Source organism: Diadema setosum, chromosome 19 (genome assembly GCF_964275005.1).
Source record: "Diadema setosum chromosome 19, eeDiaSeto1, whole genome shotgun sequence".
NCBI lineage: Eukaryota > Metazoa > Echinodermata > Echinoidea > Diadematoida > Diadematidae > Diadema > Diadema setosum.
This window is the reverse complement of record NC_092703.1, coordinates 3,778,169-3,909,362: the sequence shown is the minus strand read 5'-3', so window position 1 is coordinate 3,909,362 and position 131,194 is coordinate 3,778,169. Positions and strand designations below refer to the sequence as shown.

General features: G+C 38.5%; 1 protein-coding gene across 1 annotated transcript; it reads left to right on the top strand.

The window, feature by feature from the left end:
• The first annotated feature begins 37,286 nt into the window (after window positions 1-37,286).
• LOC140242904 (uncharacterized) lies at window positions 37,287-102,440 on the top strand. Its single transcript, XM_072322651.1, has 7 exons — window positions 37,287-37,568; window positions 87,448-87,867; window positions 89,525-89,584; window positions 91,117-91,260; window positions 95,614-95,751; window positions 99,240-99,408; window positions 99,756-102,440. Exons 2-7 carry the CDS (start codon window positions 87,535-87,537, stop codon window positions 102,419-102,421), a joined length of 3,510 nt encoding a protein of 1,169 aa, XP_072178752.1. The 5' UTR covers window positions 37,287-37,568; window positions 87,448-87,534; the 3' UTR covers window positions 102,422-102,440.
• The last annotated feature ends 28,754 nt before the right edge of the window (window positions 102,441-131,194 follow it).

Here is a 131,194-nt window from a genome sequence, read left to right as displayed (position 1 = left end):
GGCTTAGATTGACTGTTGTGTTTCAAAATTTTGTATGACAGGAGACCCATCACCACGTACAACGTACAGAATTGTACTTGTCTTTTGGCTATATCTGTGGGGTTTCTATTTTTGTCCTTTTTGTCCTGTTTAGTTGGTGTGCTCCTGAAATGGGGCAAATTGTACATCAGTGGTGAGCAGAGATTCAGGCAAATTTGAAAATGTCCAAATCAGGAAATCAATGTCAGAAGACTTTATGAGGATTTCATGGTGATGGGTGGCGTGTAGCCTTGTCTCAAAGCAAAAGTAGCTCTGAGATTATCATGGCCTGGATAATGCTAAGGAGCCATTGATGTGGCACATTGAAGCATTCCAGGCAGATGTCTTGAAGCATCTTCTTTCCTGTCGGGGATTAAAGGCATCGGGACTGATCACAGAATTTTTCATCGAATTCTGGATCCATGGGAGCAGAAAGAATTGAATCTATGGGGGCTAATGAGCGTGTGGCCCCAGGCGGTTGATGGGTTTTTTGGTCGATGGCGCAGGGGGCAGAGTAGGGCGCGGAAATGGGGCCAGAGGAGACATTGATGGAGAGAAAGATGCAGATCCAGGAGATGGATCGGAAGATGGAGGGCAGTTTGGGGGGGGGGGGGAGATGAGAGCAGGTAGCACTAGGAGGAAATGGAACAAAACAAGACAGATCAGGTGAAAACTATCTAAGGGAGATGTGGAAAGGGTGGCTGGTAGAGTTGTGTCAAGTGAGTCGTCAGTCACTTAAGACAAAATGCAGGCAGCTACTATATACATGGGGAAGGCTCGTAATTCCCATGAATATTCATGATGCAAAACAGATATTCTACCGTCAATATGTACATATACTGGATTGAGGTCGAATATTGTTTATTTCAACATGGTTAAAACGTGTTCTAGTTGAAAGCTATTTTCAGCGAGGCAGGAGGGTTTTAAAAAACACAAAAGCAGGACGCTGCGGCTGTTTGGCGGCAGGTTTAGAAAGGGTAAGTGAATAACCGTGGGGGGCGGGGGGGGGGGGGGGGGAGGGAGGAGGAGGGGAGGGGAGGGGAGGGAATTTGACCGCGGCCGAAGAAGCAAACATCTTCTGGGAGAACTAATGAGTAAATTGCACAGGGAGATGGAGTACGGGGATGGCGGGGATGATTCGGAGGAGAGGGAAAGTGATGCATCGCGGAGGCAGATGTTTTGTGGTGACTAAGAGATGCTCACTGGTGCATTGTTGTTTGACGAGGATGCTAGCCGCGATTCCTCTATCCTCTCCTCTCCTCACTCCCACCACCTCGCCTCCATGCTCAGTTTTTAATATCTGCCTCTCTCATGCTGTGCATTTGTCTGTTTTTCTGTCTGTCTGTCTGTGTATCTGTCAGACTTTCCTTGTGTTGTTCTCTGTGAGGTCTTTGGAGACATTACGTTTGGCTTGTTTTTCTGTCTGTTTTCTCCCCCTCTTCTTTTGTCCTCCAATTTTCCCGTAAAAGATCGATAGCCATGCTGCTTTGAATTCTCTTGTGTATGCTTGGTACGTATTAAAATCTTAGCTCAAAATATCTCTTGGGCAAAGTGGTTAGAAATGGAAGTATTCAATACTTTTCCTGTGTGATTTTATCTTTTTGTATTGAATGGTTAATCTCCTTGGAGAGAAATGCTACCCCAGTTTCTTGTTGAATATAATAAAAGTAAATTAAAACAAACAAAATGGTGAAAGTTTCTTTGAAATTGGACTCAAAATACACATGATAGTCAAGTATGGTCACACAAAGTAGCAGTCACAATCTCATGTTGCCAAGTACATGTTCACTCAGCAAAAAAGAAAAGAAAAGAAAGAAAAGAAAGTAAACACTTTTTCCATTACATATTTTTCATAAAAGATTTTGGTAAAAATCTTTGTGTCATACACCATGTTAAAGGTTATGTAATTAGCTATTAACCCAGTAGGTTAATAGTACAAAGGGAAATTGTATGCATGAGTGAACACATTCATTTTTGCTTACCAAGGCACAAAAGTAAAAATTGCAGAAATTGACATTTTGTCATTCATTTGCAAATGCCCTTCATGATAGCATTGATAACAAAATATCAGTTTGACACAATGAGAGACATGAATGAATAGCAAAAATAAGTTTTGTACCCTTGTATCTCTTTATGTCCTCAAACAATAAAAAACAAAGTGGGAAACTAAGGGGGGAATATGAGAGTTTTTTGTCAACCCAAATTCAAATGACATAGGGAATGAGCCAAAACTGTGATAAAATGGAAAGAATTTCTGTATTTCATTCTTTTAATTTAGGAAATTTAGAATTCAGGGGACAATTCAAGAAATAAATGTCATTTTCAGTTGTCTTAAACATTTGAAATAACATTTCAAATTTCTACCATTTTTGTTAATATTACCTCTTCTTTAATGTCATTTGAATTTGGATTTGACAGAAGATCCTTTTCTTTTTAGAAGATCTTTATCTTTGGGGGCTACAAAAGACATAGAGATCAGTGGGTGGTTGTTTCTTATTGTGTTATATTTGTCTTTTGTTCTCATTATTATATGGAAGAGCACATACGCATGAATGAGAACTTGTCCATTTTTGCAATTTTCACTTTTGTGCCTCAGAAGAGAAAAATGCATGTGTTCACTCATGCGTAAAGTTTTCCTTTTGAATGACCTACCAGGTTGATAGCCAATTAAATTACCTTTAACATGGTATATAGAACATCAATATTTAGCCAAATATTCTGTGAGAAATATGAGCTTGAAAACGTGTTTACTTTCTTTCTTTTCTTTTCTTTTTTTTTTTTGCTGAGTGTAAATATTGCAGACCTGTAAAGACAATGTCATCACTTATTCCCATTTTGTTTTTGCTATGTAGTAATAATTTTTTGCTGTTGGTGGTGATTAAACAGCTGCACAGCCTCCTCGTTCAGAATTTGATTTGCCAACTACCTGATTTATTGCAACTCAGAAGTATTGTACAACTGAAAGCAGGATATGATTAATGCCATTATTTACCATTTGTAGATGAAACAAAAACCCAGCTTTGCATTTCAAAGTACTTCTAAATTGTGAGTTAGGGATAGAAACAACCAATGTGCTTTAAGTGTAAATACAAAATGTAAACTATAGTTATAATAAAACTGTTTCTAGAATAAACCATTTACAGTTATGATTCTTTTTTTTAAAGGATATCTTCTAATATTATTGGCTTAATTTTTTTTTTTTATCTTTGTGCCGTATCTATAAAATTGAAGTAGATCAAGTTTTTTTTTTTTTTTTTTTTCAGGATATGGCTTGACTGATAGTATGCATGTTTTTCTGTAACAGTTTTGTGACCATACTGTGACTTTAACTTGCCTTCTTTATTAATGATGTAAGTTTTTTCCCCATCATATATTCAATTAGTACATAGTCAACCGGAAAATGACCTACAAACTAATTATTTTATTGCATTTGGCATCGCGTCCCTCTTGTTAGAAGGTGCCGTAATGTGTTTATTGATTTATGGGGTGTAAGACTTCAAGACTTTGCCTGGAACTGTGGACTCACTTTCTCCATGCAACCCCAAGGCAGCAGGGTATCATGTTTGTGTTGCCATGGCAGCTGGAGGGAAGATGCGGTCCCTGGTCACAAGCTGGCATCACCTTTCGCTGCTGGTAAGTAGAAGAGAGTCAAGGTGAAGAAGTGGAGGATGGTTTGGTTTGGGGGGGGGGGGGGTTAGTTGGTAGCAGGTTAGGCTCGGGAGATGAAGAGGGGAACTCAGCCCTGTATTAGGATATGATCCACTTCACTCAGTGATTATTTGATTCGACCTGACAGGTAATTGTTATTTGTTGGCAGGTTGCTCTTCTGGGGGGAGTGTGATGGGGCAGGGATGCCTAGCTCTTGTTTTCTATGTCATTCCCCTGTCTGCAGATATAATTAGATTGGGCATGATGAACGATGAATCAGGGCTACTTGCATGTGTGATGAAAAGCATAGATATTAAAAGGAAAATGGAAAGATCAATGTGAATTACCGATAATGTAGTTAGTTGAAGGTCCTTCATTTCTGTCTTTTTTTAAATCGATATTCTATCCATTCTTTGAAATCCAGTCATGAATGGTGTGCATTAAGGGAGTAAAATGATGTAATAAGATTAGGCAAGAGGACAGTTTTAAACACAGCACCCAATACATCCTGAAAGAATTTTCTTTAAGACAAGCAGAACTAAAAGTGTACACGAAAAGATGAAAGGAAAAAACAAGAAGAACCAGCTACCAAATTTTGGTCAGTGATGAATTGAAGGGGCATCTGCATAAAAGGAAAAAGGGCAAGTACATCACAAGAGTTGAGATATTGAGCTACTACAAAACCTACTTTGACCCAAATTGTATAAACCCTGTATGGGGAATTTCAGCTAACTGTACATCTGTACCACAACAGACTTTACTCATAATCTCCCAAAGAAACATGTAACCTTTGTATAGTTAAACACTGTGCAAATTATTAGAAAAAGTGAAGATCTTGCCAACTAAATATTGTATATGTCGAATAAACCTGAAAAAAAAGTTTTATAAAACTTTGTTACAATTTGGATATTAATATAGATACATGTAGCTTATATGTTGGATGATATTCTTGTTCACCCCTCGGTTTTCACATTGCATTGCAACAATTTATTTTTGGGGGAAAGTTCTTTTAACTGTGGGTACATGGGACAACAGCCAGACAAACATTGAAAACAGACATCTAGCCTGATTTGTCTCTTGGTTCAAAGTCCAATATTCAGCCATGATACATCATTTCGCTGATTGTAACCAATTCAATTTTCACTGCATCTGTATTTTCCATCAAGAGTATTTTTCACATGTCACTATAGTTTTTATTACATACACCTGTATGTGAGCTTAGTCAAACCTCGCTTATGAATATGAAGAGCCGTATTTCTAGATTGTCCTCTACCTCTTGTAAGAGTAAGGATGAAAAACAAAGCAAAACAGTTGTTTTGGCAAAAATACTCTGCTCATGAAAAAAAAAAAAAATGTATCTTTAACCCGCTGAGGACGAGTCCCGAGTATACTCAGGCAGGTGTCTATGGGAATTGCGTGTTGTAGAAAAATCAAACTGTCCTTAACAGGTTAATTCAAAGAAAACAAAACACAAGACAACAATGAACAATGATGAAAGGGAGACAAGAATGTATGTAAATCACAGCAATGTCTCAGGTGCTATGAACTTCACTGTGACATTTAAAAAAGTGCAACAGAGACTGGTGCTAATCAAATTTTATTTGGGTCAATGGAGCTTCCCCTGTTGTCAGCCGCCGTAGAATCCCTCCTCCGAGTTGTAATTACCAGTCTCCCCTCTGACACTGTTGCAAGGTTCGTGGCATTTCGCTCTCGGATCAGGTGGACTCGGGACAGCCAGGTGCGAGTCGGCCAATTCCTTCCGACGCTCAATCAAAATACAACAAATTAATTACAACCCAGGGATGATAAGGAGGAAAAAAGAAGAGAGATAGAGAGAGAGAAGAAAGAGGGGGGACAATTGCAAACAGTGGCGGAAACATGCCTGATTACACCATGGATTGAAACACAACACAGGGGCTTTACTTTGCTGTGCGTCGGTACTGACGAAGGAGACCCAAGACGAGGCAGAGGCAGATGCTCTCAAGACCGTTATATTAACTGCCCCCTCTGCTAATATATACACTGGACTCGTGTAATGACTTTTAATCTTGTACGCATTGATCATGCCCCGGGGAGCTTATTGGACGTTGTTGGAGCTGGAAAACGGGCTCCCGTCTCGATTTCTCGTCAAAATAGGAAAATTCCCATCCACCCGGCATTTCGTCCCGTCACACGCATCGATATTAGCCCTGCGAGAAGGGTACCTGACCCCGCTCGACTGTAAACACTTCTTGATAAGTTCTTTGAGTTTTCTTTTGGCTTTAAACAGGAGATTTTTACACAAAGAGCTCCTATAATATGATGGACTGGAATATTAACTGCATGACTTGGGCCTATATAGAGTGCTGACCTCCCATGCCAGCCAGGCTTTATACTTTGAAGACAAAGATGATAAATTGCTTTTCAATTATCAGCAATATGAACTTCTTGTCACTGTCCAATATGAGAAAAGGAGAGAAAGGTGCATGCACTAAAAGCTTGAACAGACTGCAGAACAGTGTAATGATCTTTGGCATCTCACTTCAGTTATGGCTAGTAGTAGTATTAAAAATCTGTCATCTTAAAGAGAAGGTATAGTATTGGTTGAGGCAAGAATTCAGCTTTTAACTTTATGTGAGATATTTAGAAACCACTATGAAATGTTAAGAGACATAAAAATTCTAAAAGGAATTCAATGTTTATTTGAATAAAAATCAGTTCTGAAATGGATAAGATATCCAAAACAAAGTTTAATAAAAGTGATCCTAATAAAATGTAGGTCCCACCTTTCATTAGGACTGCTTTGTTTTTGGATATCTTAGCCATTTCAAAACCAATTTTCATCAAATAAACTTTGAATTCCGAGATGTGTTCCTTCACATTTCATAAGAGACTTCTAATTATCTAAAACAAAAAAATCATCAAAAACACTGGAAACCTCAAACCCCATCTCAACGGAAACTGTACCATTCCCTTAACATCCAGTTTAAGTATTTCATATGATTGCATCAGTATCAGGGCAATTACTCCGGAGAACAATTGAATGAATCCCATAAGGATTGGAACAATCATCTCCCAGCATTTCCACTGATTCCCACTGATCAGTTACTAGCCTTCCCCTTTAACTGAAAAATTAGTTTTGTAATAATCTGAAAAGAAAATAGCATAGCTTCTCTGATCTTTGTGTGTTTATAGTAGCAACAGCATTTGAAAAACCCAAAGAGAAGAATATCTACCAAAGTTCTGGCAAGTCATTTGAAAACAAACTAAAACAACTAAAATTGAACGTGCAAGTGCACATGAATAAACAAGCAAAGACTGAGACAAACACAAAACAATGAGAGAAATAAACAAGCAGACATTCAAACCATTTGAAGGGTGCTGGACGAGCGGCCTATCGGCCATCTCAGTTTACTTTCAAGAAACGATTTTGCCTGACCTTGCATCTCAAAAACGGAGACATCCAGTCACACTCCTGTGGCCTGGTTCCTGTATCAGGCTTCACTGATAATTGGTTTTCTTTGCCCCATTCACACGTAGGAGATAATCCACCTAAGGGATACGAGTGTAAACTATTATACACAGGTCATCCCATAGAAGGTCCATGGCATTTCATAATGTTTTGTTTTGTTTTGTTTTGTTTTGTTTTTTGGTGCAATTGGTCATCTCACATGTGCAATATTGTCGATCTATAGGCATGAAATACATCTCCAAGTTATTATTTTTTTTATGGCACGTGTAAGATATTCTGATATCAAATTAAATCTTCAGATGGACTATGGTGGAAATGAAGGACAGTTGCCGTGAAGGGATGGAGGGAGGGGGTAGGAGAAAGGGGTAAACTTAATAAAGAATGTGGAACAGTCTTCATTTTACCTCTGCCTTTATCTCTGCCTTAAATTGAACTAACTGAACTTATACAATGATGCTGGCATAGATTTCTTTTTATATATTATATTTCTCTACTGTTTGATGAGGAATGTGGAAGTGCAACAGTTTAGGTTCTTTTCAGCATGGCACCAACCACTTTCAGTCTCAGAAATAGCAAAGATAGGATATTGCCCACTTTGGAGCTCTCTTTGGTATCATCGGACCTTTTCTCCCCTCCCCCCTCCCCTTCCTCCCTCCCCCACCCACCCACCCACCCACCAGCACACACAGCACATACTTTGCTATGCAATCAGAGGAGACTAGCTGGTCAATATTTGCCTAGATCCCCAAGGAGTGAGATGAAATTTGGTGGCTTCCATGCCCTCTTCTCGTCTTCATCACTTCACCCCATCGCTCCTCCGTCTTTTCCCATCCTAGTTTTGCCTAAAGATAGACAAAGTTAGGGCATGGCATGGACAGAGAGCTTTATGGCTTCTGCTCATCTTCTTCTTCTTCTTTTTTTTTTTTTTTTCTGTGGACGTTGCACCAGTTCCCCAGTCCCATGTTCCATTTAGGGAATGGCATTCCCATACAGTTGGTCAGGAAGTTTAACCTAAAAAGTAATGTTGACTGATTCGATGTCTGTATGTTTGTCATCATTTTCTTCTTCTCTCTCTCTCAAAGAGACCACAGGGTGCCTTTTTAACTGAAAGCATTAGTTTGTGTGTGTGTGTGTGTGTGTGTGTGTGTGTGTGTGTGTGTGTGTGTGTGTGTGGGTGTGTGTGTGTGTGGGAGTGTGGATGGGAGGGAGATGTTGCCATTTATCTTGTTAATGTTGGGTTAGGCATTGATGTACTGATAGATGGATTCTGTGCGCTCTCCGTCTTCCATCTTAACATTGGCGGAGTCGTCGGAGAGATCAGGAATGTCCGGTCTTGTCAGTGTTCCGCTAATTATCCTGTCACTGCTTCATTTCCGGCTCAGAAAACGAACGCCACGGCTGCGCATACCTCTGCATACAAATTGCCACATTTCCACTGCTCGAACCGAGCACCAGAGACAACCATTTTATAACTGAGCACTCATTTACATGTAACTGTGTGTGTTTTGTCAGAAAACTCTGTAGGTACTTCAGTTTCTGCATATCACTGTGGTTGCTGTTAGTGCTTTTGTGATATATGCCCATCAACAGATGGTTTGCCCTTCTTAAGATGTGGTCTACTGGAGGAATCATGCTCGCTTTAGACCCAAAGTTTTGCATTACTGCCAGCACTGCTAACATCCCGTGTTATTTTTGAGTGAGTCTTTAGCTAGAGCCAGGCATGTCAATCTGACAAAGATTGACTTGACTTTTCCTATTTGCTCATTAATTTATTGTGTGTGTGTGTGTCATTATTATGAGTTAGTGTGTGTACTGTGCATTAAGACAGACCAAAAGATCAAGTATTCAACAATGATTATAGCATCATTTTGCTAATGCACATTAGGGCAGCATGAATACAAACTCTAATATGTGTACATTCATTTTAATTTTTGTTAATATATTAAAACTATTTTGATCAGGAAGTAAGACATAATGCTATTATAAAAGGTTCAAATGAATTCAGATACACACCATTACCACCATTACAAACAAAGGTCCATTCTCTGAAATGCATCATCTTGTAAGATATATTAAGAATGAAGTACTCTAAATTCAGTGTAAATCGATGTCATGAAATAAAAGTTTTAGCTAACACTGAGAAAAACAGTTTTATGACGATAGTGTCAAAGTTGTTCTTACAGCATTATCTTTAAGCAGTGCATTGTCAATTTGAGATTGCTCATTGAGTCTTCAACATCTAATGAAGATAGCTGTGTTTATTTGTTCCCATTCATCGTAGGGCCTCTCGGCTTGCCACAGTTGTGTCCCAGTTACAGCAGATTGCAGTTTAAGACATGAATATATTCATGAGGGTACTAGATAATAAAATGTGGACGTCGAAGTCGTGCAGTCGGTGTCAACTTCGTTTGTAGAGCATCGATCGGATCCGGGAAGGGAGATGGCGAGTGATCCAGATAGCATCTGAATCTTTTTACGCACAGTGCCGTGAAATTAATGAAGTGGATATTGTTTGATTGTGTCTTGATTCATTAACTCAATAGGGACTCTCTAATCTCTCTTGTTGTATTTTTATCCTCTTGAGCAATATCACTCTCTCTTTCCTTCTTATTGTTTTCTCTCTGTGGTTTGTTTTGTGGCATTTTTTATCCATGTTCACACCTTGATTGATCAGGGTATTTTCATTCATGAGAAATTTTTGAATCAGCATCACCACAGACTTTCACACGTCTAGTCGCAGAGATGCCATCCACAAATACTCCAACTGATGGTTTGTCACCCCCACCCACCACAACCGCTATACATACCACCGCTACCACCCTTGTACCCCCAAGGGGACGGGAGCGCACCCCCCACCGGCCATCTGTAGGGAGCTGGGGCAGACACACATGTGTCAATGTTTTTAGATAGCAGTTTGATACATTCACAGTGATGTCCAGGGGGAATTCTTTTTGTTGTTGAAGAGAAGGAGGTGTGATAAAGTTAATACACCTCACTGGTCTTACTATCACCCTTTTTTCTCTCTTCGGGGCACAGAAGATAAATATCATACTGGAGATTCACAGTCATTGAAGTAAGGATGAAAACACAAGCTGGAATACAGTTGAAGCTCATTGGTTGTTCACCAGCTGCTGCTGTGGTAACTCCAATTATCATAGATGACAGAGTGTGACATTGGACCCCATGACAATATTAAAGGCACTGTTTACCATTGGGAGCAGGGATTTAAAAACGTTCAAGATATCACATTTGATGCATTTGTGTAGCTCAGTTATGTCACAAAACATCCTACCATATAAAAATTTTCCAATAAAACCTAAAATATAAGGAGATATTGCTATTTTTCTCAATAAACCATAACTGTTGGTTTGCGTGTGTGTGTGTGTGTGTCTTTGTGTGCGATGCATTCTACATAATATGTACTAATCAATAGCCATGTGTACAGAATTTTACCATCACAAACAATATTATCTATTAAATAAATTACAATGTATTCTTGCATTGTAGAGGGAATTTGCTATCCAACAGTAAGCAAGCATAGATTAGTGTTGAAAGTAAGAATCATTGCTTAGGACTTTACTAGGTTTATAAGTATGCATTCTTTTTTAGTCAGTGCAGTATCATATTTTCAATTTGAAATTTTCTATATCTTGATCAATCTACAAGTATTTTCTTTTTTTGGCATAAACTACTATCAATTTGGCCAACAGTGACCAGTATAGGGTGCCTCTGTGAAATTTAGCATGCTTCTTGAAACAGAAGGCATACATGTATCAGATGGAGAAAAATGAAGAAGGTATCTTTTTTTTTTTCCGTCAAACTTTGGCTAGATGGATCAGCAATCCGGCGATCAATCAGAAGAGCCTCAAGGAGTGAACTCAAACCAGAGAGGAAGGCCCTGCGCGGGTGAACCGCTGAAACTTTAATGAGATCCCAGATTGCGGGTCATCGCCTCCGTGTCGAAATTGAGGCAGTCTGCGGCAAGCCGGGACACGTTCGCGAGGAACGTGGTTCTCGTGCGAAATTTCAGTTTCAAGGCCGTGCTGGCTGTCTTTGACCTTTTTGAGGAGAATCTGACTTTGCTGTTAAATACACATTTCCCATAGACACCTGTGCCAGTATGCTCAGTCTTCAGTGGGTTAACCAACCAAACACAAGCAAATCACTAATTGTAATATTCACTGATTTGTAATCAAACACAGCTTGAAATGGAATTCATAACACTTTTTACCCAGAGGTAATATTTTTTTGTTTTGTTTTATTCTACGTTTGCATTGTATGTAAATGCCATATTCAGAGAATTCACAAAACTCAGTATTCCCTTGACCTGGTTCAGACAATGGTAAAGGGTGATGCCTATAAAGAATTGAGCCAAATGTTCTTTCATTGTGCTACAAAAATGGACAAATACAGAATTCTCCTTAAATTTTCTCTATATCATTTCACTACTCTGACATCTCAGCCTGTTTTAGCCTCCTCTGTATGTGTTTTGATGAATATTTCTACATTCGTATAATTCATATCCGGTATTCATACATGATAATATCTGGAGCAAATTCCCGTATCTCTGTCAGTATACCACCAGCCTCTTGTTTGTGCACAATTTCAATTGCATTTTGTGGTGATATTGCTGGGAGGGTTAGGGACTGTATCAAGATGTTCTACGGTGTTGCAAGGGTAACAAAACCTTGTTTTGGTGAAAATCTCTTCTTTTTTTTTAATTACTTACATGTATCAGGTAATTAGATAAGTCATGTCTTGTCCAAATCCTAGTTATCTTACCCCCGAAATGAAGCCACACCACGGCACGTCAAAGGAAAGGCAATCCCATTTATTTGATAGTGCTTTGGCTGCTATGTTTTTTTTTTCTCACTCTCTTGAACATTTGACATTATTGAGATACAAGGTTTTGTCGCCCCAGCAGCGATAGAGTGTTCTAAATGGCCAGGAGCGAGTAATGTAACCGGCACACCTGTTTTATAGTGCTCAAATGACAGTGCTGACTTTCTCCATCTGAGAAAATCTGTAAGGTCATGATGCCTAAGCAAAATAATGAGCAGAGACATGGGTTATATGTTTGGGGGATGGATGGTTGTTTGATTTTGTATTTTTCAAAAAGTCTATGATATGAAAGGAGTACAATTATGAACAACATGATAGGATTACTTCACTTTCTCATTGTGAAGTTAGTAACAGAAGGACAAAATGCAAGTTGAGAATCTTGTACAATATTAGCTGTGGCAGAATCGCACTATTTTCTTCGAGGCTGCACCCCTAAGAAAATGGTGCTATTCCTGCCACCTTGGAACCCATAATTTCACCTGGAGGCTCTCAGCACGTGGTATATTTGTTTACTACTAGTATGTCAGCCGCTTTGCTGATAATCAATGCTGATGGAAGATCCTGCATCAGCTGCTTCAGATTGGTATACGACTAGAGAAATGGTAGAATTTATGTTCAAGTATATTGATCTGAGCACTGTTGAACCTTTATTATGAAGACAAGCAAAAAAAAAATGCACTTCTGGCTGTTTCACCCTTTCTGTAACAGGGACTTTGGACAGTGTTTACAAAGCTACAAGATTTTCTATGCCACTCAGCAGTCAGAGCACACACAGGGTTATAAAAGGGATGATAAAGTATTGGCTTAGGTGAGAATTCAGCTTTTAACTTTTTTGCGAGATACCTAGAAACCACTCCATGAAATGTTAAAGAGCATACACTTCTAAGAGGAATCAAAGTTTACTTGATGAGAATCGGTTTTGAAATGGCTGAGATGTCCAAAAAGAAAGTAAATCAAAGCGATCCTGATGAAAGGTGAGTTCCACCTTTCATTAGGATCGCTTTGTTTTTGGATATCTCAGCTATTTCAAAAGTAATTCTCATCAAACGAACTTTTAATTCCTCTTAAAATTGAATGCTCTTTATAGATATTTCATATAAGTAGTTTCTAATTATCTCACAAAAAAGTTAAAATCTGAATCCCCATTTCAACCAAAACTATACCATCCCTTTAAAGGGTGCCGTGAAGTATCAAGATTTTTGCATGATATCCCAAATGACAAAGTGTGATATATGCATTTGTTCACCACCTCCTCTCCCACTCCCCTACTCTTCATCCCTTTGTCCTGCAGATTCTTTGTTGAATCTGGGACACTGTTACTTCATGACTTTAATTGTCAAATGGACGGATGAGTCCCTTGCAGTGATTTTCTTACTTATGAATTCAAGAATGACATTTGAAAATTAGGACACTGCCTTTGCCCACATATCATTGTATAATGTTTTTCTATGTCTAATTTCCCCGTAAAAAGCTTGTTGCATGCACTAGCTACATTGTACATAAATGTTTCTGTATTCACCTGCACTCCTTGTAGCAGTAATACTTGCAAATGCAAGAGATTTATTTATTTACAAATATTTGTGAGAGTGCAATGTACATATATCTTTAACTGATCGTTAGTCTCTACTATACTTCCAATTTCTTCCATTTCAGGTGTGAAGAGTGTCCTCTGTCACATTAAAGGCATAATTTACCATTTGCAGATGAAACAAAAACCACCATTAGTGCTTTGAAATAGTGCTAAAATGTGAGTTAGGGAGAGAAACAACCACTGTAAAAATTTGAATCCATATAATTGCTGTTAAGTATTGTTAGATACACAATAGTTATAATGAGAATGCTTCCAGACTGAACCATCTACAGTTATGGTTAATTGAGGAAAATACTGATATCTCCTCATATTTTATGCTTTATTGCGAAAATTTTATATGGAAGGATGTTTTGTGATACAACAGACCTACACGTATGCACCAAATGTGATATCTTGAACATTTTTAAAATCACTGCTCCCAAAGGTAAACTGGACCTTTAATCGACTGTATTTTGGAACATAATCGTGCCTTATATCGCATGGTTTGATATTAAAATTAAAAGGTTCTAAGTACGCCTATTCTTTCATGAATTATAAAATCAAACTTTTGTAAATCCTTCTCGTCTTTTTCTCTTTTTTTTTTTGGGTAATAGGTTTATTCGCCTGTTGGTGTGTGAACTTTTAAAAACAGCTCTAGACTCTCTCTCTCTAGTCACGTAGCATACAGATATGCAGGTGTGGTTCTAATGAGAGAACGCCATTGTCTGCGGTCAGCGGCAGCTCTGGTAGCCTCTGTAATGCTTGCTCCAGTCACCTGTTTGATGTCATCAAGCCAGCTTGCTGCAGGTCTTCCTCTTTTACGTTTTCCCTCAACCATTCCCTGGATGATTGTTTTCTGAAGGCAGTGATGTCTGGTAGCATGGCCAAAATATGTCAATTTTCTGGCCACAATATCAGCCCGTAGTTTCTTTTCCACTCCAAGCTCTTCTAGCACCCATGTATTTGTTCTTCTTTCTTTCCATGGTATCCTCAGTATCCTACGATAGCACCACATCTCAAACGAATCCAGTCTCTTCTTGTCTGCTGTCTTCATTGTCCAGGATTCTGAGCCATATGATGCCACGGCAAAGGCTGTAGATCTTAGTAGCCGGACCTTGAGGGAGGAAGGGAGTTTACTTTTCCAAAGTTTTGTCATACTTTGTACCACATTCCGGGCCATTGCTAGTCTTCGTTTAATCTCCTGTGAGCAGTCCCCTTTGGTGTTTATGACGGAACCCAGGAACTCGAAGCTTTCCACCTCTTCGATGACATCACCATCTAGAGAAAAGACACCATCTGCAAAACTCCGTTCTCCATCTACAACCATGATCTTAGTCTTTCTGGTATTCAGCATTAGCCCCCTCTCTTCACTTGCTATTTTTACTGCTCTGAGTAGATCCATCAATTCTCTTCTGTTGTTGCAAACCAGGGTGGTGTCATCTGCATACCTGAGATTTGTTACCCGTTGGCCACCTATTGTCACTCCACCAAGGAAATCTCCCAGGGCATCTCTCATAATCCGTTCAGCATAGATGTTGAAAAGCTGGGGCGATAGTATGCATCCCTGTCTGACACCTCTACCAATCTTGAACCATTCTGTGTCACCTCTGCTTGTTCGTACTGTAGACTCTTGATCTTCATACAGCTTGCTGATGAGCTTCACTATATGGCTAGGAAAACCCATTTCTCTCATAGTGTTCCATAATTTTGTATGACAGACACAATCAAAGGCTTTGCTGTAATCTATAAAGCACAGGTAGAGTGGTACAAAGTGTCCTCGGCAATTCTCAATGATGTTTCTGATGTTGATGATATGTGACCCGCGACAACGGTTTCAGGCAAAAGTCGCAAGAGCAAATTCCCTCCTAGGCGGGGTACAAAGATTTTGACCATTATTTTTGTCGATTTAGGTTTTTTGCAGAAATCGAATCTTTGATATGTTTTCTACATCTACACTAAATTTCAGAGCATAAGACTAAGTTTTTCCTATCGAAAATGGAATTTTAAGCACCCTATGTTGGATCACACTCGTCAGTTTCGAGCTTCTTTCGAACGCCGCGGCAATATCCCCAGCGTTGCTACGGCGCAGGGTCTCGCATGCGATTGGCTGGTGCGTCGCATACATTTACATAATTCGGCTTTCGGAGACACCAGTTGCAGCGTTTGGGGAATGCTTTGTCCACGCGTGCACGATTACAATATGCTCCATTGTTCTTGCTATAGTGGTTTATTATACGCTCGCTCTGTAGTGCGTGCTCTTCTTTTGGCTTTCTATCCAAACTATTCTACCGCAATGTTCGACAACGGAAGTGAAACAAAAATCATGTAGCATGACATAATCATGTGAAAAGAAAACTAAATATTCTCAAATTTGTCTACTTGTACATGTAGTAAAAATTATGACAGCAGACTGACTCAATGGAAGGTAGATGAGAGGAAAGGAGCGGTCACATGTGACCAATTATATTCAAATATTACACGTTAAGATCGCACCAAACTAACGAGTCATGCTTGTTTGTTTGTTTAAATCTAATTAGCACCACCGAACAAAGCAGCATATGCATGTCTTGTAAACAAGCAAAACAAACAGGAAGCGTGACCCTTGCCAGCACTAGCAATTTTCTGCCTTCAAAAGGGTCACCAATGATAAAGACAAATAAATCACAAACGTGATTTGTAAATGTGTGGATTTGCCCGCTCCTGTTACATGACTTAATTGTACACGGTCATGGCATGTGGATGCCATTGCGTAAATGCGTGCACCATATACAGTTGTACGTCGACACATGTGTACATGTACACCATACGTGGAATTATCGTATTCGCCATCTTGAAAGACGTACTGGTAAACAAAGCTCCGAGGAAGGTGCCCGGGAAATTTGACTCTCTCAGTGAGCCAATCAGAAGGCGATGTGGTTGCTAGAGGCGGGGCTTAACCTCGATTGGCACTATCGTACGGATGGGTGATTCTCACCTCGCATCGCCGCTCGGACATTGTCTTTGAGAAAGAGGTGAATCTTCAAAGCCCGTTTTCTCGCAATTTTGTCAGGCTAACAACTTAAGAAGTGCATTTTATTTCTCTTTCTATACCCACTTATGGTGCCGAAAAATACAAGTGTTTTATATCAATGAAAAGCTTAGGAAATGGGCAATGTGATTCAGTGAAAAAATGAATTTTCAAAATTCCCGACTTTTGCCTGAAACCGTTGTCGCCGGTCACATATGGTCTCTCGTGCCTCTTCCTGCTCTAAAACCAGCCTGCTCTTCAGCTATCTCATTTTCCATCTGCCGTTTCATTCTGTTGTTTATGATCTTGAGTAGTATTTTGCTGGCATGGCTTATCAAGCTAATGGTGCGATGGTTTGAGCACTCCTTTGCATTTCCTTTTTTAGGTATCGGGATAAAGACCGCTCTTCCCCAGTCCTCGGGCCATTCTACATTCCTCCAGATTTTGTCACAGAGTTTCCACATGATGTTTATGCCTTCCTCACCAGAGGCTTTCCATAACTCGCCTGGGATATCATCCCAGCCTGGTGATTTCCCGTTCCTAATTTCTCTCATTGCTTGGCGCACTTCCTCCAATAACGGGGGTGGTTCTAACTCTTGTTCCCCTAGGTTGCTGTTGGCAGAGTCCACCTGGGTCTTCTGCTCGTAGAGCTCCTTGCAGTACTTGGCCCATCTGTTCTTTATGTCTGTGCTCTCTGTTAAGGTGGTACCATTTCTATCATTGATGACATCTGACCTTGCTGATGGTTTTTTAGTAACCTCTTTGACCACAGCATACACCCTCTTAGAATCACTTCCTGCTCTCTCCATCTCCTCACATTTTCTCTCAACGAAAGCACGTTGATCAGCTCTAATTGCTTTTGACACTTCTTTGTGTTGTCTTCGCCACTCAGCCATATCCCCTCTCTTCCTAGCATCCTGTCTCTTGTCAGCAAGTTCTAATGTTGTTCTAGATAACCATGGTTGCTTCTTCTTCTTCTTCTTTGGGATGATCTCCTTAGCTGTGCTTAACACTGCTTCTTTCATTCCTTCCCATAGTTCATTGGGAGACAGCTCTTCATCATCAATCTGAAGAAGTGCCTGAAATCTATTGCTCACACTAACAGTGTACTGTTCTGGTATGTTGTCTACATCAAACCTTAATGATGATGTGTCTTTCTTTTTTACTTTGAGCTTTAGTTTCAGCTGTGCAACTAGAAGCTGGTGGTCACTCCCACAGTCTGCACCTGGTCTTGTCCGAACACTGAGCAGTGAAGAGTGCCATCTTCTTTTAACGAGGATATAGTCAATCTGGTTTCTTACATTGTCCCCGGGACTCTTCCATGTCCATAGTCTTCGGGGGTGCTGCTGGAAGAAAGTGTTTCCAATAATCAGGTCATTAGTTTGGCAGAAATCTTCCAATCTATCTCCACGTTCATTTCTTTCTCCCAATCCATATTTTCCGACGATCTTAGACTTGGTCTCTGATTTGCCAATTTTTGCATTCCAGTCTCCCATTATCACAAGAACATCTTTGCTCGGAATCTTGTCAAGAGTATCTTGGAGCTGACCATAAAAGTCTTCCATGGTTTCATCAGATGCAGTAGATGTTGGTGCATAGACCTGGATGACTGAGATGTTAAATGGGTGACCTTTCAGTCTGAGAGTAATGATTCTATTGCTTATTGGGTTGAAACCCAAGAAAGACTTAGCCGAGTTTTTGTCCAGGACGAAGCCTACTCCGTGTTCCCTCTTTCCACCGTCTTTGCCTGAAAACACAACTGTGTAGCCATCTTCGGTAGTGTAGCGACCTTGGTTGAGCCACCAAGTCTCTGAAATACCAAGCACACTGATACTTTGTTCTCCCATTCGGGTTGTGATGATCTCCATCTTGCCAGCATTCATTCCTTGGACATTCCATGTCCCTATGATTCTAGGTTTTCTCAGGTTTGTGCTGCTCCTTTCATGCACAGGATTATCGGCAGTATATTCCGCGTCCTTACAGCTGTGCCTAGTCGGTGCAACACGCTCCTCTTCCCCAGTAGCCATTGACGCATCATCTGGCCTGCGGGTCCCACCATCAGATGCCGGTTTTCCACAATGTTTACGAACTCTCATATGAACTGTCGTGGCCAAGAAAATGCAGTGGGTGGCCGGGTCCTTCTGCATTGCTGGATGGCCATCGTTGACTCTCCAGAGTCGATGCCCTTAAGATAGATCTTGTTTTTAGTTCCACCAGGGTGTCCAGCCACCCTCCTCACCATTCTCCAGTTGGAGACTGGTGGGGTTGCCGGTTTAGTCGCCGACACTCCGACCCTGAAACAGGTTGTACTGGGCTACAGGGTACCAGTAGCAGATCATCCTGACCTGACCTAGACTACCAGGTAATAATCATTATATTAGTCATCAATGCAAAATGTAGGCCTAGTATTGTTAGCAAAGAGAAGGTATATTAAAATGCCTCGAGATCAGACTAAAACAAAAGATATTCTTGAGCCAAGCTGCCAGACTTTTAGTGGAGATGATGAATCATTTGTTCGTGTGCCATTTGCATAAGCACACACACACACACACACACACACACTCACTCACTCACCACTGCAGTGTCTGTCCCACCAGTAAAATTCAGGTCATGAAAAGGGAGAGAACAAAGATAATGAGAGAAGCACATTTACTCCCCAAAAAAGGTCTGGAAATGTTCTCTGCCAGCAAATTTGATTCCCCCACGAAAATATTCCTCAAATTTGGATGAAAATTTTGGCGTTGACAAATGCGAGGCCAGAGCTTATGGAGAAAAAAAAAAAGACAAGTCTTTGTTTGCGGAGAGTACAGGACAACAAGTGTGCTCGGAACTTTAATTTGATTTTGGCGCCAACTGGAGTCTGCATTTCCCACCTATTTCTCAACGCGAGGGCCAGCTGGGGTCACTTTTCGACAGCACCGAAGCTGTGTATCCAATTTTGCAGCAAATTGCAGTGGCAAATTCTGTCAGGATCTCTGTGCTGATGAGTTGTGCAGAGTTTAAAAAAAGGATGGTAAAGTTTAGGTTGAGATTGGGCTTGAGGTTTCCAATGCTTTTTGATGATGAGAAACCTCTTACGAAATATGAAAGAGCATATAATTTTAAGAGGAATTCAAAAGTTTATTTGATGAAAGGTGGTTTTTGAAATGGCTGAGATATCCGAAACAAAGCAATCCTGATAAAAGGTGGGACACCTTTTATTAGGATCTCTTTGTTTTACTTTGTTTTTGGATATCTCAGCCACTTCAAGACTGATTTTCATCAAATAGAGTTTTAATTCCTCTTAGAATTTATATGCTTTTCAATATTTCATAAAGTGGTTTCTAAGTATCTCACAAAAAGTTAAAAGCTGAATTCTCACCTCAACCAATACTATTCCCTCCCTGTATAAGTCTGCAGCAAGTTATAGTAGGCTTTAGGGGATACAGAAAAGACAAAAATCAGATCAGAAGAATGCTAGAGATTTCATCAGATATTTGGACCTACATATGTAAGATGAAGCTATGGAATTTCAAAGTTTTACTTTTCTTTCCACAAAACAGTGACATTAATTAAAAACCAGCACTATACAGATTGGCAAAGTGATGTTGTAATCACCACACAAATCTCCCATGATTGAACATTACACATATCTTCTCTAAATAATCTTAATTTGGCATAAATCCACAAGACTATTAATGGTATCTTTCACATGGGATCATTGTAGTCATGTCACAACTGAGCAACATTGACTTTGTAGAAAAAGGACTGCAAGTTGCTAAATTATTGGCCAAAAATGATTATTGGGATATTTACATGTATGTGGACAAATTATTGGAAGGGTCGTGAGGTAATGATGTAGGTGCATCTTCTATTCAAACCAGTGATTAAGACCCATGATATTTGTTGTGAAAACATTTCAAAGTTCATAATATATTCTATGACTTTCTTATTTCTTCCCCATTTGATGACACTTTTCTTATTCTGTTTGCTTGATTTTAGTGTATTTTATCCCATTGAAGATTAGTCCTGAGTGTACTCGGGCGGATGTTTAGGGGAAATGTGTGTTACTAGCAAAATCAGCTCATACACAGATACTAAAAGCCAACTTGAATATACTTGTAGTCTGGAATTACACTTTAAAACCCAGATTAACCTTCTGTGACATAAACAAAAAACAAAACCAACAAAGGCAAAAATCTGTGTTCAATCAGACTGGCAAATTTTGTTTCAGATTCGTGAATGTTCTAATTTTCGTAGTACTGTAATCCATGTCAGCTGACGTGGAATGTGGATGAGCACAAACTTTCAAATGCCATGTCTGGTGAAATGCACCAACAGAGCAATAGGTGTGTCACTGGGACTTGCCTGTACTACTGTTTGTTGTTTGTATATTGTGTGTGTATAAAATTATGTAGTTCAAGTTACACCCTCTCCCCACAACAACAACAACAACAGCAAAGCTGTTTGTTATGAAGCAGAGAAGCAGCAGTTCACGACCAAAATTCAAGGAATATCTTGCAAATGATAATTATCATGACTACTGACTTCCATTATGTCTGAGCAGTCAGAAGATGAAAACACTAATGGATTGGTATTCCCCATGTGTGCAAACGTGAAACAGCAGAGAGGTTTCTCAATAAGATGATAAGCAGTAGGAATGCATTATCCAGCAGGGTCTTAATTGCCAACTTTGCCAACGTCAAGTCTCAAGACAGGATTATTTGTTAGTCTTGGTAAGTGGAATGATGATTTTCTGTGTTCCTTTCCGACTACCAAGGAGCAAATATGCTAAACTGCATCAGGGGCGGATCCAGGAATTCTGTAAAGGAGGGGGGGGGGGGGCACAACTAATATTTCTGGTGCCACTTTCGGGTTTCATTTCATTTTTTATTTTTATTTCTTTTGTTTTTAACGAAAAATAAAGGGGGGGGGGCATGCACTGGTTGTGCCCCCCCCCCGATCCATCACTGCTGCATACATGTAACATTTACTGTATAACTGTTAATAGTGTTATTTTCAAGAGGGTTTGATTTTCGTGAATTTTGCGAATCATTGGTGGATTGCAAAGTTAACAATACAAATGTCGCCATGTGCTAGGTCAACAGTGCACTTACAATGGCCTCAGTGTCAATTCCTAAAAACAACATCTCACGAAAATGTTCATGACCTCATTCGCAAAAATATCTGTACATGGGAAAATAACTTACAGCTTATACGGCAAGTAAGAAATTTTCTTCTTCTTCCAGTAAAGTACAGACCGCCGTTGGCGTATTATCGATCTTGACCAAATCATGACCCCTGCTTCTTACCATAAAGTATAATTATCCTGTCATATTCCTCTTTCTTTTAATATGGGAATATATGTGTTAGATTGTTTGTCTTGTGGCATGTAATGGGTTAGATCAACCAGTCCATTACATCCTTATATGGGACTTGGCATTGCTGTGGAGGCATATCTGCATTCAAGAAGTCTCACTCATCTCATCACATTAGGTGTGTAATTTGATCATACACTATATTTCTCATTTATCAGGGTGTTCAGACGCAAAAAAAATTTATACTAAAACGGTATAGCTATACGATGAATTTCAACGTCTGAACGCTGACTGACGAAACAACGTATAACGAAAGGATGGTCAGAGTATCGTTTCGAACTAGAACTCGATAACGAGTCAGCATTCCATCGTGTCCATTGTGCGTCTGAACGTATGGCGACAATAGAACGGTATAACTGGGCGGGGCTTAATAGGAGCCCACACGAAAGGTGACCCCCATAGCTGTCACTCAAGACCACAACAGCATATGCGCAGTGGGGAACTGCACATCTATACGACGTTTTCCAGAACGGTCGAGATTAGCATCTGAACAGTCTGTCGACTATACAATGATTCTTTATACGTCATTTCTTTATCAAGTTTTGGTATAAACTGGCTTGCGTCTGAACAGGGGGTCCTTTTCTCTCTTTGTCTTTGTCCCTCTCTCATTACCATCTTTCTGTCTCTTCTTGTTTTGTTTACCTTTGAATGTATAATTTACCATTTGCAGACAAAACAAAAACCCAGCTTTAGTGCTTCAAAAATAGTTCTAAAATGTGGATAGAAACAACCCGTGTAAAAAAGTTAATCACTATGATCAATGTTAAGTAATGATTAAATGTAACAAAAAGAATTCAAATAATAGTTATAATAAAATTGTGTCTGGAATGGACTGTCTACAGTTTATAGTTTAGTGAGAAAATAGTGATATCTCCTTATATTTTAGGCATTATTGCAAAATCTTTATATGGTAGGATGTTTTCTGATAAACTGACCTACATACATGCTATAAAAGTGGATATTTTCACGCAATTAAATTTTCGTGCTTGGCCGGGAAAGAAGAGTTTCGCATGTTTTTAATTCCGTGGAATCAACTGGAACATATGGCACGCAAAAATATCCACATGCTTTTATTTTTGCGCTAGCTTCTGCTTGCGCGAAATGTACAAAAATTTACACTTTTGCAGTGTATGCTTCAAAATGTGATAACTTGAACAATTTTGAAATCACAATTCCCAATGTTAAATTGTACCTTTATCCTGTTATATGCCCAGGCACTTGCTGAGCTTTTTCATCAGCATTAACCCATTGCGGACGAGTCTTCACTACTTTAAAATAAGAATAAACAACAAAACTTACAAGAAAAAAAAAAAGAGACCAGCATTTGGGCTCCAGTGGTAAAAGCAAACCCTATTAAAGGACCCACCCCCCCCCCCCCCCCCCCCGGGTTTTCTGCCAAATGTAAATGGCTGATCTACAACCAAGTTTTGTTGGGTTTTTGGCAGTATAAATGGGCCTGATACCAAGTGTAAAACCAGAAATTTTGAGCATGCATGAAATTTTTGTGCATTTTGGGAGGAGCCAAGATTTGCAAAATTAAAATGCGCGCAAAAGTTCTTTTCTAAACAATGCATTGAATACCAATAGTAATTTCCAAAAATTTGTGCAGTGGAAAAGGCTGTCAGCTCCAATTTGCTATAATTTCATGCCACAAATATTTCTGGTTTTACAGTACTGTCATTTTTTTTTTCTTCAGTGCAGCAGTAAAAGGAACAGTATTTTCCTTGTGCTGGAATGTGTGTACGACTCGCCCCAAAACTTAGGAGAGGATGGTCGAAACAGTATACCAAGCCTGCCCTCATTGGGTAGATCAAGTTTGGAGGCAACGGTATAATTCAATCTGGCTAGACAGAGACAAGTATTTGACACATCCTGTGAGATATCCTCCAAGCATTCCAATCCCTCTGCATCCTACCCCACTTTTATTCTTTTGCTTTTTATTTTCCCCTTTGTTATCTTGGTGGAATCATAGTTAACAAATGTGCATTCACATCAGAAAAAACTCTCTGTTGAAGAGTATTATTGAATGAAATTATATAAAGATATCATAGGTATAGGTATTGTAATATAAAGGTGCAAAGGTATAACCAGGAAAATATATCCAATGTCCTCACAAGTACTTAGGAAACTATTTTGTTTAAAATGACACTACTCGAGATATTTCTGCCATTCATGTGGAAGGTCTTTCAGGTCAAGGGCTATATATCTTTATAACAAGCAAGTGCCCATTTACACTGAGTCTCACAGTGAGCTTAAGTTGCTGTTCACAAGCAGGAGTGTGGATTAACAGCATCTTGTGGTTTTATGAATATCTGACGAGGTATGTTTCTTTGCTCTTTCTGTCAGAGCCAGCAGAAGGACAAATTCTATATTGGGAAGTTTGTGGCTGATGTGGAAGCACCCATCTCAGGATATCTACAATTTTCTCTCTTGTTTCCTCTTTTTTTTGGGGGGGGGGGGTGGATCGAGGTAGAGGGGAGGAATGGAAATTTGGGCGAAAGTGAGGAGGGGGATAAGAGCCGGAGGAATTGCGAATTGTAAATATTTGAGAGGGGTGTAACCCGGCACCACAACAAGATGTACCGCGGTGTCTTGTTCGGCCGGTAATGTGGCACCCGCAGGAAAGTGTGGAAGAATCGTAAGTGATTGCCTCACTTTCTCTGGTAGCGAGATTCGTGAGTGTGTGTGCGTAACCCCACTGCCAAGAATTGGCTGGTGTCCCATGCACGATCTTTGCGGAAAAAATGGATATTTATTGGCGTATCAGATTTGTTTGACAAGATAATTGTTTAGCTGGAGGGAGTTTCTCCAAACTTCTTTGGGATGAGCATGTCACGATGATATGCTGCTGAAATAATCTTATGGAGAAGACTTCTTTTTCCATGAACTATAGATACTGATAGAAATCCCACAAAAAAAAAGCAATATTCCAATAATGATAAGAAAGTTTTAAGATTCTAATGATATCAGTCAATTATGAGATATGGGGAAACCATTGCAAAGATGTAACCTAGATCCAAAATATTTCAGAAGACTCATTTTTCCATGAAGTACTGAAGCAAAATCTAGAGAAAAAAAAATGTATAAGCAACATTGTAATAATAATGGAAAAAAAAGTATGTCAAACATATCGTCGCTGGGGTGACAAAACCTCGTATCTCAAAATTGTCAAATGTTCAGGAGAGCGAAAAAACATGGCGGCCAAAGCACTATAGTGAATGGGAAAGCCTTCTCTTTGACATGTCATGGTGGCTTCATTTTTGGAGTAAGAGAGTTAGGATTTGGCCAAGACATCACTTGACCCATTATTTGACCATTAAGCTAAAAAAAAATTTTTTGACATTTTTGAGATACGAGGTCTTGTCACCCCAGTGACGATATGTCAATTATCAAGAATGGGAAAATATTATGTACAAAGATAGATCCAAAGTATTGCATATTTATATTTTCATAATACCAATATAGACAAAAAGTGGCAACTTTATTGATGGCATATGTGTTAAAGTACAGGGGGAGGGGGAAAGCTACATTGAGACCGTATCAAGACAAATACCACCCCCCCCCCATGACAGTCAGAGTGCTGAATGCAATATTATGTAGCTTTTGCCTCAAGGTGTAGACTTCCCTTTTTCCACCCTCTACCAGAGTGATGATATCACATAATTGTTGATATAATAAGTCATTTCAGCACAAAAATGCCTGTAATGTCATAATTTACTTTCCGTCATGCTCGTATCAAGAGAGACGGCTTCTGAACTGATGTCACAAATAACTATAACTGTATTAACTCGGTGCTTCTTATTCATTCGTGTACGCATGTCTCCACGTCAACTGATATCTCACACATTCATGAGTGTTTGGTAACGGACCAGTTTTTCTACTCGATATATGAGATATGGAAATAAAGTGTCAAAGATTACATTCGAAATGATAGGGCAGCATTTCCGCAAACAGTGTTTTTATTTACTTATTTGTTCAAATTCCTCTCGTGCGTCATTGCCCAAAAAGTGCACTGGACGTTGGACTCTATTGATATGCGCGGGCTGGCATTTGAACTTGGAATTGTACTGTAGTGCTAGTAGACGCTCGGCTCTGGAGTCATGTGGTTTATGAATGTTGGTGCATTGCAATCATTCACAGCTGACAGGTGAGAACAGCTGAAGGTAAGATATTTACTGCTGCATTTCTTATGATGCATGTAAATTACTCATTCCAGAGATTTCTCGCAGACAGAATTATTGTGTGTGTGTGTGTGTGTGTGTGTGTGTTTTGCTGGGTTTCCTTTGCCTCAGATTTCCAGTATAGTTGAGATAGTGTTGATGAATTCTTACTGGAGAGATATGTCATGGATGCTATTCTGCAGGTACAGTATAAGTGTCCATAATTATGATATTTCTGCGTCGAAGTAATATTGGAGGCACTTTTTCTAATCATTAGTAGTATTGGAACGGTATTTTAGCTCGTTTCTTTTCTGTTGCCATTATTTACAGTCTGCACAGACAGATGTAAACATACACATACTGTATGTCAGTAATGTCCCTACTGCTGTCCGCTATCTCTTTGAATGGATGGTTGTCACTCTGATTTGCAAACGTGTGTACATGACAGAGAAAAGAGCTCTCCTGGCTTCATGTGAACGTACGGCACCCAGGTGTACATGTACACTGTATGTAGGGTCTGTGGGAAGAGACTATTCCGGCTGCAGGGATTTACGAGAAATGTGCTATCCCTGAGGATGAGGATAGTGAATATTGTTTCATGTAGAACACATCTTTGTGTATCTGCGACATGAATATAATGAGGGGAATACAGACAGTGGGGTACTTGGCTACGGATGTATGACAAGACTCTAGTCGGAACATTGTGTATCATTGTATGCATAACAATAGCTGCTGGAACGGCATGCCAGTGGTTGCATGTCGATGTCAGCGAGAGAACGGTGTGCCGCAAATATTTATATTCGGCCTGTATGATGATGAGCCCGTTCCATGGCTTTCATCGTCTTGGCTATCTGCGTGCATTCATCCCCTCGCAGCCGGAGTTCTTTTTTTTGCTGGAGGAATTTAGCCGTCTGAAGGGCAATTGCCATCCATCCCCATACAGTATCCAGCAGATGGCTGTTTTTCATACGTAGTATGGTAGCGAAAGTGACAAGTTTGATCGCAGGGTACATTAATAACACTCAGCATTACAACCAGCCTGGCACAGGCTACCTCGTCCGTTTGTCTGTCTCAGTCTGTCTTTTCTATATCTCTATTCCATACCGAGATGTCTGACATTAAAGTTCCGTTGTAAATTTACTGGTTATTTGAATTAAAGTTTGGTTGTATTCTGTCTGCTTGAAAATTGTTAGGCGTTTTCTCATTCCTCATGGCAGTTCCATTATGTGTGAAGAGAATTTGTGATATTTGATGTTTGCTACCTGTCCTTTCTGTAATAGTTATCCATCACTTCAAAAATCTTGTCATTGATGTATAAACAAAAATTTTTTTTGCAGGCATTTTAATTTAGGGATTTTCGGGAGAGCCAGGATTTGGAAAATTTAAATGCACACAAAAGTTATTGTCTACACTATATGCAATTGAATGCCAGTTGAAATTCGCAAAAACAAAAAATTGCTGTGAGCTCAAATCGGTGAAAATTTCATGCCCAAAGTATTTCTGGCTTTTAGATAAAACAGTATTTGGTTTTTTTTTTAAGAAGCTGTATTTTCATCATTGATGTGTAAGTAATGATATAATCTCATACTTGGCTTTTTTAGAAATCTGATGTCCTACAGGGATTACTTTGATGGGAAATTTGTATGTCAATGATATCATATATCCTCAGGTCATTGCATCTGTGGTCTATAACCAAAAACACGTTTTGGTGCAAAATTATGACGTGAAACCAATAAACTCCATGACTTTCTGATCTCAGTTTCAATTTTCATGAAACTTCCACCATTTTGTTAGCTTACTGCACATGCACCATGAATTCAGCGAGTCTCATCTTTTGCCAGTCGGGACTTCCCAACCATTTCACGCATGGTTAAATTCACGATCATGGAATGTACAGTATTGTCTTGCACCTTTTTCGTGTATTGTGTTCCAGTTCATGAACCTGTGCATGTCGCGTTCATGTCAACATCAGAGTTGATATTTTCTCATGTTCTTAAATATGCAAATAGCAAAATACAGTAAATGGCATACAGTATTCAATACTCGTGAATCATCTTGAAATGGTGTTGAATTGCTCTTTAGGGACCAGTCCCAAACATGGGCTCATGATATGGTATTATACTTGTTTACGAATTATGCTCCCACAGAAAATTGAAGCATAAGTTTATGATACTCATCAGTCGTTATTGTTGTTGTTGTTATTGTTGTTTTGCTGTTGTTGTTGTTGTTGTTGTTGTTTTGTTGTTGTTGTTGTTGCTGTCTGTTGGTTGTTGGTTGTTGTTGCTACTATTTTGGTATTTTAATCCACTACAACAAGAGCAATCACAAGGTACATAAATTCCCTGGTCCAAGGATCCCTAGCATCTATACTACAGACATTAAGTAGGTTCAAGAAAAGCATAAAACTAAAACTTAAAGAGGGAGAAAACTGCCTGTCAATATCACTCATTTATCATCGGGTCCTACATCTCCAGGAATATAAGCGTGGAGATTATCATTTGAGTGCAGAAAGAGGATAGCAACTCAGAGTAGACCCTGATATACTTTACCACATGTGTGTTTCAGATAGCCTTCTTCTCAGGCTCTTTGATAAAATATTACAAAATTGCAATATTTTTGTATGCATGCTTAACATTGGCTGAACACAGCAGGGCATACATGCAGATTCGGAACTTGTTATTTTTCACTAAAGCTCATATTCATCATTTTGGAATGAAATATCATGTCTTAGTTTATAGAACAACTTACCCTAATCTGAGGTTTGAGGTATAGAAAATAAGACATCAGGCTGGGCTCTACACTAAGTGTATAAATGGGGATTGGGGGGGGGGGGGGTTGGAGACAGAAAATAGATGCGATGCCTGAAATAGCATTTGACACTGGAGTATTATGAGGAATGGTTTTTACATCTGAAGAGAGTGAGTGGCGCTGTAAACTCTTACTGCTCTTGTTTGGCTTTTGTTTCCTGCCGCCTCTAGTCTGAAACCGTGGACCTAGTAGGTCCATGCTGAACCCCACATTGGCCTCTTGTTCCTCATTGCAGTCTTGTTTTACCATGTGTCAAACTAATCAAGATTTCTTTCTTTACTTCACCTTGTTTCTTCTTCTGTAATGAGAGACAAATGCTGGGGAACAAGCTACTACAGGGCAGGGTAGTCGTATATGGTCCATATGCGGCTTGTATGACAAAGGACAGTGATTTTTTTTCTTCTTTTTTTTTTTAAGGGGAAATCGACTTCATGTTAAGTTTTAATAGTCTTAACAGAGATGAAGTTTGTCAAAAAGAATGGTTAGTGAAAAGTTCATCGACTTCTGATTGGAAATGAAAGAGTTGTTAGATTTGTAAGATTATCCCCGCGTTCACATTGGTCCCCGCAACAGTCAAAAGAGATCTTATCTTTTTTACGACTGACCGTTCACATTGGTATCTCATCTGTCCCCGAGCTGTGGGGGCATTTTGGGGCTTGGAGCGAGCTCTGCCACTTGAATCCAGGCATAGCGCATGCGCACATTTGATGACCACAGCTGGACGCTATCAATTGCGCCCCAAGGTCACTCTCGCCTCCAAATCTTGTCCCCGTACCCGACTTGCTTCGCGGGGACGAGGGGACAAGTCCCAGCGAGCGTTCACATTATGGTTTTTGAGGAGAAAGTCCCACAGCTCGGGACTTTCCCCGCGTCGCGGGGACCAATGTGAACGCGGGGTGATATGAATTGGTGATATATCAGTAATTATTCTTATTAGATGAGGCAATGATGTTCTTGCTCCATTATACTCTTCCCATAATTTATGCAAAAATCTGTGACTATCACCTTGTATTAGAAAAGACAAAAGTGCTTGCTGAATATCTTCTAACTGTAGCAATGAAGATTGAGAAAAAAAATCTTTTGAATTCTTCAATCTAGTAAAGACATTCTTTGAGGATATGCTAAAGTTTGGGAGACTTTAAATATGAGATAATGACACCATAACCTTACCCTATTTGCACATCATTTACTAGTAAGTGAAGCGGTTTTCTTAATACAATATGGAATTTGTGCATTTCATAGCTTTCTTAATTCAGTTCAATTCCAGTGAAACTGTCGCTGATCTTTCTGTTGGATTTTACAGTGATTGTCGATTTGACCTTAAGATGGATTTTCTCTTTAAAGGTTCTGCATGGAAGTCCTTTTTTTTTCGTGGGGGGGGGGGGATGGGGGAGTGGATTGTCTGAAAGGATGAAGAGTAGACAACAAAGGCACCATGGAAGGAAGTGGGGAGAGATAGGTGATCTGTTAATCCATTATCCCTTCATGTGTAGATTGAGTGGGATCAATTAATCCTAGGCTGTGGTTAGAACAGATCTTAAAGTTGTGTTTAAGGTGTTGACAGTTATGATCAGATGGTACGCCTGTTGATTGTAATAGTTATTATTACTTTGAATATATATAAAGTATCATTTATTAGTATTAGTGATACTGTTATATTCACCTTCCTCACTATTTAGTATTATCTGTATGATCATCTATCATCATCATCATCATCACCACCATCATCATCATCATCGTCATTATCATCATTATCATCATCACCACCATCATCATCATCATCATCATCATCATCATTAATTTGATCATCCATAATCTACTGCCATAGAAATTTGAAATGTCAAAACTAAATCCAACACAACAAATCAAATCAATCAAAACAACAGCCGGTAGGAGGCTGGAATAATGACATCGGACTGCTAAAAACTTCCAGTTGTGGGCTACAGTCAAGATTATTTTGAGACCAAGCCCGTTATGGTGCAGGATGTGGAACAGACACGGAGAGTTTCACTGCCTTGAAATTAATATAAGTGCTGAAAGGAGCCTCGCAGACTTCAGCAAGCCTAACAACTTCCACACATGAGGGGTGATAACCCCACACCATCCTATGAAATACATAAAGAGGTTTTTGTTTTCAGATCCAGAGATGGAAGTTGTAATGCAAGGTGTTGAGAGAGAGTAAGAGTCAAAACAAAAAGAAAATTTAGAAAAACATGAGATTTTTTGGTCATCATCTTTCCTATTTATGTGTTTTTGTGTTTGGTGTGCTTTTTAATAACCAGCAAACACAATGAAACACTGTTCACTGTTTTTCTCACTCCTGTTTAATCCCAATACAGACTTCTTTTGTTCCCAGCCTTGGTGCAGATATATATGGATTTTCTTCTTGAACTTTTTTTTTTTACATCACCAGCTGGCAAAATATTGCCATTTCAGAAGTAATTACCATCCACCATGTATTTTGTTAATAGTTTTATTGGTCATTCAAGCTAAAGGTACTACAATGTATGTAGATGTGGGATTTTATGTGACTATTTCTCTGTGTGTATGTGTGTTTTTATATTCTTACAGATGGTGTTTCTGCTGTTTGAATCAGAAGTGAGAGATTTTGCAGTGCCACAAACATTTTAGCACTCAAGTTGTAATTAGAACAGTGAACAATACTCATAATGTACCACTGATCAAGCTATTTTTCTTTCCCCACCTGGTTTCCTAGTCGGCAATCAAACAATGATCAGCTTTGTTTTCTGTTCCATGTGCTCGGAGCATTTGCAGGGAAATTTGTTCATTGTGTTCAAGATTGCAGCTCGATGTGTAGTTATGATTAAAAAAAAAAATGTGTGTGTTTCAAGGCAGTGTTGTGTTTGAAAGATTGCACTGAAAATCTGCATAATTATATGGAAGTTGTGGTTGATAGACATATAATAAGTAATTCATCTATTGAGAGTATTTATGTACCCTATTAAGCTGCAGCATGGATATGAGGACACCTTTGTCCTCAACAGTTTTGTTTTCCTTTCCCATCTTAATGTTAAGGAGTTTTTTTTTTTTTCTGAAAAGCATTATTTCTGTAAATAAAATGGACATTTTGGTTGTCATTTTGTTAAAGCGTATCATAGCCATCAGTGTATGTGACTTATGATGCCTCACCAGTGTAGTATAGAAAGAAAAATGAAGTATGAATATACTGTGTGCCAAATATTACACCAGCATTACATTTCAGTAATTGGGACTTTTGATAAAAAGTAAGACAATTTATGCGAGTGGTTGAATTCGTAATCCAGAACCCCAGCAACAGAATGAAAATCATCTCTTTTCTAGAGATAACTAAAGATACTGATTTCCCACTTTTGAGATGATACATTATATTGTGCTATTTCATTCTATTTTATTATATTTATTTATTTTATTTATTTATTTATTTATTTATTTATCTATTTATTTATTTATTCATTTATTTGTTTGTTTATTTATTTATTTATTTATTTATGTATTTATTTATTTATTTATTTATTTATTTATTTGTTTATTTATTTATTTATCTATCTATCTATCTGTCTATCCATCTATCTATCTATTTATTTATTTATTCATTCATTTTCTTTTGGGGGTTGCTAATATTACAAATATCAGTCAACTTGTAAAACATATACACACACACACACACACACACACACACACACACACACACACACACAAACACAAATAAAAACTCCATAACGCAAATGACGTGTACATGTAGATAATTCGTGGAACAAGAGATTTGCTTTGTTATGTTGGCCTAGTACCTCCCAAAGAATGTTGTGCATCCAAATATTAATCCATTGCTGCTTGGAATCCACGCACTATGTCTCATTAAAAAAAGAAAAAAGAAGATCAAAATTATGATATCTACAAATTTGCTAGGCCATAAACAATGTTTCCGTGCATACAATGTTGATGCAACATTAACACTGCCCCTGCTCATACACTTTGATTCTGCATTATTTTAATGCCAGCCCTTCAATTTTTCATTCAGGATTTGCTCACTTCATTGCCCCAGCACTTGGTAACTTGTTTAGCACTGTTAGCGCTATATAAACACAGGGCTCATGTTCAGATGAGCCCATTGTTTATGCAGCGCTAACAGTTTGGCAGTTGAACATGTGAGCAGATGCCTCTTGCAAGTTTTCTTTTCCCACTTAATTTCACGGCAATCAAGTAATGAGCTGAAACCCCCTACTGTGTGAACATGGGCCCTCCATTGCAGCCGTAGCATCTCTTCTTGCAAATACACTAGTTCTGCTCTGAGTAATAGAATTAGTGGTTGTAGAATTCCAATAATTCATTCTGTAATCGTTCATGAGGAATGCACAGAATCAATACCCCCCCCCCCCAATCTTATTTCCGTTCCTTTTCATACCAAATCCGCTCAATTTTGACCTGTGTACTTATCGACTTTACCTGGGGCCTTGAGTTCATATTTTGTGTGTGTGATTCCAAGACTTTTGTACTCTCTAACCTTCTCCCTCTTTCTTACTCTCCCTAGGTCTTTCTTTCTTTTCTATTCATTCCTTGTGATTTAAAGAAAAAGAGGCCAGGAGAGTGCACATAGAAATTCAATATATGTTGAAATAAAAAGTTGTTGAACCCTGTTGTATCTTTTATGTATGGCTACCATTCTTCCATTGAGGTAGAACTCCTATTTGAGAATCAAATAATGAAAGTACTTGTATGGAGGAAATTACTTTTTGCATCCTGTCTCCTTAATTCATTTTACAGTCCCTGTGTTTTTTGTCTAGATGTTGTCATGGAAGTTTACATTTTTGCCATGTCAAGATTGATTCTTGGAAATCGTAACTGAAATAATGCACTTTTATGTGCTTTTACAATTTTATTGCAACCCCCCCCCCAAAAAAAAAAAGAACCAACAAACAAATACATTTAAGATAATGTTTTATAATTAAGTGTGGAGAAACAAAACGAATGAAATCTCACATCGTGGTAACAATAAGAAAAATTATATGAGATTTATTAAAAAAATGCCATACTGGCCTAGGAGTACCCGTACCCATTATAGATTTCTGTGCTCTCAGTTGTCAGCTAATCTTATGCTGTAAAACGAGGAGTATTTGCATGCATTTTAATTTCGCGAATTTCACGAGAACCAAGATTCACAAAATTGAAATGTCCGTGAAAATTGAATGCTAGTGGAAAAGGCTGTTGGCTCCAATTCATGAAAATGTCTTGCTGCAATACCGGTACTCCAATTTCAGGTGTCTCTTGTCTCTTCAAGCAACACTACAGTGTATGAGGAAAAGCGAAGTGCATTGGTCTGAGGAAACTAGTTTTTCTCCTGTTTATCGCAGTGGATGGTATCGGCCCATGCAAATCACCCCACACAAAACCTGATCTCTAAACCATGAGCAGTTATTATACCAATTGATATCCCTGGCAACAGGTACACGTTCGCTACGACAATCACGCACAAACTGGAAATCAAAAATGAAGTGCATGTTGTGAATAAAAGCTGATGGTGCTTGATATAACCCCCACCAGCACAATATTACTCCACTGTGTCGTTCAATAAACTGTAGGCCTATGTCCTATATCATTGTCAGGTAGCAAATGTTTTGGCTGGTCTGCACAGTCAGCAGATTCTATTTTGGATTGGTTTGAAAATTGCCATTTTGGTAAGGAAATGAAATTCCGTGTCTGTGGATTTAGTTTTCATTTTTGTAGACATTGATCAGCAGCAGTGAAAGTTTTCAGCCAATATTATGTCCCTATTGAATGGGTTTGTGCTTTCATATATTGAAATAATTTGTAAACATTTCATCACGTGCACTGCATTTCATGAGTAATGATTCCAGATTAAATCAGATGAGCACTATATTGAACTATTTGGGGAAATCACATTTTGATTTTCTATAGAGGCTTTGTCCAACAATAATAAACCTGAAAACTGCCATAGCTCTCTCTTTTATATTTCAGGCTTTTACAAGTTCCATGAAAGTCACAAAGGTGATATTTGATGCATGAGTGGCAATGGCTTTAACCAAGTAACCTCCAAATGTGGCATGAAAATATTGTCATACATTCACTTTATCTAGAAGAACATGCATACAGTGTCTAATCTCATTGTTCGTGTGGCGTTGAGACTGACTGGATCATTATATATGTATGTGAGATGATATGATTTATGGCGCCAAAGACATGACCTAAAATGACAGAGCCAATTTTATTTAACATGTCGTTCGTTGCAAGGAACTTATCAATATTATAGATGCCTTCATACCGTACATACAGTGTAGATATTTAAATTCTGTTTGGTGCATGAGATAAAGTTTTAGATGTTACTATTATTTTTGGGAATGATCCTGCCGCATGATTCAATTTTTAGCATATTAATATGTGTCATCTCTACTTTTCTACTGGTGCCACTTTAAATTTTCATTTTTGAATCATGGTTGAAATTAATTTTTGAAGGGTTATTGATATAATGCTACGTTAAATGATGCAACCCACATTTGATATGTCTTTTTGTTTGTTTGTTTTTTTTGGGGGGTTTTTTTTTGCTGTGAAATCAAACAAATGAAAATATCCAATGACACATTTCTTTCTCAGGCATGTATTGTAGATATGTTACACTACAGATAGTGGCATATTAGAAGTCGGCATCACTGTAATAAAAAGCATCCATCTTCATTTAACTGAACCATGGTAACAGTATGGCCTTCTGAATAGCTTATCAAACATTTATTTACAGTGCATTTTCTTCTTGATAGAAAAGCAGAGCCAGCTACTGAAACTGTCTGTCTTCATCTGGTGGAGATAGGATGACTTCTCTCTGTGTAGGAATAATCGCTTAAATTGTAGATGAGTTGGTAATATTAAATATCATTAGAGTTACACAGAAATCAGAGAGATATTGGCAAGTGTTAGACTGTTATCCCAACATCCTGTACATTGTATCTATTCTTGATTTCTTATAATGAGTTTGCACAAATTAATTTAAGTCTCATAGAAGTTTGACCTCTCCCCAAACTCCAGAGAAGATGTACTTGTGTACTGCATGACAGAGACAGTTTTTTCTTTAACTTTAGCTTTGATAATTAAAGGTAATGTTCACCATTGGGAGCAGTGATTGAAAAAAAAAAAAATGTTCGAGTTATCACAGTTGATGCCTGTGTGTAGGTCAGCTGTATCACAAACATCCTACCATATAAACATTTCACAATAAAACCTAAAATGTAAAGAGATATCATTATTTTTCAAGAAGCCATAACTGTAGATGGTTTAGTCTAGAAATAATTTTATCATTACTATTGTGCATATTTTGTATGTTTAACAATAATTAACATTGATTATACTGATTAACATTTTTACGTTGGTTGTTTCTATCCCTAACTCACATTTTAGAACTATTTCAAAGCACCGAAAGCTTGGTTTTTGTTTCATCTGCAAATGATAGATATTGTTAATACTAACTCATCATGGCTGTCAAACATTGGGTCTGGCTCCACAGACTAACAACATAGAGCACAGTCGTCCGCATTAAACACTGCGAGAGGTCGTAACGTCTGCTTTGAGCAAATATGTATGCAGCGAGAACTTGAGAGCTTTGTGGAAAATAATGGCAAACACAGGGAGCACAAGGTCAATCTGAAACTTTTAGAGCAATGAGGAGAGTTTATAGATTTTGGATGATTCATACATGAATTTAATACATTTTGTTACAGAGCTGCTGGAGAGAGAAATTTGCACCCAGGGACTTGAGTAAAGTGTGAGCTATGTATGTATACGCTTTAGACTGTGAGAGGTGCACTTAAATGATTTGTTCTGTGTATTATACAGTGTAGCTGTCATATATTTCTTTGAAAATTGTGAATGTACAGAGATAGATATCTGTGATATAAAGGTGTGTGTGTGTATGTGTGTGTGTGTGTGTGTGTGTGTGTGTGTGTGTGTTTAACTCTTTCTTGAAGGTGATTTCTGTGAAAGGATACTGTTTGATATGAATGGGAACTTCTGAGTTTAAGTGTCCAGGTGCATCACTGCTTTGATGTTGATTAAGAAGTGAGAAATATGTGGATATACTGTATGGTTAATTTGTAGAATAATGTACATTGTAAATTAATTTGCTCATTGCAGGGGAAGTTTAATTTCTTGAGGACTTTGTGATATTATTTCATCAATTTTACTGATATTCATGTGTTCCTTTAAAATTTATTAAACATTAAAGGATCATACATTTGGCAAATAAAAAGATCCTTTTAAGTTTTAGAAAGTGATGAAATACAATGTGCATCTTCCTGTATGTTATCTCTGAATATGGAATAGATACAATGCATTTAGTATGTTTATGTTTTCATCTGACTGTACTCCTAACATGTAATACCTTTGTGTGTGTGTGTGTGTGTGTGTTCCTCTCCATATCCAGGTTTCAACCATTAGGAAATTCATTGGATATTGCCTCATCAGAGTTAGACAATGCGGATTTAAACCAGAACGGACAATTGGAAGCATCTGTTACAGTACCAGCCAGCAAAAACTTGGAGTGACCATCCTCTGAATTTGCTGCCAGTAGCGTATCCCACCATCCATGTATCTCTCGTCATTGAGATTGAGTTGGTAAAATGTCTCCCCCGCCTCATCCTCGATGGCAATGGAACGAATGGCTGATGAGACGGTGTAGGAACCGAGTGAAAACATCTCCAAACAAGAGGTAGGAAAGATTCCATGAATTTTGTCATATTTAGCCCCAACCTGGATGTTGTTTTTGGCTGGAAGCCTCTTTACATTGCACAGATTTCATTTTGTTTCACACTGGTCAGAAGGGAAGTTGCACCTGTAATGACAGATTTTACAAGAACTCACTTGAAGCTGAATTGTTTGTGATGAATTAAATTAAATTTCTAGTAATAAACATCAGAAAAGGAAACAAAAAAAGGGAGATTGACGGCTTTTTTCTGTTTGCCATAATTGTTAATTTTCCCTTGTTTGATACCAACACATCAGGCTCTTGAAAGCACTAGGATTGCTTTCTAGAATAGCCCCACGTACAGATTAGATACAAGTATAGTTGTGAGCGACTTTTAGACTAGACTGGTTTTATGTGAGTTTTCTGTGTTTACCAAGGGCTGTTTCACTTGGTGCTGTGTGTACCACAGAGATTCATATTCCCTTCGTAGCCATGAATTTGCCATTCATTATGGAGTGTTTACACTACACTCAAAATGCATTATCATCAGGTAATGCTGAAATCATAGAAGAGCCAGACCAGTGTGCATTGTGTACCCATTTTCATAGGGCATAAATTGCCAGTAGTTATTAAGTATCACTGCAGAGGCCTATTCATTTAAGCCCATCACACACATCATGTACCTGGTGGTTCTTGTACAGTAAAGTTTATAGAAAGACTTTTATCTGTATTTTCAGAATGAAATGAATGGACCATGGGGAAGGGTGGGATGAGAGAGATAGATTTGTAGTATACTGTAATATGAGGAATGTTCACGTGCATTTTAATTTCACGAATTTCGCAAGAACCGAGTTCCGTGTAATTGAAATGCATGCTAAAGGTCTTGTCTACATTATATGCATTGAATGTTAGAGGCAACTTGCGAAAATTTCATACTGTGAATAAGGCCGTCAGCTCCCATTCGTGAAAATTTCATGCCGTGAAAATATCATGTTTAACAGTAAATGTTTTGTGTTGTTATAATTTTGTATATGATTTATGTTATTATTTGGTTTCTTTTTAATGCTCTTGCATTTATAGTTGATGTATGTTTTATCTGTTGTTGCTGTACCTGCTGCTGCTGCTGCTGGTGTTGTTGTTGATGGTATTTTTGGAGGACACAGATAATTGATTGACAAGCAGTCATCTTTACACATTTTGTATACTACCATGTAAGCTTAGCGCTGGAATGCTATCCTTTGTAGTACAGTAAGAGATGGAATTTCGGTCTGCTGTTTGATTTTATTATTTAAAGAGAGAAAACAACAACAACATTGAACTCATTAACATATCCTGTCTGATATGCTTTGTACAAACAAATGCATTGATATGAAGCTTTGAAGATGACTTGTGTAGTAGAGAAGGCAATATTAGATAGTGCTCGTATTGCTTGTGTAAATGTTCCATCTGAGCATATTTGTTATTTCAACCCTTCATATCTTCAATGCTTTATATTCAACATTATCCAAACATCTTAAATTGCAAAACAATACAGGAAAAGAGCTGGACAAGTATCCTGAAATAAACTATAAAGCATAGTGAAATTAAACAGGATGAAGTCTAGAGAATGATTTGTTCACTGAAATAACAGAAAATCAAAGAGTTTCATTTCAAAGTCTTGTTTAATAGGGAACGCCAGATATGGTTGCATTGCTAGAAATCACAGACAGCGTCTTGATTGATTTGACTGTCCGCATATCACTTTAGCACCGCGGTATCCCCTAAGATTTGGGTCAATTCATTCTGCACAACGTGCCAGGGAGAGTATTTGCGGTTGCTGCAATAAGCGATATATGGCTAATTCGGCTCCAAAGTGTAGCAGTGGTGTGTTCACTCTAAACTTGTGCAAGGCAGTTTACTGTTAACTATCAAATCCTTTCTGATGTCAAGTAACATAGCTTTCAAATTCAATGAATTTGTTACCATTCGGGGGGGGGGGGATTTCATGAAGCATTTTGTCCGACAACTTTGCCGGACAGATTTGCTCTCAGCCAATCAGGTTCAAGGGTTTCAGTAGCTTTGAACAGTTTGTCAGACAAGATATCTGACAAAAAGCTCCACAAAATGCCCCCCAGATGCCCCCCCCCCCCCCCCCTTGGCTTGGATTTAGTAAAGAATCACCATTTACGGCAATAATACTCATTCATTTATCTAGCTTTATCGTGATAGAGCAAATTCTGTTCATCTCTTTCCAAGAGAGCATTTGAGATGCTGAATTCATTCTAAAGTTGACACACCACCTGCGCACATGTGGCGCATGTGTAATTCCAGTTGATCCACAAATAAATGTCCAGGACCAGAGCTGGATGGATATTAGAGACTGCTTTCAGAACCCAGTTTTTGTTGCCATTGGGTTGATTGCATTTCCATGTGTCTCTGATAGTGTCTTTATCTCTCTTTATTAAATATTCATTGTTTCTTTTGTCTACATGTACTGTCTTATCCTTCTCCCTCTCTTTTTGATAATAGTTTAGTTTCAGTAGTATTTTTGGCTGTCTGTCCTTTTTTAAAATGATTCTGAATATGTCATATTGGATGTGCACATCTTTCCATGTATGAAGCGTCATAGCTGTTTCATTCTCTGTACTATTTGTTGCGGTGATCAATGTCTTTCTACTTATATAATAATAGCCTCATTCACACAGACAAAATTGCGGGATGTCTATCGCAATCCAAATACTGAGATGTTTTTGAGCAATTTCAGATGGACAGAAATATCCTGCTTATCGCTGATCGTGATAATTTGTGGACCAAACTGCGCATGCCCGACATCTCTGTAAATGGTGACCCTTTGCCCTTTTCGTTCGTGCACTGTTATGATGTGTTTCAAATGATGGGATCAGCAGGTCTTGAGATTACTTGTCCAGCATTCACTCACTTACCATGACACACATTTATGGTGCTATTTCTCATTTTTATTTCTCAATTATTGCGATAATTCATAAATAATTGCAAGATTTCGAAACTTGGATCGTTATGCTGATCACACGATATTGTGAGATTTTTATGTCATTGCAGGAAATTTGTCTTTGCTAATGTAAAATTCATTGGTTTCAAATGAATTTTCAGATTTGGAAAATGTATAACCATAGTTCTGTTTTAGGTGAGCAGCATTTTCTGGTCAGATCTTTACTTACAAATAGGTTGGTAGTGAAATATTCATACCTGCCAATATTAGAACAGCAACACAATTACTCATTTTCATGAAGGCACAGTTCAGGTATTTTGGGAAACTCTTTATTTCTTTTTGGCTAAGGAGGATGTACAATTCCTGAAACATGTAGTCTCTGAGTTCTCTGCCTACAGATGTGAAAGTAAAGAGTAAAACCATCCTGGAACAGAGATGCATTGGGTATCAACATCCTGTGATGAAAATGGTCTCATCCTCATCTTCTTCTCCTTGTCCTCCTGTCCTCCTTGTTTTCACCCTCTCTCTCTCCCTCTCCCTCTCTCTCTCTTCTTTAATACCCCATTCCCATTCCCCCTGTCCCACAGACTCGTAACCGATCGTGTGTTTGTTTCTCACTAGATTGCGTTTATTTGGACGTACCAGATCCGTGTGTCTCGTGCTGGCGAAGGGGGTAGACAGCATTTGTTTGATGCTCCTCCTGGTCATGTTTCACGGAATAGCAGGACACGGCGATTTGTTCACTGAGTGGATATCTGGTATACAAGCAAATCGTAGACAGACAGGCAGGGATGGGATTTCTACTTCCCTGATGTATGGTAGAGCTAAGCATGAAATAAGAGAGAAAAGAAAGGCTTGCGGAGGCAGAGCCTGCCCAAGTCATACAATGATGGTACAGGAAGATTTAAAGTTACTGTTTAGCATTGTGTTGGGGGCTCAATTCAGAAGTTGTCCAAGTCTGCTGACTTGGCTGTATGATGATGCTTAAAGGCATGAATAAACAATCCAGCTCCTAAAAGGTTTGAGAAATTGAAACATTGTCAAAGATTGTCTTTAAAGGAAACCCAAATCCAAAGAAAAATATGGATTGAGTGAAAGCAGCAACATTAGTGAAATTTTGAGGAAAATGGGACAATTGATGCAAAAGTTATAAATTTTTTAAGTTTTGGTGTTGGAACCGCTAGATGAGGAGACTACTCGAGGTTATAACGTATGTGTGGACAATGTTATAAACTTTAGTAAGAAAATATAACGGGAATTCCACAAAAATTCACTTTTCTAGCATGATGAAAGATCACTTGACTAACTGCTTTCAGAAAGCAGGGGGAATAATTGCTACTCTCATTATATGTCCGTATCATGTTGATGGAATGTGTAATTTGAATGAAAAATGAATTTTTGTGGAATTCCCTTTATATTTTCTTTATATTGTTGTTCACACATGACACCATAACCTCTAGTAGCCTCCTCATCCAGCGGTTCCAACACCAAAACTTTAAAAATTCATAACTTCTGCATCGGTTGTTCAATTTTCCTCAAACTTTCACTGATGTGTTCTACTATTAAATGTTGCTGCTTTCACTCAATCCACATTTCTCTTTGGGTTTGGGTTTCCTTTAAGATTCACAAGGGAGCCACACCAATCCTTCCCACTGGTACAGGGCTTGCTGAAGGCTGCCAAATTGGGACTGAGAAATCAGTAATAGTCATTATTGTTAGTACTACATGAGGATTCATGTCTACTATTATGCAAGACACAGCAATTCATTAATAGAGAGTGTAACAATATTCAACAAAATAATTTTGGATTAATATGAGTAGATTTGCAAGATTTTTTTTCTGCTACATGTATATTTGGCTTGACAATCTGTCATGGAAAACTTAGTGATCTCCAAACGAAAATAAAAATGTTTTTGCTCCTCCTATGATAATTAGGAAGAAAACACAGGCAATACACAATCATTGACAGCATGTCTGTTTGATATATTACGTGAATTTGGGCAAACATGACTAATTCATTCTGCACAAAAAGACCAAAGCCAAAGGCTACCAGGTGAGTTGTGATTAGCAATAATTGTAGCAATTAAAGCAGAAAGCTTTTTGAGGTAAAGAAAAAAAAAAAGAAGAATGAGTGATTCGAGTTTTCTCACCCCATAACTCTTGCCAATCCTGGCTCGCCTCCAGAGAAGATGATTTGGGAAGATTAACGGGAATACATAAAAGTGACAAAACTGCATGTGATATGTTACTCATATATATGATGTACATCCCCCCAAAGCAAATGAAGAATGCCGGAGTCTGAAATTTAAACTGCAGTAATCATGGGAGAGTGGATTTTATGAGTAGATAAATAAATGTAGTGGTGAGATATACACTTCAGCAATTGATGTGCAGAGTAACTTATCTGCCATCACTTATGTAAATGCATCGTTTCAGTGAAAGATGTAATGCCTTGTCTTTTGGGTTGATGCGCCTCAAAACACAAACACCATTTATCATCGCCTGCAGCGCTCTGTGCAGTATGAAAAATGAAATTGCATTTTCATATATTTCGTCAAGCCTTGGGATATATATATATCTCTCTCTCTCATCCCCTTCTCTCTCCCTACTGTCTCTTTCTTCCAATCTCCTCTTTGCTGATTTGTGCGCCCATCTGTGTTTATACAGCGCTGTTTCCCATTTGCATTTTGATCATTAGTGCGAATCTGTGCTGTACTTTCTTCCCAAGTGACTGAGTTTGCTCCCAAAATTGGCAACCATGTGTCGAGATCTGCTGTCGCTGGACTCGAATAATTGTCGTCATGCAGTGGAGTACAATTATCCCAATCAGTACTCATCAAGTTAGTCCACGACCACAAATTCATCTTCAGCAATTTTCTTTTCCTGTCGGCTCCTTCCCTGAGCAGAAGTGCACCCTGCCGCAGCGTATCTATCACTGCTAAGAGAGAGAGACAAGGCAGAAAAGAAGAGTTTCTCCCATTTGTTTCGCAATTCTGCACAAGAGCCGGGATAAAAGCCAGCAAATTACGAGGCATCGTTCGTCGGGCATCGGGCGAAAACAGGGAGGAAAGTGGTCTCCATCATCCTCACCAGAGACCAGAATGAGACCACGATTTTATTGGCCCGTGGGGCAACCCATATTGTGTGTCCATCGCTCCTCTTTGTTGGGTCCTCCCTGTGCAAAGTACCTCTGAGGAAAGGTGGGGCGGGGGTGGGGGGGGGGGGAGAGGGGGGGGGAGGAGGAAGAAGTAGAGTGCCTTCAAGGGTCAGTGCACTTTCAGGTGTTTCCCCTCGATTCCTGGTGGTGGGCGTATGCATGTCTCAAGTATGTGTTCAACAAATTTGTTTATAAGGGCCGAGCATGTCTGGTTGGTATATAGTCTTGGAAGAACAGACTGTTGTAAATATGAAGATTAGCAATTTTGCATATTATGTCTGTTGAGTTCTTGCCAGAGGCTTGCTATGAAAGATTCAGTATTGTAGGAACTGACTGAACTACAGCATGATTTCTGTGCAAAAACTGAAGATGATGCAGACAAGTATAAAAGAGACCGAGAAAATCAGGGTGTGTTTTTGGAAACTACAGTGCCGACCGCGGGAAACGTCACAAAAACCCCTAGGGCAAATGCGGGAAGCCCTTTCGTCCGGGCGTACTAGGTAATACGCGGGCGTTTGGACGCGTACAGACGAGGGAAGTCGCCCGCACTTTCACGCTCGTCTAAACACCCGCATTTGCCCGAGCGCTCCAGCGCGGAATTAATGATATGAAAATCAAACTCTCCCGTCAACCATCGGCTACATGAAGGAAATTAGCTGAAATCGATCCGCGAAAATCTTTTGAAAAGTATCAGTAATTTGCCGGATGTTTGCTTTTACGTTCGAAAGTAAAATAATAACCATAACATTCAGCTCCCGAATATGCTAAAGCAAATGTCCAATGATCCCTTTGACGTTTGGAAATGAATAACAATAATACTCCGTACAATGATTAAATAAATGTCGGATGTTTGCTTTTACTTTCGGAAGTTAATAGCAATAATATTCATCTCCGGAAGATGCTAAAATAAATGTCGGATCTTTGCTTTGACGTTCGGAAATGAATAACAATAATATTCAACTCTGTACGATGATAAAAATAAATGCCGGATGTTTGCTTTTACGTTCAAAAGTAAATAACAATAACATTCAGCTCCGGAAGATGCTAAAATAAATGTCGAATGATCCCTTTGATGTTCGGAAATTAATAACACTAATATTCAACTCCGTATGATGATTAAACAGATGTCGGGTGTTTGCTTTTACTTTCGAAAGTAAATAGCAATAACATTTGGCTCCGGAAGATGCCCAGAAAATGGCAGATGATTGCTTTTTACGTTTGGAGGTGAATAGCAGTAACAGTCTGCTCCATATAATAAAATAAATGTCGGATATTTGCTATTACATTTCGAAATGACGAACAGTAACATTCAGCTGCGTTTGATGGTAAAGTAAATGTCTGATGTCTGCCTTGACGTTCATAATGAAAAACAGTAACATTCGGCTTCGTACGATGCTAAAATGATTGTCGGATGTTTGCTTTTAAATTTGGAAATGAATAACGGTAATGTTCTGCTCCGAACGATGCTAAGATAAATAACAGATTGTTGCTTTTACATTTGGAAATGATTAACGGTATCAATCGGCTCAGTTAGATGCTAAAATAAATAGCGGATGTTTGCTTTCACGTTTGGAAATGAAAAAGGATAACATTCAGCTCCGTAAGATGCTAAAATGAATGTCGGTTGTTTGCTTTAACATTTGAAAATGATTAACTGTAACATTCGGCTCCGTAAGGTGTCAAAATACTAGTAAATGTTGGATGATTGCTTTTGCGATCAGAAATGGATAACGGTAACTTTAGCCTCTTTACAATGCTAAAACAAATGTCGGATAAATCAGATAATTTTGCTTAACATTCGATGTCGTGCGATACCAAGTTGATTACATAAACCTTCGACACTTCGTTGCTGCTCAATTTTATTTGATCTCGACATTATGGACGCTATACCTATTTGATTTAATTGTCCTTATTTTATCAACCTTCGACATCAGCCGCTACTTTATAGTTTTCTCGATCACTAACGTCGGACGGTATGACCTAATCAACTTTGGACATTGGTCGCTATTTAATAATTTCATCAACCTTACACATCGGTAGCTATTATTCCGATGTTCGTTATTCCGAAGGCTCTCTAGTCCGAAGATTCGTTATTCAGAAGGTATATTGTTCCGTTAATTTCATTTTCGGATTCATGAATCTTCAGAATAACGAACCTTCGGAATAACGCCACAAACGTTCGAATTAACGAACCTGTAGGTTTAGGGAATTTGTGTGTTTCGAATTTAACGACCCTTCGGAATTACGAACCTTCGGAATATTACGAACAGCACCCATCCGATTATCAACCTTCGACATCGATCGCTGCTTACTGATTTTATCAACCTTCGACGTCGACCGTAAATAACGTATTTGATTGACACTTTCGACGTCGATCGCTGCACATTAGATTGGCAAACCGTCGAAGTGTCGATCGCTGCCTATTTATTTACTGGTTCCCCAATTTCTGACTTAGTTACTGATTTAATCTACCTTCAACATCGGTCGGTCATTATATTGTAAGTGGCCACTTATTGTCTCGAGCTTGATATTTCCCAATGGCGTCCACGTCTACACACACACACACACATAAAAAGAAAGAAAAAGATCTGAGTCTTAAAGGTCTAACGAGGCGTGAAAGTCCTTGTGTGATGCTTTTAATTGTGTCATTCACAATAGTGTCACGGTCCCTAAGATGGATGAAAGAGGCGCAGATCTTAAGAAGCCACTTGAGTTGAAGTTTAACACCGTCTGTCTATTCTTAAAGTACACGATTTGTAGGGAAAAAAGAAAAAGACAAAGAGAGGGAGAAAACAAAGAAAACGTAGGAGAGAGAGAAGGGTATGGCGAAACCACCAGAGTGGCATTATGTAATCAACAAAGCTGCGTTTAACTTCACTCGAGTCCCCGAGAAGTGGTACTACACGTGCATGCATAATGTTTATCTTGGATACATGTACTGTAGGTACCCTTCTCTCCTTTCATGATAAATTGTTTATACGTATCACATAACTATGTCAATGCATGTTTACGTCGCAATTTGTCCAATCGGGGTTTTCCCTCTTTAAGGAGTGCTTGCTTTCCAAGAAAAAAAAAAGAAGGATGAAATCAATGATTATGAGCAAAACTGAATGCATTTAAGCAGCGGAATCGCGCTACATCAATAGCACTCCAAAATCTTCGAGTGATCCCGGAGGTCACTCCGAGTGAAAATGAACATTTTCACTCCAAATTCACTCCAAATTCACTCTAAATTGACTCCGTTTTAAATGTATCCACCCCTTCAAGTGTGAATGTTTTCTTTTTTTTTTTAGAGAGAGAGAGAGAGAGAGAGAGAGAGAGTAGGCCTACTGTGCATTGGAATACGAATCTCTGCTGTGCAGCGATATTATGATCGCTATAAAAACGATCAGTTCGATGAGCAAAGCACGTGCTTGCCCTGCCAGCAGTGAGTGCGCCATGTGGTTCCAACATACTCATCTTGTGTGCCCAGCGTGTTTTTATCACAGAACTCTTGTGTGTAGAGTTCTGTCGTTTTTACGTTATGGTCAATTCATGACGTGTGAGTGCTTCGACTTGACGCCTGTGAGATTGACAGGTGCCGTTTACGAGAATAAAAACTGTCAGTAGTGACTATCAATCCCAAAATCAGTTTCTATATAATAATCAGACTAATTACTTAAATGTAGAGTTACATGTAGTGACATGTATTTCGAATGACAATGCGCACATCCTTTTTATCATCACACTTTTGATACGGCGGACAGAAGGCCGTTAAATTTCATTGCTCTCAATGATTCCATACAGTCATAGCTTTTAAAAGGTCCAATTAAACAAATTGGATATGAAATCACGGTTACAGCTCGTTATTCCGAAGGTTCGTTAGTAAGGTTCTTTAGTCCGAAGGTTTGTTCATCCGAAAATGAATAAGGTTCGTTATTCCGAAGGTTCGTTAATCCGAAAATGAAACAAAGCTCGACTTACTTCGAAGGTTCGTTACGGACCCTATATCATTTCGGATCCTATATCATTTCGGATCAACGAACCTTCGAGATAACGAACCCTATTTCATTTTCGGATTAACGAACCTTCGGAATGACGAACCCTATGTCATTTTTGGATTAACGAACCTTCGAAATAACGCCGCAAATGTTCGAATTAACGAACCTTTTTTCGTTTTCGGATTAACGAACCTCTATGGTTTAGGGAATTTATGTGTTTCGGATAAACGAACCTTCGGAATAACGAACCTATGGAATAACGAACAGCACCCGAAATCACGTCTTTATCTTGTTAAGATATAAGACAAAAAAAGGGTCCCTCAGTTCACGAACTTGCGATGTTTCTTTATTGCGTGTGTTTCTAGCTTGTGTTTGGCACTCACGGAATGAATGCGCGTGCAGTATATGGTAGGCTACATACTCGTGCTCTTGTTGTTGCTGAACATTTCCCCTTCACAGTGATTGTGTGGCATGATCGTTGAGTATGTTCAGATGGTGTTAGTGCGTTGATTAAAATGTTACCACAATAGATGCACGTGTGCTATAACAACGATCTGAGGTCTTTGCTCCGCGCTGCTTTCTTGTTTACAAACATTGAATCTTGGTGAACTTAATTCACTATCGTCCCCATGCTAACATGCAAAAGAAGAAAACGCTTTTGTTCTTGTTTATGTGTACCATGCAGTGAACAGAAGGTAGACCTGTAAACTGTGCCGCTAGGCCCTAGCTGTAGTTAGCACTTTGACGGATTGTCACTGCTCGTCTACTATTCGAAGCGAAATGAAAATCAAACTAGAGATCTCGTGCTGTATACTTTCTCGTACTGTGTACTATGCAATTTGTGGTAGTACTTGTCAACGCTGTGTTTTTGGCTCAAACTTTTCTCTCTCAAACTTACTTGGTTACGCAGGGGCGGATCCAGGGAGGACCGCAACCGGCGCCCGCCCTCCCCCTTTATTTTTATTTTTTTGTTGTTGAAACAAAAGAAATGTAAAAAAAAAAAAAAAATGGGGGAGGGGTGCGTGCGCCCCCCTTTAATTTTGTAAACGCGCCCCCACTTTACGGAATTCCTGGATCCGCCCCTGTTACGGGATAATACCTATCAGAATCTGTGCACGTGAAAAGCATTCAAACTTTCCCATGTTTTTGCTCTTGCATTAAAGGCGTATTAATTCACCACGTATATACATGAAACAAAACCCCCATAGTTCTGAAATGTGAGTTATAGGGATAGAAACAACTGCTGGAAAAAAAAATTGAATCCGTATGATCGAAAATACAGTACACTATGTGAACGGTTACAGTTCGCTATTCCGAAGGTCCGTTAATCCGAAAATATGAGGTTTGTAACTTGTTATTCCAAAGGTTCATTTATCAAAAAATGAAATAAGGTTCGTTATGCCAAAGGTTCGTTAATCCGAAAATGAAACAAAGGTCCTAATTCCGAAGGTTCTTTACAATCTATAAGAGAAATACTGATATCTCCTTATATTCTAGGCTTTATTACAAAAAAATTATGTAGGATGCTTTGCACAACGGACCTATTATGCATCACATGTGATATCTAAAACATCTTTTAAATCACTGCTCCCAAAGGTAAACATATGACCTTTGTGTATCTACTCGTTTGTGTGTATGTGTGTGCGTGTGTGTGTGTGTGGGGGGGGGAATAGTTTCCTCCTTCTTCTTCTTTTTTGTTAGAGTTTATCTTAGTTGATCTTGATACAGTGTACCTCTTTCGGTGCGCCCTTTCTCTTGTTATGTCACTTCATCTGTTTCTACATTTTGAAGCAAAGTAATTTGTTCAAGCATTGTGTATGTCCTCGTAACCGTAATGTGTCATTTTGCTGCGATGAGTTGGTTCTATAATATAGTAGGCCCTATTATTGCTGTGAGATGTAATTTTTGTAATAACGTGTTGAGAATAACAGATTTTTGTTTCTGAACGAAAGGAAAAATGACGGAATTGTTTTGATAACCAATGTGGATGACGTGTTGAGAATTCTGATTCCTGTTTCTGAACGAAAGGAAAATGACGGAATTATTATTTTGATAACCAATGTGGATGACTACCTTCTATAAGTGATTTTGGTGTGAAAAGAGAGTTTGCTCAAAGAAACGCTTCTCATGAATGGTCAACGAAACAAAATACATCATACAATGCAACGTGACTCGCGTGCATTTAGCAAACGAAATGTCTAGACCTTTAAGTTCAAGTAAAATGCATAAACACAGAATAAGAAAGCAGACAAACTAACAAATATGGAATTAATGACCGCAGACGTAACGTAGGAAAACCTGACACCTATGCTTGAAGAAATTCCCACAAAAGCAGAGCGCAAGATAAAAGAATACATGTGCGTAGTCCATACAGGTCGTGATGCGCTCGGTCGAAATGCGTATGTCGCAGTAAACGAAATTTTAGGCATGTCTACACATGTATATATAAATACTTGAATTCTACATACATTGTATAGTTTTATCTTTACAATAATACATAAAACAACCCCTTTCCGCATCCCTAGAAGTCATAAAAGAAGAAGAAAAAAAAAGAAAATCGCCCTTAAAGTTCAGGTTATGTTCAAGCTCACAACCCGTTCCCCCCCCCCCCCCAATGATGCAACAGTCCTGCTTTATAGCGACGGCGTTAACGCTTCATCGCACACACATAAATGGCGACAGCTTGGGTGTGTGAGAAAATTCATTCTTAAATGGATGCACCCCCATGGCACTCAGGATTATCACTGACCCTCCTATGCCTTTTGTCTATCCACCCTCCTGCTTTAATCCCCCTCCCTTCACCTGTTGGCCTCCTTGCCCATGACCTCCCATCCTCTCCTTTTGTTTTCTTTGTTCCGTGTCCCTAGCCTGTCCCTGACTGTTCGTGTTGTGTGAACTTCTTTATAATGTGATTGCTTTCCCTGCCTGATAAATATCATTTTGCCTCTGACGAAGATTCTTTTGGAATCAAAAGCTCAGGCCCCTTTAGAGTATAGACTCCATTTTACTCCTTTGGCACGCCACTGATATTCGATAAGCAGTTTTCAGCATTTTTGTGTTTGTTTGTTTTTGTTTTTGTTTTGTTTTGTTTTGTTTTGTTTTTGCTACAGATAATTAGCCAATCACAAGACAGATATAATTCGATTCTAACCAATACCAAAATACGGTTGCCTGAATGTAAACTTTGGTGTGTTTGTGTTGTGTGTCGGCTGCAGTGTAGTTTGAAACAACAGAAACAGAAAAAAGAAAGAGGCACGCAATGCGTGCTATATACGAAAAGCCTCATTTACCGAGAAAGTTGATCGCTTCCATTCTCCTCCCATGTTGTTGTCAATGGAAGCTAAAGATAATGCTTTTAGCAAGTATACCAGTACCTAAAGAGGACCTGAGGAACCCGTTGTTTTGAATGCTGTGCTCGGTACGACTTCAAAACGCAGTCGAAGTTATCAGAATGCCATTATAATAGAACTGATAGCTCTATAGAAAACTTGTTTAGGTCAGTAAAGGTTGCCGTAATGCAATCTTTGTGGAATTGACTCACTACATCTGAGCATTTTGAAAAACGTGTAGAGTACTTTCGTTTTGCATATAAATGTTAAGAAATAGTTTGAACTATGAAAATAAAAAAGTATGGTTACTTCAACGATGTTGAATAGTTCGATTAGCCGTGATGCATAAAGTGAATTCATGAATTCATCTGACTAATCCTTACCGATTGATGATCACTTCTATAAGCCAACAGTTAAGCTGAACTGCTTTGGAGTGATAAGACAGGTAAACGATGAAAACTTGGTACATGTTGTATGCTATTATAATTATTATAAAATCCTGTAGCCAGAACTGATTTTACGATCATCTTTAACCTTTCAGAAAGTTCCAGTTTTCAACTTAAATAGTAGCCATAGCTTGTAAGAGTAAATTAGCATCCCTCTGACTATTTTTGGTCAATATGCATACTCTTAACCCTATTCTAACTGGGGGGGGTCAAATTGACCCCCCCCCCCACGTTTCGCGTCACGATTCTGCAACGAGCAAAGATTTTGCCGCGTCGTTTCACAACTTTTTTCATTGAAGTCTTCCGCATATTTTGAGACCAAATTTGCGACGTCTGAGTACACCGTTCTGAAGTTACGTAATGTTATGCAAATGCATGTCAACCGGAAAACAGCTCAAATTCATGATATCGTGTGCAAATTGAATGTAAATTGTGTTTTTGGGGTTAAATTGATATAAATTATAGTATTTCATCTTTGAACCATTGAAATTAATCAATTCTATATAGTGTAGATAAGCCTGAAAAAGTGCCTGCAACAAATTTTGAAAAACAACAGAAAACACAAGGTCGAAAAAACAATAAAATACATAAGAAATTAACAAAACAATAAAAAACAAAAGAAATTGGTTTTGACTGTGCTTTATTTTTAAATGAAAATTGGTTTATATGTCTTGAGGAATTTTGACACAAAAATTTAGCAATACTTCAGTCTTTTTTATGGAGTTATAGGTGAAAATATGATTTCATGCACAACTTTGCATCAATTTATTAAAAATAGAAAGGCAATATTTTTCTATTGTATGACCATGTAATCTTGTAGTTGACATCCAGCTCTATCTTCAGGAAAAATTTCGCAGCGATCGCGCGATCGGTGGCCGAGATCTGAAGGGGGGGGGGGGGGTCACCCCAGTAAAAACTCCTCCCAGTTAGAATAGGGTTAAGCCAGCTGGACAGAGCGATCAATGGGCGCGATTATCACCACGCGTGGTTAACCTAAACAATGCTCGGCCGGCCTGTTCGGTTTCAGTGTTGTTTTTTGTTTCTATTTCCCCCTTTTAAAAACGAAGGTTCCTTAGTCCAGCCATTGTTTTCGCTTCCTGCTCAAGACATTGAACAGTTCAGCAAAGCTGAAGTTTAGATCACTAAACGGCGACATCGATAATAGGACTTAGATCACAGCCGAAAGTGCGCTCCTTCATTACTCTAGAATGAGAAAGAACACCCTGTCCGTGTTCAAAGTTGGGTTACGGACGATGAAAAAAAAAAAAGGTTTTAATCATGAATTGTCGGATGACGTCGGCAGATTGATGATATAAATATTAGCGTATCATGGGAAAGATTAAGTAATGATGAGCCCAATGATATCGCAGGGCTCCAAACTAATTTTTATTTTTGACCACCAAAATCATTGATTTCTATTTTTTTTTTGTGGCCAAAAAAATCAAGAAAAACAGGAAAAACTAAATCGGTCCTACTAAAAACAATTATTAAGCATTACTGACGTGACAGGTACCCATGTCTAAAATAAATGAATACAAAAGTAGATCATCTTATCACCATTATTCTGAATTCTAAGATTTAGCAAATAGGCTTATAGATAATTATAAAAGTTGATGCCTATATAGGTGGTCATAGCTTACTTTTGGGATGAGAAAGTGGGAGCATTTCCAGATTGTTTGTTTTAGCATTGTAAAGAGCCGAAAGTTACCGCTATTCATTTCTGATTGTAAAAGCAATCATCCAACATTTACTATAGTATGTTAGAACCTTACGGAGCCGAATATTACCGTTAATCATTTTCAAATACACTGTATAAAAGCAAACAACCGACATTCATTTTAGCATCTTATGGAGCTGAATGTTACCCTTATTGATTTCCGAATGTGAAGCAAACATCCTCTATTTATTTAAGCATCATACTGAGCCTATGTATACCATTAATCATTTTCAAATGTGAAAGCAATAATCTGTTATTTATGTTAGCATTGTACCAGAGCTGCCAACCGTTCCGAAAAATTCGTATACGAAAAATCGAAGGGAATACGACAATATGAAAACGTCCTTAGAAAGTACGAATTCACAGTGGGGAAAAATAATGGGTAAAAATATCGCAAACGCACGTCGCATGTGCCATGTTATCTGTATTCAGCTGGGATATCGATGCATTGCGTACGCACCGTATGTGGAAAGCGCTGAATAGAAAAATGTGCGCACACGCATATCGCTGCTTGCGTACTGTGTACACCGAACAGAACTTCGCGCGCGTGAATCCCTGTCGCCTACGGACCCTGGATGTTTACATGGATCGCCGTGGTATCCCAATGTGTGGCCGGCCGGCTGGGGAGTGTCTACACACTGTAGCCAGCTGCCACTACAGTACCGTATGAGGCGGGGTGAAAGCGTCCCGTTGTGCAATGTCTGCTTCTTTTTCTCTTCTTTTCATCCTCTTGTCCCTTGCCTCCCAAGTACGAAATGATTTTTAGAGTGTTGTGTGTGTTTTTTTATAACGCTATTGCATCATTTTCTGCGAGGAAGTTGTAGAGGTGAGTTTCTGTTCGTGTATTGATGACTGATGTGCACTGCCCTCTGCAGTATATGTGCAGGTGAAAAGCGTTCGAACTTTCTTTCCAGAGTATCGTGGAAACTCGATTATTTCTAGGCCTATTAAAGGAGATTTCATATAACAGAATACTTATAACAAACTATTTTCCCGTCAAAATGAATCAATTTCCTTTGTTTTGTATCGTTTATTGACTTGATCCCATAGGATCTCGTCGCAATACCGAGTTTTATATGTGTGTTTATTTTCGCGTAGCTTTCGGTGCTGCAAAACTTTTGCTAGGGCCTAAGCTTACTACTAAACTTCGTTTTATTTCCGTCGTTTCTCACACCTCGTTTAGTACGATTTCTTACATTTTATATCACTTTATCTGTTCCCTTTATACTTTGAAGTATTTAAACGTTATTCTCTTAGTGTCTCGCACTGTTATTTTCGTAACGGCGATTTCTCCGCTTCGCTGCAATCGAAGCGACGGAGTTTGATCCCAGCCGCTTCGATGTGCTATTTGTTGTCTTTTCTAAATGTTTGTGTTGTTGGGAAGTGTTGATACTTTGTATTTGTTTCCTAACCTCGAGGTTAGGGCCTGCCGTCTGAACGTAACTATGAGTTTCCTAGGTATTTATCTCGAGGGATTATGCGTGTTTCTTAATGTTGATCATAGGAAAAGGCTAAAATGATCTTGAGTGATGTCTGATAGTGATGATAACTATGCTGGTGACTGGTGTAAAAAGACGGCTTCCTGTGAATGCTTAGCGTACGTGACGTTTGTTTTATTTCCCTTTCCCTCTAGTCTTCTTTCCCCCTTACTCTTCTTTCCCCTCTCAAGAATGATTAAAAAAAAAAAGAAATTACGTACACCTCACAACAAAACGAACCATGTGCTATAGCAACTTTCGTAAAGTTAAATCTAAATGTTCAATATCAGCAAAGAATAAGGCGAAAACACGAATGACAATAAATAAAAGCGAAGAGATTGTGTATGCAGTCTCTTCGGCTCGAAGAAACTTGACACCCCACCCCTCTCCCTTGTGGAAATTTCCACAAAAGCAGGTGCCACACCCAGGTGCGTGCCAGACGAAAGAATGCGCGCATTGGAATAAACAGCGTGTAAGTATCCTGGAAATATCGATCGAAGAACCAGCTCATTAGTTGAATTAAAGGAATAATTCCAAAGATATCATGATTCTATGTCTATAGCCTTTCTTTTGGCGCATAGTAGGGAACATCGAAGAGTCGATTATAGTGTACTTGATCGAATATCTAATGTTCCCTGAACAATAACAAAAGGATTGATTATTAGTCAATTAAAAATGCAATCACAGAAATACATGAAAGGTCTCGTATGCCCAGACAAATTCACTACGAGAAGGTCCAATGAGATGCAGTCATCACCTGGTTAGACAGCAAAATACAACGTGTAAGGACAATTAATTTCAGTTCACGCGCATCAAAACTGCTTATTACTTTTCAAAGTTTTGGCTATCAACATTCGTTCGTGGGTGTATTTTGTTTGTTTGTTTTGTGTGTTTTTCCCTCGTGAAAGACGTAATGATTTCTTCATATCGAACGTAAATTGCATGTTTACCGTAAACAAGCCATTCAGCTCAGCTCAGCTATGGCGCATTCGATCCATCGAACTTGCAGTAACCTCTTATAGGCAGGAGCACATGGCGCATTCATTTAAACTTGAAAATGAAGCCACGTGTTTGCACCACATCGGCGCTTCCACACACAGCGCGGCATTTTGCGATCATCGTTATAGCAGACTTTCCGATTCCAGTCAGGGGAAAAGGAATTGGAATACTTCGAAGAATACTGATGTTTAAAATCCAATAAAATGAAAAAAGCCTGAAAACAACGCATGATTATGTTTTGATAGTACATAATTGGAAACACAGAACAGAGTTTTGCATCCGCTCACACAGAAGCTCTCTTGAGAAGATCAAGCATTCCCCGTCACCTGCTAGAAAATGGAAGCTTCCATAATCAGCCCAGAAAGATTTTGGAGGTACAAACTTGCACTTGTACACATTGCGAGAAAGCAATCAATCAACGCTGAACATTGCGTAGTTTAGAATCTTTATCGTGCTGGTGACCAGCTGGATGCTTCGGCATGTGTCATAACGTTATGTTTAGAGCCTGTAGGCCTCATAGCAAAAAGAGGGAGATTGAAAAAAAAATACGAATTCTGGTGGAAAACACGAATTTTGGAGCTGCTGAGTACTAATTTGTGCTTCGAAAGGTTGGCAGCTCTGTCGTATACGGAGCAGAATTTAACAGTTAGTCATTTCCAAATATAAAAGCAAACATCCGACATCTATTTTATCATCGTACGGAGCCGAATGTCACTGTTGTCCACTTGCGAAAGTGAAATGAGTCATCTGACAATTATTTCATCATATCGTATGGGGCCGAATTTTGAACGTCAAGGCAGACATCAGACAGTTTTTTTTTTGTGTGTGTGTGTTTTGTTTTGTTTTGTTTTTGTTTTGTTTTTTACCATCAAACGCAGCCGAATGTTACTATTCATTTCGAAATGTAATACACATGTAGCAAATATCCGACATTTATTTTAGCATAGTACGGAGCAGAATGTAACTGCTATTCACTTCCAAACGTAAAAGCAATCATGTGACATTAATCATTTTGGCATCTTCCGGAGCCGAATGTTATTGCTATTTATTTGCGAAAGTACATAGCAATATAAATTATAAGCAAGCATCCGACATTTATTTAAACATCGTACGGAGTTGAATATTATTATCATTCATTTCCGAAAGTCGAAGGGAGCTGATTGTTATTGTTATATTTCGAACGTAAAACCGAATATCAGACATTTATTTTATCATCGTATATACGGAGTTATTTTGGTTATTCATTTCCGAACGTCACAACAAACATGCGTTATTTATTTCAGCATCTTCCGGAGCTGAATGTTATTGCTATTTACTCTTGAACATAAAAGCAAACATCAGACATTTATGTTATCATATACACGGAGTTGAATATTATTGTGTTCATTTCCGAACCATCGAACGCAGGTGAATGTTACTGTTATTCATTTCGAAATTTAAAAGCGAACATCCGACAGTTATTTTAGCATCGTATGGAGCAGAATATTACTGCTATTCACTTCCGAACGTAAAAGCAATCATCTGACATCTATTTTGTCATCTTCCGGAGCCGAATGCTATTGCTATTTACTTTCGAAAGTACAGGCAATCATCCGTCATTCATTTTATTATCGTAAGAAGTTGAATATTTTTGTTATTTATTTCCGAACGTCAAAGGGATCATTCGACATTTACTTTAGCATCTTCGGGAGCTGAATGTTATTGCTATTTACTTCCGAACGTAAAAGCAAACATCAGATATACATTGTATATTTTATAAACGTATATACGGAGTTGAATGTCATTGTTATTCATTTCCGAACATCAAAGCAATCATTGAACATTAATTTTACCACCGAACGCACCTGAATGTTACTGTTATTTATTTCGAAATCTAAAAACAAACATCCAACAGTTGTTTTAGCATCGTATGGAGCAGAATATTACTGCTATTCACTTCCGAACGTAAAAACAATCATCTGACATTTATGTTAGCATTTTCCGAAGCCGAATGTTATTGCTATTTATTTTCGAAAGTAAAAGCAAATATCCGTCTTTTATTTTATCATCGTACGGAGTTGAATATTTTGGTTATTCATTTCCGAACGTCAAAGGGATCATTCGACATATATCCTACTCAAGCATCTTCCGGAGCTGAATGTTATTGCTATTTACTTTCGAACGTAAGAGCAAACATCCGGCATTTATCTTATCGTCTTACGGAGTTGAATATTATCATTCACTTCCGAACGCCAAAGCAAACATTCGGTATTTATTCCAGTATCATACGGAGTCAAATGTCACCGTGATTCATTTCTAAAATCAAAAGTAAACATGCGACATTCATTTTTGGGGCTTACGGAGCCGACTGTTACCGCTGTTCATTTTCAAAAGTAAAGGCAAACATCCGACTTTTTTTGTAGCCCGATTGGGCCACCGAATTTTCAGCAATGAAATTTTGGTGGCGCAGGTCGTTAAAAGTCGTGAATAGCGAGATGATCGTAACCGATGTCGATATGTTCTAATAATTATTGATACTTGAGTGATGAACGCATGTGCACAACTTCCGCAGGTGTACTTCTTTAGAAAGTAGCGAACAATCAAGGCAGTGGACATCAGAGTGTGATTAAATCGAAAAGAAGCCCCTGAAATCGGAATTTGATGAAAATGGGCAAAGTCGGAACTCCATGAAATGTATTTTGATTGAGCGGTCAAAATAAAGCTTAACGGGAATGTGCCCTTGAATACCCTCGTCCACCCTCGTCCACCCTCGTCCAACCCGCGTCAATCGAGACGCAAATTCCCGAGGATGGATTATCCGTGCGGGCGGATGGACTCGTCCACTGAACGCGTATACCCGCGGGTACCCGCGGGGATACGCGTCAGTGGCCTCGTCCAGATCTCGGAAAAGTGTGACGTTTCCCGCGGTCGGCACTGTATCTACAGTCAGTTCCAGAGATAGAGCATTTGTGTGTATGTGTGTACAAGTGTTTGCTGCGTATGCATAGGAAAATGAACTTTCATTAAAACGTGCAGGCATTTCACTGTCATGACCCACACCAGCTTCTCTCTCCCTCTCTCTCTCTCCACCCTCCCCCCCCCCCCCTTCCTTCCTTCCTTAAGGTATGCACTTACTAGCGGCATTTTCCCCCATACCTCATCCTGCAGGTATTGCCAATAATGCAATATAGACAAGTGCAGGGCCTTATCATGGCAAATTAAAGGGAGAGTCACCCATGGCAATCAGTGCATGGTACCCTGCATTCTCAAAACACCCACTTTTATCCCACTTCTAGAATTTTTAGTTTAGATGCATAGTAATATGCTTTTTGTGTAAGGAACCAGTGTGAGAGAGGAGTTCCTTGATGTATCTTGGGCTAAAATGTAAACATAAAATTAGTATCATAAAATAGTGGCAAGTGACAATTTATCTTAACTCATACCTGTCTGAAGAAGGCAGTGATACAGGTTAAAGGTACTGTTTGCCTTTAGGAGCAGTGATTAAAAAAAAGTGTTCCAATTATCACATTTGTTGCAGTATGTGTCGGTCAGTTGTATCATGAAACATCCTTCCATATGAAAATTTTGCAGTCAAGCCTAAAAGATAATGAGAAACCACAACTGTTGTGGTTTATTCTAGAAATGACTTTATTATAACTATTGTTCACTTTTTACATTTTCAACAATATGTAACATCGATAATTAATACTGATTAACATTTTTACATTGGTTGTTTCTATCCTTTTATAGAACTATTTTGAAGCACTAAGCTGGGTTTTTGTTTCATTTGCAATTGGTAAATAATGCCTTTAAATTCATTTGTACAGTCACATGACTACATGTACATTGTATCGCATGGTGCGATATTAATGTTCCAATGCACATTTATATAGGTTGTCACTTTTGATGATTTTAGGCAGAATTTTTCTGCCCTCTTGCTTCTCACTTTGCTCAGTGTTTCTCAAATTTCTAAAGATCCTCCTTATCTATTTCTTTGATTTAGCGCTTCCAGTATGTACGACATTGTTTTCTTAGAATCCCTTCAGGGTTCCCCTTTAACCATGCTGCATCGGTTTATGATATTGAAGGCCTGGAGCCCTTTGCACGTATTGGATTTCACCGATCTCTGTTTATTTGTCAGCCTTTTTCCACCTTCCATTATATGTTTCCCCCCTTCACTTACTCTCCAGGGTTTTCTACTCATTTCCTCGAAAATTTCTCTTCTTCAGTAGCATCCCCCGCCACTCCCAAATATCCAAACAGCACTCTAATTTCTGATGTGCATGGGGTATAACCTCAATCACTTAGGGACTTGCCATTTGCTTGTGAGGGTTCACTTGGACTGCATCAATCAAGGCAATGTACAAGAAACATTTGTGGGTTACGGGTGGTTGTGTGTGGTTTGCAGAAGAGCCCGTTATTTTGCCATTACTTTGCCAAATAGCAAGCTACATTGTAGGATCTGCAGCAAAGGAATTAGAGGGATCGCATAGTTTTGGTTGAGACGTAATTTCAGGTTTCTAACACTTTTGGTGAGATAATGAGAAACCTCTTATGAAATATGAAAAAGCATGTAATTCTATGAGGAATCCAAAGTTTCTTTGATGAAAATTGGTATTGAAATGGCTGAGATATCCAAAAAGAGCGGTTCTAATAAAGTGTGGGACCCACACTTTATTACGATCGCTTTGTTTTACCTTGTTTTTAGATGTTTCAGTCATTCCAAACCCAATTTTCATCAAATATACTTGAATTCCTCTTAAAATGGTATGTTCTGTACTACATCATAAGTGTTTTCTTGGTATCTGGCAAAAAGCTAAAAGCCCAATTCTCAACTCCACCAATACTGTACCATCCCTTTAAAGCTTCCCCAGAGAAAACATTTCTATCCATCCATGCATTGCCATTGCTCCAGTACTCAAATTGCAGAGCACTGTTGCATAAAAAGATGCAATTAGACATATGGTAAGTCAGAAAATCAAAAGTAAATGGGGTATCAGCCAATCAGAATTGAGTATTCAGAGATTTTCATACACTGTATGTTTGCTTTTCTGATTTATATTTGATCTTACCTTTTATATGCCACAAGGCCCAGATCATTGAGCTTGTGAAGATATTAGTTCTTTTTTGGATGTGGTGTGCCATTTTACTTCGTAGCCCTAATGAGGGCTGTATGTCCAAGAAATCCAAACTTGTGAATGAGATATTTCAAACACTCATTGATACCTGATAACACCCAAAAACATTTATACAGTAACTGTACAGTATACTAAAAAGGAAGAAAGAAAAAAAGGTCCCATAAAGGTCTGCAGAGTGTGTCCTTCTGCATTTTGTTTTGATACCAAAACATATGCTTAGCTCCAGCTGTTTAGCTATCCCAACTACCATCAAACCTTTCACCTGGTTGGACATATGCTTGAGCATGAAGTGACCAACGGAATCTTATCTTCCTGTATCTTGTCTATGTTTTCCTTCTGTCTGGACACTGTCCAGTGTGACTCATCGGGGACTTCACTCTGCTTTGTCTAGAGTGCCATGATAGCCCATCCACTATCTCCACTGCACTAATGTGTGAGAGCTAGAAGGGCGCTCATTAGACTTTCATTTTGTTGTTTTTTTTTTGGGGGGGGGGGCTGGGCGGTGAATAGCATCATCTTGATGATCTTGTTCTTTACCTTTGGGAGATGGTTCTGGTAGACTAGAAGAGCAATTCCGTGCCATATTTGAGTTAATTGAAAGTAAAAATAGATTAAAATCAGACTAACAAAATGGTCGTAGTAGTCTCATCAAAGTCAGACTCACAGCATAAAAGCTGCTGCATTCCATAGTTCCACATGCTTTTACCAAATACTAGTAGTGATATTGGCCACAGCCATACATCATGCAGAGCAGTATACATAGATGTCATGAACTTGCAATTCTCATTTTGGTTTGTATACAGAACTGTCACACAAATTATGTTTCTGGTCAATAATTCAGCAACCACAACCATCCTCCTCCACCCCCCCCCCCCCCTCCCCCCATCACTCACCATTGCTAGGATACTGCAACGCCTTCAGTTCATAATCATTAAGTTTGATAAATACATTTTTGATTTTACATGTTTGAATAGAAAATGAAATTTAGTAAAGATTTTTGTGTCATGTCATTGTCAGAAGTTTGAGGTCATGACTTCATGCTATTTGATGGAGAGCCAGAAGGGGGTTAATTAGAGAGTATACACAAGTTAAAAACCTAATGGACAAACTATATGAAGGATCACTTGATTGTGCTTGCTCCCTTTTGCTTCTCAACTCAGAGAGTATTATGCCACCACTGAAGCACATGAGGTATGCAGATTAGTCCAATTATAAACATGTTAAAATTGTCATGAGAGAAAATTGCCTGAGTATATCAGCATCCCTGTCACAGACAAATTATCATACTTTAACACAATGGGGCTGATGATGACATTGACTGAGTGACATCTTTCGTGAGTGGATTGCTCAGTCAAATGTGATCGGACAAACTTTAAGCTAAAATGTAGTTGCAGAAGGGCTCAAAGTTTATCTTCTACCTTATGAAATTTGCTGGCAATATTTCGAAAAGGTTTGCATACATATCAAGAAACTTGTCTCACTGACACAATTTGCCAAGGTAATGAGTTGTCTTGGAGTATTTTGTAAAAATTTTTCAATCGTAGTGTCCCCTTCGCCATTCAGCAGCAAGTTTGTAGAACATTGCTACTTTGTACATGTTGATTGAATCTTTCCCTAGCAGTAGTATTGAATTGCATGCTGGTACAATGTAGCTATTGCAAACAGACTAACTGCATGTAATTCCCTCTCTTGTGAGAGATAGGGCTTTCTGCTATGGCCCAATATATTGCAGTCGAAGTAATCAAATATACAGCATCATGCAGCAACCACAATCGGGTATAGCTCTGACTTTGCAATACTTTGGACATATCTTTTTGGCTGATATTTCGCATTGTTGTCATAACCCAGTTCAAATTGCGTAATCACATCATCATTTCATACATTTCTTATACATGATAAGAGTAAAATTCAGTTTCTGCAGATTTATGAGAAATCTGTGTTTTGTCTTCAATACAACGATGAAACTGAATAGTCGAAAGGTAAGTTTGATGTTCATAGTTTATTGTTCATTTAAACTCCAATCTTAGAGACAAACCGAGGAGTGACCTGTAGAAAAAAAGCAATATGATGCTTACCTCTTGATCTTTACAACATTTATGATTAACCATTAACCTTGTGAAATTCTATTATTACATTTCACCATGTAGAACATTTACTTGTAATTGCATGTTGTAACATTTATTGAACATTGTAAATGTTTATTGAATCAGATGGCCGTGTACATTTTCTTGAACTCTGTAATCATTGGTTGGATGAGCTTCATGTAGTTCTTTGAAGAAAAAAAAAGATGACAAATTCTTGGGTGTCCCTGTATACTTTCAAAGTTTGTCATTTTAGAGATAAGAATCACTCCTTAGGCAAGATCATTCCATCTTCAAATGTTCTCATAAAAAGTTGTCTGTGTTCCATGAAACCGATACTGAAAGTCATATTCAGTTTTATATGTTTTGAGCATACATGCATACTAAGAAAGACCTTGTAGCTTTTAATAGCTCATTTTCCTTGAACTCTCTTGAACCATGCTGGTTGAAGTTCCCTTCCACTCCATGTTCAATTTGGTCTCGAGAAGTCATAGTGGTTCATTTCGAAGGCAGGAGTGGGATCTCAAGTATAGAGTAGGGGAGAAATGATTTCTTTGATATTCACTTCTTTGATTTCACTTTATCATTGTTCATTGCTTCATGTAGTTTACAGTAGACTGAGAAAATGATTTATTAATTAATATCAATACCTGTCCAAAGGCAGATCATTTGAAGAAACAAATCTTTATTACGAAATAGACTTCATCAGGCAGGAATCGTCCTAATATGTTTGCATATCATGACAGGGTCCTATTAAAAGATGCATTCTCCCCAAACATTAATATATTGCATATCATGTAGATTCAGCAAAGATTGACAAATTTAAAGTCAAACACACAGTGCTGGATCCATGGAATGTTTCAGGAAACTTTCCCTTTAAACCTTTCCACAAAGGTGATCATTATTACATCATGTCCATATTCCTAAAGCCATGTTGGGTATAAGATATTGAGGATGGCACATTCCCCAAATTTATTGTGACAGACAGTAAATACAATTTTTGTTGAATGGTGCATCTGATAAATGTTACATTGAGCCAGATGGATTTTGCCTGTTATTATAGTCATCCCTTTTGACCAAATTTGTCAATGTGGTCAGGTGATGGTGACAGAACTTTATCTCTCCCTCTCACTGCTGCCTCTGGCTGTCGTAGGGCTAAGAAGATGATGCTCAGGATGCGAGCCAACAGAGCAGTCATTGTATACCAGGGCTTGTGATGTTCCTCTTGATCTGTGTTATTCCTACAGGCAAGATGTTTCACACAAGGGTGGGAGGGGGTGTGATAGACGGAAGACCCCACCCGCTGTTCCCTTATTGTTTCCTTTGTATCTCACTGAATGTTAACAACTTCACTTAAATGTGAACATCTCTCAAAGCAAGAACCTACCTTGAATCAATCTCATCCTTCCTCTTTTTACCACCCCCCCCCCAAAAAAAAAATAGATAGATAGATAGATAGATTGATTGATAGATAGATAGATAGATAGATAGATGGATGGATAGATAGATAGATAGATAGATAGATAGATAGAAAGAAAGATAGATAGATAGATAGATAGATAGATAGATAGATGGAGATATAGATAGGTGGATAGATAGATAGATTTTTAGCCCAGTGATGATTTGAGCATTATTTGCCTAGATTTGCTTCTCCCTTCTATCATTTTGTGAATCAATGAATGAACTTGCCAAGAAACAGAGTGCTCTTAGACTGAGAGAAAGTAGATGTAACCACTATGATTATTCGTGGACAGAGTGCAAAATCTATGTCAAGTACATGTAGTCAACTGATAAACTGAGGGGTCTATATCAGCTGTATTGCAATCTTATGAAGATCACAGCAGAAACATTGGCACATTAAGATTTTATAACTGTTGCAAATTCTTCAGCAAGTTCTGTGCTGTAAATTTGTTGTTTGCCATCACCACGTGTACTTAGTCAAATGCTTGTATTCACTGCAGCATATAAAATCATTCAGAACAAGATTTGATGATTTTGTTTAAAAAATAAGATATATGAAACAGTAGATTTCCATTTTTCTTTTTATAGATTGTTTGTCCAACTGGTATAAAACTTTTAAGAGATGATTTGACTTTAGGCTGAAAGTCATTTTCAACCTAGAGAATCGTCTGTGTCTCTTTTGAATTGCAATTCATTTTGTGTTTGCTTTTGCAAAACTCACTGTAACCAAAGTTGTATTACAGTGTTCAAACATGATTTGATAGTTGTGATTATCAGTAGATATGAAACTTACTTTCTAACACCTTTGTGCAAAGAGGGTGTACAGTTGTTGTGTTTGATTGAAGATTTTAGGGTTTATTTTTTCAAGCGCTTTAACAATCATCTGTGACGAACAGTATTTTAATTGGTCACTCATAATCACAACTTATTATAGAAGAGCACAAATGCAAATCAGATTTTCAGTCAAAGTGATGACAAATTCAATTCAGATCAGCATCGAACCTCAAGACGGTCATTGGGGGTGGGGGAACACACTTTGTCATAGAGAGATGCTGTAGCATAATTCCCTGGGAACCTGGGGATGGCCAGACGGTGGCACATCATGTAAGAGGCAAGAGATCACCTCATTACCAGGCCAGTGTCCCACATCGGAGCTGGACAGGGGGGCAGACTGTGCGTTGTCAGCTGACCGATCGCGCCCCTGCGCTTGACACAAACACCTCGGCGTTAATCACATTTTGACGCCTCCAGTACTGGGAGCCGGCGATATGTGGCGCACGTCCGTGTGAGAAATGGAGGGAGTGGGAGCCTGTGAGCTGAATGCGTAACAAGGTTAATACGTTGTCTTTTTTGGCTGTGAAGGTCACCCATTCCCGTTTGCGAGTGCTGTATTCCCTTTATCTACCATATCTTAGCCAGATATGGAATCTTGCATTGACAATGTGATGCTTTGGAATTCAAGCTCTTTCCCACTTTATTTGTTAGAAATATGAGAACTATACTTTTCCATGACCTGTTTTTGATGGCTTTAATGCCTCTTAGATGTTTGTGACCAGGGAGGTGGGGCAACCTCCCTGTTGTGACAAAGAGCAGGTCTGTAAAATTCATATTTTAAATGATTCATTCGTGGAAAAAACTTACAAACTGCATACTGCAATGACTTCCATACATGGGATATGTGAAGCTATTGATGGGCACATTTTAGTGACATAAATTAGCAAAAAATCCATAGGAATTCTCAAGTAGAAACTAGCCCTATAAAGGTTGAACAAACAGCTCACACAGTATTCATTTCGTAATATTGAAATGAATGAAACTTAATTTGCCAGATGTTGGAGGCATTTCAGTCTTTAAGCAACTAAAGATGCATTTTTAAGAATTTATGTTGTTTTAATAATCAAAATAAACTTGACCATCAAGTGGATTGCCACTGTACTGGAAATAGAGGGAACTTGGCTGAAAGGGTCTCAGGCCTACTTCTCTGCCAGGATGAGATTCAGTGTTCCTACTTTAGCTAAACAGTTCCATCACTGGTCTTTTTGAAACTCAGATGTTTGTACATCTGTATGTCACTGCAAGGGGAACTTAGTTTCAGGTCTGCAGACTGGATGGGAAGATCTTGTGAAAACACACCCTTAGAAGTTGGCATAACAACTCTGAACCCAGATTGACAAATTTCTGACATCCGCTAGTAAATTGGGCATGAGACAATGTGTGATGTGTTTTGGCACGTACTTCCCCCACCCCTCCCCACCCCCACACCCCAAAAAAAGAAATAAGCTTGTTGAAGTGACTGATGTTGTTTCAATTTTCTGCTTTGCAGTACCAAAAAAGCAAACTAAAAAATGTGAGAAAAATATTATGAACAGAGTAAGAGACAAAGAGATATGAATAACGCATCTTGTCATAAGTTTGGAATATCAGCAAGTTTTTCAATCATTATTTTTGTCAGCAGTGTTTTTAACTCTTTATGTGCCACGTTCGCACGCCTGACTCAGTCGATGGCGTGCCAACTTCACATATATTTTGCCGCCACATCCGATAGGTAAATCGTCAAATGCCTCGGTACAAAGAAAGCGTTTCTCGCGCTTCCGTTCCTCTCACATATAGCTTGCATTTTGTGTGGTGATTGACTATCAAGGGGTGCTCTCTGCTGGATGTGCTTGTAAATTAAAAGTTTCTGTCACTGTTTTGTATGCAGAAGTAATGTCTTTACTGTAATTTAGCTACTGGTCATGTGAAAGAAAAACAGCATAGATTTGTCATACAATAATACATCAAATCAAAGCTTTGCATTTTCTCCGCAACTTTACATATTATTTGTGCAGCTCAACAGAAGTCTATAGAAGTTACATAGACTTTGAAAACAGAATGTTATCTCAAAGCGTGACTACGTTAGTGTCTCAAAATAATGTGGTACACAGGGGGTTTACACCATGGCACGTGAAGAGTTAAACGCTGACCTTCATGTGAAACAGATTTTGTAATTTGATACATGAAGACTTCATTTCTAGGTCTTATAGTTCCTTCAGACCTAGAGGAAAATACCAAAATATCAATTCGTATCATTTTCATAATGTGTTAAAGTCTTTGAGTGTTCAGAAACCTTTAAATTGTCGCTGTGTTACATAACCATGATGATTTGAGTTGACCTCTTATCTTTAAATGCTTTGCTTCCTGCACAATGTACAGTATGTAAACTTTACAGCCTTTTTTTTTTTTGGTCAAAAGCGTGCTTTTATCTGGTGGCTGGCATTCTTGTTGTCTGTGTAGTTGGATTATCAATATGAAGTGAGGCATCCTGCTTAAGTCACTGTAGGAAAATGCATTTATAATCTAGAGAATTTAACAAAAACAAAACTCAGAAATTTGATATTCAGCAGTATTATTGGGTTTCATGGTGACAGGTCCCATTTAAAGGTCCTGTTTACCTTTGGGATTAGTGATTTCAATATATCATATTTGATGCATATGTGTAGGTCAGTTGTATCACAAAATATCCTACCATCTAAGAATTTTGCAATAGAGCCTAAAATATAAGGAGATATCACTATTTTTCTCAATAAACCGTAACTGTAGACGGTTTAGTCTGGAAAATTTTTTATTATGTGTGTATAACCATTGTTCACATTTTGTGCATTTAACAAAACTTAACATTGATTATACTAATTCAAATTTTTACTTTGGTTGTTTCTATCCCTAACTCACATTTTGGAACTATTTTCAAGCATTAATGCTGGGTTTTTATTTCATCGGCAAATGGTAAATTATGTCTTTAATGAAACATCCCCCAGCCTGGATCCAAGCTCTGTCTGCATTGTAGGAGAATGAGTAGGATCCCTGGTATGAGCTATAAAGCAGCAGTCTGGTGATGGTTATTGGTTCTATACCTTTAAATGCCAAACTGTCAGGATAGAGCATCTCTGGCCGTGAATCACAAAGTCAATTGGCTTAGAGCTAGAGGGTTAACATATTAGCTGTCAAACTGCAATATCTTTACTTTTCTGTTCTTCTTGAGATCTAGATATTAACCCACTGCATACCAAGCTGTTGAGATATATAGCCTCTCGAGCAATGAATAATGTGTTGTATGAATCAAGTCGGAGGCAGGGAGTTAACCCGTCAGCCATCGGGGCCAGTTCATCACTCGGTAACAAATGGCTACAAAAAGCAGGCGGCATCCTCGATGTCTGTAGTCCCACACAGCTGAGAATGTGTGATGGACTAATTGAAGGGACAGTGCGCTATTTACGGGCCCTGCGGATGAGGCCGGGCACATTCCGTACATGGTTTTAAAAGTGCGATCGATCAAAATGTTCGGAATCATCTGCCAGGGAGTTATGTGGGTGATTATGAGAATGTATGTTCAGGGGCCCTCGTGTGTGTGATGTTCATATCAGGGGGGTACATGAAAGTTTAGAGAACTTGTCCCATATGGAACTATGTACATTTGCACTCCTTCACCGATATGTATGTGTACTTAAATGTGTGTTTGGATGTATGTTTATTTTGTGTGTATTTAAGCGTTATTGCTACAGAACTGTTATTTAGGTTGCCTGGAATTAATGAGGATCTTTAAACAATCATTGAAACAGTGACAATCCACACAATGTAATCTTCATGCAGTTGATATGAAATAAGTGCTTGAGACCGAAATTATTCCAAGAAGTCATCTTGCAAGTAATTACCAAAAAAGGAAAAAGGGGGGGGGGGGGAATCATTCCAATGTCTCCACAAAAAACAACGACAAAACTCCGAATGACCTTTTAAGTTCAATCATCATTAGCTGGCCAAAGCCCAGAGATGTGTTTGTGCTGGCAGTGGGATGTGAAATATGGAGATATGATGAAGTCAAGCAGACAAGAATGGATGATGTCCGTGGCATGGGATTCTCTGAGTTTGGAAAATCTCAGGAGAGCCAGGGACAGGGAGAAAAAAAAAAAAAAAAACCCAAAAATATGGTGCATGCCCACATCTCTTTCATCGCTGGTCATGCAAAGAAAGGAGAGCTTGTGTATGAGAAAGGAGGTCTGTCTTCTCACAGCTGTGGGATAAGGGATGGGATATGTGCAGATAAATATATTATATCATATATATATATCATATATTCTTTCTGCCAAAAGATGCTTCTCTTGTCACTATTGAGCTGATGAGGAATTTTGATTGGTACTGGCATCCTGTGAAATCACTAAGAACAGTTATTGCTTTTGACCGTTTTATGCGAGCATTTCCCCCTGGCCTGTACAGTGCATTTTTCCCTGTGTGACTTTCCAGCTGTGATTTTGTTTGATACAGGTGATAATGGCAGTGATAATTCAAACTCCGAGCTCCAAATGAATCCTGACAGATGATGTGTGAATGAATGAAAATATTGATATTTTGATAAGACTAATAAGAGCATTGAAATGTCATCAATCTATGTAATTTTACAATATAATTGACAAGTTTCTAGATTTACGACCTGAATGATATCACATAATTCTAACGTCACTAGAGAACTTATTTAATTTTCATTGTGGCATTAGGAGAATCACATACTAAATTATAATCGAGTCAATGACTTACATCTGCCATACTGAGACCTAAATGATGCCATGTACGTCACATCTCCACGTGGGCAAAGACGTCGGAGAGAAAATACAGCGAAGGTGTTGTGTAATGCGACCACCGATACCAAGTGTGCAAGATTTTATCCAATCTGTTAGTAGAGATTTATTGCTCAAGATTTGACACCTCTAGGAACTGCCCAAATGTTACTATAAAATGTAACCTGAGCAGCCATTCAAAAGGGATGACACCTCGGCACTGTAGGATTTGGATTAGATACCACATCTCGGTAATTATCCGAGCATGACTGTGAGAGAGGATGGAAATAAGAGAAGGATGAGGGTGATGTATCCATGGCGACCGTGACACAGTGGATGATGGCCGTTCACACAGCTGGGTGTGACAGCAAGTTGGAAGAGGTGAATACGGTGACATCTGTTCTTAGGAGGATCCCGTATTTTCCTCTCTCCTCAAGCATGTCATGCACATCTGTGAAATCATGACAGTTTTGTTTTAAAGGAAAAGTTCATAGCTGATTGACAATGATAATGACTCCGTATCATAAGTTGTTCTTTTTTTTTAAGGCAAAATGCAGTACATCTCTGACATACCCCAAGTTTGTTTGTTTGTTATTATGTCACAATCTGTCCCCCCCCCCAAAAAAAAAAGAAAACAAAAGATTTCATCATCTTAACAGGAAATTGTAGGAATCAGTCATACATCTCAGTTCTTTGCTGAGACATTGTTAATGATTATAAATGTACCTGTTATCACAGTATCAATGCAACTTTCTGTAAAAAATAAAAAAAATAAAAAATAGCACAGGTAAAAATGCCCTAATTTGTCAAGGGTTGGTGAATTTTTACCCCCTTTCCACACACACACACACACACACACACACACAAACTGATAAAAGATAATCTTGTTCAAAAGACCTGATTGGAAAAAAAAAATCTTATTCAAAGTGTAGGCCTGTGAAGTAGCCATAGCTCAAGATTTATTCATGGTGACAGTGTAGGCCTACTTTTGATTTAATGATGGAAATGTTGCAAATTTTGAATGGCATTGAAATAAACTGGTGATATGTGAAACAATCAGAGAAACATAAGATTCTAGGGGAATGTATTATGACAAGACTCTGTACTTGTAAACAGGTTCTATCCTAATTAGAGTTACGTTTATTGTATCCTGATAACCCTTGGCTGACAAGATTCAGTAGATTTTTATAATCGAGACTTTTCAAAAGGGCAGTTTATTGAACTATACCTTTAAAAATGTTCAATCTGCACATAATCAGAAGGGGGGGGGGGATGGGAGAAATCCCCCCCCCCCCCCTTCCCAAATCATGGCCCCTTGGGGATGAGAGGTGATGTGTTCATCCATGTGGAACCATCTTGGTTTGTCAGATCCACGTTCCTGTTATTAAACCACGCACCAAAATGTGCTCGGTTAATTAAGGACCTCGGGTTATTAGTGAGTGAATTAAGGGTGCGAGTGTGTTTAGGGTTGCGTTATACGGTCCCCCATCGATGGGTATTATATTGCCTGGGACAACTGGTGTGTTCCCAATTACGTCCTCCCTGGGCCATTGAAGGGGGTCCAATATCCATTCTGCCTCTCAAATTTCATCCTCAGAGAAATCGGCAGGACAGGTCAGATTCGTCAGGAGACAATGCTGTCTTAAATGATGGACATGAATGAATCAGAGTTGGTTCATTGGAGGTAGTACTAATGATGATGTAGGGATCAGTAATGATATTGATATTAGCTCTAATGATATGACATACCAGTAGCAATGTTCTTTTATTGTATAATATTAAATGAATACTTCACTGCTTGACCTGCAGAAGGGCCCTAGCAAGTTCACATTATGCAAGCCATAGGGCCCTGCTGCTAGGCAGGCAACAATTTATGATTTATTGTCTTTTATTATGATAATGATACATGGATGACACTCATGCTGCTGATATAAAAAATAATGCCACACGATTACAATGTAACACTCATGATCATAATACCATGTTGCACTAATTAGGCATTTTTAGTGCTGCTGACAGTACTTTTAAATCATTTTTAATGACTAATAAATCACCTTCCCTCAAAGAAGTCATTGCAACTCTTTGACTATATGATAAAAAGGGGCATCATTCAGTCCTGTTTTATTTCTTGAGTAAAAGGGGGAAATTTAGTTCAGAAATGTGTACATTTCAAAGGGACAAATTTGAAGTGATGACATCATCACTGTGCATCTGATTTACATGTGTGATATTGACCAACTACGGATTCAAGAAAGCATCTTCAAAATTCTGCATATGTTCTTTCATATAACCTGTCTAATTCCATAAAAATTATTTCCTTCCTGTTTGTGTGAGGTCAACTGGAACGTAGCTTGATATTTCCCTTTAAGGGCTATGTGTGGATGTGATAGGTACTGTCATGGCACTTTAGCAGAATTCGACTGTTTTCACATTTCAGACAAGAAACGTAATTGCAATGCTGAATTACAATTTTACATTCACAATCATGATTTGAATAATCGTCCATACACACGACTGAGGAAGGCTTCAAGGATTCTGCAATTAGAAGTTCAGAGCAAGGAGAAGAAGTGTGGCTTCTCTCCAAGGTTCCTTCAATCACCTTCAAACAGTATGCTGTAAAATGGGGAATGTTTCCATGCATTTTAATTTCGCAATTCGCGAGTGCCATAATTCGCAAAATTGAAATGCACGTGGAAGTTCTTGCCTACACAATGTGTATTGTATGCCATTGGCAATTCGCGAAAATTTCATGCAAGAAAGCCCGTCAGCTCCAATTCGCGAAATTTTTGTGCCGAGAATATATCGTGTTTTACAGTAAGCAGTGCATGCTTTGACTGCAGTGCAAGCATATGAGGAGTGCGCTTTTTCTGCGGTTGAAAGCGGGTGAAGTGGTTGAAAGGTCATTGTAAGCTCTGCCCCCGAACATGATTTCAAAGTCAATCCATACACACAACTCGGTGAACTGTTTCGTTGTGATTGTGATTGGATGGGAGTTGTGATTAGAAAACACCTCTAGACCGTCATTTGAATCACGACTGGAATTACGATTCAAATCACCCTCTGCGATTCAAGTTTACATACCGTGGCAAAAATGCATACTTTGAATCATAATTCCGGTGATGCATCAGTACAGTTGGGTTTCAAATTGCACACACTTTTTACGAATGAACACAGTCTTACTCTCGTTCCATGACAGATGTACAGGTTATTGGTGGTTTTGATTGCCAGGAGGGCAATGAAAAAGCTTGCATTCATAAATATTTAGTCAGAATCATGTGTATGGCTAAAGATTCTCATTACAAGTATGTTTATCTCAGTGTATAAACACCATCTCTGTCAGGATGTAAAGCGCATTGATGAATCTCTTCTCAGGTTGAATTTTTAAGAGTAATTCAGACATGGCAATACACACTGACAGTTATAAGTGTCACGATTTTAAGAACACTCGAACCTTTCCAGTGAAAGCTGTGATTAAGCAGCTGTGGAAAGAGTTCCCTAAAACATCAGGAAAATTACTCGCAGGCCAGTCAAGTTATTGTTTACTTTAGTGTGGGAATTGTAAGTTATATTGTAAGTTCCACACTTTGTGCCTTACCAGCTGAGGATGCCCATTACTTTGTAAAAGTTTTCTTATATCTATAAGCTTCATTACATGACAAGTTTGAATGGAGAATGTTGAAGTTTAGAAAATTATATTTTTCCTAGGGGCCAGAAATGTTGCCTACTCCAGTAAACCTTGAAGAATTATCTTTTTATAGTTTAGTATTTATTGGTCAAATATAAATGGCATTTACAGCAAAGAATAAAAATAAAGTGAATTACAGTATCACAAAATGAAAGACCTTCAAGAATTATTGAAAAAGCTGTGAGATTGTCTAGGGAATGTGAAATCATTGTGGAAAACACTCTGCCATTAATTGAGTTTATGTGAAATTGACTTCAAGAGGAAGGAAATTGTTTAGCATATAGATTTACTCAGCTGCAAAGTTTGAGAAAGATTTTCGTATACCCTAAACTCTGAAAATGCTCCTGAGATCAGAGGGACTTTAAAACCAAAAGCCCTTTTTTATTCCATGCAGCTTTATGACACATTTCTAACTGATTTACATTCTGTGAAATGATAGTGGTATCAATTACAGTATGTATTTGTCATGTTACTATCATGTCAAGTTTTAGCATCTCAATGGAAAGAGAAAGAATGAAAGAAAGAAACGAGAGAGATTCTTCCTGAATCATAATGTCTTCTAGAGAGCAGTGTCAATAGTGCAGTGTCCCTGAAGAGTCGCATTGTCACGCTGATGAACGCTTTATTGATCGAGAAGTATAGAATTAATCAGGGATGCACTCTTGAACCCCGAAGTGTGCCAATTGTCACAAGAGTTGGGGCTCCCTCTCTCTATCACCCATTACAATTGAACTTGTACACTTTCTTCGGGAGTAAACCAAACTCAATCTAGGTTTCATCGGGGAAAGTGAGGGCAATTTGGTGTCCTTTTGGGCCGTGCTCTGTACTTGTGTGCTATCTCTACAAAGAGCAACTGAAGCAAGCACATTGGTCTATTGGAAAATATGAAAGCAATTTTGTATCCCTTTTTTCTTTCTTTTTTTTGCCACGAGTCTTTTGTAAGCCAGAATGTCTTTGGTCCGGAGGCACAAAGGGTAGGATGTTGGCACGACCAAGTCCGATCAATTACATTTAGCCACAGAGGTTATGAATCAAGGGACTTAAATAGAGTCTCGCCCTGTCTCGCCTTCTCTCTTTGGGTTATATCGAAGCTCCGAGGGAGTCAAAATAGGATGAACGGAGGACAGGGTTGGCTGGGCATTGTTTCATCAGCATCCCGTACGGCGAGTCTAACCAGCGGTAAATGGGGAAAGCGTGGATGTCACTTATGATGTAAATTGCTGGCTGACTTTACCTCACGTGGGCAGTTGCCGTTCACCCCGTAGGCATTTCTGAGATAGTAATTGTCAGTTGGTTGTCTGGACATTAAAGGAGCTGCACTATAATAGTGTGATGCAAACTGTCTCTTGAAGTCCATGTCATGGTTTGTGATGTGAATGAACTGCTGTCTAGCACTTCCAAGGACTACTGTGTCATTTGATTTTTTGTCAAGTGTATGATACCATTTAGAATCTTTTTGAACAACGGATTAAAAATTCCTGATGACTGAAAATCCATTAGATAAGGTCTTTGTAAAGTTGTTAGTCTAGTGCAGTCTGAATGAAATACCAGAAAGTTGTGGAATGAAGATTGATGTTTCTTATATATTGTCTAATGTCTTCATGTGTTTTTAATTCAGCTGCTTTTAATTGGGTCCCCTAAAAAAAAAAAAGGTGTAACTTTAGTGTGAAAGTAAATCTGCAGTCATGTTTACTTTGGGTTAATTTGCTTCCTGTGATATTACTTTCTGTGTCTTTTATAGTCTGTTGTAACCCACAAGAGCAATCCTATGAAGATAGTTGAAGATCCTTTTTTTTTCGCCATACATAAAATGCAGTTCCAGGGATGGGAAGTGGCAAGGAAGGATGAAAACATCTTACACATCTTAACCCGATGAGGACGAGTCCCGAGTATACTCGGGCAGGGGTCTATGGGAAATGCGTGTTGTAGCAAAATCAGCCCGTCCTCAACAAGTTAAATCTAGTACCAGAAGTGTATTTTCACAGACTTCAATCTCTTTAGTGCCTTTGTGATCATCTCTGCACCTTAGTGCGTTTGGTTTGAAATAAGCTGCACATGGTTGACAGTAAGACCCCGGCAAAGAAATTACTGTGTGCAAGAAAGAATATATTGATGAGGATTGTGGAAATAAGAACAAAATTTCTGTATGTTCACCCAAAGTTTGGTCAAATTTTGGAATTCATTTTAGTTAACAATCGGTAGTTACTGAGGGGTACTCACATTACCTGCAGTTTATTCTCTTAGGTAGTTGGATGATAAATTTTTATAGTTCAGATGAAAAAAAAAATGAGATTGGAATACAATGTCATTGTGTTTCTTTTGCAGGGGTGACGACCTGTAGAAAGTTTTACAGAATTTTTTTTTCAATGACCCCATCCCAACCCCACAATATCACCCCCATTCTCATAATCTTATAACAAAGAAAGGATATATAATACCTCCAACTTTTCAAAATGAAATTTCCATGTAAGGCCAAAGTCATGAAGTTTTATACTCATTAGGTTATCTGAATGTCATTGATCTATTAGTGTGTGTCTTTGAGGGGTCAAGAGCATCAAAGGATGATTATCATGTTCTTATGTTCAGAGCCAACCCTGCTAATTACACTGTTAAGGAGGATCTGATCGCAAACAATGCGTGTACAAGCAATTATGGATACCCTCTTTTTCTCCAACAGTTTTAGTGATATCCATGCAAGTATAAGAGGCATCTATATAGTATGTGTATGTGGCGGTACCAGTGTTTGTCACCTGTGCTGTCTTCACACACGCGTCTTCAAAAGTTTACCAGCGCGCAGCCTGTAACCTTTAAAATTTTGTCAGACCCTGCGCACAAGGGTCTGCCCAAACTGTTGTACTTTCTTCTCAGACTGCACTCTCTCTCTCGTATTCGGTGTTTTTGTCCTGGAGATATTTATCCTAGGGAATGTATTGATCGCTCGCAGCTTCCAAGGAGTTCTCTTTGCCACCTTTCTGGTGGATGAAGCCTCTGGTGACAGTTCAAGCAGAAAAAGTCCCATCTCAACGGCTTTCTCCGCTCTTCTTTAATATTCTTTTTTTTCCCCGTCTTCCTTCCAATACCTGGCGACTCATTTTCTGGGAGCAGCTCTCGTCGTCCGGTAAGCTCTTTAGCGGAGACCTTATTACCGCACCCCACACTCCTTTCCATTCTGCGTCGCGTGAGATCTGCCGCTGTGTGTGAGCCGTTGTGTTTACAGTGAGGTTAATGAGTAGAAAGAAGAGAGAAAGGAGAGAGAGGTAGGGTTTTTTCGGTGGGTGATGTTTTGTTTTTTCATGGATAAAGTCTGTGATGGAATTTTGTCCACTTCAACTGATTTTTGCTATGTGGGATGAAACTGGAATTCACACCATCACATTCTTGTCATTCTGCCTGAGAATTTTTGTGAAGTGTGTCATCCGTAAACATGGCTGGGGAGAAAAAAAAAAATTGGGAGATGAATTAAGCTGATCACTTTTATATGAAGCAGCATGATTGAAAAGGTTATTGACTCTTTATCATGCCCTCCAAAGTCTTGCAATTCCCATTCCCTGGGTATCAAAAATCCGAGAGCATGATGTCCAAAATTTGCATCACGCTTTGTGCGACCATGCTCATAATTACCTGTCAGCTGTTAGCACATAGCCCATGGAAAAACACCCCATCTCATGAAGGAGTTATGGCAGATAACTCCTTGATCTTTATAGTATAACTAAACTTCTGCAGATTCAAGAGTTACATATGGGCTTGACAGGCATCAAACTTGCAAAAAACATGACCCCCCCAAAAAAAAGAAAAAAAGAAAAAAAAAGGTGAACTATTGTTATCAACGATGATGAGATGGGACTGATTTTAATTATGTATCCAAGATCCTTAACAAATACTGTGTGATTTATGCCATTCTGCATTAAAGTTGGGTAATCAAGGTTGTAAAATTACTTGGAAGAATCTAAGAATGCAGGCAGCTGCGAAACTGAGTCCATTCATACCATTAAATATCCCTGCCAAGGAATCAATATAGATGAGCAAACATGCAATCGCAAAAGGATGGACAAATTTTGGCATGCACAACCTCTACAGAAGAGTGAAAACAGATGTAACTGTTGGAAAAAGAAAATTTAAGAAAGCTATCACTACATCTTGCCTTCCCTGCTCAGGGAAGATGATGAATTCTTGGGGATCATGGAAGACAGATGTAGTTTGATGAAGGGTGAGGAGCTTCAGTCTGGTATTCTATTCAGAGAATCTGTCTTCCATAAGAGGAAGAGGATACCCCTTCCCAAGCAATTGTTAAAGGGTCCTTAATAGTTTTGGAAATAAAACTAAGACATTAAAGGACAGGTCCACCTTCATACACAAAGGGATTGAGAGAATGCAGCAATACTAGTAGAACACATCAGTGAAAGTTTGAGGAAAATTGGACAATCCGTTCAAAAGTTACGAATATTTTAAGTATCTGCGCAGTCACTGCTGGAAGAGAAGACTACTACAGTGTATGATGTCACATGCGTACAACTATATAAGGAAAATAAAAAGAGAATTTCACAAAACTGTACTTTTTGAATAAAGTGCATATTTCTTTGACTTGCTACTGACGTATGTTAAGGGTAATATTATTCCCCCTGCCTTCTAAAAGAGAGAAGTCCAGTGTTCTTTTGTTATGCGAGAAAAATGGAAATATGTTGAATTTTCTTTATTCTTTCTTTATATCGTTGTACTCATGTGACATCACAAGCTATAGTAGTCTTTTCATCCAGCCGTGACTGAGCAGAAACTTCAAAAATTCATAACTTTTGAATGGATTGTCCGATTTTGCTCAAACTCTCACTGATGTGTTCTACTAATATTGCTGCATTCACTCAACCCACATGTCTATGAAGGTGAACTTGTCCTTTTAAGAAGGCCTTAAGGGGAGTCCCTTTTCTTTTGTATTCTTCTTCTTCTTCAGCCTGGTATTTTATTCAGAGAATCTGTCTTCCATAAAGGGGAGGAGGATGCAACTTCCCGAGCTATTCTGTGAAATGGTCCTCATTAATAGTTTGGGAAATACAATTAAGACATTAAGAAGGTCTCAAGGGGAGTCCCTTTTCTTTTGCATTCTTTTTCTTCTTCTTCTTCTTCCTCTGTTTAAGTTACCAGATGCTTTTATTCGGCAGTTAAGACATGTCATTGCTTACTGAGGACAAGATACCAAGCTATGTGAGACATTGCAGATTGGGTTACTATATCACTTGCACAGGTTTTGTGGGAATGGACAGATAAGAGTCTCTCACAATGTTCAGCTTGTACTCCTCTTGTTTCTACTGACAGTTACAATACAGGATGAATCATATCAGTTTTTCAATAGCAGAAACAATTTTCCTCTTCCTCACAAGCTTTGTGGCAATCAGAAAAAGATCAGTATGCCCTTCTTGTCTGCACAGAGATCGAATTTGCAGGGCTGAAATTGAGTGATGTCCAAGAAATTGTATCTATCCTTGGTTTCTCTCTCTTTATTACACCCTTTCCTTTGTCTCAAAGTTTTAAGGTATTATGTTCTTTGTTTCTTCTTATTATTTTCCCCTCCCCCTCATGTAACACAGAGAGACAGACACTCACACACTCTTCTTCAAATATTCATGATGCCATCTTTTACATTTGGTTTCAGATTCTGTTGAATTGGTCCTATGTTTCAAGTAGAACTTCAGTTGCAGTAGTATTTTGCATTGTGGTGACTTAAACTTTATTTGACATAGCTCACATCAATGTTTGATGAAAGATGCATTGGATATTGGCCTTGGTATTGTGTATGAAGAAATCTTTTAAGCATAGTGACAACCACAAATTTATTCACCTGTAAGCAATCCATTCATCAATCTACATTGTAATTATATGAATAACCCTTCACGCAGTATTTCTCTATCTGTCTATATCTGCCATTTCTGTCCAACCTCATATCTTTTCACTCATTCAATCATATAGCAATCTATACATGAAAAGTAAAAAAAAAAAAAAAAAAAAAGGGTTAGTGTGCAGTCCTGCTATGTATGCTGCATGAATTCTAATTTTATAATTTTTAAGTGTCATCGTGCATGGTAAGAGTACATCTAAATGGCATTTTTGAATGGAAGTAGGAAGTCAGTAGGGCTGAAGAAAACAAAGGAGTTAAAATACAAGATTACAAAAAAAAAAAAAGAAGGAAAGGATTGAGCATCTTCAGTCGCTATCATCACCCTGGATGCACCAGGAGCAAGATGCTGCTGTAGAAACACATTAATGCTCCCAATCTGTCTTCATATCCCATCCTCCTCTCCCTCATCTGTCATCCCTCTCCCCATCACCCCACAACATTTGCTCCAGAAATCAAGCACAAGCCCTCATGTATACATCCTTGGCATCTTCACGCATCCCAGACCTGTGTGTGTGTGTGTGCGTGTGTTTATCCAGCCTCTCGTGCAAACATATGGTTGACTTTGTATCTGCTAGTGGATGCGAAAGGTCTTAGTATGCCATTGGTGCGCTAATGGGCAACCGAATCGAGAATAAGACAAATGCCGTTTTCGATAAAGACGGACAATGTGCGGCTGAGATATCACTCAGTGTGCATTAGGCTTTGTACATACTAAAATCTATTTGTCCCTTTACATCCAACACTTTCCTTAATGCATGGGACTGGGGGAAGGTAAGTGGGGTCGCAATTCACTGACAAACTGTGGCAAACAGTTGCAAAGATGCAAATTCAAATAACCTGACTTTCAAATATATTGTATATTGGTCCTTTAATACCATCAAAGGCAAAATGTATGGAAGTCTCTTAAAGGTACTAGCCCACATTTGCAAACCCACGGAAATCAAAACTGCATTAAACAGGTCCAATATGACTTCAAGTACAAGTTATAACAGTAACATACCTCACCTGTTGCTCTTTGTCTATACCATTCGATAAAAGAGAGATAATCATCGTTTTAAAATCAATTTTCAAACCGGGTCAACCCGACCCAAAATCGTGTTACGAGCGCGGGCTAGCTACGTACATTAACTTACACATGTATCGCATTCATGTAGTACGTGCGTGGACCGGAGCTAGCGAGCGTTTTTATACGCACGCATACGGTGCATTTTCATTTATTTTTATGAAAGTAATGGACTAATTGGAATGAAATTTTGCAAAGGTGTTACTGCAATCATACCCAAACTCCATGCTAACTATGAGACCAATTGCTGCAGGTTTACAAATGTGGGCTAATACATTTAAGGTTTACCTGAGCATGTTATGATTGTGCCTTCTTTTTTTTCTTTTTTTACCATCTTTGTGTTTGCCAACATCTCCAATTAAAACTTCCAAGGATGTGCTAATGAGGTAATAGTCTCCCCTTTATCTCATCAACTTCCACTCATTGGGCAAGGTGGGTGCAAAAAGACAAATTAATAGCATCTTGTCCTCCTGGGGGGTGTTTCATCAACAAGTTCGTCGGAGATTTCACCGACAAATTTGCTATCAGCCAATCAGACCAAGGATTTCATTAGCTTTTAACAGTTGTCAGTGTAAATCCTTGCGTCTGATTGGCTGATAGCAAATTCGTTGGTGAAAACCTCCGACGAACTCGTTGGTGAAACGCCCCCCAGATCTTTCTTTTGTTGCAGTATGAGCTATAGTCTCAGTATCCAGCCTTTTTTGGTAGGAGTAGGCTAACAGGCAGAGGCGATGTCCCAACTTTATTATTCCAGTCATTACGGATCATTGTCACTAAACAGACATTCCTATCTTAACCCCCCACCCCCACCTCCTACACTTATTTAACACATGAGATATGTTTAAATGGATGGTACAGTATTGGTAGAGATGAGAATTGGGCTTTTAACTTTTTGCAAGATACCAAGAAAACACTTACGAAATAGTACAGTGCATATCATTTTAGAAGGAATTCAAAGTTCGATGAAAATCGGGTTTGGAATGACTGAAGCATCCAAAAACAAAGTAAAACAAAGCGATCATAATAAAGAGTGGGTCCCACACTTTACTAGAATCGCTCTGTTTTGGATATCTCAGCCATTTCAAAACCAATTTTCATCAAATAAACATTGAATTCCTTGTGGAATTACACGCTCTTTCATATTTCACAAGAGGTTTCTCATTATCTTACCAAAAATGTTAGAAACCTGAAATTAGGTCTCGACCAAAACTATACGATCCCTTTAAACCAACTGTATATTCTTGTCTGCTTCAGATTGGATGTGTAATTAGCTGTAAAAGCTTATGATGAAATACTGAATGTTAGTATTTCAGAGATTGATATTTTTTTCTATTCAGTGGTGTTTATCGACATAATGCATCGACCAGTACCATCATCAGTAATTAATGTGAAGCAGCTTTTATGGATTTATAACCTCTTTAGCATAATGTACTTTGGAAAAGTAGCTTGTTTGCACTTCAAATCAGTGACCATGTACAGTATCAACATCATTACTGATTTAATTGGGGTCTGGATGCAAGAGACTACCCAAGGGGACAGTTGTGCAGGGTTGCTTCAGTGCATGATTTGAAACAGACCAGGAAATGCCCTCATTTTGTTTTAATTTCCTCCTAAATTGGACTCTGTAGACTTCCTGAAAGAGGACCAGTGAGGGGAAGGCACTCACTGGTCATATCACTGAGATAAGTGGTCATCGCTCAGTAGGATGGACATTGAATTTGCTAGGCATTATTGTTTTTTGTTCATTTTTTTTGTTATAAACTTCCAACCTACCAATGACAGTCATGTAGCATTTCTTTGCAAGTCATTATTGTGAAGGACAGACATTTAATGATTGTTACTGACAATCATTGCCTTCACAAATAAAGTGAATATCCTCATAATTAAAAATTAATACTGTACTTGAATACAGTATATACATATCTTAAATTTGGTATCCATTCACTTGTCGGATATTGAAGTGTTGCTCATTTAGGTGACGTTTATTTATTATTCATGGATCAAGGGGCTAGGAATGAATCACAGATATTTGTTGACTTTTGCTCAATATGACAGCTTGCCCATATGCTGTTGACATCTAAGCATAAATCACATAAGAGTCACCATCATGGGATTAACAATCATAAGGTTTTTGGTAATTGGTTTTTTTTTTTTTTTTTTTTTTTTTTGCATGCCGATCACACACATTACTTGAAGCAAATCCTTGTGAGGGAGTTTATTTAAAAAAAAAAAAAAAAAAAAAAAAAACAAGATGAACTAAGACACATTTTAGAACTATTTTGAAGCACTAAAGCTGGGTTCTTGTTTCATCTGCAAAAAGTAAATAATACATTTAATTGACTGGCCATGAAGTTTATAACATGGCTGTTTGACTATTGTTTGTTTGTAGCAGTCAGAGTACAGTCATTGCTCGACAAGGACTTTTGTTTCACCTTGTTAAGACCCTAGCTGTAACTCTAACCGTGATAAAAAAGAAAAGTTTTTTTTCAATTATGTGATTACAAATGATATTGGTTTTGTTTGTTTTGTTTTGTTTTGTTTTGTTTTGTTTTGGCCAGAGACCCCCTCTTTCTTATTTACTCAACCAGTGTCTTTAGATCAGATTATTGAGGGTACTATTGAGACAGATAGAGAGCATATTAAAAGAGAGAGGTGGGTAGGGGGGGGGGGGACAGCACTATCTAAAAAGAAGGCCATTGGTATTGGAAGAAGTGAGTCACTGGAAAGTGAAGTACCCTCATAATGAAACATAAACATCTATAAAGAGTTTATTAAAACAGAAAAAGAGCATTTAAGGCTACGAGGTAGAAAGTTCATGGTCTTGTTTGTACGAATGTGTGTGGGGGGGGGGTGTGGGTGTATTTCTTATTTTCTTTTTGAGTGGAGGTTGTTTGTTTGTTGTTCTAAAGAGGCATGCACTCATTTCCATGATTGAGGAAGTGCAACTGATACTGAAAGGGATGGATGTCCATTCACTGATATTTGTGTAGGTCACACAGTGATGTCATAGATAAAACCTAAACCAAAATCTGAGGGTCGGACCGATGGGCGTCCTTTTATCTGAAGATGCCGTATCCTCCTGTCTGGTCTGTGTGCAGAGAAGATAACCAAAATGGTTTCCTGCATCATTCTCCATCTTTGTCTTCCTCTTCAATTTCTCTTAACCCGTTGAGGACGAGTTCCGAGTATACTCGGGCAAGGGTCTATGGGAAATACGTGTTGTAGCAAAATCAAGCCGTCCTCAACGGGTTAATCTCTCCCTCTCTACATCTCTCGATCTCTCTTACTGGTTCTCTACCATTTATTACGAGTGAGAGTGAGATAAGGGAAGTTGGTAACAGGGTGTGGGATGTGATCGATTAATGAAGGGCATCACTCCACAAGACCGAGAGGAAATCTCGCTTTTGACTCAGAAAAAAAAAAGAATAGTAAAAAAGAAGAACTTACTGCCTGGTTTAAACATTAACTTCCTGTGGCACTTGAATGCTCTCCATGCCTTTTTTTCCCCCCTCAATGTACTTGGTCGTGTGTATCTCCTCTGTCCAGTCATTAGACAAAGGTTTTCTGGTCTGTGTCATGTCCTGTTCTATCTTGTAACTTTGTATCCGAGTATGGAAAATATCAAAATAAAGAAAGTATTGGAGTGTTAAGTACTGTATCAAAGTGAAAGGAACATCAAGAACATTTAGTAAGATTTCTATATGAACTTTATGTGAGTATTTAGCAAGTATTTTTAAAGTGAAGGAACATTTTAAAGTGAAGGAATATTGCACTCGTCTTCGACTCGTGCAATATTCATGTTGATGAATGCAATATATCTGATATACCACTCAAGTGCATCCAGTATTATGTAAGTATATCATACACTCAGAGGTGACAGCATGCTATAAAAAAAGTGAGTAGACTTGAAATATGGCATTGGTGATAACTGCCTGAGATTGTATGGGTAGTTCAAGTTTCAAAAAAATGTATCAGAGCATTCCAAGGGGGGGGGGGGGGTTCCTGCATTGTCCAAGAAGACAGAAAGAAAGCAGGGTTTTTCAACAAATTGATTTATATCACAATAAATTGAGCCATTTTGTAATACTTGATAACTGTAATCCATGTATTTTTTGTTCATGGCATTTAGAGAAATACAAACCCTGATGTTTTTATATCATGTTCACCATCATTGAAAAAAATTAACTGTATTGTAGAACCAGAAGGACATTAGGTTAACTTTATGTTCTTTGTCATGTGTTAACTCCCTTTTGCCACTCAGTGGCTCTGCCAAAGTATACCTCTAATGTTCTTATGCAGCTAATTCCTTTGCCTGTCTGTGATAATGTGTCATTAAAGGTATGTCGCGCTCCCATTTTCATCCAAGATTGTCCCATTGTCTAAAAAGAAAAAAAAAATGCACCCTGCTACAAAAATAGATTAATACCACTTGTCTACTCCAACGAAATGACCAATTGACCTGAACAAAGCAAAGAGGATGTAGTCTGTTTGAATTATTCATGCCAAAGGAATTAGTGAGCGTAATCCTGCAACATTCAAATAGCATCAAGATGTTTTGAGCTAACTACAGTGTACCATGATAATTACATGAATCTTGTAAGTGGGAATTTGCTTAATCTCTTTGTTTAATGTGTGAATATGTGTTTGGCATGTTCTGTCATGAATTTGTGTGTGTATGAGAGAGGGGAGAGGGGTGAGTGAGAGTGGTTGTGTGTGCACTATGCATCATGTAGTGAGAGCGTTGTGGGAGAAAGAAGGAAGTGTGAACAGTCTCACTCAGTGAGGAGACTGTTGTGGTGGCGATAGCTGGGACAGCAGGACGGCGTGGACGGGACAGACCCAATCCAATTGGCTGGCCTCGTCCCTATCACTTCCCCTCCTCCGCTGGCTCCCCTCCTTCTGGCCGTAGCTGAGGGTATAAAAGGCCCGCCGCAATCACTCTCACGGGCAGACGGCGAGTTGTGCTGGTCGTGGAAGGAGGTGTGTGAGAAGAGACAGGAAGAGGGAGAGACAGAAGGGAGGAAAAGAAGGGAAGAGAGAGAGAAGGAGAGTGTGGAGCCAGCTTCACTCATTGGATTTGGCCCATCAAGTGAAGCAAGCTCAGAGTCGAGTAGAAACGTGGGTGCCAGTATACGGATTACCAGCATACTGTTAGAGGAAGCTACTCCTCTGGATTTATACCTTTAATATCATCACTCTTGTGTTTATGCGCTCACACATGCGCACATTTGGCAGCAGGGATAGAGGTGTTTGATTCTTACCCCAGCTGGATGAGCGGATTATATTTCACCTATTCCATGCTGCAAGATATATTTCAAGGAGTGTGTTATTATCAACCTCCATATCAATGACCTGGAGTTTTCTTCCTGGGATTCTTATTTTCGTTCCTGAGAGAAATTCTCTTGTTGATATTTTCCAAGGACCTGTGGTGATGAATATGATGGAATTAACACGATATTGAGGAGAGCATTTCTCATCCAGGTTTGTGACTAATTTAGAGGCTAACAAGTTTAAATCATAATTATGATTGGATTCTGTCAGAAAATGTCTTGAGGATAGTCTTTCAGTAGAAGGGTGGTGACATTTGCCTACTGGCTGATTTTCAGACATATGTCTCCTGTTAGTAGAATTGCAGTGAGACATTGGCAGGATTTTATGTCATTTTGTTGAATAACTTGATTTTTGAAAAGGTTCATTTGGTCTGACATGTATTCATTGTCATGTTTGTGCATTTGTTGTTGTTTTTTATTGTTATTATCTTCTTTCCACTCTTGGAAACAACTAATATCAATGGAGTTATTAAAGAGATATTTCAGGTGTCACTTGTTTAAATAGAACATTATAATTAATTCTTACATATTAGTGTTCATTCATGATAGAGTAAATTACCAGCAATCAAAAGTGGGGGTAATAGAAATTTGTGCTAGGGTCCTTTTAAAATTCAAAGGGTTAAAACAGAGATGCCATATTACTCTTTCCAGTATTTTGTACCTTTTTGGCCAAAAAATGCTGCAGGATTCATGGAAATATTGTATCCCCTAAATTGAATTCATACTACACATGTCTATCACAGGAAAGGTTAAAAAGTATTGTTTTTCCACCAAAAAATAACCGTTTCAACCCTTAGAATATTGCAATGCTCTTTACAAGGTTAGCTTCCATGTTAAAGTGGGTAAACAAAAAGTAACAAGGCACCCTCACCTTTTGTAGTGTGTAGAGACATGAGCATACAGACTTAGAACATCGCTCTTTGTTTGCGTGCATTATGAATTTGCTTTTGGGGGTTTTGTTGTTGTTGTTGTTGTTGTTTTGCTTTGTCAAAAGTGTGTTGGATTAAATTGCTTTCATCCATCGTGATCTTTCATTTCCTGAATGCATTTTATCTACGGTGCATAATGCATCGACTGGAAGATACACAATTTCTGATGTCGGATCATTGGTACTCTCATTTCTTTGATGTGTGCTAGTTTCTGATATTTGAAGATAACTAGATTTCACATCTAATTTGAGTCACACATTATTCGAGTCACACATTAGTATTGCACACAGTATAATTACAGATTCTATGTTAATCAAATACATTGATAATGCATATGATCAGTCTTACACGTCAGTGTCTTGTTGCAGCAAGTTAACCATGAAGATTCTTGTCTGGTTACAGGAAATAAATTTTGGAGTAAGACATGTAACCAACCATACATTGTAACTGCTAATACTGCTGTGCTGAAGGGGCAATGTTCCTGGATCAGACTTATGTTTTGTGTGTGTATCAATATTATGTTTTGTTGATCATATGGGATATACATGTAGTCATGTATTAATCCTTTACCATCAATTTCATTTCTTTTCCAGTGTGCCCTATTTGGTTTTTGCTTTATGTCTTTTTGTCCAACAATTAGTTATTTCTTTCCTTGTGAGCAATGCGCCATTTTAATGTAAAATTTCCGCACTTCTCATTTCTTCCACTCTAGGTCTCCATATGAGGAGCATTAGATGAGCACACATCATCACACAGGCTACTGTCTTTCGTAGCAGGAGTCGTCACTCGGCTTGACACCATGACAGAGGTCAGCACCATCTACCAGACCCAGATGCGGATCTCCGCCCCCCTCACCACCCTCATCCCACCCTCCCAGCCACCACCGGAGAGGAGCCAGAGCACACAGGAGGAGGAGGAGGCGGGGAGGGGAGGATCACGCTCGCACGACCGCGGCTTCCAGATCCGCCAGGGCTCCTTCAAGCTGAACGCCCTGCGCCTGCCCAAGCCCGTGGCCCGCTTCGTCATCATGCAGGTCATCTTCAGCTGCGGGTGCGCCCTGCTGGGCATCCTCTCCGTCGCCTTCCGTTGCTGGATGGCGTACCTGTGCATACCAGTCATCGTCGGGGCCATGGTAAGCCAGTCTAGAGCCTTGTCTGTCATCATCCTTCATCTTCTTTAGAGCATCTCACCGGGCGAGCTGATCTCTCTGCTATCTTCGGCTCGCCTGGCTCTCGTATCACATCGTCGATAATCTACTTTTCCCCGGGTGTCTTGAGTGATCGGGCAGAATGCATACATCCACTTCTGTGTGTAATGGGATATCAATGCAGAGTAGAGCTATAAACAGCATGTCTGTCATTGGCTGGAATCTTCCATTTCAAGTAGGGAATGCAGTTTGCATTGCAGTAGAGTTATTGTGGCATAAATTAAAGAAACACTTTACATAGAATCAGCAGCGTATCATAATTAAAATGCTACTTACACTTACAAACCCAGCTATCATACTCCACGTGGCTAGTCTACCCATGATGTACAATATACTGCACTGTGAGAGTCACCTTCTTGTAGCACGCTGTGTTAAGTCGTTGAGTATGGACTGATTTTGCTACAACACGCATTTCCCACACACACACATACCCAAGTATACTCGGGACTTGTCCTCAATGAGTTAAACGCAAGTGCATGCCTCTCATGCAGAAGCCAGCGTGTCACACCGTATTTTAAAGGTAATATAAAGTTTTGGTATTACCTCAAAAGTTTCCCTGAATTTCCTTGTCTTAGTTTGTGTTTCAGGTTAAAGTACCTTTCATATAACTAACACTGTGAGACTTACTCGCTCCAAAGTGCTCTCATGTCTTAGTAATCATGCAATAATGGTTTCGTACCAGAGCCGCCTTACGGCGGCGGCGAGGTAGTACACGTACTGTACGAAACCATTATTGCATGATAACTGCGACCAGCAGCGTGCAGCCCCATACGCATACTGAGTAGCTAACTGCGACCAGCAGCCCCATACGCATAGCTAAATGGGGCTTCGCATTGTAGCCTACAGGATCATGACAGATTTAGTATCGCGGGTAAATATCAACTTAAAATCCAAAAAAAATTCTTCAATTTGAAGACTTACCAGTTAAGTTGAAGTATTGAAAACAGGCTTCGGGCAACGTTTAGTTTTGCCAATAGTCCCTTTCTGTTCGAATTGATGACTGAATGTGACTCGGTCGAGAGGACCTTGGGAGAGCTACACTGAATTGACAGCCAGCGCATGCGCACACAAACATCTTATCCGTTCATGGATTTGAAATTTGTTCGCATGTGATGTGTGCGTATGCGCTGGCCGTAGTAATCAGTGTCTACTACAAGAAGGTTCCTATTTAAATGAATGCTGCATGCCATAAATGTCCTATATACAGTATTTTTCAAAAGGAATTCAAACTGATCTGCTGGTAGTCACTTTTTCCTCTAACATTTTTTAATCCCCCCCCCCCAAAAAAAAAAGCATTGTCTTATTCTGTCCCTATGCAATTTATATATGATGCATGATATATTAACATAAGAATTACTTCATACAATTCTAAATACAATCACTTGTATGAGAACTTTGTGAATAAACTTTTTGTGAATACAGTCATAAATTTCTATTCATTGTTGCTGGTAATCAAGTGGGAAGGAGTCTCCCCAGCCCCTTCACCCCCCCCCCCCCCCCCCCATGCCATAGGCAATGTAATATGAGCAAGGTATGACATACAGCTTGTATCAGTTCTATGTATTTTCTTATCATTCCACAGGAACTGCTCATAGGAATTATTGGATATACTGCCATCAAGAGGCCTCATAAGAAAATCCTGGTGAGTTTACAACAAAAAATACCTCCTCCCCCCCCCCCCCCCCCGCAAAAAAAAAAAAAAAAAAATGCTTTGTTTATTTGATTACCAGTGCTTCATTCAGATTCTTATTTTGATACATGATTGTTTTGAATACACTGCCTTTCTCGGAATACTGCTGTGCTGTTTCCAAGGTTGGCATCCCTGCTACAGTTGCACAATGCACACACACACAAAAAAAATATAGTTGATATATTGGGACCATCCGTCAGTAATTCACGCAGTAATAGTTACATTCATTGCCTTTAGAGTTACAGCGCATGGGCCTTGGAAAATTAATTATTCAGTTTTAATCCATGAAAGTCATGAATCAGAAATTTGTTTTGTGTATCTTTCATGTCTACATGTGTGCCTGAGCATTTCAGGCCACATGTTTCATTCAAATGACGGTTCCTTAATTCATAACTTGAAATATTAATTCCTGAATTGGGGCACAATGTCAAGTGTTTATCTACCTTGCTGAGGTGCAGTTTTCACCATATTGTTCTAGACGTGTTCATTTGATTGTTATCTAGATATATGCAACATATCTGTGCCATAAAGAAGGGTAGGAAAACTAGGAATCTTGTTCATATGGTTTCAAATATACGTATACAGCATGTCCCCCCAAAATTACAATCCTCTTTTCGCACTGATAACACCCAATATGATTAAACCATCTAAATGCTACTTCAGGGTCTCAAAATATAACATCTGAGCTCTATTTTGCAGAAAACCCCATTCAATTTGGTTAAGCGGTCACAGAGAAATGTGGATTGTTATAAAGCATGTCATGAGTCTGATTCTTCCAATTTTAGCACTGGGATGCTCTTGGAAATGCAAATTAATGTGTGAACACGATAGACAGAACTTGGAGGGAAGAGATTTCTGGCATGCTGTACAAAATTCCTCATTTCTCTTTGACCACTCAATCAAATCGAATGGGGTTTTCTGTAAGATGTTGGCAATGAGGTATAGTTTCATACCCTGAAATTGTACTTCACTAATTAATTCACTATTTTCAAGGCTATCCTTGCGGAGGGTGCCGTTGTAATTTTTTGGGGGGACATACGGTATTGTCAATTAACTTAACAAGTTTTAATTGCCTTGTCAAATTCTACACAGAATCAAAGCTGAGAATCAATGTAACATTTCTCTTCATTTTTCAATGGCGACCATTTGTAGCAAGTCGCTGCAAAAATTTGCCAAATGCTGGTGTGGAATAGAGTTTGCCACCTACTGGTTTGACATAAAATTTGCCTCCTTCAGGAGAACTTTGTAGAGAGAACTGCAGATATCTTGCAAAGCACTAATTTCTACATTAAAATTATCTGTCAATATTTGAACCCTTAAAAAAAAAGTCTTCCCCCACACACAACACTGGTCCCCCCCCCCCCCCACCCCACTCCCCTCCATGGGACAGAATGTATACCAAAGTGCATTCACCAGGCACCTGTAATATCCATTATAATTGACGACCCATCACTGGCTTTATTTCTTTGCTTTGACACCTGCAGGTGAAGTGTTACTTCATTGGTTGCCTCATCGGTTCCCTCGCTGCCCTGGGTCTGGTCGTCTTCAGTATCATCGGCGCTGCCACCGAACAGGAGTACCAGTGTGTGCTGCTGCCAAACGTGTTTGCGGAGTGCAACGCTGTCAGGGTACGGGAAAAAATGTTGAATATAAATGTGCAGAAATATCTGTTAATTCATGATTTGTTTGATTTCCTTTTTTTAATCTGTGGTGTATTTTTGCTTGATTAACCTGTTGAAGACTAGTTCCGAGTATACTCCAGTTGGGGTAAGTAGGAAATGCTTGAAGTCCATCTTCAAAGGGTTAATAAAAGATGTACATTTTATGGAGAAGTTGAATTGTTGTAAGTAGGACAGGTGATGGTGGTAGATATGATTGATAAGATATAGATACACCAGAAATGTATTCATTGCAACAGTGTATTTAGCAGGAGAAGGAGCAGTAAGAACTGCTACATGTATGTTGCTGTGTTGCTGTTCCTGTGAACCTGGAGATATTTGTATTTCCATGATGATGAGGGAATAAATTTACGGAGCAGACTGTGGACTTGTACTGTTAAAGACACATGGTCCCGATGGTTTAGTCCAGTGCGTACGTGGGCGCACGGCGCAAGTTTCCTATAGAGACTTACGCTATCGACTTTTCTTTAGCGCTTACGCTTTGACCCATTTCCCCGAGTCCAAAGAAGTCCAATCCATTGTAGTCAGTGGTCCGATCACAGTTTGGCTCATGATTCGGCTGAGGGGGATGGCAGCTTTAGCAAACTTCTGTTGTGATGTCATAATAAGAAGCACATAATATGCACGCACCCCGGCATTACAACAGACTGCGTGATGCACAGAGAAGACAACGAAGGCAACATTACCTAGCGACACGTACACGCTTTACTCTTAATGACAGCTCAACTTCGGCAATCTTCGTATCAATGCTAACAGTGATCGGCAGTATCATCAACAGCGCCCTTTACACTACCGGGACTATGCGCCTTTAAGTTTGTGTTCTGTCCTAGCAAGAAATATCACTGTCTGCTTCCTATGATCATCATTATCTGAGTCCCCACAACATCGCAAGATATTGTGCAGTGTCTTGTCCTAAGTTGCTGTCATCGGGTACATGACTTTTTATCACACTGTGACTTTTTAGTGCTCTACACCAAGGGTGTTGAAAAGCATTCCCTCTGGAAAAGGAAGGATGCAAGCTGTAGAATAGGTGCAAATCCAATTTGCACCAGCCTTGCCGGGTGTCAAGCATGTATTTTTTGTTGTTGACACTCAAACGGTGAGGTCATAATTGAGCTTTCATAGCTTGGAGTCTCAAAGCATCAATAAAAGAAGTTGATCATGATTATCTATGAAGAGGGTAACAAGCTTTAATCTACGTTCATAATGAGTTATGTACAAGTTGATGCCAAGGTCTTTTCCATGAAGATTGAGCGCTGAAAAATGCATGTATTAACACCAAGAGGGAAAATGGGGTTTTCCGTTTCTCAGCACCAGAGCATGAGATTGGTTGGTTGTGAGAAGGGTTCAAGGGTGAAAGTGTATGGAAGGGGATAAATCTAGCCGAGATTGGTACAACTGGAGACACCATATAGTTTGCAATCGTAATCTTAATATGCAAATATGGACTTTTAAGACAATTTCCCAAGTGGTCAAATTTGCAATTGAGAATGCCATGCATGAAATTCAAAATTATGATCTCATATCGAGAAGCAGTGTTAGTCATAGCCCCCTTTGAGATGATATGCATTGCTGTTTTGCAGGAGTCAGGTTTTTGTTCAGTTGACTTGTTAGGTTTATAGAGTGGCTCCTCGTATTCAAGAAAATAAGCCATGTAAATTTTTTTTAATGCCATATGAAGTATTATAATCGTCGCTTGGGCAACAAAACCTTGTGTCTGCAAAATGTTACGTGTTTAGGAGAGCAAAAAATAAAGAAAAAATGTGGCAGCCAAAGCACTATATCAAATGGGATAGTCTTTCCTTTGACATGCCGTGGTGGCTTCATTTTTTGAGGTAAGACAGCTCTAGGATTTGGACAGGACATCACTTAACTGATTATCTGACCATTAATGAAAAATAGTCATTTTCACCAAAATTTGAGATACAAGGGCTTGTCAACCCAGCGACGGTACGCACTTATGGTTAGAATTCATTGTGGGGGGGGGGGGGGGGGGGAGTGGGGGGAGGGGGGAGGGGAAAGGGTCAGAGGGAGGGGACTGAATGTGTAGAAAGAGGAAAAGGGTCATACAGAAGGCTTACCATTTAGAGACTATTTTTAATATTAAAGCTGAACCAGCTTACAGTCAAAAAAGCAAAAACAAAAAGATTAGGTTTTTTAAATGAAAACTGAGGCCAAATTGGATTCTAAAAGTATGTGCGTGGGAGGGGGGAGGGACATATATGTATAGTATGTAACAGAAATACCAAACTAACAAGTCTCCCTGGTTTTTCAGGATGATCTGTTTCTTCACATTCTAATGAGCAAGTATAAAGGCTACCCAGAGTTGGGAATTCTCATTGCCCAATGAGAAGTGTGTAAAGCACAGATATTTTCATGCTAGCTGTGTGGAACTTCCCTGAATTTGATGAATATATGCGGCAGTCCCGCATGTAGGGTCATACCAGGCACATACATTGAGGAACCAGAGATCATAGAGAGTCAGAGAGATGTACATAAAGTGGTGAAAATTCAAGAAGATGGGGATCAAAGCAACACCATTGTCATTTCCTTGTATGGCAAAGAGGGGGAGGAAATTGACCATTAGCTCCTCAAAGGACAGACACACACACAGACACACACACAGACACACACACACACACACAACAACACACACTCACACACATGTCTGCCTTACTTGGATCAAGTCCTATATATGCAGACAGAGCAATCTGGTCATATAATCTATGACTTTTCAGTAGAGAAAACATGAAATACAAGAATAATCTGTCGAATTCCATTTTATCACCCCCCCCCCCACAAAAAAAAAAAAAAAAAAATGCCCAAACACAACAATGACAGTATGTGAATGAATGTGGACACGCATGCCTAGTCGAGTGCAGCGGTGCAACAACTGTGACAGTGCTTCCGTTTTTCAAAGTCATTGTTAGAGACTGAAAAGAACCCAAATTTTTACTTCATTTTTTTTTTCTCGGAAGCTTTTTAACTTCATTAAAGCAGAGCTGTTTCGGCCGGTAGAATTGTATACATGTATGTGCAATTTGTATCTGGCAAACTGAATTACCTTGCACAAACCAGGGGGTGGGCCACCTCCCTGCACAAACAGTATATGTTCACTATTCATTTCTTCTTTGTCTTTCAGGAAAGAAATGTAGTAAGGATGATAATGAAAGCGGATTTAGAACACAGTGTAATCAAAGATTTCCAAGGTTGATCAGGGTTGATGAATATTCAATATAAAAAAGTACCAATAATGGACAAATTCTGTGGATAACTGTTGGTATCAAACCACAAAATGATTGATCCAAAATGAGCACCCAGTTTATGTATGATTAGGTCATAATGTTTTTATAGATGGTAGATGTCCTTGTTCAGCCCGCCAAATTTCCATCACATTTTTTATGAATGCTTGCATTTGATATCGCTCAAACATGACAGAAATTGTGTGGAAGAAAAATGCGGACATATTCCTGATGGAGCAGTGTGAATATTTTATGAATATTTCCCCATTTTCTCAGAATTTATGCAGTCATTTTTTTCCTGTTTGTCACAGTCAAATGAGCATCACTTTAACCATCAGGTGTGACATTCTGATGATACCATCAGTGTTGAGTTACAATTTCCACATAACTTGTTCTCTTGTGCTAGAGGGTAACATTGTGTTTGTTCTATTTCTGGTATGAAATAAAAGTTTTTATAGAGACCCAGATACATAGTTTTTGGACAATTTGAAAAAACAAACATACATAATTTGCTAAACTTTCTATCTTTCACAATCCTGTATACTTGGAAACATCATGGCACATATACTGTAAAACACAATATTTTCGCGGCATGAAATTTTCGTGAATGGGAGCCGTCGGCCTTATTGACAGCAGCAAATTTTCGAGAGTTGCCTCTTTAACATTCAATAAATAATAGATGTAGACAAGATCTTTAACTTGCATTTTAATTTCGCGACACTCGACTCTCGCAAAATTGGCAAAATTAAAATGCAACATTCCTCGTTTTACAGTACAGTGTGGTTTTTGGAGAAGATTTTCATTGCTATTTTTCATAACTGAAAGCCATTCATACCAGTCCCACAAACCCTCATTTGTGTCCATGGAAAGTTTTGTTGCGTGTTGTCTTTAGCACATTTATTGCATGCTTAGTACATTTATTGCATGCTTAGTACATGATGAAAGAGTTTTAGGAGTTTATGTGTTCCACTACTATAAAAAACAGAGACTGCCATCTTGTCTATGTTATGATGTTTCCATAAACATTTAAGCCAACTTCTTCTCGTTGGTCTTCATCCAGGGGGCGCGCTTCGCTATCGAACTGACCACGGTCATCATCGGCATTGGGGAGATCGTCGTCAGCCTTGTCATGTTCATGATCATGTGCTACGGGTCGTGCACCAGGGACCCCGGGGAGGAACAGCGGGCGAGGTCAAGGGTGAGAGTTCATTGACCTTTACATGTAATGACACTGTTACATACACTATAGAATGATGACAGGGTGCTACATAACTTTTTTGTTTAACCACTTGCCCAGTCAGGCAAGTAGGTTTTTGAATTGTTGCAAAACACTTGCCCGAACATGAATTTTGCTTTGCCTGAAATGAAAGGAAGTCCAAAAATATAAGAAAATTATACAGAAAATCATTATTAAGTCAAGAACTTGATAAAATACAATCATCTGAATAAACAGCACATGCTGATTTGCAGGCTTAAACACATTGGGAGTAACAACTTGGTTTTATCGTGTATTCGTGCTGCATCGCATTTGGACTTCTTCTCATAAGTGTTGAAAAGTTGCTGAAATGAAATAAAGTGTGTTGCATCAGAAAGTGGTCATTATTTAATAGCGCTTCTGTATGGTTGACTTCATGGGTTGTAGAGGGGATAAAGTGGAAAAAAAAAAGTGGCTTTAAAATTTTTTGCTTACCCAATTCGGGCAAGCATTTTTTGTCATTGTTCCAAAGCATTTGAACTACTTTGATTTTCACTTGCCCCTAGCAATCAGGCAAGCACTTATGTAGCACCTTGTTGAATATGCACCCCATGATTGCGAGCATCGATTGTTCCACCAGAGCAGTTCAAACTAATTGAACTTCGGACCCCATGCCTAGAGGGACTTGTGAATGTATGGCATCTATCTCGATAGAGATGGACCATACACATTTCTCTTACCCCTATACACAATACTATTGATATTAAGGGTACTTGTTCCCATCAGTATGAGAATGTTGTTCATCTTATCTTCTAGTTGTACAATATTCTCACGCTCAGTGTGATGTAGGTGATAAGCACATGAATTACTGCCTTCTTGCGCTGAACGTGCAAAACGAATAGGATTTTGTGTCGGTCAGTAGCACAGTACCCAAGCATAGGACCAACCTCTGCTTGCCTTATCTTGATGGTCAAGGATCCCACAGGATGTTACGGTCAGCCATGGCTTGAAGTGGGCCAAGGGTAGTGACTCGTCAAAAGCCTCACGGTCACTTTAATGTCCAGTCATTCAATCTTACAAGTATCACAGCATTCGGTTTCATGGTCCCTGAAAGTGATAATTAGGATTGAAATGAACAATTTCCCTCTTAACATGTTGGCAGAAGTATTTGAGAGAACGAAAACTCCATCTGTGTTTACATCCAGTGCTAGGTTCTTCGAGATACAAATAGTGTAGTCACTAGAGTAATTGACAAATATGTGCTTATCCTTCAGGACTCTTAATAGTGCACATTAATCGGGTTGTGTGGTGCCTCTGCAGTTTTGTTGTGAGGTGGATTTGTGCTGGAGTACGTTGATTTGTACAGTATAATGCCCTACTTTTCTTTTTGTTCTTTGAACTCTTTAAAAAGGCTTGCCATAAATTTTGTGTAAAATTGGGTCACAGTGCAGTTTTATCTCTGTTTTAAAACAGTCTAGAAGAATACTGCATATGGCATCAGTATCTGTCTCTTAATCTCTGTATATCATTGAAAAAAAAGAAAAGAAGGGGAAGCGTTGCCTAATGGATAAACGTACCTTGGACAAAATGATTCATGTTTGCTAAGGTCTGTGTGTCACAGATCTGGACAGGGGAATAAACAGAGAGCGTATTTGTCTTGTAATTCATGAATTAGGTTAGACTACCTTTGGGGGACACAGCCTGAGGAATTCTTAATAGGTCTTTAAAGTTGTGATGAGCTGTCTAAAAGGTGCCATCACCCACTGATATTTATCTTCTCATGTCTCAACATCACTGTGAGATATGTGGGGCTTGAAGTCTTGATTTCCCCAAAGAGTCAAATGATCTCTAAGGGACATGAACCGCGCTCCAGATAAACGAACTGGAAGTGGGATGATGTTTGTATTTCATTTCTGTTTCGGGCCGGCGCAGACATGATATGGAATGATGATTCATTTGGCATCTCACACTAAAACACTATGCCGGTATCCTGTATCACGCCTCATCGGCTTTACATCAAATGACAACGAGAAGACCACAGTTGTGAAATGAAATTTTATTGCAAGTGTCACCTGTGTCTGGGTATGGTAAAAAAAAAAAAAAAAAAAAAAAATCCAGTAACCGGGGGGGGGGGGGGGGGAAATCCCTTCTCATATAATGAACAAGTATGATTTGGAAATTAAGGAATGCCAAAAGGAAGCCAATCCTTTCAAACTGCTCTTGTTTTCTATGATCTATATTGCTTGTTGTTGAGAAGAGTAATAACTAGCTAAGTAGTCATATTCAGCAGCTAAAAAGAAAAGGCAAAACGTTAGGAAAATGTCAGATCTTGAAATTGATCAACAGAAACGTACTTTGATCAACGGAAACATACTTTACAACATGATTATGAATTAAGCATCATATTACGTGGAAAAAAAAAAGTTTGGAAAAAGTCAGATCTTGAAATTGATCACTGGAAACATCCTTTACAACATAATCATGAAATAAGCAAGCACATTTCTTCTGAGAAAATTAATGATGTTGGTTCAACCAAGATTACTACCTTATTTTCATGCAGACAATATTTGCAGTAGGGAAAAGCAGTGTTAGTGTCAATTGGTACAGGTGTTGCAATGTGAGAATATATCAAAATTTGTCCTTCAGTTCATACTCAGCTGATCATATTTTGAGTGGCCTTGCGTGGTTCAATTTGTAAATTTATCTGCTGTCCCCCTTTTAGGGACATACAGTTGCATTGCTAGCAGAGAGACGAAGGCACCGCCATTGTTGTAGATGAAAGATAGGCAGTATCCAGTACCAGCTCTTGATACCAGCATCTCTTTTGCCCCTATCCTCCCCCCCCCCCTTTAACCTGATGAGAATCTATTTTCCACCTGTTTTTCTACCCTGCCCTTGCACATATGATTTTCTACATTGCTTAAATTATCAAATCGGGAGTTTACAAAGGATCCAGGATGGGGAGGGAGGGGTGTTTGGGTAGTTTTGTGTATTTTTGCAGAGGAATAGTAAAGTATTTGTCCATCAAACCATTCCCATTTTATTTTTTTTTTTTAATTGTATCCCCCAGCATGTATGCCAGAGGATACTTTGGATTCGGCAGCGTTATGCTACCACCGCCGCCGCCGCAGCATCACATTCTTGTGTGCACTCTAGCGGCCACAAACCTCAACAGATTTCTTTGAAATTTTGTATGGAGGTTCATGTTTGAAGAAGGGGAGGGGATCTTTGTCCCTCGCTCAAACGTGAAGATGAAAAAAAAGCTGTTTCAAGCTTCTATTGCCGGGAGATACAATTGCTTTGCGCGGCAATGGACATTTCTAATTAATGATGGATGGTTACTGTAGAGGATTGTAATGACAAATACCTTTGGATAAAGATAAATATAAATTGGTTAGGATAGGATAGCCAGCAACTCTTTCTATGCCCCTGCCACTTAATAAAAACTAAGTGTGCTTTACCACTGATACCAATTTTGTGTCTGCTTCTAGGAGCCCCGCACAAACCCTGCTGATGGCATCCCAGAAAACCTGGAGCTGCCGTCATACGATGAGCACCACAACTACCCCACCTCACCTTTCCACGAGGTCTCCTTCATCAACACCATCTCACCGGGAAGTTTTGACCCTCCGTCCTACACCAACATCGGGCTTGTCAATGGTGAGTTGCCTCCATGCTTGACACAGTATCTCCTTAAATGACACAAGACCTCATGGTAATCTTTAAACAGTTTTAATATAAATGTTATCAAATTATCAGATATGCGACATTTCATGTGTTGTATCAGTTCCCTTGATAGTTGTATGTGAATGATATTGTCAGACTATGATTGAAATTTCTTTCCCTGCATCCTATCCTGCAACAAAGGGGAAAAGAAATATGCATCAAAACATATTACAATGAATGTATGAATGACAGGCTGTTAATGATATTTTGTTACTCAAGATGTTAGTTATGTATCTATCCACTGAATTTGCTATTCTTTGTCTTCCCTACTCTTCTTCTAGACGAACTGCCAGCTGGTTTTACCCCTCTAGCTGCTGCCATGGGACCATCAGCCATTCCCGCCGAGCCTCCGCCCCCTTACACGCTGTTTGCAGCCAGTCTGCACTCCACACCCCATGTGACCCGCCACGTGTCTCAAGGCGCGCTTGGTGGTGTGCAGCACGCTAACCCTACACCAGCCCGTGGTGGATCAGTTCCGTCAGGGACCCCAACGGCGACTCATCCCAATGTTGCGGGAGGCCCTCGCAGCAGCAGTCGCAGCATTGCCAGTTTTGCAGCTCCAGCGACCACGGCGGGCTACGAGAGGAACCCCGGATGGAGGGACCGCACCATCCACCAGTCTCTCAGGCTCAGTTCGGACCAGAGTGGGGGCAGGGACTGGACGGCGCGCTCAGCTCACCAACGAAACTATAGTGTTGACCAGCCCCCGCACACCGAGTCTACAAGTGGCGCGGAGGAGGATCCAAGCATCTTGCCACCAGAGCTCTACCGGGACGAGATCAGGAGAAGTGGCCACCGGTACAGTCTCTCAGACCCCACGATGCAAAGTAGACAGTCCAGAAACAGACAAAGAGGACCGGGTGATGCAGAGAGTGTGGAGAGACCGGTAGACGGAACTGATGATGCAGCTTCATCTGTGAATGAAGCTGGCCCTAGAGAAAGGGAGATTACAGCAGTGTCTGATTCTCAACATGAATGCAACCAGGAGTCTTCCGCTCCATCAAGGGAAATCTCTCCAAGGAGGCGTGCAACCCAGCCGCCACCCTACGATGCTCGGCATAACGTGGTGAGGGGTCCGTCCAATGCGTCGCAACGACATGACCCCGACGATAACAGACTTTCTGAGAATTGCCAGAGCACAGCATCCAGGGAAAACTGTCGACGATCGCAGAGTGACCGCAGAGATCGGTCAGACGACTCTGCACCTGCTGGCAACAGAGATATGTTCCTGGATGACATCCACCAATCTCGAACTCTGCCCAGCAACTGGAGATCGGAGCTGCCAGTGAATGTTGACACTGGAAGACCAGTAGAAGAAGCCATCTACGAGAGCATTCCCTCTCCCCATGCCTCACCTGCACATGGTGAGGTTCTGTCTTCTCCAGAGAGGTATGATATAGGACATGAATATGGATCTATGACAAATGCTAGAGCCGATGATCGAGAGAGGATCAATTCTGTGGTATTGCGTGACCCTGTTAACTCAGCGGGGAATAGAGAAAGGGACAGCCCTGAAAGGTGGACAAGTGAGTGGCAGAGTGCCAGGAGAACCCCTCGGGAGAGAAGTGGGAGCAGAAGTTGGGATGAGAGCGCCGGAAGACACATGGGACTTCCCGACGTTGTCGGGGGCCGCCACAGTGCTAGGGAACACTTCAGACAGGACACAGGTGACGAGGTTGATGGTGTGCGCGATAGCAGAAGTCTGCCGGGTAGGCAGCCCCCACCCTACGGACGGAGGATTCCTGCCTATGCCCCTCCCCCTTATAGGCCAAGAAACAGAGTGGGACCATCATCTTCTGCTCAGTCTGCATCTCTTCCAAATCACGGCAGGAGGAAACACCTGACATCTCCTCCACCACCGTATCAAGGACATCACCCTGGAAGTGACGATGTTGAAAGCGATGATAGGGTGCACCGTCAGCAAATCAGGCAACAGACTGATGAGAGGTTGAACCCAGGTCGTGCCATGAGAGAAATGAATGAACTTTCAGAGAGAGTTGAATCTGCAAACAGCTCCAGGCCACATCATGGTGGGCATGAGAGGACAATTGCCTCGGGAGATAGAGACTCTAATGAGAGCAGGCAGATCAGGGAGGCCGAGAATCACAGGATCCATACATTCCGTGAGACTCCTCTTTCAAGTGCATCCCATTCCTTACCTGTTGCATCATCGTCATCTTCACTAGCAATATCACCACCGTCATCAAAAAGTACTTCTTCACCTCCATCCGCACAGCATCGTTCGCTTCCACCTTCCTCATCACCATCAGCAGCAGCAACAGCAGCACTATCTTCTTCGCCGAGGAGAAAGCAGTTGTCAGCGACATCTCATCAACTGTCATCATCATCATCCCCTCATCCATCTCCAAATTCTTCCAGCATCAGTTCCTCAAGGCAGAATGAGGTACGCTCCTCAGGCCATACCAACCTTGGCCCTGGCCTACGGCAGTCATCCTCAGTCCCCTTCCATAGTAGGCCGCGTGATGTCTCGGTCAGCTCATCCTTGAACCAGGATGGGCAGTACCCAAAACGACCACGCCCTGTTCCAAGCCAACGTCCCCCAACCTCTATTCCCCATCCCCAACATTCACAGCACAGGTCCGCCCCCATCTCAGCACCACAACATCCATCCGCTGGTCACATTCCAAGGCCAGCAAAGCCTCCATCCTCCCTTCCCCTCCATCCTCTCTCGTTACCGGGGGCAACGACCCAGCCAAGATCCTTCCACCGGGATGCCAGCAATACCTCCAAGGGGACCAAGCCAGAGATGGCTCCTCCTTCACGGAGCGAGGGGAAACCGGCCGCCGAAATCCATCCATTCAGGACTGTCCACAGTACTCCGGTCAGGCCCCAGAAGGCCCTGGTGGCCACCAAGGCGCTGGCCAATGCTCTCCAAAAGGGCCACCTCAGTGACCTCCTGGAGGAGTATGAAGAAACTATTATATGATGCCCAGCGGAGAGGTGTTTGAGGAAGTCTTGAGTGTAGATTAGCCCTACACCATAGAGTTCTTTGACAGACTCGGTAAAACATACACCTGTCTGCATTTCAGACTCGGTAAAACAAACACCGATCTGCATTTCACCGACAGCTTGGTGGTACCCTGTAGGCCTACCAATTCAAGAATATCTCATGAATAGAGATGAGAAAGATGCTTTGTGGTATTTCTGGGTTCCTTTTTGTAGCTGGTTTGCCCTTTAATGATTATTTCATCAGTCAAAAGAAAGAGACTGTTTACTGTTAATACTGTTTTTCATTTTGAAAGAGAAATGATACTATAAATCAGAATTGTAAAAGTTTTGTAACTAAGTTGAGTTTCAATTTTAGATACACTTCCATGCGGAAGAGATGAGTTTAGTGTTTTGGGGTAGTTGGGTTTTTTTTCGAAAGGGGGTTCTTTTGTTATCTTTTTGTCGGAAAGAATTTATTTACAAAGGAATGAAAGCAAAGTGGATTATTTAAGTAAAAATATGATAAAACACAGCAAATTATCTCTCATGCCTATACCATCCTACTTCCAACAAATCATAATAGCTTCTGCATAGCTCTTAACATGATGCAGTTTTTTTACCCTGACGAAGCTTTCCGAAATTTGAGAAATATTGCATACCACAACTTGTGAGGCAAGAAAAGGAGCCATTGAAGAAGATATATGAGTGTAGAATCAACAAAATATACTAAACTGAAATTCTCGCATGATTTTATTGTGGAACACGGTGCTAAATCTTGAAAATGAAAGGACGTTTGCTCTTTTGCATTAAGAGTCATTTGTATGGTGCTAGCATCTTTCATTTTGTGAAAGGAAGTCAAGAATCTTTTGACCTCGCTTAGAAGCTACAGTTGTGGCAGGAAATGGTGTGTATGTCTAAGGTTAGAATGGACTTGCTTGTTTGGTACGTGCCACACTCGTGAGTAAAACATGATTTCATTGGCAGTTCCTTTATGCTGGTCATTTTGACATGGATGAGTTAAATCTTATTAGCAGTTTAATGATCCAGTCAGTATTGATCAGCTGGTCGTTGTATATCCAAAAGTAATGTGATTTCATACAACTACAAATAGCTAAAGCATTCAGGATTTATGTTTCCTAACTGACTCTAATGGACAACTCTTAGCTCTATGTTCAGCTTTCTAAAGGTATTTTGACCGAGTCTCTTCCCAACAGATGTGAAATGCATCAATTTTGTTTGTCTTAACATCTTTTGTGGCATCTTCTATCTTGTAAAATTCATCTCAGCCTATTTAAAGATATGGCCAGACTGCTATATGTTTTGCTTATTGCAGTTTTGCCATTATGTTATTGGGTCAATGTCCTCTAAGGCTCCGAACTCAGATTCATCAAACAGAGCAATCAAATCCTTGATTAGCCATTACATAACCTCATAGTAATTTTTTTTTTTCTGTTTATTATTTTTGGGGGGTTTGTTTTGTTTCTTGCCTTACTCTTGCCCCCTTCAGATTTGTTGTGGTTGGGTGAACAGTTGGATGCTTGTGTGGGATGTGTTGAATAAGCTATTAAGGTTGTTTTGTTTCTTTAGTTATGCGGCAAGATGATTTGTATCTGTATGTACCTGTTACATGTACATGAAGAAATATGTATAGAGTATATCCTTTTTATTTTCTAATGTGGGCACAGTGGCTATATATTTTGATGTTATTCAATGTGTTAAACAAAAACAGATATATGTTGGATGTACTGAAGTTTTACCGTATCATCTCAATATTTAAAGTTTTAATGACTTCCCAAAAAGGGGTGAGTTGTTCATTATCTATTTTATCATTTTCTATGCAAAAGTGCAGCTATCTATGTCAGCTGTGAAAATTGTTTTTGTTTTTTGTTTTTTGTTTTCTTTTTTAATCTTGTCAGACAAAGTTAATGGTATGGCTTGTTAGTCAAGGTTTCGAAACCTTTCATCGAGCCATTGTGGACTTCACTGTATCATTTTGTGAGAAGGAGAGTGAGACAGACTCAGTCAGTGAAAAGCAAAAGCAAAAAAAAAAAAAAAAGATAATAAAAGAAAACGAGCAACAGACACAATGCCGATGGGGGAATAGCTTCTGTGTCATATGAAAAGGAAAAGACTGTTTTCTTTCTCTTCCTTTTATTATTTTATGCAGAAAGAAAAAGCATTCAAGATTTATTGTTAAGTTTGGTTACCACAAATTGCAATAAGAAATGCTTTCATGAAAGTAGAAAAAAAAACAGTGTCAATATGGCATTATGTATATCCCTGACTGAATAGATTTTAACAAGAAAGAGACTCAAACAGCTTTTACATTAAAACTACATTTATAAGTCACATGATGTTTATATAATACTATCTTTGTGATGTTATACTTGTACTTTTAAATGATGGCAAGGCTTATAATCTGTGTTAATTTGTTGCTGAGAAAATTTTTTGGAAGTTGAACTATCTTATGGCTTTGCCTAAACACAAAGAGAGAAAAATAGACAATCTTTTGGTCTGTGATATGGGCTTGTCCAGGAATAACTTTGCACATTGCTGTCATTCTAGTCAACTTATCTCTTCCTGGCATTTGTTTCTGAATTGAGAAGCAAAATGTGCTTGGAAAAAAGGTTTTCCTTTCCCTCTGTATCCTTTTGTACATGACTGTGTGGTGAAGTCATAAAAGTTATGTGAAAAAGAGATGATTTATGGTCATTTGAAAAGGGGTATTTTGATAAAATGCCTAGTAAATTTGTCCGAGATCAAAGCTATACCTTCAAAGTATCCCTGACTCACCACTACATGTACTTTCAGCTGCTAGTCTTCCCCCCATCAGAGCAGAACTTTCTGTTTTCCTACAGCAAGAGGTTAGGTGCAAATGAAGTTTGAAGCATTTTGTCCATAAGAAAAAAATTCATAGGGTTTTCATGAATTTCAAGACCATAAGGATAAAAATTTGCCTGGTTCTGGACAGAGTAAGAACCAAATCTGTGGAAAGCCAGTTTGGAGTTGACTGAGTGTATGGCAACAGGCTAGCCTGGTAACTGTCAGATGGTAGTATTACTTCCTTCTATTCTAGATGTGTTTGAAATATGATCTACTGGTATTCAATCTTTATCAATCGAGCATGAGACTCAAGTTGGGTTTGTTTTTGTTTGTTTGTTTTTTCAGTCCATACAAATGTAAAGTGAAGTGTGGAAAGGGAATTTTTTTAATGATTTAGATTGTGTATTCGCATGATCATTTGCGAACACCTCTTTCCATACTGAATCCTGAAATCCCTATAAACTTAATAGGTTCCCATGGTATAAATGGGTTAAATTACAATAATTTGATTCAAATTATGTAAGAATGGCTTATGTGGAGTACAACCTTGAAGTAGACTGAATACTTGATATAACACCAACAACAACAACAACAAGTGCATGTCAGAAACCTGAGTAATGTATGAAGAAACTAAGTACTGTTCTGTTGCATGTATTTTTATGCTGAAAACCAAATTTTGATGCATCCAGATGAGATTGAAATGTATAATTTGGTTGTGTTTAAGTGTAGATTTTGAACATAAAGCATGTTTATTGTTTTATGTTATTTATGTTTGTTTAAAAACATCAGGCCCACATGAAGACATATTGTTCTCTTTTTGTTGGAGGTGGAGTAGGCGAGGGGTCAGCAAGAGGTGCAGAAAATATGGAGGACAGTGAAGATTGTAAGGTTCTTTTTTTGTGCCAAGTCAAGATAAGAAAAACAAAAAGTGTGTTTTGATTTGATTTTAGAAGTGGATATTCTCATGGTGTAGAATCGTCAGAAGAGGACAAAAATTGGGAATTTATATTTCCAAGTGGACCTCCACCAAACAAGATTTTTTTAATTTGCACCACCTGAGCAATCCCTGGGTTTACAGGCCCATGATATAATTTTTTGTACTCTCTTTGCTATGTCGAACTGTACCACAGAGGAAGTTTATTTATGCCATGAACAAAGTTTAACGTGATGCATTTTATAGTATTGTTGGAAAAACACATTTCAATAAAAACCTTTGTAAAAACCAGCCAATAGTCATGTGCTTAAAGTCATGTTCATGTGTGTGTTGGTATGGATTTGGGTGTGTGTCTGTGAGCATGCACATGTTGGTATGTGTGAGCGTCTGTGTGGAGGATGGAGGATGATGTACAAACGATACATCAGACACGTCATATAAAAGTTGCAGCGACTATTAAAGTAAACCAGGAAATGTTTTCAATGTGTCAGTGGAGTATTAGCTGGTTGAAAATAATAAGTTCCCTTGTCTACGTTCATGACGTTGATGTGTCTGTATACACATTGATAATCTACACGAACTGAACTCACAAAGTGCTAAAACTGTAGTGCACTATTGTCATAGTGTAGTAGAACTTTCAGTACTTTTAGTAGTGTTAGTAAAGAAAAAAATGTATCTATAGCAGTAATAGTAGCAGAAGGAAAAGGAGTAGATACAATTTAAGTACTGTCATCATTATGGGCGATGTTCATTACCCCTAAGATTCGTTAATCCGAATATGAAAAAAAGGTTCATTATTACTAAAGTTCATTAATCTTAAAATCAAGAGAAAGGGTGTACTAACAAAACTTTGAATTTGCAAACCTTATTTTGATTTTGGATCAGTGAACCTTCCAAACGGTGAACCTTACTTCATTTTCTGATTAACAAACTTTGGAGTAACAAAAATTACATTGTATTTCCAACATTATGTTAATCAGAAAATCGTATATTACTTACATTGTTTCATTCCTGTCATTGTAGAATTATATTACAAATCTTGTTTCGATTGTCGATTAACAAACCTTAGGAATAACGAACCTTATTTCTTTTTCTAATTAGCAAACTTTGGAATAACAAGCATTACATTGTATTTTATTTTTTGATTCATGAACCTTCCAAATATAGAGTCTTACTTCTTTTGGAAATTATGAACCTTTCTAATAGTGAATCTTTTTTTCTTCTTTTTTTTTCTTTTTTGCATTGACGAACTTTTGGAAAAACAAACCTTTCGAATAATGAACTGTAACTATCTTTGTTACGGTCAATGTCATCATCAACATTATCATCATTATCACTTGCAAATTGAAGTATACACAACTCTGGAGCCCCCCTGCAGTCACAACTCGATCACCTCTTTTTGTAAGCCTGTGCATTTTTGTAAGTGATACTTTCGTCACTTTCAGTCGTTTCATTGTTTCGTTCCTGTTGGTCTAGGCGTATCAAGGAAGTGAACTGTTTTCAATGAAATGACAAATGACAGTTTCACACCAATCTCAGATGTGAAACCCAGTTAAATAGATTTGTGTCAAACATTGATTATATCATTTTCCAAACTCAGATAATTTCAGATTTGTATAATTCATTTTTTTTTTTTTCGTCTAGATTACTTCTTTTTTTTTTTTAGGGGGGGGGGGTTCTGCCCACTCAAATGATTTAATGTAACTTAACTGATGATATCGTGTTTTTTTGTTGTTTTTTTTTTTTTGTATCTCGGGCTTTGTTATTGTATTCTTGTTTTGTCACTATGTTTCTTGTCGTGTTGTGAATGCTATCTTTTGATTTGTATTATATTTTGTTGTTTTATACCATGTAAATTGATATACACAGACTCACTGAAAATTGCAGCCCTGAGGCTGATCGTGGGTTTTTAAAACCGTATTGAAATATAAAACAAACGAACAAAAAAACACGTAATGACTATCACAGGTTCTATTCTTGAGAACTGCAGGTGACAATATCCTGTTTGATCTGACTCAGTCATATATTATGTCTAACCTTTGATCTGTACTAATCTCACATTCAAACTCTAACTGATTTGCATTGAAGACCCAGATTGTAAAGCGTTCTGGAACGGGGAGGGGGAGGGAGGAACGAGAATGCAGTGAAATCAATGTTCATGTTCTAGGTTGCTCTAAAGAATACACTTGTACTCAAAGCATTGTCGTGCGTAATATAACTAGCGCCCTCTGCCGACGAAATAATTATTTTTCTTGCGACCTCATCATCACTGAATAGAGAACTAAATGGTACTATATGATGATCTTCAATGATTTTTATTTTTTAGTTATCCTTGACAGCAATATGAGCAGTTATGTCTAATGAAAGGAAGTGAGACTAGAAACGTATCGGAAGGAAATTTCAACAAAACTACATGTTGTATACACAACCGTTGGAGAAAATTATGAATACAAATCCTAAAAGAGGTCTCACTATTAAGCGGGCGTGCGATCGAACGTCAATGCAGTTAGTATGTTGAAATTATTACAGTCAAATCTCTTCCTTTTTTTTTTTTTTATTTCAGGGGGATGATCGTACAGGCCACCCCCATCCCCCCGATCTTACGCCCATGTCTCCATGTAAACTGGGAATCAATGTGATAACCATTGTTACAGTTGTACTGGAAAATCACGTCATTTTTATCTCTTAGTCACTATAGAGGGCGCATGTCCCTTCTCTCGGGAGGATTTGTTATTTCTACAAATGAATGGGACAACAGAGGAACTACCAGACTGCCTTGCACCGTGCTGGACAGAAAACCCCTGCGAATTATAATTTTAGGCTATTGAACCCAGATATCCGATTTCTGATTAACATAATGGCATTAGCATTCACTCCCGCCCGGATATTGAATATTTGAATCAATTCCTTAAAACCATTGGCCTTGTAAGTTGTATACGAACTGACATCTGGTTTTACTATTAGGCCTAAGAGTTAGATGAAAAAAATATAATGCTTGATCTATGCTCTATGATCTATAAACTAGCTTAAATTAGGTCAGGGATTAGATATGAAATCAACAATCAGTGTTATCAATATGTTTTGCTTGTGCTTGTGCTTGTGTTTCTGCGTAAATCCTTGCGGGCATTTGTTACGACATTTACTTGCTTATTTCGTTATCATTGATTATTGCCACGAGGTTTGGTTTGTGACTGCCCCACCCCCTTTTTTACCTTTTTAAATACCGTGCTATCGATACCAGTTTTTGTCTCTTCGGCTTCCCACAACATCATCCCGAGGTTGTGCAATGGTATAGGCGTTAGAGGGAAAATTATCTACCCTTTTTTAAAAGCTTTTGTAAAATGTATTTATGTAACACTCTTTTTTTCTAATTGTTGTTACTATCTATGTGTTACTATATAAGATAGTTGTGAAGAAGTTCTCAATGACGAAATGATGAAATGCCACACGAATGAAGTCCAGTTCAGCCAGGATGTATTTTATTCGTCGAATACAGAAATGCGTGGCAGAAGTACAGTCGAAGAATACATGGATATGAGCACTTGACACTCCCTGGTATGCTCCCAATTGGGGCTAGAGTGTGTCGAGGATATACCCTCTGCCGGGTGGCAAGAGGTCTGGCAGCACCAGTGCTCGGGTTGAACAAGAACTAAGAACACATGTTTACAGGGGCATTTATATACATTATACTTGACACTTTGCATAAAATTACAGGAGAGATTATTATTACCTAATACAAACGATGGATTGTCCAAATTTGGGAAGGTGAAAGTTCTCAGACCAAATATGGTCATGAGCTTTCATCAGTGAACTCTCCAACTCTGCTGTAGTGGTCTTTAGCACAATGGAATGTGCTGGTCAAGTGTTTTAGCCAGTAGCCTAAAACAATTGAGGGGCACATAGAGGTGGGTGGAATGGGTCAGTGGGGACTTACCACTTTTCCAATAAACCAGTGCGTCATAAGGCACTGCAAGGATGATGAGAACTGGGCAGAAGTACACAATTGGGTCTTACACTAATATTCGATAACGGAGGTAAGTCGACGAGGCCATGTGATTTCATTCCGTTGCCGACAAGATTTTGATGTACAGTTGGCGTAGGCTTTTTCCAGGACTGGACCGATTTTCATCTGCAAAATGGTTAACTCGATCCCCCCCCCCCCCCCGCAAAAAAAAAAAAACACCCAAAACAAACAAACAAACAAACAAAGCAAAGCAACGCAAATCAAAGCAAAAACAAAAACAAAAACAAAAACAAAACACGTAGTCAGATAATTATGATAATGATTTCAATGACAGTTATATTAGGCAAGCGTTATCATCACCATGGCCAAGACATGTACAGTATCATGAAGTGCTTTGATATGCTGACTTATGTTGCATGTTACGCATTGTTCTGGTATGTATTTGGCATATATCGCCCTGTAATCCCAAACAAAAATGTCACCGTGAAGAAAATTTCTTCAAAAAATAGAGAAAATAGCTAATTGATGAAGTATACACACGTGCGCGCGCACGCACACACACACACACACACACCGACACACATACACACATACACATATGAAAGAGTGGGAATCCCTGCCGTCACTCTCTGTAATAACAATAATGTAACGTGAGAATGCAAACCTTCCAAAATATACGTTTGTATCACAAAATAACGCCGAAAACGTTAATCTCGCCAAACATTATCCGTATCTGATTCCTCTTCTAATGATATGTAGTTTTGCTCTTTACTGCTTGAAAATGTGATAGCAAACTTCTTGTTTGTCTGTTGGTTGGTTGAATAATCCAGCAGGATACTATTTATTTTATCAATAGGCCTACCTGTCTTTTCATTTCCTATATGGAAATGTTGGACAACATTTCCAAATAGTAGTCATTAATTTTTATGATATTCTTTGTTTAATTTCTCATTCATTATTTTGAGCCGATTATGGAACATGTAGGCCTACAGGATTATTACTGTTTTCCCCTTACACATACAGTAGGGTTTTTTCGCATGGATGAAATGACTGTTTAGATTTTTACGGTTAAAATTCAGTATAGGACAATAACCTGTCTCTGGCGCCATTCATCGCGTGTTTGTGTGGTGGTGATGGTCGATGGTCGGGGCGTTGCCGGGGAGGGGGGGGGGGGGGGGGGGGGAGAGGAAGAGGAGGGAGAATACGATCAGAGCCTGAGTAATTCGTGTAGATCACCAGCAGTACATCCTCTATGACTTCATTTAACTGTAGTCTGACTAATCTGCATTTCGCCGGGTGAGTGGAATGTAACCGACAAAGAATCCCATCTATGGACATCCGAATTTTACGGGTCTTCCGGATATCCGGACGTCACGTTATTCAACCACGTTTTAGAGGAGCTTGCACTGGCCGCTATATACAGGCCGTTTTGAGTACCAGTGGGCTTAGCGGAACTGATATCGGCGCGTCTGAAAAGAGAGTAGATATTTTTGTTCTTACACCAGATACTATTTCACAACCTCGGGATGATGCTGTGGGAAGCTGAAGAGACAAAAACTGTTATCGATAGTACGGTATTTAAAAAGGTTAAAAAAAATATTAAAAAAAAATGGGCAGGGGCAGGGAGAAACCAAACTCGTTGCAAATATGAATGGATAGCGAAATAAGCAAATGTAAATGTCGTAACAAATGCCCGCTAGGATTAACACGCAAATGTAAACGCAAAAATAGGCATATTGATTAATAATATACTGGTTGCGGATTTCATATTTAATTACTGACCTAATTCAAGCCAGTATGGTACAGATCAAGCATTTAAGCCCGTCAACCTTACCTTACAACCTTAATTCATAGTAAAACCAGTAGAGTTCGTTTACAAGGCCAATGATCTGATGAAATTGATTCAAATATTCAATATCCGAGAAAATGTAAATGCAATGCCATTATGATAATCAGAAATCGGATATCTGGGTTCAATAGCCTAAAATTGTGATTCGCAAGGGCCATACGGTGCAAGGCCGCCTGCTAGTTCGTTGATTTCTCATCCATTATTTTGTAGAAATGACGCAACCTACCAAGAGAGAGGAGCGCCCTCTAGTGATTGAGATATAGATATGATCTTATGATTTGTGATTTACCAGGTGCATGAATATGTAGGCTACATGATTAACACACCGATCTCCGTATAGTTACACGGAGAGACAGTGGATTATCAGTTTGTCAGGCGGAAGTCACGTTTAGTAATCCTGACACCAGCCGGTTTGGCTTCAAGAATGCTAAAGGAATGACCCTCCTCATAACCGAAGAGTTTCGGTCATCACTTAGTTTCAAAGATTTAAACTGCAATGGACTTTCGATGATTGGGCCAAATGTTTAAGGTAGTGAGGATGGTAATGTTTTTAATCTGAAAACTGACATGCTTTCTTAAACGTTTGCATGAGGTTCAGTTCTTAAGATACAGATTAAAAAAAGAAAAATCATATGCATGTATTAGTTTTATTTTGTGAAAGAAAGAGAACACATAAATTAAGTTTTGATACTTCACCTGCCTCTCACCTCCCTGCTAGTTTAAAGCAAAGAATGGAAAAAGAAAAAGTAGAAGTAACTGTTCTAGAACTCTTAAAAACTGCCGTGAACGATGTGAGTCACAAAATTAGATATGAAATAAACGGACAATCCATTAAGTTTTATAGACTTTCAGAATAGCTTTTATTGTTTTTATTTCAACGAGAAACATTCAGTTTACCGACTAGTAGCGAGTGGTGAAATTTATACAAATCAATGCATATTGTCTTTGATATAATATGGTAACCCTTTGTGTACTTTGAGCGCCGATTGGCGTTGTACAAACTGCCCAATCTATAAAAATTGCTGGCATAGAAAGGTTTAAAGTATTCCAAGTCATATTCGTGCTGGTTTGACTGAACAGAATAATCCAATGAGCATCTGTGGAGGAAATCGGAGTTTTATCAAAATCAGTCCGCAATTAACTTGAAGGTGGTCTATGTATATATAGGGAATTTTAAAAGTGTTCTTAGTTATGTTTTTGGTAACTGAAAAGTGATATTTTGGTGTCACCATTCGGCAGTGACTGCATTGCAGCACCATGCATCTCAGTCGCCCTTATCGTACGCGCTGCTGCAGGGCTAAATTTCCCCAAGGTTCACCAGAAATAGATGATGTCGGAGTCTCACACGACTTTCGTTGATTTAGGCACTTTCGTACAAAATCTATGAAAATTATACCGCAGTAATCATGGTTAGTCGGCTATTCAGCAACAACTATTTTCTCTCTGAACGTCAACATTGCTAGTTTTTTGCAACCCACTAAAAAAAGCATCAACAATAGAAAACAAGAACCCAAAGGATAAAGTTTAAGTAGTTTGATTCAAGCAACCTACTTTATGTATTTATAACTACTACTTATTGCTTTTTTTTATGAAAACAAGAGAAAACCTTAAGTGCATAACTTCCATACCTTATGTTATGTCTGCGTTTACTTCAACCTTTACCATTCTGTTGTTTTGATCTGCTTACTCTTTATAATTGAGAGTATAGGGCTTCTTGAAATGCCATGAAATTGCATTTTGAAAGCTCGTACTTTGGCCCCGACAGATTAAAAAAACAAAACAAAAACAGCGCTGTATAGATAATCAAAATTCTCCTGTGAATCATGGTCGAGCGACCAATTCGCAGTTTTACTCTCTCTATCAAGCATACATACAAACAAACAAACACACTTTGCCCCAATATTCTCACGCACACAAATTCAGTTTTCCACGAATCCAACCAATCGCTCTCCGAATCTGCTCACCAAATCGTTTCCGATGTAGACCAAGTTGCAAGGACTTAGCCCTCAGAGAGGCCGTGTCTTCACCGCGAGGATGATTTGTCGCATTGGCGTTCTTTGACCCAAATGAAAGTGCTAAACAAGAGGAAAAACAGAAAGAGAGGAAAAGATAGGGGGGAGGAAAGAGACCACGAGACTGGAAAGATGTTCATGGCAGAATACATGGCGAATAACGGAACAAACCAAAGCGCTTCACCCGGAACTACTTCCGAATTCGTAGACAACAGTGTGATATTTATCTGCCGTTTCATGCATACACAGCTTCCAGCTCCTATGCGGCTTTTAACCACAACCGCTCGTGAGAAAGTAAAGCGGATGGATAAAGCATGGTCGTTTTTGCGGATTTTTTTTTTCTCTCTTTCTTTCTATCTCTCTTCCAGCCATTGCACTCATCCGTAAAGTTGGTTTGCAAATAATCCTTAACTGTCCATTACTTTTGGCGAGTGACAGTAAATATCTTAAAGGGATGATATAGATTTGGTTGAGATGGGGATTCAGATTTTAACTTTTTGCGAGATAATTAGAAACCACTTATTCATTCTCAACCATTCTCAACCAAAAATATACTGTCCCTTTAAGATGCATGTCCCAGCGTGTTCTGAATAAACGCAGAAGATTAAGCAAAAAAAAAAAAAAATCTAAGCGTATTCATGTGCATTAAATTTTCTTTATTTTAATGCATCTCGTCGCCAAAGGTGATGGAATTCTTTTTATTTGAATTTGAAGGAATAAAGGTTAGCCCGTCATTGCCGTGTACTTAGTAAGTTTGAAATAATTTGAATGGAGAATAGAAACATCGCTTGCCCTTAAGAAGGCGGGAGGAATTCTGACAAAGCGTCAAAAAGGCCACTTCCCAAGCACAAGGCGGATACTACTTTTTAATGAGAATAACAGTTACACTCCATAGCATCTCCAGACAGCATTTATTTTCATCAAGAGTGTAGATTTAAAACTTTTCATCAACCATGCCATTTCATCTGAAAGAAGGTGACGAAGAACGAAAAAGAATGTGTGTGTGTATGTGTGTGTGTGTGTGTGTGTGCATTTTTTTTTTCGTAGTTGCATCCTGTTTGTGTTATGAAATTATATTATCAAAAATGTTACTGAAATAATGTTCTTTATGATTGATTTGTGAGTCAGTATCAAATGAAATCAAATAAGGCTTTCGGAAAACAAAGAATTGTTCGTTCCCCTGAAAATCACGTCATGATTCTAATCCTAGTGAGGACCTTAAACTGCTGGTGGTTTTATGATTTTCTTTTTTTTTTTCGTCAAAATTGCGTTGCAAAGATCAATTTGCACTGAAAAGTATAACAGAATAAAATGCAAGTCACGAGCTGCTACTGCCGCAAACATGTAAATGCTCATCTAGGATAGAGACTTTGTCACTGAGGGCGCTCTTAGCCGTCTCCATCATCTTAACTTTGCCAACTCATCTTCCATCATGTTATGATTTGAACACTTGAATACTGTGCTTCATATCATATCAACGCTTCCTAAGAATACGAGATTTTTTATAACACTATTTCAAGGATTGCTTGCAGATTGGTGTTCTTTTGAAAATGTAGACACCGCCAACATTATGTTTGTACAAAGAAAAATATCTCAGAAGAAGACAAAGTAGAAGTAGAAAAAAAAAGACAACAGCGACACCCACAACATCAAAGTACCATACACAATGCAAAATATTGTGACCTTAGTTTGGAGGATACCCTTTCCATGTGCTTTTCTTTTCCATGTCGGAAACTTACAAGATGGCAATCTAATGATAGGAATGAGACATTCGTTTCGCACTGAATTACAGTATCAAACAATTCTAACAGAAGAATCCCTTTTCCTTTTAATTCTTATCTCGATGAATCTAAAAGAAGAATTCACCGAATATTCCAAATGGTGCTGTAACTATAAATAAGCACGGGATTGTACAAGAGACTAGTTGTCACAGAAGGTTCGAAGAATTGAACGTGTCATCAGCAATACGAGACAATACGAATTCAACAATTATACACATAACAAAAATTAATTGTGTCAGTATTGGATGGTACAAAGTTGTCAAAGAAGTTATTCTAGGCTAATGACCAATGAAGACAATAATTAGCCTATAACCTTAATGAATAAACATCTTGTTTCTGTTTGCATCACGAATTGTGGCAAGCAGAGGGATAAAAGATCCGTCTTATGATTCAAGTCATAGACCATCAATGCCCAAAATGTCGTGAGCCGAGTGCCCTTTTAGACATGTTTAGAGCTGCGCTTCAAATCTACCTTGACGTTTCTAACCCTAACTCTAACCCTACATTTTTTTTTTAATGTCCATGATAATAGTCACGCAATAATGTATAACTACAATGTGCTTTGCGTAGTGGAAATTTGATTCTTATCTTTCTCCGTCTAAGTTTGCCACTTTTGTAATCAGGACCATTGAAACCAAACTGGGTACACATAACTTTAGATTACGTAAAGTGTTAGAGCAATTGACTTCAAACAAATCATAACAGAATATAAGATTCGGTTAAACAACACGATTATTCAATAACTTAGTAGAATAAATGACATGAGTTACTTCTTGTCAATCCGAAATTGAACTTTCAATGCAACTTTTGTTGCCAAATATCATTAATAATTTCGACAGATTTTTTTTTTTTTTTTTTTTGCTAATTTTCATATTACATAGAAAGAAAATTATTTTTGAAATTTGTAAATTCACTTGCTTTTTGTTAGGTCATCAGTTCATTTTTGTGCGGTAGAACTTTGCTGGAACTTACCGGTAAAAAAAAAAAAACAACAACAACAACAACAACAGCAATAACACACACACACACACACACATACACACACACAAAATCAGTGGGATTACATACTGCTTTTCTTTTGGCAGTGGTCGCGGAAGGGGTTGATACAATATCACAATTATTATTGTCAACACAAAAACAAAAAGACCTCAGATGACTTCAATTCAGTATTATATTTCTAAATTTAGAGTTGCATGTAGAATGAATCGTCTTTTTCATTTATTATGTTTTATGTGGGTTTCCACAATTCAGTAAAATTTCTGTCAAGTATAATGATTGTACACATGTAAGATGACATAAAGAATAACGAATATCGGCAACTCTGGCATTAAAACAATGTATAATCATTAATTTTATGCAGAGAGAGAGAGAGAGGGAGAGAGAAAAAGAGAGAAAGAGAAAGGGAGAGAGATTCTGGAGCTCCCATGATGTATCTTATACAGAAATAAGGTCAAGATGAAGGAAAAAGGGACAAAAGTGCGAAAGACTGTTTACGAATTTTACTTACAATGATGAAATGCAATAATCTTATGTTTGCCATATTATTCAACATTGTCATGATTGTAAGACACAAGGAATACACATTTAAAATGCTTTTTTATGGTGGCTGCGTTTATGATTGAATTGATTACATTGATCGATTCGTAATTTTCAACGTATCATATTTGTCATGTTATATTATGGTAGTTATAAAATCGTGCAAATAGACACTGATTACTCTTAACAATGACATGCAACAACAATATCTGACTCATTTGTTCTTCTTTTTCGTTCTTTTAGCTTTCAGTAATCAAACGAAAAGTCCGTCATTGTTTCCTGCTTGCTTTTTTGACCGGAAAAAACAACCGTGAGAAACAGTGAAAAGAACGCAACACGAAAATCCGAATAACAAGGGGGGGGGGGGGGGATATTAAACGCAGGTTTCAGATTTAAGCATGATTCACTTTTTGTTCGTTACATCTTCCGGGGGGGGGGGGGGGAGGGGGTTACTTGCTTTATGTATTTTGTACGTGTGTATTGTTTTTGTTTATACTTTTGTGATAAAACCACTACCTAGGGTCAATATCCCCAACGTGAGCATTGACATGGGGCCTTGGTGTTATCACTGGAGTACAGCACCTGGTAAGTTTACATCCAGCAACTCTCTTCAGCCTATCTTTTTTTATTGTCATTTGTCAGCATTCAGCAGTTTTCAGGATATGAGAAATACGATGACAAAAATGCACGTGGTTGAACTACTACCGGAAGCTATATACGAGCCCTTGTTTCGTTTAAGAAACGCAATATTGGGAGAATGACAGGAATAATATGATTAATTGCTTTATTTTATTCATCGGCAGTTCCGGACAGTGTAATCTGTGTTTTATATCGCATGGATTGTGGCACTTATCCAAGACGTCTTAGAAAAGCTCGTAAAGTACGTTTTTGCTTGTTTGTTTGGTTGTTCGTTTGTTTGTTTTTATGAACAAATCTAAAAAAAGATCCAGTATCATATGCTGAAAGACAGAGATACATGTAAACAAACAAAGATGTGCAAATCTTGAGATGGCAATAATGATGTAAATATACAGCGATGATATTATTTCACTGATGCTAATTGGCAGCAGTAGTCAGACTTTTGTAGACCAAAAAGAAAGAGAAGTCGATTAAAAGTGAGGATTGCTAAAATTTGATTACAAAATCCAGGGAAGAAGATGGGTGATACCAGTAAAGCAATCTAGTCAGTATATACAGCCAGCGTGTGCGGAATACCTGCCTCATCATCACCATCATCATCATCACCATCATATTTCTTTGTTTTACTATTCTAATGTACTTGCACAGACATCTTTACCAACTTTTTACTGTCTGACTGTGGAGTAACCGGGGTTTTTTTTTAAGCATTCCTCTCCATTTCCAGCATTTCCGTATATATACTGACAATATTTTGTAAACTTATCCCGTGTATTATGATGAAATTTATGTATTCAGTTTCTGTAAAATATTTATATGTTTCTGTTGGACATGGAAAAAAATGAATGAATGAATGAATGAATGAATGAATGAACCGTATTTTGACACTCTAAAACTTTGGAATTTTAGAAATGGACGAAAAATATTTTTAAAAAATGTCAAAAACATTACTAGTTTGTATGATGGTCTTTTTGATAAGAGATAATTTGGAACTGTCATTTGAATGAAATTCGATCAACAACTGATAGTTGACGCAACCTCAGGACTCTCATATATACTGCTGTCATTTAGATTATAACATTATATCTTTTATGTCACTGATTATCGTTGTCATCAGCAATGACTAAAATTCGGTAAATATTTATGAAACAATTTGTTGCGAATCTGTGATCTGTGTTTTGTTATGTACTGTTTTGTTGTTCTACTTAAAGGGGCACATAAATCGACAGCTCCATGTATACATTTGAGGATTTTATTTTGGTCCTTGAGCATAGAAACTAATACTCTGAAAGCCTTAAATAAATTACACTGAACAATGTTGATGACGTAGGAGGTTCACATATTTCAGAAATGTAGCAATGTAATTCCATTACACTAACACGTGCTTAACAAGTTCACCTGTGTATAATCTATACATGCCTTCTTCTTTAGTACTGCTTCCTTGAGCCCCATCCTATGCATACTTACGGTGAGGCTGCCATGTCATCATCCTTGTTCATTGCAATTTGTTATAAATTTTGAAAACATTCTCATTCCTCATCCCAATCACTATAAATTCTGAAACTCTGTACTCAGTATAACTAATTTATAGTTGTTCAAATGTTAAAGTCTGACAATCATCCGGAGACCTCATCTAAGAAAGAAATGTTTCTTCACTGAAAGTTCTTTCCTTTTGTGTTTTCATGGCGTCTTTTTCCACTAAGCCCATGCCGCCCAAACCACGTCGCTTCAACGAATGTCGTTTCATTGTGGTTTTAACTGCCTCATCTCTGTGCGTTTCTGAAGGAAGACTTTTCTAGATTTTTTTTTTTTTTTTTTGCTAAAACGGAAGAGTCACAAGACGAAGCTAACACTAATCATAATGTATCTTAATGCATCTAACAGATGGTGCTGGAAGTTATGCATAAATGGAGCCCTCTACGGTGAAAATCATTCCTACTAATCTCCTGCGTTATTGAATGTCTTTGTTTTGTTTGTTTGTTTGTTTTGTTTGTTCATCTCCATCTGAGAAGATGGCTGGATATCCCATATTCAGCTAGGCTAAGCTGGTCTTCCATGGGGTCCAGTTGGATACATCTTTAAAAGCATGAAAGGTATAGGTTTGGTTGAGATGGGATCAGTTTTACAACATTTTTGTGAGATAACGGCAAAATATCTTACTATACATATTATGAAAGAGAGCATACGGCAATAAAATTCTGACAGGAATACAAAGTTTAATTGATGAAAAATGGTGGGATTCACCTTTTAATCAGGAAAATTTTGGTTTACCTTGGGTTTTTGTATATCTTTGCCATTTCAACCCGATTTTCATCAAATAAACTTTGAAGTCCTCATCGAATTGTGTGCCCTTTAATATTTCCTAGGAGGCTTCTAATTTTCCTGCAAAAAGCTAAAATCTGAATTCCCAATCTCACCCATAACTATATCATCCCTTTAATATTTCAAGAATGACTACTCTCATCAAGGGTGTTCAGTTCAATTCAGTTCCATCCCATTTTGTCAAGGAGGATGCAAGTCGAAAATGAGAGGAGGATACCTCATCTGCATTTTCTCTCAATGCAAAGTCCACCTTCATTCAACGTAAATACCGGCAGCAACTTTAAAGTTCCTATTGTGTATTATGTCTCCACAACTTAGCCTAACTGTTTCTGGTAAAACTTTTCTTGGTATACAAAGACATTATCTGATCTTAACTCTCTGAAAATGATAACTGAGCAGAGAAGTCGAAAGCGTGCTGTCGCAAAGATGTGAGAAGAAAAAAAAACCAACAACAACAACAGTCGAGCACGTGAAACGTATATGTCAGTTTATATTCCAATTAGTCATCCAAAGACTTTATTATTTCCAGTGGCATCAGAAGTCTGCATTGGTGGTTGTAATTAGAAAAGCCTTCAATGTGAAAAAGAAAAGCGACAAGGACGAGAAAGACAAGGACGCCATTAACAAATAGATTGTTCCTCATTTCACCTGTATGCTACGGACAAATAGTGGTTTCCTTAAATTTCCATTAACTAGTGTACTGGAGTAAGAAGGTATAATGTGCAGAAACTGTAACCTTGCAATTGCTGAGTCGAGCTCGGTCAAAATGAGTCTTTTGTGGTTGTTGTTGTTGTTGATGTTGTTGTTGTTGTTGTTGTTGTTGTTGATGTTGTTGTTGTTGTTGTTGCCGTTTGGAGAATACCTCTAAAGCTTTAGATGTTTGTCATATTTACTTCGTTCCTATTGATTATTTCCTTCACTGAATTGCTGTTTAGCAATATTAAGTCTATTACTTCTTTCTTTTGAAATAGTGCTGCAACATCAATAGGCTTGCAATATTACTTGTCTATTTGTTCGATTGTTTGTTTGTTTGTTTGTTTGGTGTATCCTCTGTTTCCGTAATCTCTCTCAGAACATCCACCCCCTTATGTCTTCTTATGGTCGTCTTCATACTGGTAGTCTATTCTTCAAAGAACTTAAATTCTGCATCGTACACTTATATTTATTCCCCTTTGCTACCATCAATAGGGTGACGAGAAATGCCAAACTCTGGGAATAGAAACTATAGACTACAAAGTGTCTTTCCAAGAAACTTCGAAACCAGCCGGCATTTCAAGTGCTGGACTTATGTGGGATATTTCTCTATTATATGTTCAATTTCGTTATTGTTAGTCTCTTTCCCTAACCTTTTAGGTGATATTTTATCATGCAGCTTATCACCTATACTGTGTATTGTGTTTGTCAAAAATCTTTTTTTTTCTTTTTTTTTTCATTCTTCTTTCTTTCTGTCGTATTTTGTAGTACTTTGTGTTCGCTCTATCTCAAAGAGTCCATCACCATACAATAAGCAATTTTCATGGTCATTTTTTTTTTTTTTGGGGGGGGGGAGGAGGGGGAGGGGTTTCCAAAATCATCGGTGGATCATGTTGGCAATAAAACATTTTGCTCATAGTGGACTCCTTTCCGATCATGTAATTAAAGAGATTGCTGTTAGTTGTTGTTGTTGTTGTTGTTGTTGTTGTTGTTGCTGTTGCTGTTGCTGTTGTTGTTGTTGTTGTTGTTGTTGTTGTTGTTGTTGTTGTTGTTAAAGTGTAATTTCGCATTTGAGAATTCTATTCAATGAAGTGGTTAAAACAATGTTAATAAAGATAATGCTAATAGCCCATAAACTTCCTCTTTGTGAAAAGTTTACTTTTGTTCATTCACCTGGATGCGGTCGATTAAGTGCAAAGGCAAATTTTCAAATGATTCATTGTCAGCATTGAAAAAAACTGTAATAAATCATGGTGATTTTTTTTCTGTTTCCCTTCCCTTGCATGCTATTCGATAACAAGTCGCACCATGCATCATCATTAAACCCTGAATCAAAGCTAAACTGACGTGGATGGTTACTACAGGACGTTGATGGATTCCTGACTCCAGCGTTGGTTTGTTTCGGGGGAGAAGGATTTAATTTTCGCGAGCTGCTCAAAACCGAGTATACAGCTTTCACAAACGAAACTGCAGCTTGACATAATACACATCGCGCAAGGCATTTCGAGTGCGGGAATATGAATGTTAAACAAAGGGTAGCTTTGGCGCGTGAGAGCTTTTTATTTCGCGGTAGTTTCCCTAAAATTATGGCTCTCTAGTTTGTCATTTAATATTCTATTAACAAAAAAAAAAGAAAATAGTTTCGGTGAGCAGTTTTAATGGTTGGTCGTACTGTTGCTAGAATCGAAAGGGGAAAAGCGGTAGTCAAAAGGCAGGGAAGTCTTGCCTGCACCTGCTACACAAAACTAATTGATTTCTTTGATCAGTCACTAATGAGACTATTAGTGAAGTTAATTCTCTGCCTGCTCATTATTATTCGTAAGTAGCCAACTCTGAACGTCTCTTCCTGGTTAAACCAGGACAAATGGCTCCCAGCGCCACAAACGGTAGTCGAAAGGACTTTGGTTATGGTTTAGAATCCTTTGTTTTGTTTTTGTTTTTGTTTTCTTGCATGTATTCAAGCAAGAAGGAGTGGTGCTAGACGTGTATTGCGTTTCGGGATGGGAGGACCACTCTTTATTCTCGTTGAGACCATGGACCTACATTACGTCCATGTTGAGACTAACCTTCCACCAATGAGGTTTTGGCTTGAACCGGACACGATGAAGTGATAATTTAATTATGTGTATGTGCATGTGTATGCGTGTGCTGGTGTGTGTTTGTGTGGCGTATGTGCGTACGTTCATGTGTTTGTTACATATGTTGTTGTTGTTGTTGTTGTTGTTGTTGTTGTTGTTGTTGTTTTGTGTGTGTGTGTGTTTGTGTGTGTGCGTTATGTGTGTTATGTGTGAAAACCTTTCACCCATGCTGTTTGCCCTCTCTCTCAATGATTTCAGTAACTTTCTAAAATGCAAATGTCATGGCTTGGATTTAATGCCAAAAAAAGCTCAACACACATGCCAGACAAAATGAAATCCAAGTGTACATTAAACTTTTCACGTTACTCTATGCAGACGACACCTTGATTCTAGCTAAATCACCGGGTGACTTGCAGAATGCGTTAAATGCACTATCTAAATATTGTTACAACTGGTCATTACATGTTAATTCAGACAAGACAAAAATTGTTATCTTCTCTAGAGGTAAAGTTAGGAAACTACCTTCCTTTCATTTCAACAATAGCGAATTATCTGTAGTAGATGATTACGTATATTTAGGCACAATATTCAATTATAATAATACATTTAAAAAAGCGCAGATGGAACAGTTGAATCAAGCCCAAAGAGCTTTGTATAGTTTGTTATTAAAATCACAATCATTGGATCTACCTATTGATATACTGTTAGAATTATTTGACCAACTTGTCATTCCAGTTCTTCTCTATGGCAGCGAAATCTGGGGGTTTGAAGTTGTACGTGACCTCGAAATATTTCATGTCAAGTTTTGTAAACAGATTTTGAAATTACATAAGTCAACGGCAAATTGTATGGTGTTAGGCGAACTAGGTAGATACAGTCTTGACAAATTTATTATCAATAGAATGATCAATTTTTGGAATAATTTAGAACACTCTGGAGAAAACAAACTTTCGGGAATGATATATAGAGTTTTGAAAGTTTTGTATAATGAAAATGTATATCAGTGTTTGTGGTTGAAAAAAAATAAAACTACCATTGATATGTTGGGAATGTCAGATTTGTGGTTTAAATGCGAAACGACAAATAGTACTTGGATAAAATGTTCAATTGATCAACGTTTGAAAGATTGTTTGTCTCAAAACTGGTACTCTGCTAATGTATAATAATCCTCAATGCATTAACTACAGAATCTTTATAAAGTCTCTTCAATTAGAAAAATTTATTACTGATCTTCCTAAAAAATATCGAATACGTTTTTGTAGATTCCGCTGCCAAAATCATCGTCTTCCTATAGTTACAGGGAGATATGAGAATGTTAAGAGAAGTAAAAGAGTATGCAATCTTTGTCAAACACAACTAATTGGAGATGAATTCCATTATTTGTTTGTTTGTCCGACTCTTTCCACGGAGAGAAAATTGTATCTAGACAGTAACTTCACAAAAAGGCCAAATACTTTCAAAATGGAAAAATTATTTAATACAATCAACTTAGGCACACTTTTAAATCTGGCTAAATATTGCAATACCATAATGCTTCGTTTTTAATCTTCTTTAGTCATGTAATTAATCAAAATAGTTTCACTAATCATCAAGCAATTGTTTTTTGTAATACTTTGTCGTGTATATAATGTACAAAATTTTACAATTATTGTTATTTTTTGTTTTCTGTTGCTGCTGGTGCCCTGTTACACGTCATTGTTTTACTGTTAAAGTTCACCTTTAGATGTATTTATATGCCAAATAACTTCACATTATTTCTTATCTAAGGTTATACAAGTTGATTTTCGATATACATAATTTTTTTCCTCTATGTGTAAATATGTTTTATACTTCAGTGTAAATATGTTTCATCATATTACTGTGTAGATTAGTTTCAAACTGGATTAAGTGTAATTATGTGTAATAGTGTAAAAGTGTTTAAAAAAAAATTGCATCAAAGTGTAAATATGTTTCATGTTAATAATTATGTTGAAATTGCGTTCTCCAATACCCTAATGGGGTGACATGAGAATAAAATTACTGTCATTACTGTCATTACTGTCATTACTGTCATTACTGCGTGTGTCGGGGGGGGGGGGTGGGGGAGAATGGGATGGTGCACTGCAATAGAAGAACGGGGAAAGTAAACCTTGTTCTGACCAGCTGGCTAAAACGCAGATAACACATTCGCCAGATGTCTTCAGCCTATTTCCTGTAAACCGATTGAACTGAAAAAATACTCAAATGTATATGTGGTTTAAGTGAATGTATAGAAAAGTTATAAAAATCAAAAGCAGTATCATTAGTATAAGTATAAGTAGTAGTATAGTAGCAGTAATATAGTAGTACACAGTAGTAGTACTATAGTAGTAGTAGTAGAAGAAGAAGAAGTAGTAGTAGTAGTAGTAGTAGTAGTAGTAGAAGTAGTAGTAGTAGTAGTAGTAGTAGTAGTAGTAGTAGTAGTAGTAGTAGAAGTAGTAGTAGTAGTAGTAGTAGTAGTAGTAGTAGAAGTAGAAGTAGCAGAAGTAGTAGTTAGATGATCTGGTGGTCATAAAAATTGTTATCTTTCAAAAAATAGAATAAAACACCGATATTCAGAAGAAGTTGACATGTTCCGTAAGAAGAAGACAGGAACTCTCAACACTGTGTACAAAACATTGTTTCAACGATTAGGTTTGTTTGCTTTTTTCAAAGAGGTTTCATAGGTATAGGCCTATAATCTCTTTAGGTTTTACTCACGATAACTAGAGACCCAAGTTTACCAGACTACATCGCGCCACCATGACACTGTAGTAGATTAGTTGACAGTGTTGCTGGAAATCGTTTCATGCTGCTTTAGAGGGTGTGTACAGTTATGGTCGAAGTGAGGATTTGCTGCTTTTAACATTTTGCGAGATATTCAGAAACCACTCTATGAGATGTCAAAGAGCATGTAATTCTAAACGGTATCAAAAGTTTATTTGACGAAATTCGGTTTTGAAATGCTTGAAATATCCGAAAACAAGGTGAAACAAAGAGATCCTAATAAAGTTGTGGCCTGTCGCCTTTTATTATTATCACTTTTGGGGATATCTCAGCCATTTCAAAACCAATTTTCATGAAATAAACGTCGAATCCTTCTTAAATTTACATGCTCTTTCAAATTTCAGAAGAGGTTTCTCATTATCTCACTTAGAAATGTTTAAAACATGAATCCCTTACCTCAACCAGTACTGTACTGCTCGATGTGAGGAACGCATGAAGGTATTAAATGGAGAAAACTGCTGAACAGGAGACTATCAAACTTTTTTTAACCCCACTAAAACGGATGAACGTGTACGCGTTATCATTGCCCCTCGTTAAACGTTAACCAGTGAAGGCACAACTTTCTAGGCTATAACCATTATAACGTAGTTTGTATCTAGGATTGCCTTTTTGCCAAACTCGCAACAGAGGTGGGCACGCTCATGAATGGTAAGACGCACGATTCAGATGATAATTCGTCCGCGACGGCAACAAAACAAGCGGGTTCCAAATGGAGCTTCACTCCACGCATGCTATGAAAGACTACCGCGAAAGCAAAGCAGGCGAGCGTGTTACATCCCACTTTAGAATTGATCCCAAACTTTTCCCCCTTTTTTGATATACGTGACTGGATGACCGAGACTTTTGTAATCAAATAAAAAAAAAAAAGCAGTTCAAGGTAAAATGTTTTATTAACTGTCCGCTTAGATTCAATCTGTGCTACTGACCTTGTCTTGTTTGCGTTTAGGATATGAAAGGGGGTCGACCTGCTTTCCGAGTTGTCACCTTCACCACCGCTCTGGGGAGCTGAAGATTAAATACAATTAAAGTAACCCCACTTAAATTGTCGATGAAGAATTTGTTACTATCCTCTAAGCGATAAAACATAGTAATCCCTACATGTAGGTTCAATGTGCTTTGAGACCAGGGCCCTGTTTTATGAAGAGTTAAAAATTTATTATAAAGTTAACGTCTATCGCCTAGTCTATGGCAACCTGTGTGTTAAGGAAATTTAAAATCGATTATATTATCTTTTGACAAAACAGGACCCAGATGAGTCAAATTAGCGTCTGTAATAATGAAATGAGAGAAAATGGGGAAAACATTTATGCTTTGGACCTAATGAAATCATACTCTTGGAAGTGCTACCTTTTTCTATAGAAACATCATTACTCCATTGTGATAGTTTTTGATTGATATCGAGTATTTGAATTTCTCTCTCCTCTCTCTCTCTCTCTCTCCCCCTCTATCAATCAATCAATCTATCTATTTATTTTATCTAGGTCTATATTATCTATATCATCTACATTATCATAATGAATGCATTATTATATACATAATATTTACATAGGCCCTTGATAATTATGTTTGTGTGCGTGCGCGCGCACTTTAATACAATAATAGTGCTAAAAGCGCAGTCCAGTATAAACAGTATAGTCGAGGGTCTAGTTTCCGAATCGTGATAGATGATTAAAGGCATAATTTACCATTTGCAGATGAAACAAAAACCCAGCATTGGTGCTTTAAAATAGTTCTAAAATGTGAGTTAGGGATAGAAACAACCACTGTCAAAATTTGAATCCGTATAATCGATGTTAAGTGTTGTTAAATACACAAAATGTGAACAATAGTTATAATAAAAAATGTTTACAGAATAAACCGTATACAGAAAAACCCCGATATCTCCTTATGTTTTAGGTTTTATTGCAAATATTTCATATGGTAGGATGTTTTATGAAACAACAGACCTACACATATGCATCAAATGTGATATCTTGAACATTTTTGAAATCACTGCTCCCAAAGGTAAACTGGACCTTTAAGAAAGTAAATGTAGTAGTAAAAACAAACAAATAAACAAACAAACAAATCAAAGTAAAAGTTGTTAATTTCATTTGAATGGGTTCCCGAAAATCCACAATTGGACACGACAAGTCAAGTTATTAAGATTTAACACAACGACTGTCGATCGTTCTTGAACGTCCAGGTGATAGAAAATGGCGCCGCGTACACATGGCGTATCAACCGAGATGGGAAGAATAATAATTTTCGGGAAAGATTTAAGGTATACGTCACGAAATGTGTCTCATTTCTTAGAAACCAGCAGGGATGGGCTCGGTTTACAAGAGGCCAAAAGTTAATACAAGCTGCTCCCTTCCAGGTGCCTACATGCCAGATGAAATCGTGCAAGGATAGCATTGTTCCTACAATGTTTCTACTTTTAATTGATGACGCACGACAAAAACAATTCGACTAAATGGGAAAAATGAAGTCTAAATTGCATCGTTTTTTAGATTAAGATGGAAATTCAAAAAAACAAAAGTAATGTCATTCTTCCCGATCCCTCTTGCATATCCATCATCGCTGTTGACTTTATAATGGAGGTCGTATTATTGTCCACAAGGTCAAGTCACTGTGGGCTTTTTTTTCTTTTTTTTTTTTTTTTTAGTGTGGGGGCGGGGGGATGGGGGTACGTTCGAGGACATGTAACCACAATCCACAAGCACACACACACACACACACACACACATTATCCCTTCACCCACTGAGAAAGCACTGGGACAAAATTTTCTGTTGTACACATAAGGACAATCTCAGCCCACAATGACAATTAATACATATAAAAAAAAAAGATTAACCCTCCATCTGTATTCTCTCCACCCCTCCCCGACCAGGAAGAATTTATCTTTTCCCTTTATCCATTGAGGCCCCCATGGCCTGCCCCTTCCTCACCCTCCTCCCCCCAAAAAAGGAATAAAAGAATGGAAAGCTCCCTATTCAAGCCACTGACCATGATGTTTGACCTAGCACTGTGTAAAATACTATCCATATCCACAAAACAAAACTGTCACAGACGAAAGGCGTATTCTCGCTAACTGTACAAAAAAGCAAATTTATCGGGGCCAAAGGGCGTGCTCATAGAAGGTCTACTCCATACTATATTGCTGCCATCTCATTCTTTCGAAAGTATTCACTTTTCGAGCCAGCCACACCGTCATAAATTCTTTTATAGCCATGAATACCAACGGTTTTGTTGTTTGCCCACAGCACGTCACGGTTCTGTGTGGATGCGAGCTTCCCACTTTTTCCTCATCTTTTATTGGTGCTGGTTCTGTATAGTATCAACTATAACCATTTTCTTAACCAATTGTGTAGGTGTGGGGGTGGGGGGATAAGAGATCAAGCGGAAGACTTCGCTCAAAGTTAATAATCAGAGCAGCATGAATATTGTTCACAAATATGACTTTATATAGCTTCATGGATCGGTGTAAGTGGCATCCACAGCAAAACAATCATCTCCTATTGTGGTAAAACTCTCGCGAGTTACGTATGCTGCCTCCATAGCCATCAATTCTGTTTGCGTTATGCTTACTTATGTACCACTACTACTACTACTCTACTATTACAATACTATGACTACTACATCTACTACGAGTATAGTTAGTACTTTTGTTACAGCAACAAATTACTACTACCACTAATATTCTACCATGTCACTTTTATAGGCCTACTAGTAATATACCACTAGTGCTACTACTACCATATACCACGACTATACTTATATCATTACTCATAGTAATACTTATTATATACTAATACTAACACTAATACTTATACTAATACTAATACTAATACTAATATTATTATTAATACTAGTACTAATACTAATACTAAAACTAATACTAATACTAATACTAATACTAATAATGAAACTAATACCAATACTAATATCAATACCAATAATAATACCAATACCAATGCCAATACTATACCAATACTAATACTAATACTAATACTAATACTAATGACAATAATAAAAGTAATACCAATACCAATACCAATACCAATACCAATACAAATACTAATGACAATACCAATACCAATACCAATACTAATACTAATACTAATATTAATACTAATACCAATACCAATGCCAATACCATACCAACACTAATACTAATACTAATGACAATACCAATACCAATACCAATACCAATGCTAATACTAATACCAATACCAATGCCAATACCATACCAACACTAATACTAATACTAATGACAATACCAATACCAATACCAATACCAATACTAATACTAATACCAATACCAATGCCAATACCATACCAATACTAATACTAATACTAAAATTCATACCAATACTAATTACAATACCAATATCAATACCAATACCAATACCAATACCAATACTAATATTAATACTAATATTAATTCTAATACTAATACTAATACCAATACCAATGTCAATACCATACCAATACTAATACTAATACTAATGCTAGTACTAATACTAATACTAATACTAATACTAATACTAATACTAATACCAATACCAATAATAATACTAATACCAATGCCAATGCCAATACCAATACTAATACCAATACCAATACCAGTACGAATGCTAATGCTGATACTAATACTGATACTAATACTAGTACTAATACTCATACTAATACTGATACTAATACTAGTACTAATACTCATACTAATACTGATACTAATACTAATACTGATACCAATACTAATACTAGTACTAATACTTATACTAATACTAATACTAATACTAATACTAATACTGATGCCAATACTAATACTAATACAAGGGGTAATAGTACTACTACTCTCATTACTACCGATGGAACTATTACTATTTTCAGTTTGAAGAACAATTCTAAAGTTTCTTATACATTGTGTTACTCCGAGGCTGTCAATCCTAGTCAAGCATACTTCTTATATATGAAACATTATTATAGATAAATTGTCGTTAATCAGTTACGTTCGTGACGGTGCGTCTTCATTGCTGTACAAGTAGTTAAGGCAGTATTTACTATTTGCAGATGAAACAAAAGCACAGCCTTAGTGCTTTAAATAGTTCTAAAATGTGAGTCAGAGATAGAAATAACCAGTAAAAAATTTGAATCAGTATAGTCAATGTTAAATATACAAAATGCATAGGTATAATAAAATGTTTCTAGACTAACCTGTCTACAGTTATGGTTTATTGAGAAAAATAGTGACATCTCCTCATATCTCTTAGGCTTCATTGTGAATTTTATATGGTAGTTAGGATGTTTTGCGATAACAAAATGACCTACGCATATGCATCAAATGTGATATCTCGAACATTTTTGAAATCACTG

What these genes read in the sequence shown, in the direction of transcription:
- LOC140242904 (XM_072322651.1), top strand. Translation starts at nt 87,535, where the DNA reads ATGACAGAGGTCAGCACCATCTACCAGACCCAGATGCGGATCTCCGCC. An exon ending in CGGAGTGCAACGCTGTCAGG is followed by an intron (nt 91,261 to 95,613) that starts GTACGGGAAAAA and finishes GTCTTCATCCAG; the next exon opens with GGGGCGCGCTTCGCTATCGA. An exon ending in AACAGCGGGCGAGGTCAAGG is followed by an intron (nt 95,752 to 99,239) that starts GTGAGAGTTCAT and finishes GTCTGCTTCTAG; the next exon opens with GAGCCCCGCACAAACCCTGC.